This window comes from Drosophila novamexicana, unplaced genomic scaffold (genome assembly GCF_003285875.2).
Source record: "Drosophila novamexicana strain 15010-1031.04,08,12 unplaced genomic scaffold, DnovRS2.1 tig00000485-arrow-pilon, whole genome shotgun sequence".
In the NCBI taxonomy this organism is placed as follows: Eukaryota; Metazoa; Arthropoda; class Insecta; order Diptera; family Drosophilidae; genus Drosophila; species Drosophila novamexicana.
Genome location: NW_020824808.1, coordinates 58831 through 178937, shown reverse-complemented (window position 1 = coordinate 178937; position 120107 = coordinate 58831). Strand labels below are relative to the sequence as shown.

Genomic DNA, 120107 nt, shown 5'->3' with positions numbered 1-120107 from the left:
TATACAAAGTATACTCTCATGAATCTGGAGTCTCTGTTAATTTAATGAAATATTCCTAGTTATAGAAAAAAGTTAAATATATACTTTTCGGCTTAAGTTTAGGTTATGCTTTGATTTATGCAAGGTTCGGCTTTAGGTTCTGTTTGTGACAAATAAGAATTGCAAATTCAATTCAAAATTGTTCTACAGCCCTGATTTTGACTAAAGAATAGGGTGAGCTAAGGAGCTAGCTTTAAAAAAGCAGGCATTGATTCGAAACGGGCGCACACAATTTTTGTTGTTAATCTGCAGCCCAATAGCTAACTAGCTAGTCGGAACGATCTGTAGGCAATTTATATGCAATCATTTGACCATTCAGAGTTTCCAGCAACGACATATGCAAACATGCAAATGTATGCAGATACGACTACGCCCCTCTGCCCAGAACCCTAACACTCGATTCTGACCAACTGCCAAACGAATTGCCAATTATGCTGATGCAGTGGAGATGCTGGGGTCGGGGCTTGGGGGTCGGGAGTCGGGAGTCAGGGATCAGAGGTAGTGCGGGTGAGTATTGTGGCATGAACAATACTGCTGCATGTTTATTTTGGGCTCTTTGTAATGCTTGGCATTTGCGATAACATTTGATTTATGAAAACAATAATTGTGTTTACCCAAAAATTTCATTTCCCAAGTTGATTATCTGTCGACGAGGCGATCCAATTAGTTTTCAATTAACACAATGCAATACATTTTGTGTGACTATGGGTAATTTGGCAAGTCCATTCAATATTCATTATGCCAAAACTTTTCAAACATGTCTGTTAGCAAGTAAATTGCGGATTAGAGACGCCTAATTGATTATATTTCAGTTTCAGCTTTCAAACTGCTTGAGTGGATGGCGAGGGGTGGTGAGGGTAGGTGGGGTGACTTTTAACGACCAGCTCAATTTAAATACAAAACTCAAAATATTTACAGGCTGAATTGCAGCTAACGAGCTGTTGGATCGAATTTCCAAAGCAATGCCACGCTACAGACAACGGCTCGTGGTCATCAGATGCTTGGGAAGGGTATCAAAATGTTAAACAAATGTAGCTGGTAGGGTAAAGACAATACCGTTGACCATTTCACATATACATATTGGAGGCGACCTTGGCAAATACGGCTTCAAGGTCGGAATGCTTAATGCAACTTTTATCTGAGCTGCTTTCAACGCATTATCCAATAAATTGAATGCATCCTAGGCAATTTTTCCACACTGAGGGAGTTCGATTTGATTCAAATATTATTTATGTGCGACACACACGAGACTAGAGTGGAAAATATAGCTAAGTTAGAGTCGGGCAAGGCCAATAACAATTTTAAAAAAGCTGTTGAAAAAGTGCCTAAAAAAAGGTATCGGAGAGGCATCGACAGAGCTATTTTAATGATGGAATTGTTGACTCTAAAACTGTAACTAGCAGTCGCTCCTAAGCTGTGATATTGCGATTTATCCATTCAAGAAATGTTCGCTTTTTTTTTTTTTATTTATCCTTTGAATAATACAGAGGCTACGCTTTCTGCTCAACACAAATTCAGTTTAGATTTCGCTTGCCATTTCTTTGTGTCTGCAGGGAATCTCGCTAAGCGCATATGTTTCATCGTTATTTATTAAAATCGAGCACTTTCCCTTTGCTCAGCATATGAGTAAATCATTTCAAATTGTAAAGCTACATTTCACTCAAGCACACGCACACTCAGTCTGGGTATTGGCCCTTGTGGCGTATACGCAACTTGTTATGGAATTTCATCGTTGATTAGCTGCGCTTTGTGCAAACGCTTGAGAATTGGTGAAAAAAAAAGAATTTCCAAAGGCGCCGCAGCATAATAAAGCCACCAATCATAAAAAGGAAAGTGCAGCTGCCATAGCTGATTTTTTGTTGCACTTTGGAAATTTCAATTGGCAAGCGGGAAATTGTTCAAGGATTCCATAAAACTGGTCTGCTTTGGCATTCTCTCTGATAGCTGGCTGTCCATACGTTTATTGCTCCATTTCATCATGCGTAAGGGGTCGTTAGAGTGTTGTGTGTGTGGGTGTGTGTGTGGGTGTGTGTGTGAATGTGTGTGTGAGTGAGTGTGTGACTGTGTGTGTGTCTATGCGTGTGTGCTGAATGACGCTTGTTTGCTGCGGCGCTTTGTATTTGGCTGCTGCATGCATTGGGGCATGAAATCTCTGTAACCTTTTTTTTGTTTTATCCCCCAGCAGCCGCTTAGTTGAATAACTGACTGCCTGCCCTTGTCACAGATAGCGTTACGTATGTGTGTTTGCCTATGTGTGTGTGTGTGTGTGTATGTGGGTGTCTCAATTGTCTTTTGCCCGAAAGCTATTTGGCATTAGCCAAACGGCCAAGGCAGAGTCAGCCAGCCAAAAAAACAAACGGCCAACTAGCAAAACAAACTTTAACACACATAGCTGACTACTGTGTGTGTGTGTGTTTGTGGGTGTGTATTCTTTGCCAGTCAATGGCGGCATAGAATTTCCAGAGCGACGCGCACTGAACAAAAAGCGGCTAAGAAAACAAAACTTGGCAGCTTAAACCATAAATGCTGCGAGCCAGACGGAAAAACAAACTCATAATATCCATGTGTCTCTGTGTGTGGGTGTGTCTCTTGGCTTGTTGTGCCTATGCAGCAGACATACGCCTAGTTGCCCAGCCTGTTTGCCCTACTGGAATACCCTGCGTTAAGAAATACACGGGCATATATATTTGTTTCTTATTGCGAATCGCACCCTGAGCCAAATCAGTTGTAAAAAACAATTGAATACCAACAAAAATATCAAAAAGTGTTTATCAAGACTGGTTCTTACGGTTCGAACCATTTTGTATATATATATTTTGTATAGATACATGTTTGTATACCAACACTGGCTCGGTTCAGGGCTCTAACCAGTGTGGGTTTCCACATATTTATATATATTCTGTTACTTTGCAGGGTATTTTCTAGTTGAGCATAGCAGTTACATTCTCAGTTTGGCTGTTTAGTTAGTTGGCTTTTTAGTTATTGTTAGGTTTTCGCTTACTGCCTCTGCTCAATGCTCAATGCTCAACGCTCAACGCTTAACGCTCAGTTGCCGTTAAGTTTATAAACACAATGAATACAACGTGAGATAAGTTGCGCCCAGCGCTACTTCTGTAGCGTCCCGAGGCGTTGTTAACACGTCGCATATTCACGCATTATTAATGGGCTGTCTACTGGTGGCTCGTTTTGCATGCTTTGTTTTTATATCCTGAACCCATTCATAATGGGTAATATGGGTATAATGATTTTGTGCAAACGTATGTAACAGGCAGAAAGAAGCAAGTACAAATGAGGCATATATATATACTTTATTCTCCCATTTCATTAATATCGATTTTGCGACTTGGTTTTGAGAGCATAACTTGAAGATTATTAAGGCGGGATACGCCAAACATGGAATGTAAGTTCTAGTATAGAAAATACACTTTAGCTCAATTTCATTTCGTAGAAAACTGCCCTCACTCCATTGAAATTGGAGAACACTTTACGGTAAACCCGTGTGCTTTGGTATATACACATACTTGGGTACTACATTGAAGACCTGTAAGTTTCATAAGAGTCGAGCTATAAATAGGAAAGTTATTGAGTAATGTATTTGCCACAGTATGGGGGAAAGGCAAGAAGAAACACGGCCGCTGAGTAAACTTCGCAGAAACTTTGTAAAGAAAGAAGCTAGAAAGTTTATAATAGCTGCTCTTCGTTAGGTTCAGGTTTGCTCCTAGTCAGTCACTCCCGACTCGATCACTTTCACGTATATGTTTTTTCCATTTGCCTTTGGGGCTTTTTATACTTGAAAATGGCCGCCATTGTGTCGGCGAGAAGGGCTCGGCACTTGGCATTATATGTAGTCAAGTGTTAATATTGTCGACCATATCAGAAGATAAGGCCATACATTTTACTTACGAGCAGCATGAAATTGCCGCTGGCTTCTAATGGGCGACTGGTGTCTGGTGACTGGCAACTGCCAACTGGCAACTGGCCAGACAAAGCCTGAAGAGCAGAAGACCATCAAGGAGGTGGGGCAACAACAATGAGTGGCAAAGGACACTTGGTCAAGTCTAGGTCTAGCTGTTGACGGCGCGCAGCTCAGATAAAGGGCAGGAGCTTCGTGATAATTGTGTATTGCCTATGGCAAAGGATACATTCTGAGCCAGACAAAAAGCCAACAAACAGGATTAAAAAATTAGATGACAAATAAACTTGATGACAATGCTTATGACAGTTGCCTGTCATTTCATTATGTTTACGATAACAGCTCAAAAAATATCACACAATCTATTCGGCTTAGAGTGTCTTACTGTTGTTAAGCAGTTTGTGGTAGTAATTCATTCTTTTTTTTTCTTATCTATTGTATGTTGTATATTTTAAATGGTATAAAGGAATCTGCTTACCAAATTTACCATCTGACTGTAAACACGCTTTAAATTGTCGCTAACTCGGTTCGCAGCTCGCATCGATGACTCGCATTTACTTTCGTTCATGAACCACGTTTTCCACATTAATGAGCGCAAGTTCGACGCCTAGCTTGTCATGATTTTTTGTTGTCACCTTATATCTGTAAATAAATCCAACATCATTTTATAAAAACAAAAATAATTTCTAAAAAAATATGTTGAGGTTAAGTTCCGGACTCCTTGCCTGTCTTTTGCTGACTTAGTTCAAGTTTCGGATCATTGTAAAAAACAATTTAATAACTCAAAAACCTTTCAGCCGTCCCGCTCCATCTGGTTAATATGGGTCACATTGACTTTTCTGTCTTCTTATAGACAAGCAATTCGATGCTCTTTCTTATTACAATAATGATATCAAATATATAAATTCGAAAGCTTAATACTAAAGAGCCCTAGAAACCGTTTAATTAGAGCTTTTACAAAAATCCTTTCCTGACCTGTCTTAGCACCACAAATTATTGTTACTTTTATAAACTGAGTCCATTGTACAAATTGTAGGCTAAGCTGCAAAGCCATGCCCGTTGTGTTTTCACAAGCGGGCCAGAGGCCGCATGTTGACAATTAGTCTTTAAATTAAGTGGGTGGCTGCCACGCCCCGCTGCTTCAGGCATGTTGTTATACCCTGAACCCATTGAAAATGCTTAAATAGGGTATATGGATTATGTGCAAATGTATGTAACAGCCAGAACGAAAGTGTTCCAAACACCAAACATATAGTTTATTCATTTTTTCAATATCTGCCCTTATTTCCATATTATCGATAAGAATCGATTTTGTTATGTAGTTTCTTACTATACTATAACTATTACACAGATGCAGAATAATTTAGTTTTCCGATTTCCTTACCCCTTTCCACGAAATTGAAAAAAACCCTAATTTTAAATAATATAGCTTTGTGCTTTATTATGTACTCACATTGTCACAGAAGTCGGATAACAAAGAACAAAGTTATTCAAGAATGTATTTCCTATATTGTGGGTCTAAGGGAAGAACAAGAAGGACTGCCACGGCAGCTGGGCTCAACGTATCTCCTAGTCGGGCTTTCCCAACTAAAGAACTCTTGTGTGTTGTTGTTTGCTTTTAAGCCCAAACAGATGGAGGCGGGGCGCCAACGAGTTGTAGGCCACCATAAAATTGATTGTGCTTTTTGGCGCCGGCTACTCTGTGGCAGTTGCATGGCTTGAACTCAAGTGAAGCTGTAGTCAGTTAGGCAGCTAGTTGGCTCAAGGTGTTTGCTGTTTGGATTTACTGGCAGCAGGCGGGAGAGGATAGGTGCTAAGGGTTATTATGGGCAAGGAAAACAAACTCATTGAGCCGCTTGTCAGGCACTTGTGTGAGAATGGGCAGGGGTCAAATGCCAAACGATGCTGACTGTGCAATTTTTATGTTGCAACTTCATTAAAATTGCTTTTTATGTGCGCTGGCAAATCGTAAAAGCATCTAAAAGCAGCCACGCCCCTTTTGTGAAAAACGCCAAAAGTGCCGGGCAGAGCTGGCCAAGAGTAGTATGGGGTTGGGGGCAACAACAGCCGTGGACAACGGTACTTTTAATTACTTTCTGCATAAATTTGCACTCATTTCCTTTTTTGGGGCACGCTCTAGTCCGGGCTGGTCAGTCCGGGCCCGGCATGGGCCCAGCTTGGTCAGTCGACTGGCTGCCCGACTACTCTGCTGGCCAGCAGCCTGTTTCGCCTGCAGCCAGATTTTCCCACTTTTATACCCTGTTATGTGCGTGTAAAAAGGGGTTTATTGGCTATGTGCAGTTGCATGTTTCATTTGGTCTGTTCTGCTGTCTCTCCGCGTATGTGTATGAACACATCAAATTCTAAGATCATAAGATTTAGAATTAAAAAAATAAAAATATATATATTATTATTATTGTTAATTTTATTATTATTTCCATCCTCATTATTATTTATTCATATTTTTTTCTCTTAATATTGGGCTTATACTTAATATTGTTTTAAAACTCTTAAAATTAACTTCATCTTTTTTCAGCGCCTGGGTAATCCAAAAACTTAATAGTTTATCTCCCGTGTCCTGCATATCTTTTTGACATCCTTTTTGGTGATATTATATGAGCTTAGCTTTAGTCACAGACCACTTATGTTGCTAAGTGGTTTAGTGGGCGCAATGTTCGAGCCTCTTATTTTCCTCTGATCTATAAATAAATCCTGCTGATTTGCTCTTGACATCGCAGAAAAATGCGTACCGTAAATATTAACTTTGTGCAAACTTTATTATAAATTAAGTGCCTGGATACAGGGTATGCGCAAGGACGAGTCTCGAGCACGCGCACCTTTCTCCCTTATTGTCGTTATGGGTAATGGAAAAAATGCTTAACTACGCGGGCCAAAAAGAAAATTATGCAAAACAGCGCCTAAGCATTTTACCTGAGCCAATCCGTGCGGCTTTAAAGTAGCTATAAGAACGGCGTGGAGTGAACGCATGTGCGTGATGTCCTTAATAAAAGCACGTATTTTCATGGCTCGCTGCTTGACAAGTTTTCCCAGCCAAAAGACAAACGTCAAACGATTTCGCATTTTGCGCTTGTGTGCGTTTTTCGGTTCCTTTGTTGGCCCGACTGTCGACTGTACAAACACCCTCCGCCTTTTTTGAGCCGCCCAAAACGCCTCTCGCTGCAAATTGTTGTTTAATTGTGGCATCCTTTCTTTGTTTTCCGCCAGGCCGCTGACCACAATTTGTTCACGCTCGGCGTAATGGCAAATAAATCAACTGCACGTGACGCCAAACAATTCCTGGCCTAGACTGAGAGGTGTATGTGTGTGGGTGTATGTATGTGTGTGTGTGGCATGCCCCAATGCTGCAAAATGATTGACTTTAATGTCATATTGCGCAATTTATGCGACTGTCTGTCCCATTTGTGGCCTGCTCGCTGGGCGTGACCCCTGCAAATGACTAACAAGAGTCGGAGCCAGACCCAAAGCCAGATCCAAACTGAAAATGACAGCCAGATGCCGTCAGCCGTCGGATGTAAGGGTATATATGAAAGTGGCATGCCGTTCAATTAACTCAATGCCCGGCATCAGCCTCATAAAGCGAATGTCAATTACATTTCGCGGCGCTTTTGTGCAAGGTGGCAGCCATATTAAATAGGTCAAAGGACTCGATGCGCATCGATTCTACTCTGGCAATTAGTCAGCGGTCCACAGCTCTAACATTTCATCGGCAGAGTAATTCCACTTAATTGAAAGCGATTCTCTAAACTCAACTGCAAATTATGAAATGTGAACTTCACTTCTTGAATGGACGTATTTATTACAGGCAAATAACAATTGAGCGCCGTCACGAGTGAGCATTTCACATATGGACTTAATGCTGCCCACAATAATACTTAACTATTCCAGGTATCCCGAACATCCTTCTGATTCTTGGTTTTCGCTAGTTTCTTATTGGATTTCGAATTCTTGGATTCAGTCTGAAAACTCTATAAAACTTACTGGCGGGCACAAGGTTAGTTAATGGAAAGGGCAGTGCGCAAAGGATGTTGATTCGAATCCTAGGCGAGTGTTGAGGGCGCCAAAACTGAGAAAATACCTTTGAGAAACCGCCGAAAATGTTTTTGTGAAACTCTTTTGTCCGATCAGCTTCCAACTCCATTTTAAATATGATTTCGAGTATTCATTTGAGACGTGTTTCACACATTTCGCAAAATCCACCACCATTTCGTTCTCAAGCTTCACACCGCGGGTTAAAAATGGGAGAATACGTTGATGCCAGCTTTTTGTTCTTAATATTGGAGATATTATATGAATTTTCAAATATTTTAAACTTTAACTGCCGACGTAGAGTTCAAGAGAGTCCAACCTGGCAATGCCCGGCAATAATTTTAGTTTTTTCTAAATTGATAAGCTTTTTGTGTCATTGTTCGTCTTAAGTTTCACCCCACTCGAAGTGCTGATTTTAATCCCTTACGGATTCTTCCCATTAATAATTTCTACTTGCAATTTCGTGACTGAATCAGAAATAAATTCATTTAGCCAACTAGGTGACAGATAGCTGCCAGCGGCAAGCAATTATCTTAGTTAACTAGCTCATCAATGTTTGCCCTATCAGACAGGCAGCTCCCTAATACCCCAGCTTATCCAGTTTCATTGCCCAGTGACCTAAATAGGAGTCCATCATTTAGCAGAGAGCAACTGCAGGTCTCATTGTCAGCATGGAATTAAGTTGGATTTTGTGCTGTGTCGAGGTTTCCTTTTGATTTTGCTTGTGTGGGGGATGTCGATGATGATGACGACAAATTGGTCAAGGCCGGGCAACATTCGGCAGTTACCTCTGGCCACAAACTCTCTTTAAGCTTCCGTCCCCACCTGCCCTGTCTAGTACATCTCTGTAAATAGTTTTCAATTGTGTGAAGCAAATGCCCCTAAGTCAATATTAAGTTAACTGCTGGCAAAAATCCAGGACTAAGACGCTTTGCGGGTTGTCTCTAGAATCAGAGCAGCTCAGCTGGGCAGCAATTGCTTATCTTTTATCAAGGTAACTGCCACTCAAAGCAGACACAAACACACACAGACCTCAAAATATGCAGGTCTGCGAGTGCTTAAAAAGATGTTTTTTTCCTTCAAAATTCACTCGTCTCTGCTGTAAGTGTAAGGATACGTTCAAGTGGGCAGGGCGTCAGGCTAGGGTATTTCAATTTCACATATAAGCTTGGCATGGATTACTTTTGACACACAAATGAAATTGACAGCTAATCCGTAATTGATCTGCTGAGCAAGGCAAGACGCGACACTGGAATGAGAGTTGAGTTGTGAGTTAATGTGTCGCATTGAGGGGGCGACTTCTCTGTGGAGCTGACAGCTGACAGACATCCTGTCATTCTGTTCGAGTGTTGAAAATAGAAAAGCAACCAAACTTTTGGTCACGTACTCATTTACCTGCCGTCAAAAGCCATAGCAATAAAAGCGAGCAGGAGAGCTCTAGTTGGGTGTGCACGACTGGTTGATACTCTGCTACCTACTTTAGGCTTCGTCTTTTCCTCACTCTCGATTATATACAAAATTCATGTTTATTAACTGCTGTGTTTATTTTTGAATGTGTGTGTATACCAATTGCATGGATTAAAGTAATTAATTAGTTTCTTTTTAATTATAAAGCAATGGAAGAGCTATACAAAAATTGAAATATTTTCTATTCTATATACCTAGCACTTATTGTCTCTGAGAAATATGCTGAAAACCGATATTTATCGACTCCAGGAATATTAGAAGAGCAAACTGAAATCATGGCTAAGTAAACTCCTCCTCTTACCATTTCTATACACTTGTACAAAAACATTCAACGCATTTTCAATAAGTCGACGGTATGACAAGCAAAACGAAAACAATTCTCGGCTAAAAAGGCAGTCCATGAATTTGTCAGTCGTAAGTGAGTAGGGCAAGCGACTGCATGAATTTCAATTTCTGGCATAATAAAATGCGCCACATGACAAATGTCCTTGGGTCCTTGCCTGACTGGGGCACACGGTTAGCGCTTTGGTCTCGCCACATAAAAACTTGCTTATGCTAATGCGTTAAATCGTAAATTTGCAACGAGCTTAGCAGCAATAGCAACCGCAATAAGAAATCATAAATAAAACAATAATACATAAACGCATATAAACATTTGCCAGTGCCAGAGCGAGAGAGAGGGAGAGGGAACGTGACCGAGTGGGCGCTTACTGTTAAAAAATAAAGTGTGCCCACATTTCAGGCGACGCCTGGCAGCCATTAAAGCATAAGAAAGTGTAATATGTGTATTACGTGTGCTCATACTGGCGTGCGTGTATGTGTGCGTGTGTGTAAGGATGTCTGGCTGTGTGTGTCTGCTTGTTGTTTGTTGTTTGTTGTTTGCCCCATTGCGACAAGCAGACAAAATATTATTTGCGTAGCATACCTAAACGGCAAGGTGTGGGATATTTTGGGTGTGGGGAGTATGTGTGACAAGGGCACGTGCCCTTATACATATATGTGTATGTTTTTATATATAAATATAATGTTACGCCAGACAACGCACATGGCATAAGATAATAGTACAAATAATAAAAAACAAGTGTAGCAATACAAAGAAAACATAAAACGAGAACAACAAAAGCAACTACAACAACGACAATAGCAGCAGAAAGTACGCACAGGAAGCAATCTGAAAGCCAAAGCGTCAACAACAACAACAACAACACCAACAACAGGAACAACAACGCAAAACGCATACAAATGTCAGCGATAATAGCGACCTGCGCTGGCAGCGCTGCCAGCAGGGACAGCCGCCACTGTGTTTGTGACGTCAGCGCGCTGCTGGCTGCTGCTTAAGCTCTCAACGCCAGCGTCCATTGACATTTCAATATAAATACACGATAAAACAGCAACAACAGCAACAACAACAACAACAACGACAACAACAACAACTTCTGCAGCGTCGATTTAACAACAGGAACAACTATAACCGCACCATGGAGGATGTTGGCGCTGCAACTTCGGCCACAAAGAAGAGCTCCACCACCCTGTCCGTGGATCGTGCCGCATTTCTCCTGCTGCGCGTGAAAAAGGCGTTCAAGAAGAAGCGACAGCAGCGCAAGGACCGACAGTAAGTAGAACCACGCCCCCCTTCCACTCCACTGGCAAACTCACTGACATTACCCCATTCATGTCCACCTTGTGCCTTTCTAGCTGAAAGTTTGAAATTTGCTTTTCATTTTATGTTTTGCTCGCATTGCATCTGGTTTAGCGCCTTTTGCTTAGTCCTTCCGTTTCGCAACTTGGGACTTTACAAGGATTTTCCTTATTAAGCCGCTCAAATCCAAGTATATTGAATTTATCGCATTTGCTGTGGCGCCTTTTCAGTTTTTGCTTACTTATTGCTCACAACAGCCTACACACATAGCTCGGTCCTGCAAGTATAAAGGATTTGCAGCAATTAAAAAGTATTTTCGCTTAACCAGTTTAAAAAGTAGTTAAGCTTGGCTATGACCGGCTTTATACGTAGAGTGCGGCTGAAAGAGCTTACGTTATGTAAGTTAAATAACGTAACGCGATGTTACGCATGCTACGTTATGTTATGTTATTTACAACTGCAACATATAACTAGACTATCGATATTAGAAGCAAGTTTTAGTAAAAAAAAGTGCTTGTTTTGTAATTGAAATCAAAATGTATAATTTGCCAGTATATGTACAAACGCGTACATGCATAGTTCCGATATTTATGAGAGAAGTCTTTTAATCCCTGCTTTTAATCAGACATCTTATATTTTATGGGCATCTTTATCTTTGAGTCGCCAAACATAAATTATGTCTGAAGATGAACGCAGCTGTATGAAAAATGTCCGCTGCTCGCTTTAAGCGCCCAATTAAAATAGCCAGACTTGACGGCTGCTAAGAGATATTTATTTATTAGATGCGGTATATGTGTTGGATAACGATTTACGATATTAAATGACAAAATAACTACTTAGTTGTAGTAGGATTTTTAAAGTAATTGAGCTTGGTTGCACTTGGTACAAAATGGTGGATTTATTTCGCATTAAAAGCTGGTCGCGTCGGTTTGCAGATTTCAACACTTCATTGAGTGCGTCGGCAAATGGAAAAGGTAATAAATGTAGATAGATAACAGCCTCAACCTTAGCTAGTCCAATCTACCGCACAGACTCTTGGTATATACTATATCTATTTAATGCATTTTATATAGTCAAAGCAAAATGGCATTGCACGTATTTTATTCTATTTGGCTTCAGCTCAGACCGGAATTTGTCTACTTAAAGTCTTCTATTTGGAATCCTTGATTGCCGTTGCCAATCGCTGGATTTAAACGGATATTGGCACGGCAATCACCTGCACCACGCACTCAGCGCCGTCGTTGTGCGTCTTGTGTGGCAGCTGAACGTTGCCTCAAAAAGCAGCACTTGAAGGGCGTACGCCAAATTGCTGTTAGAAGAGGCTTCCTTTAGGTGGCTGTCGCCCAAAATGTTTGCTAAGCAGCTTGCGGCAAGCGCAAGACAAAGCTCCAAATGCTGTTGCAGTTGCAGCAAAAACAGCTGCTGCTGCGGGCACGCAACGCATCCATTGCTCACTTCAGTGCATACACTCGTGCATATATATTTTTGTGTGTACACACTGTAAAAAATTTGATTTCAACTAACAACTATTCCCAAACTGATTTTACATAATTGGTGTGAAAGAGAACTAACTAATTCGCAAAACTTAAGCGTCAGAACTCCTAGCCCGTTTTTAGCCGAACTGGCTTTAGCCCGGAATTTCCATCATTTATTTATAATTATCCGAAACCTAAGCAGGAAAAGCTCACTTAAGAAGAATCAAAACTTAAGCTGTGGTAAGTAAATTATTTGTTGTTTGGTTATTTGAAATTTGTATACTGCAAATTCTTTCCTAACGGACACTGATATCAGGCGTTCACCCCTCTTCAGCGGACGAATTCTCTCAAACCATTTTAATTCAGGCCATTTCCGACCCGCTCACTACTTTGTTTGTTACTCTCAAATTGCGTTTAAGCTAAATTTAAAGTTTTAAAAGAAAAACTGGAAAAACTTTTTATATTGTACCCCTAATCAAACCAGAAAATCGCCAGAGATATCTATATCTTACAGCTATGGAGCTAAAGAGACCAAATTTGGAGCTAAAACTCCTAATGAGCACCTCTGAATATTTGTATCGATATATACGGATAATTATATCATGTAGCGTGCTTAACCCTAATATTGAACCGAGAACGAGTTTTATATAGCCGACTGTTATATTTTTGGCCTTAAAACGAAGAATGATATCAGATCGCGACTACAAGAATGTTAATTCAAAATTAGTTGTTAATTTGATGAGCCCAAGTCTAGAATGTTGAGCTAAATTTGTAAACTGAATTTAATTACTAAAATGTTTTCAATTTACCATTTTAGAATATATTTTTTTTTGCTGTGTACGAAACTTAGAACGCTCCAAAAAGCAGCCATTGCAATATTTTGCGCACTTTCCGGCGTTGTCTCGTGCTGGCCCCATTCTCGCTTGCGCTCCGTCTCTCTCTCTCCCTCACTCCCTCTCTATTTTTTTTTTATATTTTGTGCTTCTTTACATTTGCTCTAAAGCGAATTTTTGAAATTTTTTTGCCTCGCTGCATTTGCCGTAATGAAAATGCTTTTTATGCTGAAACATTCACATGCTCAGCAACTGGCGCTAGCAAGGATGTGGGCGGTGTAGAAGGAAGGGCGTGGTCACAATAAAGAACTGTTGTAGCAGTAAACTCAATTAGGCGCAACAAAAATCCGGCAAATGTGTAGCTGAAACAGCGGCTGGGCGCGACTTAAAGTTTCGGCAAAGTCATTAATGCGGCACGCCCTGTTCCTGCCCCTGCCCCTGCTCCTGCCTCTGTCATACCCACGACCCACAAGCTTCTCCATCTTATCAGCCGATGCGACGCCACTTAATTTCATTATAAAACTTGAGCCGAACTCAAGTAAAGTACGAAATGGGCGTGGCTTTGGCATCAAAGCAACAAACTGCGTGCCAAAGAGTTAACAAGAGGTTGGCAGCGCAGCCAGCCAACAGTTTTTGGCGGTCTTTGTATACCCTGTAGCCATAAAAACATCCGTAAAAGAGGGTATAATTAAACAAACATATAAATAAGTATAAAAAGTATATATATTTTGATTAGGACGATGTATGTCTGTATAAAAGATGCTTTACATTTGCATACAAGTTTTGTATACCATAGGCTGAACAATTCATGCCAAATTTGGCATAAAGGTAAATACGAATGTTTGTTGCGCAACCGATAGGAGAGTATTCCCTAGTCGGCTACTCTCAACGTTTTCTTGTCCCCCTGCATTTCCTGCTGCTGCTGATGCTTTTGTTGATTTGATTACATGGGCAACATTTGCTCTAATTATGCACGCGCATGTAAACACAGCTCCAAATGCAATTACACAGCCGCCACACACACAAACACACACACACACACACAGGCTAGATTAGAGAGCACACAGTGCGTATACGTAATTTAGCATACGTCCATAGCTCGCCCTTTTTTGTGGCGTATACGTATATATATATATATATACTTCTATATATGTATGTGTGTATGTGCGTATGTGTGTGTGTGTGTGGGTCCTAGCAAAACTTTACCGGCCAAAATGTTGACCACTTTAAAACTTTGCCCAGTTGTTGTTTTGTGGTACCTATTGCTGTGCGGCAGCGTCCATATATGGGTTTAATAGACTTGTATATCAGGGTGATAAACAACTGAAAATTGTAATGCAAAAAAAAGAAAAAATAATTAGATAAAATAAGAAAAAAAAACTTTATTTGACTATGTGAAAAAGTCTATGCAGCTAACTATGTCTGACATTTATTAAGTCCTTGACCTTTTCACTGTACATATTTTACGATTCTCTTGTGAGACTCGAGTATTTTTTGTGCTTTTTTATTTTTTAATAAATTGGCTTCAGCTCATTCTAATGCCCGCCGGGCAACGGAATGAAAATGGATGAGTGCACATTTTTTTATATTACTTCATGCATAATAATAGACATAAATCAGAATTTCACAGCGCATTAGCAACTGGGGATATTAGCAAAGACTCATATAAGAGGATGCTTAAGGTTGTTTGGCTCTTATTATCTATGTTTCAAAATTGGCTGCAATGACCAGCAATATAAAAAAAATGCACGTGATTCGGTTAAAGTTTTGAACCAGCGACTCGTTTAGTTCACGCAACGGGTTCTTAACATGCTTGATCGCAGGTTCAAACGTTGGACGTTAAATTTTTTCAATATAATATTTTATTATATTATATGTCGTAAGTGATATACTACAGTTCCACGCATAAGGGTGAAAATTCCGTTTAGAAGCTCTCGGAATTTTTGATAAGAAAATATAAAAACAGGTGAAGCTATTTAAATTCTGAACAGAAGCGGCTGGTACCCGCATATCCGATTTATTTGTAACTCTAAGGCTAACCAGTTACCATAAAAAAAGGTCAAACCTAAGCCCGAATCGAATCGTGTCGGAACATTTGTGAGAGAACCAGTCCCAAACAAGTTTTGAACCGAAATCTTGGTTCGTGGATGCGGAAAATAAGATTCAAGCCGAACCCAAAAGGTAGAGAGCTTGTTCAAACTGTGACACAGTGACCCTCTTTTTTGGTTGCAGTCCTAGTTTTAGGCAGGTTTGCAGGGCATAAGTTAGTCGCCTGCTAAGCCTAGTCCAAGACCCACCACCCACCACAAATACTCTTCCGTTTTTCGGCTGTGGGCTGTCTTTCCATTATCAAATGAACATATATAAACTTTTATGTCGCATTATTCTTAAAGTATTTTACGGTAATTTAAGGACTTGTTAACTTTGTTTCTTTATAACGCAAGAAGGTGCCAAGTGCTCGTAATCGTCGTTGTTGTTGTTGTTGGGTAATGTACGGGTTACGGCTGTGAGTCAATTATGTAGATCCGCTTTGAGTTATGCACGGCCGTGTGGCACGGATGGTGGCAAGGGGGTGGCTTTGGGCGCCACACGTTTAACCAGCTGAAAGGGCAAAGTAAATGAGCAGCCTACCAAAAACAGGCGCCGACAACCTGACGACGACCTGATGCCTGATAGGCTGCCTAACTTCCTGGCCTTTGCGAGCTGCCGCCTGCTGTGCCACGCCGAGTTGCCCGTTTTGGCTAGTTTCCCGCCAAAAATAGGATTATTTGAAAAATCAAAAAGGTGGACGAGACTCAAGAGCAGCGTAGTTTTCTCTCTGTTTAAACTTGCAGATGGTATTCAAATTTTGTAATGAATAAACTAGCTTGTTTCAGCGAGTTTTTAGCCTGGCTACGACCTAGCTTTTTTGGCAGCTAAAAGTTGGCACAGCTGCCGCCACATAACAGCTTGTCTAAGTGTGCCCTGGGTGTGGAGGGTTAGGGAGGGGACTCTATTCGATCCTGACTTATTGAGCGTAATGGGAGACTGCGCTTAACGCACTTGAACCCTTTGCCACGCCCGCACCCAAATAATATGGCCATAAACAAAAGCCGCCCAAGCTTAAGCTGGGCTCTTAGGTATTTCTCTTAACAATACCATTTATTTATTATGTGTTGTGTGTGCTGTTTGTTATGTGTGCTGTTTGTTGTGTGTGCTGACAGTGTGTGTGTGTTCTGCAGCAGTTATTTGGCATTTTTGTTTCCGCTGCTGCTGTGACAAGGACGAACATAAATTGCTAACAGGACAAAAAATGCGACTGTAACTTTATGCAGTGCCAAGGGTGAGGGCGGGGGGAAGGGCATGCAGCACAAGAGCTTGCAATAGAGCTGCCGCCGCACTGGGGCGCCACTTAAAGCCGTGCAGATGCTTCGAGCCAGCGGGTGGCCGTCAAAGTTTTTTTTCGTTTTATACCCCGAAAAGGGTATACTGGACTTGTGGAAATGTATGTGACAGGCATTATCCGCATCAACGGCCCAGTCGAACGGGCTGTCTGCCTATAAGATCTGTATGCTTAAATGTTGAACCTTCTTTCGATAAATAGCCCGATCAAAATCGATATCTACATCTTTTTAGGGACCCTGTCTCAGAGATCTTAATATGGAATGCGAGAATATATGGAATATAGGAGAGGAAAGTATAAAATCTAGAATATTTCACTATTTGGACATCTTTTCCTTTTATGTTTATGCACAGAAGAAAGCTAGAATAGGGGGATTTCTAAGTCGGGCACTCCCAACTAGTGTAGAAACACTTGATTTTTCTATTTTTCTATTTTTGTTGGTTTTTTGTGATGTACTCAATCATCAATAATGCGCACAATTCGTGTTCGCTTCTCAGGGAGCTGGCTGCCAACTTTTGATACGGCCAACATATATAAAGGGCTCTGTATGCTTACACACAAGCTCATCTGTGTGTCTGCAGGATATGCAGGACTTTATTTTAAGCGTCCTGAGATTGTCGGCTGCCTTTGCCAAATGTCATCTTTTTTTGCGAGTAAAATTGAGGGAAGCAGAGAGCGTAGAGCAAAAACTAAAAGGGTTTGTTGTAGGAGAGACGCGGTGAGGAATTCAAAATAGGAAAAATTAGGTCTAATATATCTTAATAGTTAGATAGATAGATCTTAATACATCGATATTTATCGATTTCGAGGAAAATAGATAAAGTTGTCTTGCGTATTCTGTACTTTACGCTGCATTATAAGTATCGACTGGAAATCGATGTTTTTCGATATCGGTCAAATTGGGAATAGATCGTAAAATAGCCTTGTGTTATACTACATCCAGTACTGAATTCGTACAGAAAAACTGACAGACACGAATATGTGAACTCAATGATTCCTGATCAGGAATATATATAATCGATTGGAAATGCTTCTTTTTGCTTATGGCGAACATATGGACAAGCTTAATGTAACATATTTTAATTTAAGTAAACAGTATAAACAATTGCAGGCATGCCAAAGAGTATATGTGTTGGCAGTGGGCGTTGTAGGCGTGGCAGCAGCATTACACACCACTCTCAGCTGACACTTGGCAGGCAGCGCTGCTGACGTCGACAGCTGCAGCGACGGCAGCAGCAGCAGCATCGAATGCCAGAAATTCAATCATACGTCAAGTTGAGCAATTTGTGAAAGGGGTGACAGCATTCAATTGGGAAAGCGTCGAGGGGCGTGTGGGGGTGGGACCAGAAGGCCTCGTGGCGCTGACAGCTTTGCGCATTTGCTATGCATACAAACGTGCAGCATGGGCGTATCATATGGGCGTGAGGGACGAATGCAAGAAAAATCATTTTGCTGCTAACAATCAAATGTAATTCTCAGCTGACAGAACCGCATACCCCACTTTCCCCACTCTCCCCACTCTTCCCGCGCACTCAGCATCATGCAAATGTAACGGAAATGAAATTCCAACAGCGCTGAGTGGTATAAAGGGGAAGGGAGGATATGCGAATGTTCTCTCTACTTACTACTCACTGCCCCCAAAGTAATTGCGTTTACTTGCTGCTGCTTCAGTTGCCTTCAATAAATAATTGCATTAACTTATTATTTCACTCGCATTTACGCTCCCCCCTCTCTCTCTCTCTCTTTCTCTTTGCAGGGCCCAGCAGCAGAGCGCCGGCGGTTGCGGCGGCAGCGGAGGAGCCAGCTGCGTTGGAGGCAGCGGCCAGCAATCACGCAGCGGCAGCCGTAAATTGCCGCCGCCATTGTTACGGTCGCGCACCCTGCCCGCCATCATTGTGCCAGGACTTCCGGTTGTCTCGCTGCACACGGATAAACAAACATTTCATTTGGGTGCGTAACGTTTTATAACAATATATATATATATATATATATGTATTAACATATCACACAGACACATGTATCTATAAGTAACTAGCGGCCAGCTGCCAACAGGATTTATCTTTTTATGTGCACTTAAAAATTAAATTACATTTGTAGCACATTTCGCTCTTCAATATTGTTGAAATAGGCACGAGCTATAATATATATAGATATAAATAATATCTGCATTTTTACAAACAAAAAATGTTATTTCTTGTTAGCACAACATTTTCTAATTTGAGTGCAATTATTCACATTTTAAACCTTAAAGCAGAGACTTGAAATAACAAATTATTCCCAAGCTAAGACAACATTTATATTTGACTTAAGTATGACTTACTTTTATTATGGCATCTATAATTGGATGGCAACTGCATCGCATAGTCTTATGCAGCATTGCAAAGCTTTAATTATGGCATAAGCCCAGCAAGCAAACCCCACATAGCTACAAGTCGGCACTTTGCATATGAGCTGAAAATGTTTTGGCACACAAGCAGGCTGCAGAAACATATTAGAGTCAAGAACTTTGTTAATTTTGTTCAAATTCAACAGATACTTAGGAAAAACAATATTAACAAAACAATATTATTCTATTATAGTAATGCATTTTTTTGTTGGCATTAATAACAAACAGTTTTATTTTTAAACCTTTCAAATCCTCAGTGAGTGCCCGTTTTAGCCTTTATTTTATATAACGTTTAACAGGTCTAAACCTATTTTTATAATCGATTCGACTTTGATCAGGGCCTGTCTCCTAAATTGATACAGCCTATACATTTTTCAATAATTTTCTAAAATAAATTTTGTCTATTCTTTCTTTAAAATTTGGAAAACCAAATTTTTAATTTTTTGTCGGCAATTCCAAAAGATCTAATATTAATGTGAAAGTCAAGCGCGCCAAAGATTTGATACCCTTGGAGGGATTGCAGATATGTGAGAATAGTGAAGTTCATAAATGCCGAGTTTGATGAAAATTTCTTAGAAATCAGAATATTTAGCTTTACAAGCGCCTACCATTCCGATGGGAACTATATGATATACTCGTCTGATGCTGATTAGATTTTGTATATATAAATAAACAAATAAATAAATAAAGTCTAGTCAAGATACATTGATTCACAAAAAGTTTTCCATTCGAGAGCCTGCTTTTGTCCGATAAACTATTTTTTAAACACATATACATATATATTTTTAACACAAAAAGTATTTGTTTAATCGGATGCGATAAGTATAAAAATCAACTTTTTTCTGATTTTCTGTTTTGCCGAAAATGTTTGCATGTAAGATTCCGGGTATACCTAATAAATAACGCTGTCAATTTTCATAACTGTTTCAAAACTAAAACGAAATTATGTTTAATATCAGTTGAGTCCGGATTCGTGCCCTAGATTCTCTGTTCATTTTATTTATAATTTCTTTTTTCAATATTAATATTTATTGGCTGTTCGGTGAAACAATCAACTATGTCAAATCCTGTTTTAATTTACATAAATTGTGTTTTATCTGTAAGCTTCAGTGTGTTTCCACATATAGCACTGGGAATCATTTACTTTAACATCAACTGCCTGTGTTTCGCAATTTCTGCAAATGTGCGGATATGCGAATATCAGGCGTGTGGAACGACCGCACGGATTGTGAATATTTTGTAAATAAACAACCAGCATTTCGCTGGCACCTGTACGGGTCAAATCAAACAAAAAAGATAAATAAGAGCCTGGGTTCAGGCTAGATATATGAGAGTTAAGGTTATGGAGCACGTGTGGCTGTCATCTAAAACTGAATGCCGTGATTTTATTTATGGATACGTTATGCACGCACGACATAAAAAATAATACACAAAAAAACATACACATACACACTACTCGCTATAATAAATTTGCCATAAATATAATATTTGTTGCGCTGAAAAGTATGCTATAGATTTTTGCTGATTCAAGCGTTGAGTGCTTACATAGGCATGTGGGCGTGGCCCGCGCCACTCAACCTCAAGATGGCTAGCTACAAGCTGTTCTGGCATGGGAGGCTAACATTTAGGAGCGTGGCCGGGTCTGGGCATAATGTGCTGTCATGTGTGCGCAAATTAATTAAAACATTTCGACAAGTTTTCGGCTTGAATTTAAATTGAATAAATTTTGAAAGCGCAGCTGAAATGCAGCACACACACACACTCGTACACACACACAAACGCACACCTTTCATATCTTTCGTGAAGTCAGAAATAATATTTGTTATATCCAACATTTTTGCCCACAGATTGCAAAAGCCGCAGCGGCAGCGCCAGTGGCCACCGCTGGTCTCTGCTCACACGGGGCGCGGTCGGCGCTGGCAGCAGCAGCAGCAGCAGCCACAACAACAACAACACCAATTTGACCAACAACAACAACAACACGCTCATGGTGAAATCATTGAATTTGCCAAAGGATGATTGCACGCTGATTTACCGTCGCAAATCGTCGGGCAGCTCGCCGCACGCACACGCCGCACACGCAGCGATGCAACAGCATGTGGCACAGCAACATTTGCATCTGTATCAGCAACATGTTGCCGATAGTTCGATGTATCAGCTGTCGGATGATTTCGAGTGTCATGCGGATGGTTCGCTTCTGCTCAGGTAGGCCTAAATCAGAGTCCTGTCTTATGCACTGAGAGAAATAGTTATGGCTGCTTATACAGTGAAGCCTTGTCTTAACGAAACCCATAGATATTAGCTATATCCAACTTTTTTTTTTTCATTAACAAACCTCGTCTACAGTGTTAATAATATTTTCAAACGTAAATTGTTTGAGTTGATATAAAATTTAAACAAATTAATTTATAACTTACTTTTTATGGCACTTTTCCGAATAGTTTTTGCTTTCAGAATTTGTTTCCTATGTGCAGCCTACTCAACAATTTCTTTCAGTGCTTGCGCATACGTGACATATGGGCAACTATTTGCCTGTCTGTCTGCGCGCCTGTAGCCATATTATATAATCACTTGACTTTACAATTTTCCACAGAATACCCGCGCCGCATCCCGTGGCGCCGTCGCGCGGCTATTCACATCGCCTGGGGGGCAAAAAACGTGCCACCGCATGCTCGGAGGCAACAACGCCGCTGTCCAGGGAACACCAGCATCCGCACCAGCAACTGCACGACTTTGCCATGGCGGAGAGCAGCGGCGGCTCGGGTGGCGGGCATACGACCTTCACGCGGCTGGCCAAATTGCTGCATCAATCAAGATCCAATCTGCTGCCGCCACCGCCGATGTTGCACGGCGACAATTTCTTTATGGAGGCGCCACAGGGCAATAGGAATACGGAGCTGGGCCTGGGCGAGGAGGCGCCGCGTCGTTTGTCCTGGGAAAGGTGCGTATGTAATTTATGTGGCACTTGCAACACGCTCGGGGCACACTCTCTATCTATGTATATAGCTGCTGGCCATGTCTGTCAGCTTGTCAACTGGCTCCCCTTCGCTGCCAACGCTATGGCAATTAGTTAATTTCATCGCTGCCACGGCTGCCAGGGGCAGCTGCGTTGCGTGCACCTTGCACGTGTGTCCACCTAATTGCCGGCCATGTGTGAGTACGTGAGATTTTCCGGCTTCCGATGACACAACCGCGCCACACTCGAGTTCCCGCATTTATCTTCATTTGATTCTTGCCCTGCCGCAAATAAAGACACATGCGACCAGGAATCGCCATTCGTGGCTGCCCCCTTGACCAACGTTGATAGCCGCAAAACACGTGAGTTCCTCCCGCAACTGAACTTAACTAATTAGCTGCTCTTCAAGCTGCAGTTTAACAAGCTTATTACATGTGCCTCCCCAATGAGAAGACCAGACACAATTTCGAAATTCTATCAGAAAAAGTCTTACTAGTTAATTTACAGGAATTCATTAGAATGGATTGTTTTCAATCTATGCCCTGCTATGGATTTTAAGTGTTAAATGCCGTAATACTTTAGGAATTCCGAACAAACTTGTTGAGTTAATTTTCCAATCCTCTCGCTTGTTTTAAATTCTGCTTAAAATATTGTATAAGAAATTGGTATTTTCATTTGCTGGGAATATAAAATGATTATTTTTCTAGGAATCGCACTGGCATGTATTATTCGGCTTTGCCCTAACATATTTTCCTTGCAAATTGTTAACTTTTCAACTCAATTTTAGTTCTTGGGACAGTTTCAATTTGCCGTACTAACAAGAAATTCCATTTCCATTGTCTCAAATAACATTTGACAAATACCTATTAAAATGAATTTGATTCTTTAAGCCCGATCGGACATAAATTAAGCTTCAGTTTTTACGTCCTTCGACCCTTATTTTTCATTGAAGGGCAGTCGAATAATTAACAGGTGTGAAACAATGCATTCATAAATTGTGTTTTTAGTATAAAACTTAAAGCCGATTGCATGAAAAACAAATTTAAATAACATAAAACCATTTTCCTCTTAATTGAAAAATAAAAATACAGTAAATTTACAGCATATCAAATGCAAACCAATAAATAAACTTGCATGCAACATTTTTTCACTAATTTTCTACGCTCGAGCGTGGAATATTTAAAGTTCCATGCAACCGTTTTCCACTTAATTGCAACTAAATTTAAAGCCGATCGAACGAAATACATTAAGCCAAAATGCAACCATTCTATTTGCCAAAAATTTTTCATCCTTGCGAGTGAAACTACAAGCAACCATTTTCTAAAACAAAACAATTAAGAGATTCTATTTGGGAGCTCCTGACTAGGGGATATGTCAAGTTTGGTGACTCTAGCTCTTATTATTTACCAAAATTGCCCAAAAAACAGAATATCGATATCGACTTTTATCGATTGCTTGGAAATGGAGTAAGTTATCGATTATTGGAAACAAACTCGATCTGCGCAGGACTAGGAGCACCTACATCTAAAATTTAAAGTCTCTAGCTCTAATAGGTTCTGACATCCTTGCGTTCATACCGTATGTACGAACGGACGGACAGACAGACGGACATGGCTGGATCGACTCGGCTATTGGTGCTGATCAAGAATACGTATACTTTATGGGGGCGGAGATGCTTCCTTCTGCCTGTTACATACATTTGGATTTTGCACAAATACAATATACCGTTAAACCCATTTTTAATGGGTTCAGCGTATAATAAATAAATAAATTGTAAACAGTTTCCACAAATGTTCCACTCTTGCTCGTGGAAAACTCGTGTTGTCAGACTTACGGTAAATACTGTGCGAAATTCAGCTGCTTAAAAGTCCAATAAACTTCATGACAGTGCTTAAAGCTCTTCTCGTGTTGTTGCGCACTTTGACCTTTGGGATACTTTGGATCTCTCTTGAAGCATCCTTGAACCCATGGATTGGTTAGAAGATTACGACTTCTTCTGTTTAAAGGATTTGTTGAGCCCTTCACAAGTTAATCAAAAATCGGTTTTTGCTTCATTTCCTTTGCTGAATTATTCATGTTTTTTATTAAGGCCACAGCTACTTTCTTTGGTATTTGTTGTGTGGGTTTGGGGAACGTGCTTATCATATTTGTGCTGCTTCTCGTACCTCAAATATTAAGTGGGAGCTGGTCAAGTCATGCTAAGCGAAACTGAAGTCTGCCCGTTGCAATGACTGCCATGCCTGGCAGGAGAGCAGTGGCTGTCGCGGGTCAAGTGTCAACACAACTTGGCTCTAAATTATATTTACCAACACGCCGCAGGAGTTGCACAAATTGTTGGCAGCAAAATCCAATGTGAACTGCTCTCATCCATGGGCGGACTCCAAACCCAATTCAAAAGCAGACCCAAAGCAAATGCTGAAACTCTGATTGCAACGCAAAGTTAATTTTAGTTAGTTAGTTTTGTGGATTTTGTTCGCTGGAAAAGCACAAAGCGCCGTTTTATGAGTTTAAACTTTGATATTTAAAAACAACACTACATTTTGGGGGAGGGCAATGCGTGCGTCAGAGGGGAGTTGAGTTTAATTTGTGGATGCTGTAGACTATTTTAGTTTAGATTGGGCTTTATTTGTTATCCTGGTGCCCATTGAAATTGGCTAGAAAGGGTATTTCGCAACAAAGCAGATCCTTTGTATATATATTCCTGATCGCAATCTCAGTTTGGAATGTAGTTTCTGGTGTATCAAACGCAGGACAGCCTCATTTGCATTTCGATAAGTATCCTATTTTCCAATATTCGATTAATATCGATTTTCAATCTCAAGCTTATTTGTTTTGGGACGCAGCTTCTCGTAAATTTGAGCAAGAACATTTAAATTTTTGGATACGTTCCCCCAAAATGTAAGATAGATTCTTTTTTTTTTTTTTTGGTACTTGCACACAAAATTTAAAGCCCTGTTAAAGTACTGCAAATTGCACAATGATCGGAAAATCAGCAGAGAAGTTATTTAAGAACGCATTTTCTATAGTTTTTAACTGAGGCAAGGCATTTTTATTATTTAATATTTGTAATGGCAACTCGCAGCTACTAATCACTATAGGGCATCGCCCAGTCGAGCACTTCAATTAGAGCAGTCTCCCTTGTTTTTTGTTTTGTTTTCTGTGTCAGTTAGCTGCGTTTGTTGCTAAATTTAGTTCCCTCTAAAAACAAGGCAACTTCAATTGAAATAATAACAACAACAATCAGTTAGCTGCATGAGCTGAACGCAAAAGATATAAAAGTCCAGCAGATTTTGGGTTACTTCGCTGGCCCCGACAGGCTTAATTGTGAATGCATTATTCATGAGCTACAAAAGCGAAAAAAGAATAAAAACAAGGAAAACAACTATCTAAGGCAAGCCTGAGATTAAATACTCTAACATGCATGTTGTATAACAAATATACCCTGCATCCATAAATCTGGGGTTAAAGGGCTATAATGGTTTTGTTTAAATGTATGTAACAAATCAAATTGATATAGTCGTTGTAGCCAGGTCCATTCGTGGGTCTGTGCTTTTCATACTCTTCGATTTCAGAGACTTTGAAAGATCATATATGAAACATTTCACATCAATCCTTCTAGAGTTTATACATAAATCATCGATAAGTCGCCCTGTTTCCACGAAACCGATTAAAATCGTTATCCACATGCAGTTATTTACTATATATCGGAGCGTACAAGGGCTAATAAGGTCAAAGGGGGTCACGCAACCCCCAAAGCTGAAATTAATATGACCCGAAAATTTCAAAAAGATCGGACAATAACAACAAAGTATAGACCGAGACTAATTTGAAGAATTTTTTTCGTATTATTTAATTACTTCATCTTCTCGCGTTAGCTCCCACCGCCTGTCACAAGTGCGCAACAAAGTTGCATATAATCGCTTTTCACCAATTTTCCACATTTTTGGGTGGAATTAAGCAAAACCGTACAGAAAATGGCTTGGACTGTCCGTTAATCAACTATCAATCAATCAGTACAGCATTTTAATTTATATTGATGTATACCTCATTCTATGCGTTACACAGTTTGTCACATGATGGTAATACCTTCCGCATAGGGCAAACGAATGAAAGTATTTTCAAGCGCCAAAGGACAAACGTAGCCAGCCAATAAAACTGTTTCCTGGCACAGCTCCTTGGCTTAGTTTAGCTTGGCTCTGTTGATAGTTGTTGTTGTGGCTATTGTTGTTGTTATTGTGGTTTTGTTGTTGTTGCTGTTGTGGCTGTTGGGGATCAAGTTTGTGCGTGTTGCGGGCTTGAACTAGCCAAGAGACTGACAGACTGACAGACAGTTGAGCAAACGGAACATAAATGAAAATTGCGCATACGTCATGCGGTACAAACACACACACAGCAGAGACACAGACGCGCACACACTCAGACAAGCTCATTAGCTAGTCAACGTGTGGGCGTGGTAGCGCCTTGCCAACGCCAGCGAGTTATGTACTTTAAAATTTTATAAATTGCAAAAAAATAAAAAGAAACGAAAATATGAAAAACAGCCACATTTCAGGTCCTTCATGTCGGTAACAATTTGTTGTGCCGTCATGGTTGCTGTCATTGCCGCAATTTTGTGATACCCTGTAATCGAAAACGAGTATCGAAAAGGGCGTTTCAATCGGTGTCTATCAAAACTAGCAGCCAAGAGGTCGAAACGGTTTTGAATCGAGCCGGTTCCAATTAAGATATTGGATATATTTGTCAAGCCTAAGCTTGAATCAAAACCTAAGTGCATAGATATGGAGCACTAAGTTCGCGAAAGCCGAAACTCAACGCAGGGCGTTCATTTAAACCGTAAACGCACCAAGCACACGTTTTTTACGAAATATGATATACTCTACATATGAACTAATCGTACATGGTCAGGCAGTCGATGTTCATACCATTTCCATTAAAAATATAACAATTCCTAGAATTATCTTCCTTATCACAGGGCACAGAAAATTCCCAATTCCCAATTCCCAATTACTTGTATCAACATTGGGCTAGCTGTAAGCAAAATGTTTGATATGTTGGCTAGCTCAATTCATAATTAGATTTCATTTACTCGGAATCTATTTCCACTTGATTGATATCAGTTATAATTAGGGTATTCAAACCTAATAAGGGTAGCCAAGCCTAACATTTTATGAAGTAAACAAATAATAAAAATTGTTAAAAAATGTTATTATTTTTAATCCTATGATATAAATGAATGATTCCTTTAAGAAACAAATGTTACACTAGAAAATTGTTTCAAGCTCCGCAGTGACAAATTGTTTATAACAATTGAAATCTGTTTTTAGTTTGAGTTTTGAACACAGGGTATCTTGTAATCGAGCATGCTGTGATGCTGCGGTCTCACTTGTTTTTAAATCATTCTCTGTCACTTCATGCTGTTGTCGTTCGATGTTGCTACTGCCACTGCTACTGCTGATGAGTTACTGTAGTGCGTTGGCTACATACAAAAAAGGACACAATAGGCTGGTGGCCCTCAGGTCAGATTCGTTCATATGTTCATGTAAGCGACGAGATCCGCTGCGCCTATGTGGCGCAACAATGATGCCACATGTTGCCAAAATGGCTAAAGTCTGTACGGTTATGAGCTGTGGCGCAATTTGCGTGCTGTCAGGCACGGCCAAGATACAGTTGACAGATGAAAAGTAAACAAATCGGAACCAGCCAGATGCCAGCTGATCTTAAAAGGAACAAATGAGGCACGAAAATATGATTATAATTAAGGTTTCGGAGTGATGCGTGTTTCCATGGAAACTGAAACAGTTTCCAGCTGTTGTCGAAATTACTCTTTAAGTGCTTGAAGTTAAGGTTCAAATGTTTGCATTTTTTACACCAATTTCAAGGACTTACAGGAAAAACTCTATCAACAGTCACGCCTCTAGGCACATTCCTCTCGTGTGGGCTCTGTCTTTCAAGACTTAATTATAAATAAGGCCACGTCCATTTCCGCTCTTGAGCGAATTCAAATTACTCAACTGTTCGTCATATAGAGATTTTACTGTATTTAAAAAGTGAAATTTGTTTAATCTGTGTATACTGAATGAGCATTTTACTACCAGGGCTGCAGGTGCGAATAAAAATAGTCGATGGTTCGGTTCATGGCTTGAACCAGCTCCTTGCTTTAAAGACGGTTCGATTTGAAGCCGATTTGTAGCCTTGACACATGAAAAAGTTGGTGTCTATAGCTCCTAAAAACTCTAGATATGATCAAAGCAATTAACAGTTTGATCGTTATTCATGTTAAGATTTGAATAATAAGTTGTCTTCATTTAAAATTCTCTAGCTCTAATAGTATCTGAGAACGACGCGTTCATATACACGGATAGTCTGACATGTTTGGATCGTCTCAGCTGCTCGCCTTTATCAAGAATATATACATATATCTATATATTTTTATGGGTTTTGAAATGTCTCTTTATACCTGTTACATGCACTTGCCAAAAGTTATTATGTTCTGTTTCACACATTTTTAATGGTTACACAGTGTACAAATAAATAAATAGGCTAATTGTTGTTTCACCTGTCGCCAACATTTTCTTAACCTACTTGATAAGTTCCCATTGAAAACGTTGCACGTGCTATATACGTAAGCTACACGACATGACCTATTGCCTTTTCCGTCAAAGTGGAGCTTACTTATTTCCCGCATTAGTCGGCGAAATTCTAACACTAAGTTGACAGAGCTACCAAAATTGTTTTAAAAGCAGAGCAAGGGGTTGACATCGCGGCTATAAAAGGTCTACCAAGGGGATTGAGGGCAGAGAGGGGCACACATTTCTTGAAAATTTCACGCTCAAGTGTGCAAGGAAAATGTCAGCAATGAGTGTGTGAGTCTAAGTGTGCGTGTGTGTGTTGCGCCACACATATGGCTACAATTGAGTCCCTGGAAATCAGTTGCGAGTTGTCAGCTGAAATGGGAATTTGCTTAAAGTGCAAATGAGGCAACGGTTATCAGACCGAGCAGCTCGACTGGCAGGCATGGAAAGACACTCAACAGACTGGCACGAGAGTGTGTGTGCCGCACACAAGCACGCACGCATAGTTAAAACACACATGTAGAAAAGGTTGCTTCATTGACATGCACCTTAGTTAGTGTTAAACGAAGCTAACCTTGTCAAACGGAGGCGCATGTTAATGTCAAAGAAAGCAAATGAATTTGCAATACCCTGTAGCCATACAAATGTCTTAAGTGGGTATTTTAAAAAACGTAATAATGACATCTCCTTTTATATAATATAGTGTGTCCTGACTGACACACAACCCAAGCCGTAAGGCTCATGAAGCTACATGGGGAAACTGAGGAAATTTCACCCGCAAGTCGATCGATCGCTTAACTCTAATCTCATTTTCATAGATCTTCTGCAAAATCACTTGAGAGATTTTACAATCCATTCCGAAAATCCATTACTCCTATTTGCTGGGTAAAGTTTCGGGTTCAAACTCCTTTCCAAATATCTTATGTACATTTATTTGAGATCCGTTTTACACCTATCGGAAAATCGAATGCCAGCTAGTTTGATATATCACCTTAAAAAACCATACGCAGCATATAAGTCCGGTTGTCCCAGGAATTCTGCAACAAATAGCCTTTTCTTCGACGACATCTTGTTGCCATCGCCATAAGCGTCTGCGAAGACATTTTTATGCAAATGTCAAATGTCAAAATTGTTGGCTGGCAAAATACTTTAAAACGTTATCTAAAAGACCTTTTACACCTTTCAAAAATTTGCATACTGTTTAGTTAAACCCCTGCAATTTATTCATATTCTTCATTTAATATAAATAACAAGTATTTCTTTATTGGATCTATAGCTATGTTTCGACAGAGGAGCGTGGCATTAGCTTTAAACTGAAACATACATGATACACATATCCTATTCCAGAAGCTTCATGTCAAGTTTGGTTACTCTCGTACTTACTCTTTGGTTAACTCGTAAAAGCTAAGAGCTTTGCTGAAAACACAAAACGCAATATCGATTTTTATCGATTTCTTGGAAACGGAGAAAGTTGTCGATTATTGGAAACAAACTAACTATTTCTTGACTTGCATCCTATTGATTTCAAAATTATATCTTAACACTTAGGGTGAAATATCTAAAATTACTCTAGATTTAATATCAACAGACATTTTCTACGGATTCTGTTGCAAAAGTATTATTATTATTATTATGATACAAAGTGAAGTCCACGACATGTCATCCAGTAAGTCCATTATGCAGAAAACTTCACTGAAATCTAAACAAGCTCGTTAGGTCATCGAATTTCTAGTTGAACATCATTTCAAGAGCATTTGCCACCGATTTCCTTTCGCCCCCCAAACAAATAAAATGCAATATTGACAACAATTAGCAAGATATTATATTGAAATGTTGTATACGCTTACTTAAGCATGTAATTCAACTATTCTGATATTTTCGTAACAATTGCATTGCAAACATCTGAGTTACTTGGGACTTGCCATCCGTTTTACAGGGTATTTTTTGACGAACAGTTGCTAGCCAAAATAGTTTTACTGGCTTTTGTTGACTGTTGCTCGTGTTGACTTATTGCTAGCAGTTTGAAGTTAGTTGCATAGTTAGAGTGCTTCTTAGGGTAGAGCAAACACACACACACACACACACCCACACACACGCGCACCTAAATTAATAACAATGATTATTATTGACTTTTCTGCCGCTCAAGCTTCTACATTTACAGCTCCAACTGCTGCTGCTTGCCACAAACTCATCTGCATTGCAGGCTTTTCGCCTGCCACACACACACACACTCGCACACTTACACACAGCATCTAGTTGACAACTATAACTACACTTGACTAGAAGTCACTTTTAGACACTCTGAACCCTGCCATGAAATGTGGCAAGTGATGTGGCAAGCAGCAGCAGCAGCTCTTGCCTCAACTACACGACAATCGCAATGATGAGGACAACTTTTTCGCACAACACTTGCAAGAAGGGAGCCTGATGGGTAAGGGGGGAAAGTTGGGCGCAGGGGGCACGTTTGTTGCTCGAAAGCGTCGTAATTTGATTGAATTTGCGTTGATTAAGTGTATTTAGCTGTTGGCAAATTATGTTTGTATGTGTGTACACATGTACATATGTGTCTAATTGAGAATTGACTTAATTGTTTTTGCAGCGTAACGGCTAATTGCGATGAGCGTAACTCGTGTTTTCTCACACGTGACACGACTGAGCGGGAACTTGTGTCTGCTAGATGTGAATAGGTTAGCATAGCTATTGTTCCAGATCAGCTAAAACGTGGGGGCGACAGAATAGTTCTTGCCAATACTTCGTCGAATGTTTTTCCAGAAAAATGTAGCTGTCTTCTGCGAAGTGCGGTTACACAGGAAATTCCTGTCTCTTATTCGCATTCGTGTTAAAAAGTCGAAGACTTCGTCTTGACTTACCATCTGATTGGGTTTAAGAAATAAAATGTTTCTGGTTTGTTACTATATTCATTTATTTTTGTTTCTGGGGATTCGAATCCCAAACTTCATGCTTCAACAATCGCGGCATTGACTCGAACCGTGGTTCGAACCAACGACATTTCCTTCCCCAGCCCGACACCCTAAAAAACTCATTCTTAAATAACTTCTGTATTTACTTTCCAACCTTTATGCAATTTTCTGGGCTTTAAGATAGGATTCAAATGTATATATACCCAGACTTTTCTTTTAAACTGCTTCGTGATTTCGTGACAATGGTTGAAGATTCTGAAAAATAATTTGGAGCAAGATGGAATCAAATTGAATGTGACGTCTTTTGAAGATCTTGCTTTTCGTGCTCCATGAAAGTCGAGTTTTGCCCATCTACAATGAGAAGTCACTTCATTACATCCATCACAAGCGGCTGCTTCTTCTTATCCTCTTGGCAAGCCGCAAGTACTCTTTATACTTATGTTTTGCAGTGACGCACAAGTTGACTGCACACTTGCGGGTTAGCGAATTCTGGGAAGGGGTTTATTTTGGTTTCGAATTAACGCAATTAGCAAGTGCACACACACACGCTGCAGACACCCTCTAACTTTATTAATGGGGTTTTGGAGGGTCGGGATTGAATGGGGGAAATTACAGAGTGTTCTGATTGCAAACAGCGTTTTGCTGTTTTAATTGAAAATGTTGCGCATACGCCATGTAGTACATATTTTCGAGGACAATTTGTTGTTGACTGAAGTTTAACGCCCGCAAAATTGACACAAGGCCGCAAGCTCTTTAATCACAACTGCGGCTGCTTTGCGGATTAGAACTCAGCGCCAGATTATGCAAATGTTAAATAATTATTGAAGCGATTTTCACCTGTTTTCACTGGAAAATTGCTGATTGAATTAAGTGATTAACATATTATTGAAACTGTTAATTCGCGTCGCAAGCAGCAACAGGAAAGCGACATCAAATTTTTGTGTTTTATAAATGTTAAAAAAAAAGTTTAACTTGCGATAAATATAAATTTATATAATTAGTCAATTTATATTAAAGCAATTAGTCAAAATAAAAGTCGATAACTCCTAACATCCAAAAAGCGATAAATATCGATTTTGAGTGTCGCATCACAGTTTCTAAAAACTAGACGACACATATCTTATACATGAAGGTTCTTATAAAGCTCATTTCTAAAATGTACGAAATATTCCACTTTATGAAAACCTCCAGTCCCCTCTGTTAACCTCTAACCTTCCCCACATTTTTGGTATATGTACATATTCCATCATAAATCCTGGTATCGCTTTGTAAATATGAATATTATTGAAGAATAAAATTATTTTGATAACCTCCCTGTGCTCCATGCGCATATAAATTACAAATGCATGTTGTGGAGCTGAGCACCCGGACTCTCCTAGTCTGGCATCATCAGCGCGAGCACTTTTCCTTGTTATTCCATTGAACTTAGTTTCAAATTTCATGCCCAATAGGGAGTTTAGATTTTCAAATTCCGAGAAACAGTTCAGTAAAATGCGTCGATTGTTTTGCAAATGATTAGGCGCCCTCTAAGTCTGAGTACTATTGAGTTGTACAGAACGGAAAAACAAAGAGAAATATTTTATTGCTCGTAATTGATTATGTCTATGGGGGCAGGGGCTCTATTAGGCATAACAAAGAAATTCCTAGTAAAGCGGCATTAGGAAGTCTGGAGTATTTTAAAAATAAATTCCGCACGGAGTTTGAGAATTTGCGCACACTTCTCGGCAAGAGACATTCGTAGAACACAAGCTTTTTTTTTGGATATAAACTAGGAAGTATAACTTTGCGTGGTTTACGTATTGCTCTTTAAATTTTAAATGTTAGTTGCTCAATCTGACAGCGCATTAGTCAGTAAGATATTCATTTAGTCAATTAGTAAAGCAGTCGGTCGTTTAGTTAATCAATCAGTCAAGCTGTCACTTAGTCAATTATGTGTTCCATGAGAAGTTCAGTTGATCTATTAATAAATAATTCTCATAATCAGTCAGTCAGTTAGTAATAAAGAAAGTCAATCTGTCCGACTCGAATCAATTCAGGAATTGTAAGGCAGTAATTCTGTTGGCCTGATTGGCCGTTCATTCTTGGCAGTCATTCAGTTGGTTAATCAATCAGTCATCAGTCTATTAACAAGTCTGTTTTGTGAGTAAATTAGTCTGTTAGCCTACCAATCAGTCAGTCATACATCTAGTCAATCAATCAGTCGGCTTAGGCAGATAAGCAGTTAGCCAATCTGTCAGTCTTTTATTCAGTTAGCCTGCCAGTCATATAGGCATTCAGCCAATCAAACAATTATTTGATCAACCAGTAAATCTGTCATTCGATTGGTCAAACATGCAATCATTCCATTGGTCAATCAAGCGGCAATTCAGTTTGTCAACCAGTCGGTTTTGATAGTCACTTAGTCAGTCAACCATTTACAAAATCATTCAGTAAGTCAGTCAATCAACCAATCATTTGATCATTCTCTAAGTCAGTTCAGTTCGTCAATCAAGTAGTCATTCAGCTCACCAGTCAACATATCAGTCAGTTATTCAGCCAATCGTTCAGTTAATCAATCAGTCAGTCATGTGGTCAATCACTACGTCAGTGTTTCACACATTTTGTTAATTGTTAAAGGGTTTCAAGATTAAAAGAGTTCTTCAAAATGGAATTCGGAGTTATAGTTAGAAAGAGACAAAGCAAGAGATAGAGACAGAGAGAGCGAGAGATTCTGTGAATATGAGGACAATATTGTCTTGATATTCTTGTTTGCCAATTGGGCCAACAATTGAGGTCATTGGCCACGTTATCTTCATATTGCGCGCACACACACCGCTGTCACATTAATCCATTAAAATTCACAGAATTGCATTTTGCGTCCAACTTTGCGACCACTTTTGGGGGCAATGCGTTGTTGCAAGTCATAAAGTTGGAAGCGTGCCGCACAGAGAGAAAAAAAAAAGAGTATTCGGCCAGAATGGACACATCAATGGCAGCAGCACATTAGCCGTGGCATTAGCGCCAGCTGGCAGCAGCAGCCGGGGCAGACCCCAAGGCTTTCTCTTTGACCATAAAACAGTGTCTGCATTATGTTAATGGTCATGCTAATGGTAACTAGGCCGGGCCAGTGACCGCAACAGAGTGGGTTGGCGACACTTGATGGTCATTAAAATGTCCAGGGTAGCGTGAAGCTGAAGTAATTGCGATAGTTTACAAGTTGTCAACAACTTGCAACAGCTCAAAGCTGCTGCCCCAGCTGCAGCTTAGCCCGGTCTTTGACACTTGCTGCCACTTATATTAAATTCCTATCCCTTTTGCAGGCGCAAGGACAGCAGCGCGTTGCAACGCTCGGCCAGCATTGATTCCTTTGCGGAGATTGTGTTTAGCGACCTACCACGCCCCACTCTGGCCATCCCATGCAATGTGGCAGCAACAGCAGCAGCAGCGCCCACACCCTTCAGCAAACGCCCCTCGGCCAGCAGCTTGTATTCCACGTGCAGCAGCATTGCCGCCGCAACGGCCGCCTCCGGGCAAGTGCACGCCCAGCTGAATGTCAATTACGGCGACCTGGCGGCACATCCTCAGCCCGGCAATTGCAGCAGCAGCAGCAGCGCCGCCAACAGCCGTCGCGAGAGCATGCTCAGTCCGTCCTCAACGCGACGCAACAAGCTGACCAGAATCATTAATGGTAAGTGATGGGTGCGGGGCGAGGCGGGAATTTGCCATTTGGTGACAGCTAGAGAGGAGCGCGTGCTCGACATGAGCACGAGCACGAGCATCGTGTTAAGTTAAGGATTGACGCCAACCACACGCGCCCTACTATAAATACAGTGCAGCAGCAACGTGACACGTGTGCCACATCGATAAAGCAGCCTTTGCCAAGTTGAGGCAGATCTTATTGGCAACTGGCGGAGAATCCCAGGAAGAGCAGCAGCAGCGGGCTCAACGGTTTATTTATTTTGCAGCAGCAGCAGCAGAGTCGGCTGCGGCGGCCTGATTGAAATTCAAATGCGCACTTAAGCTCTCGCTCGGACTCCTGACTCCGCATAAACACGATGCCCCAGAGGCCTCAGCAGCTCAAAGGGGCACAAGTGGGTGGCAGGGGGGCTGCTTAAATGAATCAAAAGAAAATAAGAAATCAAAACGGGCAACAGAATGCTGCACTCGACGAATGATAAAAAAAAAAAACAAAAAAAATCCCAAGAATTGAGTTCTCATCAATTTCTTAGCTTATTTTAATTAAATATAAATCCCGAAATTCTTCAATACTCCACCAAGAAAAACACTTAAGAACATTTTATTTTATGCGTGCAAATTCTTTTATTCTGTTTTATTTTCTCTCAATTTAAGACATTTTTTTAAATCTTATAACATTAGCGATCAATTTTGAAATTGGGTACTTTTAAGTGCTTTTTTGCAAAATTTTCAAGAAGACGAACAATTTTTTAATTCAGAACCGTTTCCCTTAAAATTTAGTACTTGGGTTTTCTCTGAGTGTGCACAGAATTAATGTTCATAACACATATCGTTATTTTATTAGTCCCCCCCCCCCCCCCCCCCCCCCTTATCTGTGCCATATTCCATACCCCTTACACTCCACGCTGATAACTAGTTTTCTTAGCTTTATCAGCGACTTCCGCGGAAAAACAGTTTTGATTTCAATATATTATTTACATACAAATGTATGTATGTATATTTTGAAGGCCAACCCGGCCGCCATTGGAGCATAGCTTCGCTGCGATAGCAAAAAATACTATATGTAAATAATGGTAAAAGCTTAAGAGAAACGATCGTCGGCATTTTTTTAATCGCTGCACAGTTCCACGAAATGGCGACGCCGACGACAACACCAGCTGAGAGCGGCAACTGAGAAACGTCTAACTGTGAAGCGCTGACCATTAACGACGCTCAGTCGTCCAAGACGTTGACGCTCTGGCTCAGCCATTGACGTCGCCGTCGCCGTCGCTGTCGCTGCAACTTCAATTTCAGTTGACTAACGACTTTTGATGTGAGCGCAGCGCGCGGCGCGTCGTCTGCGGGCAGAGTTACAATAACAACAAATAAGAAACGAAAATTTTAACCAATTCAAATTGTGCACAGTGAGAATATGATATAAATATGAAAACGATCTTTATAAAAGTTATACTTAAAATTAATTGAGCTACAGCTTAAAACTTTGTGACGTCGTTTGGCAAAAATAAACGAAAGAAAAAGCAACGGCAAGCAATAAAAAACGCGACGCCTTGCGTATTCGTTTCTGCTTCGTTGCGTTTGTGTGAGTGTCTCCAACTACCTGTTTGCGGCTGCGCATGTGTGTGTGTGAGAGGGAAAGAGAACAAGCAACAACTGAGTTACCTGCGTCGACGCCGACGCGTCAGAGAGTTTGCGCACAGTGTTGTATAGAGAGCGTAAGCAACAAACAAACTGAGAGAGTGAGCGAAATTTAACGAATGATCGTCGTGTTTTAGTTGTTGTGTCAAAAACTAAACGCGTCGCTTTCGTTTAAAAAAGAAACGCTGAGGCAACAACCTACAACGAAAACAAGAACAACAACAAACAGCAGCCGCAGGGAGGGTAACAGAAGTTGACTACCGACTGGACCGACTTCCCCACAGCGCTGTTGCTGATGTTGTTGCTACTGGCATTTGCTGCCGTTGCAATGTTAATTAAATATTACGTGCCAGAAAAAAACAGCAATTTACAGCAGCGAGACAGCACAAGCGGCAGCGTAGATCTAACTGTAATTGCATTGCGTGTCCAACTGTTGTTATTATTTGCACGCGCAACTTGAATAAAATTACAACAATTACAAATTACAACTACAGCTGCAGTGAAAGTGAACTTTTGCTTTTTGTTGTTGTTGTTGTTGCTGTTTTTGTTGCTTTTTTTTGTTTCTTTTCCATTGTGCGAGACATCAACTTGACTACAACAAATTTACTCACGTGTCTACCATGGCGACTCGCAGCTGCAGAAGCAGACAGAGTTGTGCCGAATCGTTCAGACTCAGTTCATTTGAACTCTGAGCTGGACAAGTTTAATTAACTTCAAAACAAAGAGAAATTAAAAATTAAAATAAACACAAAAATGGTTAAAGGGCGGTATTAATAAATAACTAAACAAAAATGGAGTATAAATGCACAAAAGAACGATCGTGAACGATATTTTCGCTCAATAAAATAAGAACTAGTGAACTGCTTCAGTGAACTGAACCGGAAATTACAACTCTAGCGGCAGCGCCAATGGAAGCATAATTACAGCAAGTCGCAGGGCAACTTATCCAGTTGCATCTCTTTCTCGCACACATATACACAATACGCCGCCCGCAAGCTGCAAGCTTTGCGCGTTGCTCACTTTGTTTTTTGTTTTTTTGTTTGTGTTGTTGTTTTCGCAGCAGTTTTGTAGCCGCCGCGTCGTCGTTTTCATTAAAGTTGTTTGTGTTGCAATTTGCAGTGCGCCGCACAATGAACAGGTAAGCAAAAGCATAGCACACATACACACACACACACACACACATGCCCACATTGATACTAAGTACTTTGTCTGCAACTTTGTGGTTAAAATATGCAACGCCATGAAAAACTTGAACTATTGCAGCATTTTTACGGTTTTACTGCAAGACACTTTTCCGAGATGCGTTATTCCAAAAGTTTATTCACATTTCCACAAAATCGCATCTGAATTGTGTTTGGTTGTTTGCACTTACCTTTACAGGTTTTCATGTTTGTTTGTTCCTTTTTTTTGTTTTTCTTTGTATTTTGCGGCTGCGACTGACAGCTAAAAATTGGCGGCCCCCGGCCACGCCCTCGGGTTCTCTGCTTGACGCTTGACCATTAATATAACCAAACTACGACTTGGCTCGTTTGCCAAAATGTGTCCAGAAACTTTCTAAACGAATACACAATATTTTATTTATACCCTGTAAGTACGCGAAGAAGGGCATATTGCAGAACCACTTGATTTGATGCATATAAAACTTTGCTAGAAACTATTCCTTTGTATTCCACCACGTGTGGTGAATATTGAAATAGATCTTTGCAACTAAACTGGGTACCCACAAGTCGTATACTCTCTCGAGTCAATCGCACTCATATCTTCTATGTATTTTCATTTAATTCATTTTGTTTGGTTTTTGAGAAATAGAAAATTGAGGCAAAAGCTTAAAGCTTCGCCTGCCGCCGTCTTGAATGTTGCCCAACTTCCCCCTTCCCCACCCCCCTCATGTAGTAGCAAGTGACCTGCATTTAAGTGCACTTCGACCCTTGGACCTTAACACACGCAGAGTCTAAAGTTTCGTTCGCTTCTTCGTTTTACTCAGTTTAATTTTATTTTGTTTATTAAAAAGTTTTAAATGTTTGATTAAAAGGAAATTCATTACAAATTTTCTTTGCTGCTTATTACCTCAAAAGTAGCTGCAGGTTATTATTTTTCGTTGTTGTTGTAGTTATTTTTGTTTTCGTGGTAAGGCAACTTTTGTTGAATCCGAAAACTTGTTAGTTTCTTGCTGATAAGGAAAACTTTTGCCTCAAATTCGATACGATAACGTAACGCAACATGCTTGTCATTTGGATTGAAAATTGTCCATGTATTTGTTCTTATTTTTCTTTTGCTTTAGATATTATGCAATGCCTGCAGATAACGAACGGTGGACATAGAGAAAAAGAAATCAAGAATTCTGTGCTAAAATCAAGTAGAAACTTTGTCAAAGGGTCAACTCGAGAGTGAAAAGCAAAACTTACTCTTAAAAGAAGAATATTTCTGCTTCCACTTCTTCAAAATTCGATTTTATTTATATTTTGTCTTGTTTTATATGTCTTTGAGGATGTTTCACAATAAAAGTAAGCAAGAGTTGCTTTATTTATAGAGCTAATAGACTCAACTATTTAGTTGTAAGCTAACTTTCTACGTTTAGACATCTTTAACCAAGGTGTTTAATACTTAAAGTAAGAACTAAAAATTGTAGGTGCGAGTAACAAGTACTGAAGTTTCTTTAAAGCTTTTTCTTTTCAATGCAGAATGTTGTCTATTTATGTATTCCATTTTGTTTATATCTTAACTCAAGATTTTAGGCACTTAAAGTAACAACTATATTTAATATTCAAAATATTTTCCTAGCAGATTTAAGTTAAAATAACAGAAAACAAAGTTAACTTTAAATGTGCAAAACATAACTACAATAGGTAAATGAGAAGAATTTCTGAAAATGTCAGAATTCTGGGGCATATGCAAGACTGAATTGCGCCGGAAAAGCTCTTTGAGCTTCGAGATTTTCAGGGAAATGCTTGCCGTATAGATTGTTTGGTTCAATGGAGGAGAAATTACTGCGTAACTAAGAACTATTTCGCACTAAACGATGTTTTATCTAAAGGCTTCCGCTTTTAGCAACTTTTTGCATAATACAGTTTTCAACTCTGACGGTTATGTAATTAGCCTAATTTTGTTCGGGCCAGGTGCAGTAGCCAAGGTGTTCAAGATGTTCATTATGGCCACAATTTGATTCCAGGAATTTCTGCTCTCTTCTATTTAAAGCTATTTAAAACCGAATGCATCGAAGCATCGATTATTTGCTGTTCTGGTATTTTTTAATCAAGCATCGAGTCAGGCAAATTGTGTAAGGGACAACCCAGGCGTTGCTCTTAGAATGACCTTTGGCTTCGTCTAGGGTTACCTCATTTTATAGCTATTCTTTTTGTGCCCGTGTGCGTATGTGTGTGTGTGTTCCAAAGGTTATTGTCAAAGAAATCGTTTTACAAAGCCATATAAGCGCCTCGAATCAATCAAATTTCTTTTTAAATTGAACAATGCAAATGAAATGCTTTGTGATACCCTGCAAAGGGGTATATTTCAGTGGCAACTCATACAAGAAGCCGAAGTATATTCATGATCAGAATCAAAACCGAATCTCTCTGACTTTGCTAAGGATCAATCTTGCAATCTTGATGGATCCGTCTTTTTTGCATCTTTTTGGACACTAGCGTTTGTATCTCAACTAAAAACTATTGACTAAATGTTCTTCACGATATCTTTAAAAAACTCGTTTAATTGTGAGAAACAGCGAAATCTTATCTAGAGCGGAGTACTATATCAAAAAGATTCCATTGAAGCGATTGTTGAACGATCTTTTTTCAAATATATCCAATCTGATATTGGCAGATATGATATATAGACTCTTATGAAATCTTAAAGCTTTTATTGGTTTTAAATCGGAAATTGTAGAAACAGATCTGCTTCCATTCTTGTAACTTCAGTTCATTAGATCTTCGAATTAAACTTATCTTATTTGTCTTCTTGTGCCCTTGCTTAAGGTATTATAATTTTGTCATTAAAACCCCATGTGAGTATATATAGGATGCTCCTTAAGTAAAGTTATATGAACATCGGACTACTCTCTCATATAGCTTTATGGGACGCATTGAAAATTTAGTTGTTTTGAAAAAGACTTTATTTTTCAAAAGTTTACTTATCAAACTCGGCCTTACAGCCTAACTACACATGACTGCAAACCCACAAGTCAAATCTATAAAAGGGTAAACTTCGTTGTGCCGTTGATAGCCGGTTACAGGGTATGACCTGGTCTGGCACTCTCTTACTAGTTGCGGCTTCTATTCCTGCTTTGATTTCAGTTTTCTCTTTAATCGTTTTTGAGAATTGAAGTTTGGGCTTGCCACGTTGCCGGGCGGCCTCAAAGTGCGCCATTAGCACGTAGCGCTCACATGGCGAGTCTGATTTTCAGCTGCACACACGCACACACACACACACACACACATGCAAATGGACTGCAATAGCCGTATATACATATGTCAAATGGTATCGCAGCAAAAGTAACTTGTGCGACTTTTTAACTTAATGGCCCCCAAAGGTCAAAGGGTGACCAAACCACTCTCCCCTCTCCAGCTGCACGTATGTATGCTAACCAGCTGCTGACCCAATTTGGATTGCTTTTGAATTTATTTAAAGATTTGGTCATCTTCAGCTGCAAATTTGCACAGTTTCTTGGGCCTTACTATCTATTCTATTATTCCATTTACTTTATTTTCTACATTATGAGCTTCCTTGAGCACAGTTTTTGAGCCAACTACATAAATTTAGGTCAATTCGCATTCTTTTCTCGCAATAGACACTTTAATAGTATTCTCTTCCTAACACACACGGAAACTTGGGCCCCAACTTTTCAATTAGAGTCCACATCAAAACGAAAAATCCTTTTTTTATACAAGTCAGATTTGCGCCTCTGACCCGGCACAAGCAAAAAAAGCAGTAACTTTTTGCAAATCGGGCGCGATTTACATAATTTTTAACGTCGGTTTATTGGTTTTGGGTTTGTTTTTCCACAGCGGCCAGGCGGCGCGTGAGGGGGGAAGAATAAGGGTGTTGGAAAAGCAAAGAAAATGCCGGAGACGGACGTATAGGAAGCAAACGCTGACAGCGGCCAACTGACCCGGTCAAAACGTTTATTACCATTTCGGCACTGAATTTGCATGCCCTTACAGATGGTATTATGAATATGTTGAAGAGCGTGTGACAAAGTTAAGTACGTACTGAAGATGAGTTACCTAACTTGATCTTTATTTAACATATAAAGCAGAAGCGCTCGAAAGTGAGGCTCTAAGATATTGACGCATGGATTGTGACACGGAAATTAACAGGGATTCTTCGAAATCCTTTCCAGTTTCTTATTAGATAAATAAGATATCAATCCTGTCTTAAATCTGTAAATTCATGCCACGACAAATAACAGGGATTTATACGATAGTCTCCGAAAGCCATCCAATGTTTCTCTTCGCATATATGCTAAACCTGTAGGAACACTTTTTTCTCAATTCTTTGAAGTGGGATTTTGCCGAGATTATTAATTTTCCAATTGGACCATGCCTATTTTCTGATTATGTTTAAGATCAGATAACTTTATTTGCCAGAGTACTTAGTATTCGGCTAAGCATTCCTTTGTCTGCTTTCTCAATGTTTTCCTTTTGGTTGGCCCATTCCCATTTTGGAGCCGAAGCCGTGGACGTTACAATAATTTGCATATCTGATTAATACGAATACATTAGTTTTTTGATTTGCCAGAATAAAACCAATAGAACGACATAAACCAACAGAAGAGAATGGTTCTGAATGGATTTAAATGACCGACGGCTGATTTTGAGGCAAAGGTCAAGCTTAAGAAAGATTTATCAGTATGCATGCTTTAACTTCTGCCCCCCACGCCTCTCTCTCTCTCTCCCTCTCGTTCATTTCTCTCATTTCTCTCTCTGTCCCCCTCGCACATCTTTATCTAGCTTCATAATGTCTGGTTACTTAGATTCAATTGGCGTTTCCGCTAAAGTTCGCTCTGTGAGGGGAGAATATCTAGTGGATGGGCGAGACTCCCCGCACTCATAATGCGATTTCATATTTTACTAAGACATAAAATATGCTTTTTACTCGCATTTTGCTCAGCTTTAAACTGACAGACCACAGCCAGACAGACAGACAGACACGATTCCACAGTGCCCCCAGCCGAGAGTCGAACGCAGTGAACCGAGCGAGTGCTTTAGAGTTCTGGTCTTTTCGGTGCCTTTTATATTAAGGAAGCGACAAATTTATTTAAATGAAGTCGTCGCCTGTCGTTGGTTTAATGTGTGGTAGATTTGACAATTATGACAGCACGAAATGCCAGATAAAATCGGCATAATTTGATGCGAACTGACAGCGGGATACTACCGGAGAGGGGGCGGAGTGGGCGTTAGTTCCAGGCAAAGGAGCCGCCCAGGCAGTTTTCTCCTCACGCCTGAGTGGGCCAGCCAGGAGCTGCGTCAGTGCCACATTGTGGCAGTGTCTGCTGTCGCCTCTATTAAGTAGATTAACTTGTTTGTGTACTCCACTTTAAGCACAACAGCCACACAGCCCCACAGCTGACCTTTGCGTATAGGTTCACGCATGTGATTTATGTGGGGCAGTGGCAATTTAACGCCGCGTAGCTTCATAAATTTTATTATCATGCAATTGCAACCACAAGATACACGCACTACCTTGTCCCACATACCCTGTAAGCATTTACATTTATAAAGAAAGCGTGCGGTTGAGCAAAAATAAAATGAATCCCACAAGTTAGAAAATAAAATGTGTATGCCTTGAAGTTAATATTTATTTTATGGACATTTTCACCTATTTATTTTTAACGATCTAATAATAAATAAATAATTAAAAATATCACATTTAAGCTTATTTAATTGAAGAAATTACTCGTCGTTATCCGGCTTTTGCTTTGTGTAATTCCCAAAACAAAGCAAACTTTTAATTCATTACGAAAAGACTATTTTTTAAATTTTCCTTTGGGTTTTCTCCGAATTTTATTTAGCGATTCACAAAACAATAAAACGAGTAATCCAAATCGATTGATCCTCCCTGAATTTATCACCATGGCTGCACAGTTTTTTTTTATTCTTCTCTAGTATTATACTCAGCTCCAGTTAGTTGATATTATTTGACTGCTCTTACTACAGGGTATTTGCTAGTCAATCACTCAAGCCTAGACCTATGCAAACTTGCTGCTCTTTAATGTTATGGACCAGTAATTTTTATTTATGGCACGCTCACAATTGACAGCTTTGTAGGGCTCGTGGTTCGGTGTTCGGGTTCGGTTTGGGTTTAGGTCAAGTTAGCTGTGATAATATCTGTTGAAAAGCTTGGGCTTTATTAGGTACGTGCCAAGATGTAGACACTGCGCCTAGAATTATGGCTTTGCGGAGCAGTTAAGCTCTAAACGAGCTAAACTAATTAACTGAAATTTGTACTAGATGATATTGATATAAATGTGGGAAAATAATGTAATACATATATTTTTTTACTTGGAAGATAACTTTGTTACCAATACCTATTATAGACCGAATATCAGTTTAAGCATATATTATTAATATTTTTATTACTTCGCTTTAAGCCATAGGCATAAACAAATTTCTAATGAACAACTTTTGAGTATCAATATGTTTTTATGGGTTATGTTGAAATTGATTTCAATTAAGTCAGCGCATTTTTTCTCAGCTAATTGTCAAGGTCGCCTTTGATACTTTTCAGACCCTAATTATAATATTATTCATCTAATCAGTCTGTGAACATCTCAGCGCCATTTTCTAAGCGCCGTGATTCAGCTTTCAAGATCTAAAACGAACCCAAACATATGCGTCACAGTCTAGATTCCAGTTCCAGCTTGAATTTGAGCACTGACCTCGCACAATTTCGCATGAATTTAACAGACATATTTGCCGCTTCAAATCATTTTGGACTATGCATGGCATGGAATTGCCTAAACATAGGTTTATTATCCAGCTATGTATTAAGCTAGTTAGTTATGCATGCGAGCGAGATGAGACAATGTCTAAAATTAGCAAGACAATGGGAAACCATAGACCACCTTAGGGAAAACGGGTTTGGGAGCGGCCACAAAAAATAAATAAAAATAAAACAACAAATGTGCAACATTTTTGGGAATAAACAACTGTGTGTGGATATATTCATTTGAAATCCCGAGTGTGAAATACCCAAATTATGAAAGTACTCCCCTTCAAACAACAATATTTTGTTGTGCATATAAGATAGGTGTAAAGTAAAACCTCGGTTGAATGGACACTCAGGTAAAATTTTTGTATAGTTAACTGAGTTCGCTTAAAAGATATATATCGAGCGTGTGAAAACATTTAAGACAAAAATTTAGTAAATTCTGTTTTCAACCAAATTTATAATTTTGTAAATTTATAAATATTTCTATGTATAAATAAAGAGTAAATTGTCATCATAAGTAAAAATAAATGTTCAATTATCCTTTAAATATAAAATAATGAGAGAGTAAGGATAATTTAGGCACGCAGAAAATTTTATTCCTTTTTAGCATTGCCCGTTTGCAGATATGTGAGAAAGAAGAGTAAAGCTTGTAGGTGCTGAGTTTGATGAAAATATCTTGGAAAATAGAAAATGCAAAAAGAATATTTTGCCAAGCAAGAAGCTACGTTTCTGCTAGTCATTTCCATGGCTGCTGTATGATATAGTGGGCCGATCCGGCCGGTTCCAAAATATATGTACTGCCTGCCACAGAAAGTCAGACCTATTCAAAGATTCAAGACTATTAAAACAGTATAAAAATCGAGAGGACTTCATGCGAACATTGTATTTTATTTAATATTAAGCATGAAGTAAAATATTTTTGAAATTTTAAGTACGTTTTTTAAGATAATCTTAATAAAGATTCAAAATTGGATTAGGTTTTTTTTTTAACTTTTGCATCAACTAAAATGCAAATGGTAATTAATTTAACTAAAAGTTAATCTGACGTGTCTCTATTGACAGCTTTCATTTTTCACACCAAAAAACTTTGGAAAAGCAAGGAAAAATTAATTGGAAATCCTCTTTGTTTTCCCTTATGATGAAGAACACAAATCGCCTGACCCTGGGCACTTCTCACATCTACTCAATGGGATAAATATTTGCCAGCCTATTAACGTAACATAAATTCAAATATTTCCAATTAGCCTTCAGTTTTATGCATAGGTCTAATTAGGCATCGCAACGCCTCACCAAAAGCCACTTGAAATATCCACTTCCAATTTCAATTCCAATTACCGGTTGCCCCCACACGAGTGCCAGTGGCCCAGCTATTTCCCAAATCCTGGTGCACAGCTGTTGACAGAGCCCCGCGACACGCTCGATAAATCAACGCACAACTTGAGGACAGCGACAGCACCTACAACAACAACAACAATAACAAGGATCTGACAGGCCGGCAGGCGGCGGGTGGGGAGGGGCAACTGATTTGTTTGGTTTACGATTTCAGAAATGCCGCCTTGAATTGTTGAACACATTTGCTGCACGGATAAAGATAGAGAAACATACAAGCACAGGCAGAAACTCTGCAAAACAGGAATTTCTTCTCAAAGAGTGAACGCAGGTATAATTACCTGGCCTGGTCTAAATTGTGTATACCCTAGCCGAAAGTATTATAATTTTGTTATGAAATGTGTAACGCATAGAAGCGGACATCTCCATAAAGTATCTATATAAAATCGAGTGTACTTATATAGCCAAGTATTCCTACAATTGACTTGATTCATTCTATGTTTTTGCAAGGGTATTGAATATTCGGCATTTCAAAGTAAAAGGTTCTTTATAGGTTAAATTTAAATATAGAAGCTAAAACTGAGTAAAAGTGAGTATACTGCGGCGATCAATTGCCTGAATGATATTTCCTGAATAAGTCGTGTGAGGGTTAAAGAGGAAAAGAGAGAGAGCGCATGACAGGGAGAAGGATAGAGCGAGGGAGAGAGTATGCTGAGCTACCTAACCTAACCTTATTTGTAACCCTCATGCATCAAGCCGAATATCGTGTACAGCACGCTACGTAAGTGCTATGCCTGATGCGAAAGAGAGATAGAGAGAGACGAGAGAGAGGGGACTAAGAGGATAGAGAGCGAATTGTAGAGAGAGCGAGTCCTACGCGTGGTTGGGATTGAAATCACTTCGGAATGCTGCCTCAGTTCTCATTTTGTAAACGCGACGCGCACTACGGAAAATCCTGCAATAAACGGAATAAAAAAAAACCGAAAAAAGCGTGTCCTTCGCGAGCACTTAAAATATGAAAAATTATAAGGAAATATAGAAGTAGAAAAAAGATAAACAATACGGAAGATAACACCAAATGGAGCGACGCCGTGCGTTAAGTTCCTATGCCAAGCTCAAGGAGCAGCAGCAGGATAACAACAGAGAACAGGAAGAGAAGGACGAGCTGCCGGCTTTGCACCGCTCGCACTCGGTGCGCGCCTCGTTGCGGCGCCTCAAGAGCAAGCTGCACAGCCCCGCCCTGCCGCTGCAGTCGCCTTTTAAGTTGCGTCCGCATTTGCATTCGCGCAGTCGCAGCAGCCGGACGCTGGACAAATCCAAGGCCGTGAACGCGTTGCGTTTGTGGCATGAAATTGAAAAGGTTGCCGTGGTTACCAGCAAAGTGAAGGGCGAGTTTGTGCCGCTCCAGCAGAAGCAGACAATGCAACAGCAGCACGGCGAGGGCAAGGGGCAGCAGCAGCAACTGGAACTGGGCATTGAGCAGCTGATGTCTACGCTGCCCGTGGGCGTGGCACTGCCACGCAAAGCCTGCCAGCTGCTGCAAATACCCGAAAGCTACTGTCATCGCATTGCACCACAAGCCACACTCGACTCGGATCTGGAGCGCAGTCGCCTGGGCAGCGAGTCGCCAAAGGCCAGCTGTGATCCCGTTCTGGCTGAGATCAAGCGCCACGCCCCACAGGGCATCTATGGAACGACACGCATGCGAACGGCCACCATCAGGAAACCGATGCCCTATTTAAACAGTCGTAGGTGTTTATTTTTGATCCATATATGAGTACTCAGCTATTATATAAACTGACTGATTGATTGACTGGCTGACTAACTGATTGACTGACTGACTGACAGATTGACAGATTGGTAATCTACGTACAGCTCAAACATTGAGAGCTAGGCAGCTGACATTCTTACTGTTATCTTTTGGTATGTTATGTTCGATTCGGTTTTGTAAAGTTCCACCGGCTAGAGTGAAAAATTGGTGGAAAACTGGCGTGCTTCACCTTTTTCGCAACACAGATAAAAAATTGAACTCAAACGTTGCATAAGTGAAAGTCGTTTTATTGACTTTGAGGTCATTTTGAAAGCTCAATTATAAAAGAATATATGTGGTTATTTTTGTCTCACCTTAAACTATTTCGGATATATATAGATATATATCTGAAATATAAAACTGCTAGCAAACCATAAACTAAAAGCCATGACATTCGTAATGATTTTATAAGTGGAACGCCCAGTTGTGTTTATGTGTTTTTTTCTCCCGGACAAGCATGTTTTTTTGATTACCCTATTTATTGCGCTCAACAGAAATTCAATGGTAATCTGTTTGTGACTTTGATTGCGTTTCATATACCCTAAAATGGGTTCATTGAACTCTTTGCCACAGCTGGCAAGCAGTCTGTTGAACTGTTTTGAAATTGCTTGAAAGGACTCTTAAGGGTTGTCTGGCATCAGAAGGCGCTAAAAACTGAACTGAAATAGTAAAGAATCGTTATTTTGAATGAATTTTATTCATGAATATGAATAAAAGTTCGCAAAAGTTATTTCTTCTGTTTCATAATTTCTCGGCTTGTTATATTCTAGATTTACAAATTGTTTCGTGTCAATGCATATGGCCCATAATTATTTTGGAGAGGTAGTCTAACATAAGGAGATTGATTGAAGCTAGTTACCAAAAAATATTTAGATGCTTAGGAATTTGTGTCACGACAAGAATAAAACTACATTTCAGAGAAACTTGTCCAACTCACACCAGATATAGAAACGTAAAGTCAATAAAAGGCAAAAAAGCTGTCAGCTTAGAAACTCAAAACAATTATTTAATTACCATTTAGTAGTTTCCATTGCATAATCCTTGAATTGTTACCAAATTCCATTTAATAATCAAGCCTCAAATAACTCAACCGATTGAATTGAATATTGATTATGTCCATATATCATATCTTGGGCTTTTCCGATGGGTTACTCAATGCCATTAAGGCCAGCTGCGGCCAAGGACAGTGTCCAAATGAGCAAATGGCCAAAGCGGCAAGAATTTCATTACAATTTCATAATTAAACACAAGTGCTTGTGAGATTTTTGTTTGTTTTTTTTTTTGGGGCATGCTACATAAATTGAAATTATTCGCACGTGCTGTCTGATGTTGCAGATGCCACCAGAGCAACAACGACAATAGCCACGCCCCGCAGAAGCTGCAGATGGGCAGCTGTCTGCGCTCCCCGGCGCACTTTATACGACAAAAATCATTTCACACGCTCAACGAGCTCTCAAAATTCTGCCAGCTGAAGACGCCAGCAGCGACGGCGACGGCAACGGCGACAGCGACGGCAACGTCAACGTCCACACTGCAGCTGCGCGGTCATTATGCCAATGATGGTAAGCGGGTAGCCCAGCGCACCACTCAACCACCCACATGTGGCTCAATTGAGACTGGCCGCCAAAACGCGCACAGCTAATTAATGGGTCAGCTTGAGGTGCGGGTTGTGGGTTGAGGCTCAGCGGGGTTACAGTGGCAATAACACTATGCAACAGCATAGCCGCAGCCGCATACTTTTCTGATTCAGTTTAACGCGCACTTAACCGAAAAAATAAACTCAATAATTTTATTGAATAGGTTTTTAATAAAAACAAATATAAAATCTTGGACATCAAGAAACATAAAAAAAAAATAATAATTAAAACTTAAATTTTAATAAAATTTCTGCTGAAAAAATATTATAAATTTTTTTCTACAATACTTTGCACTGAAATAACCTAAAAGGTTAAAGCTAAAAATGCATTAAATGAAAATTTTTGTTTGAAAATGTTGACAAAAAGTTAAAGTTTTAATTAAAATTTTATTTTTGTTAACTAAACCTCTTTTCAAAAAAAGAAAAAAAAAACATTGACAAGTTAAAACTTTCGTGTTTCAATAACACCAAATTTTGTTATTAAAATATTTTGAGTAACTTTTAAAGTTTTAATATCAATTTGATTTCAACATTATAAAAAGTTATTTTAAAAAAAAACAAAATTAAACTTTATTCTCAATAAGCTCAAGCTATGCATTATTCACAAACAAAATTGAAAATGATTCTTGAATTATTAAAGTTCTATTCAAATAATTATTTTTTTTGTTATGTTTTTTTCTCTTATAGTCAAAATATATTTTAAATTGAGCAATTTTCTTAAATATAGTTTGTTTTATGAAAATATCAGATATTTGCCATTAAATAACTTTTTATAGCTTTCGGCATTAGGGCTGTGAATTGAAGCAGAAAAGTACACAGTTCATTCCGGACTAAATTGCATTTTAACTTTGGGACACTGCATAATTAAAAGTTGTGGCTAGGTGGTTGGTTGGGTGGTTATTGGTGGTTTGCTTGGGTGGGTTTTGCTATGCTATTCTGCCACTGCGATCTAATCTAGCGCTGCTTTAGTGCATGCCATAACACACACCTACACATACACTTACATATACATATACACATGTAACACACTCACATACACACACGCAGTGCTGCATTGTTGTTCGTAATTAATCAAATTGGATATTGGTCATTCAACAGAAACAAAAACAAAAACAAACAAAACAGAAGCGTCCGACGGGACCCATTAGTAATTAATAATTAATTAATTAATTGCAATTGCTGGCAATTAACGAGCATATCCCATATTTATATATACACATCTTTCGTTTACATCGGGCTCTAGCTGGTTTATTTACATTTGTATATAGCATCTATGTATGCATAATTTATGTTAAACATTTCATTTAATATTAAGTTTTATTAATTGCATTTTTTGTTTAATTACAACTTATGATTTCTATTCCAAATCCAACACCCGCCAACTCCCCACCCACAAACAGACAACATTTTGCCCAGTTCGTGTGAGAGCGAGCTCTTTGAGCCTGTCAAACTGCGCGTTAAGCATCAGCCGGAGTCGTTTGACTGTCAGGATAACAACAATCAGGACAACTATCCCACCTATTATACCGCTGCGTTGCTGTCGCCGCCAAGCAGCGCCTTTCGCTGGTCGGAACAGCTTACCCAGCACGCGGCTGTCGCCAAGCTGCGCACTGCCATTTCATGCCACGCCCAGGATCTGCGCGAAATGGAATTCCTGTTGCCACAGCAGCAGCAACAGCAGCACCAGCAGCAGGCGCCGGCCGGCCCACAGCTACGCATCTCGCGCCATTCCCAGCCCAAAAATGCCAAGCTGCGCGACGAGCACGAGGATCAGATGCCCGAGCACGAGCACGAGCAACTTTCAGCCACCGATGAGAACATCGCGGCCAATGTGCAACAGCAGCATCAGCTTTCGGTGCATCGGCTGCCGGTGCAGCTGCGCAACAAAATCCCGGGCAATACGCCGCATCCGCGTGTCAGCAAAATGTCCAAAAAACAGCTAAAGCTTGCCCAGGCACAGCTGGACAAGCTGACCCAAAGCAATCTCCACTTGCACGGTAGGCACACGGGTTCGCGCTGCTTTCTGTTCGCCAATGTCTAAATTTCTAAATCCAATCACTTGTCTATTTAAATTGATGATTATAATCGGCTCTTCTTTGTTCTTTATCCACAGCTCTCTTCTCCGCCGTGGAGCACGGACATCTGGATAAGGCTCGCACCATACTCGAATCCACCGACGTGGATGTCAATAGGTAAGTGCGAGTGAGCAGGTAAATGGGGTGAAGAGGGGGGTGTAAGATTCCCAAGCGGTCTCAAAAAGAAAAAGTGAAGAAAAAAGAATAGGGACTAATCTATCTAGACTTACCAATACATTAAGCCTAGGTAAGCTGACGCATTCTTCATCCCACATATCAAACTGGTTTCTCTATCTTATATAGAATCTGAGATAAACAAATCTTCCATCCATTTCACTACAAAACCTCTGATCTTCCAGGAAGAGAGAGGGCAGTCTATTTGGGATAAAGGAAGAAGCTTTGTACTTGAGCTTGAATTTATTTTAAATATAAGATTCTTTTTTATTCAGTATTTACACATGTTTTCACTAATCCACAGCATCAATACGGATGGACTCTCAGCGCTGGATGTGGCCGTGCTGAGCAACAATCGCTCCATGACCAAAATGCTGCTGCAGCATGGCGCCCTGGAGGGTACTCAATGTACATATATGATTTGGCGACCCGTTCAAGGATGTTTTAACTAACTTTCAATCCATTGCCCATTTGCAGTTTCCGTGGACAGCATTGGCACCAAACTGAACGGCCTGCTCAAGGACGCCGAGTCACGCATACACGATCTCAGCGGACCGGAGGGACTGTGTGCGCCCGTCTTTACATCGAGACCCTCCATATCCAGCATTATAATTGGTGAGTGAGCTCCGCAATGCCAATCAAAGACACATTCCTTATAAGTTTCCATTTGGATTCCAGGCAATACGGGCTCCTCGGTTACCGGCTGCACGGGCAACGAGGTGGACAAACAGATTGGCATTTGGGAGCGACGCGTCAAGGGGCTGCGACGCATGCTTCTTGGCTGGGACCAGGCGCGACCACCAGATGCACCCGCCTCCGTTGTAGTCGATGTAACCGGCGACAATTCCATTAGCTTGCAAATACTCGAACCCTTTGAGGGCGCCATCGGCACCAAATTCAAAGGTAAAGCCACCCAACCCAGTGCTGCGGTCAGCCGCAGCTCTGCGGTCGCCAGAAATTTGATTTGTTGTTGACATTTCTCCATTTACCGCAGTTCAATGGTCAACACGCGCCGACTTCAACAATGTAGTGGGCGAGCGGGAACTGCTCGAGTGGATTAGTTTCCATGGCACCATGGGCGCCCAGTGTCACATAGCTGGCCTCACCCAGGGCCGCCGCTACTTCCTGCGCGCCGCCTGCGGCAATGTCAAGGGTTGGGGCGCCTATCGCAACTCGGTGCCCGCCAGCGTTGTGCCCTCAAGTGAGTAGCCGTGGAGGGGCAGCCTTTGACCCATTCACAGTAATAGTAATGGCTGCTGTTAAGGCTAGACTTTATGGATTTCTTGACTTATCCTCTGCTTTCTCTACAGCCTGGCGTGACTTGGATAATCGGGAGGATCGTTTCTATGGCCGCCAATGCATATTGGACAATCTGTTTACGGCCGTACGTTCGGCTCGACCCGCAGATGTTTCAGAGCTAACGCTCGATCCGTGCAGCGTGCAGCGTCGCAATCCGAAGAAAAAGACGACCATCAAGCAGCTTTTCTCAGTCACCTCCAAGTTCCAGAAGACGCTGCGACGGTAAGACTAAATAGAGAGATGCATATTCTGCTTAGGAATTAATCCTTTTGTGTATTCCATGGTCTATACAGCGGCATCTACTTCTCGTGCATTGTGCACTGCGATGACAAGGTGCTGGTCACCAGCGAGGACTTTCCGCCTGTCATTGAGATCGATGAATCATATCCGAGTGCATTGCACATGGACTACTATTGGCTAATGAAGGTCGCCTGCACTTGGGAAGATGTGAAATCGTTGCGCACGGACATGGAACGGAATCTAACCTCGCCGGTACACTTTCGCACCAAACTTCTTTCGGCCGTCTGCCAGATGCAGTCGGCGCTGGGCATCAACGATCTTGGCCAGCTGTATTATAAACCACTCCGAGATGCACAGGGCACCGTGGTGCTCACCTGCATTCAGTCGGTGAAGAGCCAGAAGGCTGTCTCCATCATCAACTCACGCTGGCTGCCGGTCAGCAAGCTCCAAAAGAAGCTGGGTGCCCTGCACGAGGATTACACCATCAACGAGCTGCTCATCTCGAGCATTGGCGAACAGCTGCACTATCAGCAGGCAGCGCTCCAGCGTCTAGAGCCGGGTCTCTATTTGGGCTATCTGAAGATGCAGTGCTCCATGGATCAGATACAGGTGGTCGTGCCGGTGAAGACACCCAATGTGCTTCCCCACTGTAAGGTGCGCGAAAACAGCCACATTACGGCCGAGGAGTGGCAGGTGCTGCATCGCACCGAAAACAATCCGCTGCGCCTGCCGCTCGACTTCAGTACACCAGGCGATGGCAATGGCAACAGTCCGGCAACCGAGGTACAGCGTCTTTTCCTACACGATCTCAGCAATGCGATGCACAAGCTGTTGGCCAGCATGAGCATTAAGGCAACGGATGCGGCCACGCATCGCCTCTACGATGTGGAGGTCATAGAGCATAGTCGCGATATTAGCTTTCTAATTGTTTGCCCTTCGGTGGAGTCATCATGTGCCGTGCCCGGCCAGTCCGAGCTGCTGCTGCAGCGCGACGATCTGGTCAGCCTGAGCATACAGGCCTTCGAGATGATCCATCTGCGCACCTATCAGCCGGCCATTGTGCAGAAATATGCACGACTCTCCTGCATCCTGGAACTGGACACGGCGCTGGCCACGCACTCGCATCGCGAGGCCTTTTCTAGCAGCGAACTTCAAGCTGCCAAGGAGCGTCTGGCCACATTGCAGGAGCTGAGCACCAATCTGACGATGGTGTGGAAGAGCGTTCGCTGGCTGATGGATGTGGTGGCCTATGCGCGCAATAAGCATGCCCAGCCGGCGCTGGCCATGCGCGAAATACTCGACTTTGCCCAGCTACGACACGAGGAAGGCGACGGCAAGCAGCTGCTGCAGCTACCGCTGCGCGAGACCAGGTTCAGCAAGACAGGTCGCGGCAGCTGGCCGGGTCCGGGTTCCAATGAGGATTCTAACAGGCAGAACAAGCCGGAACACTCCAAATCTGAAACGAATTTGGGTCAGAGCGCCCAAACGCCGTCAGCGCAGGCCACCCTTCAAGACGAACGTGACAAGCAGCCGCAGCAGCAGCAACAACAACCACAGCAGCAGCTGCTCCAGGTGACGAGCAATGAGTACGCCGCCTCCACTTGCTCGGATGTCTCGCTGCGCAAGAACAGCGGCGACTCCGTGAGCTCCGCATACACTGCGCGCAGCTTTTACTCCGCTGTGGACTCCGCCTCCGATGGCAGCAGCAGCGTTTTTGCGCTGCCGCCCTCCCGTTCCGATGACACACTGGCGGATGCACTGCGTCATTCGCAGGCAGCAGCCGCCGCGCAGCGCAAACGCACCAGCTCCAACATTGGGCCCATTTCCACGCCGCTTATCACCGTGCACAGCTCCAGCTCGGCTCCTTATCTGGCCGGCTCCAGTGTCTCGTTGCGCACGGGCAGTGGTGCCTTCGCCACGGATCTGGAGCACAAGCCGCTGAAGCCTGCCGCGGAGTACAGGGTGAAGGCTGCCTCCAGCGCCAATTTGCGCGAGGGCGGACTTTATTTGAAGAGCTCACTGTCGGCACTGCAGCCGGAGCTGAGGCCACTGGGCAGTAGCGAAGAGCCCGTGGCCAGCACCTCGAAGGCCTCCTCCACCAAGAGCCTGGCGCAACACAGCAGCGAGGAGGACACGGCCAGCTGTTCTAGCCTCAATGCCGAGCAGAGCTCGACAGGCGCAGGCATCATTCAGGTCTACACCGCCTACAACACGGGCCTGGCCAGCGGCACCAGTCTCAAGCTGCACGTGACGCCCAAGACAACCGCCCGCGAGGTCATCAACCTGGTCGTCAAACAGCTTAACATGGCCGCCGTGCTGAAGGGCAGCAAGGGACCCATCTATAGCGCCGACATGCTGGACAACTTTTGCCTCGTCGCCGTCATTGGTGCCCGGGAGCGTTGTCTGCGCGACGACTTCAAGCCGCTCCAGCTGCAGAGTCCCTGGAAGAAGGGCCGCCTCTATGTGCGGCAGAAGCACGAGCTGCTGGCGGCCATCGAGCATTCCAATCGCAAATCCCATTTGATTTAAGAGCTGCTGAAACAGCTCAATTATGCTGGAGTGCACAGCTAGCAGGGCGGCTAACGAAGTCTCAACTCGGGTTTACAATTTGGTTTTTTATAAGCAGCAAGAGGAACAAACGAAAGCAAATCGAATTACGCTTCATGCCGATGTCTAACGAATAGAAAAAGACATTTCCTGAATATATATTCCTAAACAATATTAACAGTCATGTCGATATAGCCAAATCCTTCTGTCCATCTGCTTGTTTACATGCAAACCGTCCTCGCTCTTTAAAGGAATCAAAACACCATATTTTATAGCTGCCACAGGCATGATCAATCGAGAATTAAGTTCTATGCACAAATTTGTTATTTTCCGATACAAATCTATGCATTTATCATGCGCTTCTCTATTCTCCCTCCTTATCTGGGTTATTTCATTTTAATCTTAATCATTGATTCTTTAATTTTTTGATTCTAAAAATGTTCTTGGTTCTTTGGCAGACGTGATTTTTAAATATTATGTTTTATGCGTTCATCATTCTGAAGCACAACCTTTAAAAATACATCCTTTTGCTTACATAATTTGTTTAAGAACGAGCAAATATCGATTCTAAAACTTCTGAACTTGAGAAATAAACACAATTCATAAATATTTGCCAATAGATATTCCACTGCCCATTTCCCCACATCCCAAAAGATATGTTTCTCTTCAAAAAGTTGCAAAGAATTTTGGAAGCTAGAGTTTGAACCTTTACAAAAGTTCCTCGCTGTAGAAAACCAGGTTAACGAAACGAACCGAAAAGCTGTGAACTGGAACGTGCAGCCCTGATAGCTGTGAAATATTCTAGCAATCAAAAATGTACCCTACACACACACACACACACACACACTTAATTATTATTGTTGGCTTCTTAATTTGGTTTTTGCTTTTTGGGGGGGAGCTCCACTGTGCCCAGCCAAGTTTGACGACCAAATTCCCAAATTAGACTGAATTACTTACATATGTATGTTAGAGGAGGACAAAAGATGATGTTATATATGAAATTGTAATGAAATGGTATTATATTTTAAATAGTTTTATACACACAGACACAAAAACACACACCATGCGCATACATACATATGTATATACGGCACATAAATTAATTGTTGTTAGTTGTTTTAGAAGCTGGTTTAAGCGTAAGTGCAACAAATTACACCAATATTATAATGCATGTAGATTATATATATATATATCTATGTTTTACATAATTATATGTATTTTATTGTAACATATACTATATTATATATGTATTTTTGTAGTTAAGCAAACAAAATGTTTTGATTGTATTTTTGTGGCAATTTTTTAGGCGCACGCATTTTTGAATATAACAAATCTGAATGTTGAAACGAACAAGAAAATTAATTTAAAAATTATATTTAAATGTCAGTATATATATATGTATAAATGTATGTAAATGCATTTTAAGTGAAAACTCTCTTGATGTATGTGTATTGTATGTGTTCTCTATAATTACAATTAACAATTCCAATCGGATTATACAAAATATTTAAGCATAGTTTTTAGATTGTAAAGCTGGCATATAGAATGCGAAATATTTTTTAAAAATATATTGGCATTAACTAAATGTTGAAGATATGTAACAAAAACAAAAAGAAAAATGAAAAGCAACTGAACAAAACACAGATCTTGAAATTACATTGTTGTATTTATTACATGTAGTTTATGGCGCGAAATGCCCTGTAAAAACGGGTGTGCTGCTTCAAGTTGTTTGCAACTAGTCCAGAAATGTTTTGTGTTTAGCTAAGTACTCGGTTCTTGTACTAGTAAGTTCTGCATGCCCCCTAACTATACGGCCGAATCAGCATTACGCAACTACAGTAAGCATTCCATTTGACAGATAAAGTACTTTGTGTGAATTTCAAATAAGTGCGCTATCTAAATATGCAAAGTGTTAAATGTCTATAACTATAGTTATACGCATAGTTACACTCCGTAATTCTATATGTGTATGTGTAAATTAGCTGAATGTTCTTCAGATCTATGTGTTTACTGTAAGCTAAATCTCTTCAAGTTTCTACCCTACCCTATTCAAAATGTTGTAGCTTGAGGACTTCCGTACCATAAAACAAACAAACAACAGATGGCAAAACTTAAGAGAATTTATTATAAACCAAGAGTCCATTATATTAAATTATGAATCATTTAAGATGAGACTACGATCGACCAACACAGCAAATGTATTGTGTACAAATTTTTTGTAAATATTTATTCAACATTTTTTGATAAAGTTTTTTATCCTCGATTAACCAATCCCAAGGCACGAGGAACAGCAACGAACCTAGCTTAAGCCACGATCCCAATCCCGAACCCCAAAAACAAAGCTCAGTTCGGATCAGACATAAATTATCTAAAACAACGAATTCATTCGCATTGAATTGTGTTAGTTTAATTAGTTGTATTTGTTATTTAGTGCAAAGAATTGAACAAATTGTCAAAAAGAAAACAAAATAACCGCCGTCCGTTCCCCAAAGAGATCGTTTACAAAGTATTATTATTAATTTTCCATTCGCAATATGATGAGAAATATAGTTTATGACGCAATCTAATTGTAACTTATTAACTAAGGTGTTAAAGGTCGAATACAAGTATACTCTATGGCACACATACATATATATATACATACACACACACAGTACATCATTACAATGTATGATAAATGTTTATTAGAATAGCTGAAATGAAATTTAGACTTCAAAAGGCGCATAGTGCAAATGGATAAGCTGGCAAAAGTTCTTATCAAATGTAACTCCATAAGTGAAATGCATGTTATTCTACTAAAAAGAAAAAAAAAATTCTTTAAGATTCCGTGTGTATTTTTGGTGTCTGTTAACTATGTACAATTAGAATGATGAAACAGCCATTATAAATAATATTTAAAAACTGTACTAAGGAAACATAAAGATGATTTACTTGAGAGATATATTAAAGATCGCTAACGAAATGTGAGTACAGAAGAACAACATGATGAAGATTACCTATTCAATTAATTTAAATAAAGACTTAACAAATGTTATGGTGTCATTTCAAGTGTACATTCATCTGTATTGCGGCTGGAATCCCGAAGAAACAAATGGGTGCTAGTTCGGTTCACGGTTCGGAACAATGCATCGCCCTGGGGCTCTGTTCGTGAACCATATTTTTCACATGCCTGAAACCAACTATTGACAGCGTTAGTGGGGGCCAATTTATTCATACACTTACAAATTTAAATTACATTATTTTCAAAAAAAAAATACTATTTTAAAAGTAAAAAAACTGGTTCGATGACAGCTACAGTTCATTGTCCAATTGGAACCTGTTCGATTGATCATTCACTGAACGGTATTCTATTTTTAAATGCAACTGTAAAATTGAGACGGGCTGAGAATTAGCTAACTTTCAAGATAAGCATAGTTAGTTAGTCATTTATCCGTCTTATAATTACACCGCAAATGCACATGTGACTTATATTTGTCAAGTCATGCATAAGTTAAATATATTTTGTTTGCAATGATTGCATTAGTACGGGCATATTAAGTATACGGTCAGTGAGTCGTCGTCATTTGCTAAAGTTGATTTCAAATAAAATTCGCTTTAAAATCTCAACATTTTCTACTATAGTCGTACGAACTGATTACCTTCCAGGCGGTTCCATTATATCACAATTTAGCTGATTTATGTGGAAACGTGTTGCAGCCAATATTCGCGTAAGTCGTTCTATCTGATAATTTCCCTGAGAACTTTATCACTTGTCATCGTGCATCACTTGTCGCACGCCCGTGACGAAATTAGCCGAAACGCTTTCCAGGCCCTGCGCCTGGAACCCCACAACGCCCACACACACACGCCCGCACGCACACACGCACGAAGATCGCTAGCTAAATACTCGCCTGACTCACTCACACGCTATATAGCTAGCTCGCTTACACTTTAGGGCTAGAAACGCAAGTCACGAAGACTTCGCAGTCGCTGTGGGCAGCGGCAGCAACAATTTTTCGATTTTTGTTTTGTTCTTAGGCATTTGCTGTTGTTGTTGTCGTGGGATTTTTATTACAAATATGTATGCATGTATGTTTGTATGTATACAAATGTATGCATGCAGCATTCTATATGCACACATATGTACATACTATTCATTTGTTTATGTGTGTTTGTCTGGATAATAATTTATTTAATTTCACCACAAAAGTGGACACACTATGCCTGGGCAAGCCTTTGGTGCATTGGACCGATGACGACACTGCTTAATTAGAAACTCATATACATACATATTTGTATGCATACATAACATACATAGTATGTAGATTTCCATACATAGTTAGCGGCAAGGCCGCTGTCTATTGGGCAGCCAGAACGACTGAAAATGTGCGCTACACTCGAGTTGGCACTGTATATAACGGCTATAAAGTTCAAGTGCTTACTGATTAGGATTCCAATATATTGTTAAAGTTATTATTATAAGTTTTTGCCATTGTTTATTTTTATATTTTTTTTACTCTTGTGGCACTTGAAGTGTCGCCCGGTGGCACTTGTGCGACTTCCTATCTGATAGCATCTCAGCGGCAATATATTTAAAATACCTTTACGGCAGTTCTAATCCCGACGGCCGATTACATAGGTGTTTATAAATAAAAAATAACGGCAAGCAGCGCAGCCACGTGATTTGTGCGGGGCCTAAGGCCAGACATAAACCCAGACAAGAGTCAGATGCGGAAAGGGTCAAATGAAGCGATGTACCCAACACCTCGCATTACGCGGCGCTGTCTCTCAGTGATTACGATAACGATTAACGATAACGACTGTTTGCTATTTCAGCGGATACATCTATGTATATTTACACACAGTATATGTTTATATGGTATTACAATTACATACCTCTATACTTGATTTTGCGAGCCCGCAAACCGGTTACCAATACCACTCGCTGCGGGATTGTGTATTGGGCCAGAAAAAAATTGTTACAAATAATTGTTAGATGAAAAACAAAACGGTAATTTAGTGGTTTCAGTAACTGTTTATATTCAAAGAGAAAAAAAATCAGCAAAACTGTTCACAATCAAATCGTTTGAAGCGCGCACTCAGTCGAATGGCTCTCACTTTTCTGTTCTCATCTCGATCTTGGGTTTTGTATAACAAACAATAAGTACAGTACTACATGTATACATACATATACATACACATATATATATACTATATTAAAAATTCAGCTTAGCTTTGAACTATGCCGCTAAACTCAATTATTGGCGCCCGGCTGAGAGGCGCCCACAATGTAGCCCTTGGCCGTGAGTACGCCGCGACAGCGCACATGCACCTGGTAGCGCAGAGACCAATCAATCGAGTAGCCGGGTGCTAGGCCAGAGAACTGCTCCTCGGGCAGCAGCAGCTCGGGATCACTGTGTGTGTTGAGCACCAGCTCATGATCGCGACAGAATTCCTGGAGTTCGGCGGGCACCACGCAGCAAGCGGCCAGACTCACCTGTGCTATGGTGGGCGCAACTTTGGCCGATTGGTATAGCTCTGCCAGTGCGGGTGCATCGAGATCGGCAATACCCAACTGTTTGATTTGTTGCTTGTCCGCATACTGCTCGAGGGCCTTGTAGAGTAGCTTCAGTTCGGCTATGCCCTGGGCGCCGTTGCGTGCACTCCAGCTGTTGGCTGCATCGTTGACGCTGCTGTCGTTGCCCTCGGAGCAGGGGCTCTTTACCGACGCAGATGTTGCTGTTGTGGCCACAGTTGTTGCGCTGGCAACGGCTGACACATTGGGATGGTAGGCCAGCACCACATTGTCCACATGCGTCACATTGAGTATGTTGAGTAGTGCCTCGACTGCCTGATTGATGCACTCCGTGGAGTTTTTGTTGAGGAATATCTTTGCACCGATGCTAATCTCATTGCGTCCGTTCTCTGTCAGTTTGCTGTTCAGCTCCTGTGTGGCACAGAGCACGCGGCCATGCAGCTTGTCGATCTCAACCACCACGCTCTCCGACTTTGGGTCATTGTGCAGCGTGATTTTCAGGCCGTCGTATAGCTCCTCGTTGGATTTGCGCTGTCCCAGCTCGTTGTTGATGATGTTGCCCGTGCTAATGACCACATTCTGATAGTTTCTCGTTATTGTTGGTATCATGTTGCTGTTGCTATTTCTGCTGCTCACAATTTTTCTGCTTCGAATCCCGTTGTTGATAAGTGACGACTACTTCGGTAGGCTGACAATCGCACTCGTCCGTCTGTGTTGCTATTTTGCTTCGACAGCCGTGCGCAACGGCACTTAAATACACTTTGCACTAGAGATGCCAGCACGAAACATCGATATAATGCTATATCGATTACGTTCAAATGCAGAAGTTACCTGAAAAACTATCGTTTCATAATAGTTCAAAAGAACTGAACTTACTTGAAGACAATAATTTAGTAAGTTGTATTAAAATTTAGCATACTTTCAGCTCAAAAATTACTTGAAATGCGTGCCAACACTGATGTTTGGCGTCGCTTAAAAATTACATAGTGCATTCATTCGGAAAATCTACTCTCTGTGCATGGTAAGTGAAGTGTGATAAAGACCATCAAGTTTTCTATAAACAGCACTATGGCAACACTGGAAATGCTAGGTGCTTGCAAAAATCTGTCGTTGCAAATATATCACAGGAACAACTTTATTTGTTCTTTTTTATTTATTTATTTTTTTTGCTGAACATTTATTTGAAATGGGGTTGGCAAGCGCAACAGAGTTTGCCAACACTGAAACTGATTCTTTTTATTAGTTTATTACCTATCGATTTATCGAAAATTGATTTGTAGTAGTTAACATCGAGTAAGTATCGCAAATATTCAACATAATTGAATTGCGCGCCTCTGTTTGAGAGCCGCGTGACAGATGTTAAAGTTTGCTTCCTTTAAATATCCCAAATCGGCAAAAAATGTGTACAAAAAAAGTGCGTGAGTGGTTGGTTTTACTGACCATGGAAAAGTATGTTCGTTGCTTTACAGAGCATGGATACATGAGCATTGCCCAGTGCCAACAAATATTAACCAGCGATCTCATCATGTTGGGAATAGATAACCCAACCCATCGCCAGCTACTACTAACTGGTGTGCAGCTCCTCATTAATTCACCCAATCTTTTCGTTTGCCCAGAGCCATGCGAATTGCATGTATCGAGCGCAGATCAAGATTTGGCCGAAGATTTCTTGGATACCTGCAAAATTGACTTGCAAGCAATAGATAGTTCATTTAATACGCCACAGCATGGGCATGGTAAAAATAAATTTGGTTTTCTAGCCAGAGCAAAACGTGAACGCAAGTCAAAGTCAAAGAAAAGCAAGGAGACTTTGTGCTCAGTCAACATAAAAGCCAACTTTACCTGCGTCGCCTGTCCACACTTGCATTTTGGCCAGCTTTACGAATTGGATGAGCACATCGCCGCCTTACAGGAGAGCAACGATTCGTCGGCATCCCAGCACAAATACGGCGATCTCATAACCAATGTACAAGAGGCGACACCCATTATTCTAATTGAATAATAATTTTAAGCCGAAAGCAAAGCTTTTAACAATTAAATATAATTTATTTATAATATATTTGTATATCTACTTGGGTTGGGTGCCTATTTGAATGTTATCAATGGACTCAATAGGGCATTTAGCAAATACTTGATGCCTCGCATCAAATCCTGCATGCGTGCATCCACCGGCGAGGCGAGCAATGTCCGCTGTATGCTCACTGTGCCCAAATCCGGCGACTTGCAGTCCAAGCACTCAATAGTCTTCAGTTCCACCTGTGGCGGCGTACTGGAGCCCAATATATAGTGTTCACGCACGTTGTTCGCCAGCACGCGGGAGTTGTGCAGTGTGCCATAAAACAGGACCCGATCGCCGCGATGCAGTCGCTGCGTAAAGTTCCCAAAGTCATGGTGGGCGCGCAGCACCACGTCCGATGATGAGCCACGACCCAGCAGGCTGCTGCTGGCCGCCACCTGAACGAGCAACTCGTACTCGTAGCGATTCCAACGTTGCAGCGTGCAGTGTCCAGTTTGTGCACTCAGCGTCTTGATCACGCGCTGCCACTCGACGCACTGCGCCTCATGCTGGGGCTCACATTGGAAATGCTGTGCAATATTCTCGCCATGAACACAGCGTAGCAACTTGCCCAACCAGGTGGGCAGATAATTGGCAACAACATCCTCCAGCATATTAGACACGCGAGCAATTTGGACGTGTGTGATCCTGCCCTCCCAGGCCACGTACATTCCATTAAGATGGGAGCAACGCAGCTGGGCTTTGATTTTGTTCGGCTGCTCCTGGACTGGCTGTGCGCACAGCTCATAAAAGCGTTCCCATTGAAGTGCATCGGGCAGAGAATGCATGCCCACATTTGGATTCGATAGCACAGTGGGCATAGCATTATAACGTGGAGTATCCTTAAAGCTAGACGTCATATAAGGGAAGACCAGCACACAGGCGGTAGTGAAGCCCACTAGCAGCTAAAGGCGGAACATATAGAAGCAACTGTTGGCAATTCAATGCGAAAACTACTTACCTGCAACATGGTGATGTATTTCTGCGTGGCACGATTGAGAGCGAGGACACAAGAGAGCAGAATTACCAGGGCGCAGGCAATGGCCGTGGTGCCCCAGCGCAAATGCTCGCTGGTCAAGCCCAGGCTGTCGATTGCCACGAAAACGGGCACCAGGAGCGCCACAACGCCAAAGAGGGGCAGGAACAAGACGATGCCTGCCAAGCCCAGAGCAGCACGCATGGCACCAAAGACGGTGGCACTCTGGGAGGTGACAATGCACACCTGCAGCCAGCTGAGAGTGACGCAGTGCGGGATTAAGTAAGTGTAGACGCCATGCCAGCCAGAACGCTTGGCCAGCAACACAAGCAGAATGGGTATCAGCAGATAAAGAGCAGTGCGGCAATTCAAGCAAAACTCAATGCCATTGCCAATCACAAAGGAGGAGAATGTGGGTACACGGAGATCTAGGAAGCGCCAGTGTGTGGATACGACCTCGTCCAGCTCATACGGATACTTGGCCAGCACATTAACGGCAAAGGAAACTATGACCAGCCAATCGGGCAGCAGTTGGGACGAAGCGTACATAAAGACGCCCAGAGTGATGAACGTGCTGGCGCCCGAGATGATGGTCAGCTCGGAGTGCGGCAGCCAGGCGTCTGTTACCAGCGGATAGACAATCAGATTACAAATGAATGCACAGAAGTAATACAAATACGGTTTCATGTTGTTGCGCAAAAAGCGCTGCTCCGATATCTCCGCCTCAATGTTGTGATCGCCGTAGCTGAGAAACAGTCCAGACCAGATTCGGAAGTCCACGAATTGCTGTTTTGTTTTTAGCATGCGACACGTGGCCCACAGCATGACGCCAAGACTTAAGTAGTAGCTAATCAGGGGCAGCATATGGCGCTCGCTATCCTCCACAGTAGTCCACCAGCTGAGCAGCACCAGCAGACTGCACCGCACGCTCAGGGGCAGCATAGCGGGCAGTGCGACAACCAGGTTGATGAAACGATGATATAGCAGCGTAAAGAACACCAGCGGATGAAAGATCATGCGATAGAAACAGGGCACATGATCCAAGCTCTGCGGATGCGGCACGGACAGAGTCAAATTCTCATTGACGGCTGGCATACGACCGGCGGCATAGTTAGAGGCAGCCGAGACCAGATGCGCCTCGGTTATAAAACGACGACGCTCCACATTTGCACGGCCAATGGTGGCGGCATCTTCTAAAGGTTCCCGCTCGCACTCGCTGCTGTCTTCATCCGTGTTGGATGAGGAGGCGTCGTCACCACCACGACGACGCCGCTTGCGTTGCAAATTGTAAATGCGTCTCATTTTGCGCTCCAGCTGCTTGGGCGTAATATGTTCGTTGCCATTGGACAAGCAAGCGAAGAGCTCGCGGGCTGCTTTGCGGGCGGCACGCTCGCCCGGTGTCATGGCCAGACAGCGGCGCACCTCATCCGCGTTTTCGGCCGTTATGCCATTTCCGGCATTGTAACATTTGCGTAACAAGCGTACTGCCTCCTCATGGCCCTGTTGGGCAGCACTGACCAGCCAATGTACAGCCTTCTGGCTTTCATTGGCAACGTTGGGTTCTGTGGAGGAGATATAAAGCGTGTTATTGGCATTTCCCAGCGCTCACGGGTACATACCAATCGCATTCTCCAACAGCTTCTTGCCCAGATCGTATTGAACCTGAGGGCAGCCCTCTTCGGCAATGTGTTCTTTCAGTTTGTTCAGCGAGGCGCGATCTAAAGGCACCAGGAGCATATTCATTTTGCATTACAAAAACTTTTCACAGCCTGCTGTGCATAGTAATACCTTCAAGATTCCAGCGCCTCCGTTTACTGACACCTGTCGGTGCGTTTTGTGTCCAGGTGGCCATTAAAAAGTAACAAACTGCGGATTGTTTACGATTTAATATGCAATTTAGAGTTGCAGCAAACCATTCTGTTGAATTTCGCCGGAACGACTCACTAAGAAGAACGAACTGAGTCACTTTTTGTCGTTCTATTGAGCCTGATTCTCGTTCATTTTGAAATATCAAAAGCGGCGGTTTGAATTACGGTTGCTGCTTAAGATATAACAGAACCTAAATAAATATGTATATCCAACCAAATTTTAAAACTTACACTATATGTACAATAATAAATACATATAATAAAAACAATCATCAAATTTTATTATTTACACTTAATAATATTAACGAGCTAACATTTCTCTCTCCAAATGTGTGCATAGCAAGTAAGTAATCGTATATATAACATTAAATTTCAATAAATGAGAAAACAGTATCATTTCAAATAAAATTTATACATTGATAATGTACCATTTTGGTACATTTTTCCTACATGAGGCAGCTAAAATTAGTAATGACATTTTGTGACGATTGTTGTTGTTACATTGAGTAATACTATCGATATACGCGATAAATTTAGAAGAACGGCCGATTGTTAAAACTTTAACTTACCGCAACTGTCGATGGCTTATTGCCGGCGAAATTTGTTCAGTGTACATGTGTTTCTTGTTTATAAATTGAATTGGTTTATTTAACGACAAAGAATGGAGCGAAGCATGCAAAAACAGCTGTATAGCGTTTCACGAGAGTCATCGCCGGGTGGGCGGCGGCTAAGTATGCCCGCGGCAGCGGATAACACACGCAAATCATTTTTTGGCGGCAACGCCAACCTTGGCCACTCGCCATTGCCGGGTGGCTTAAAGAAAACTGCACTGAATAATAGGTATAGTATACGCTATATATACGATCTGTGATAATGCACTAATTTATGTTAATATGCTGCAACAGTCGCTTGAGCTTATCCGCGCGCTCCACCACCCAGTCCATACCGGGCATCAGATCCGACTACAATGTCGTGGAAAGCTACGGCCATGCGCTGCCCGTGGCCGTAAACGAGGCTCTTACCTTTGCCGGACCAGGTGCGAGCACAGTTTCAGCGAAAATAACACAAAGTGGCTGGGCGTGGGTAATTAGCAACACAGTGTTCTTTATATATATGCACTTTCTGTCTAATAATTTATCCATAATTAATTGCAGATTGTGCAGGGTCGTCGTCTATTGATTTGGCAGTATAAGGATTCGTCTGGTGGTGTTAAGACAGGCTCGCCACCGCGACTTGGCAAACAATTAAGACGTGCAGGCACCTCGGCCCAGTGCCGCGAACTGACTCTACCATACAGCGATATTGGGCACAAGAGCGAATTGGTTAGCGTGTTTCAGACAGAGGGTCAGCAGATGGCCTCCTGCATTGCAATCTCGGCGACAGGCGAGGTTCGCTATTGGGCGTCTATAGCACACGATAACAATTCCGTGGATATATCCATTCTTACCGGCCAGGAGTTTGTGCAACTGCTCAATCTACCCACACAACAGGGCTACCTGGCTATAACCTCCACCTGCACTTTAGTGTTCCTCCGCGTAGGCCTCACCAGCGGCCGTTATACACTGCACCACAAAACTATCAAGCCAGCGACGAGTTTTCTGGGCGGCTTTGGCAAAAGATTCGCTTCCATGCTGATTGGCATGAACAGCGGAAGCGATAGGGATCAGGTGAGCGCTCCTTCATACTGCTAATTTCTAATAGCTAACTGTAACCGTCGTCTATAGTTATTGGTAGGCATGTGCTCTGAAAGCGACACAAAGAACGGCGAATCTGTCGTAGCGGTGCTCTCAGATCGAGCACTCCAGCGCTGGCGTCTATCCAACAAGGGCAACACGGAGCAGCTGATATACGAGGATGTGGAGCTGTTGCGGAAAATACGTGATATGCTGCTATTCAAGTTTTGGAATGTGCGTGTGCCCAACGATAATGTTGAGGTGGATTTGCATTTTATGGATTTCCATGTGGTCAGAGGCAATTACTATATACTAGTGGGTGCTGTCAACCCGGCACACACGCCGCAAATGTACTACGCCATTGGTAAGCCTCAGTTGGATTCTTTGCCCTACTCTTAGACTGACTAATTCCATTTATTTTTAGTGGTGGCCAAGGCAGAAGCGGAGGGCATGCAGCTGGAGTGCTTTACGCCGTTGAAGCTTAACAAATTCTTTAGTAACAAGACGGTGCAGGAGTGTCTCAGCGTGCGCATCATTGTGGGCCCCTCGCACATGTATCTGTACACGCCCAAAGTGATCTATCCGTTGCTCTTGTCAAATGCGGCGCCCACAGCCGAAATGGAAGCCGAGAAAGTAGAGTTTCATTTGCATGAGGATCGTATACTTAGCGCCGCCGTCTGCAACCATCTGCCGCTTTTCTTCAGCCGCACACATGGCCTGGTATCCATAACGCCCGGCGACTTTGACAGCACCGATTTGCTGAACATGAGCAGCTGCAATACGCCGGATCTATTTGCGCCCATCTCGTTTAATGCGAGTTTTAGTGCGCCAGATCAAAGCATGTTGGGCGACAGCTCCAATAGTTTGCCCATGTATCAGTTAGATCCGGATGATGTGTACACCGAGCTCAACAATGAGGTGGGTCAGCTCAAAGCGGCCTTCTTGTATAGGCTGAAACGTAACAACAACATGGTGAACACAATCATTGCGGATCTAATGGAGAGCATTGCGGAATCCGATCCGAAAGGTGCCCCCTTGGATGCCTACAAGCTAGACAGGTGAATTTTATAGAATTGCAAATATAAAGCTTTGCTTAATGCGTTGCCAATTGACAGAGTTGTCATCACCATTGCCGAGGACTTGGCTGAGGACCTGCCCATTGCTGATCCGCGCTGGCAGTCGGCCATCGAGGAGTACGAAGGCAATCGTCATGCCCTGGGCAGCTCCCGTTCCATGCAAATCATCAATCAGCTACGCGACAAGAGCATTGCTCTGCAGCATTTTATTGATTTTCTACACTTCAGCGCAGTTTGGGAGAAGGTGTGTAGAGTCTATCTCTTCCTCTGATATAAGTCCTTATATGTCTGCCTTTGTTATTTTCAGCTCAATGCCATACCCTGTGGCAGCAATGTGCTCAAGCCGACAGCCTTCATACTGTCCGACATAAGTGAAAAAATTGTGGCTGCAACGGCATTGCGTGCGATGCAGACTAAAATGCCCAAGCTGGTGGATGAGGCCATTGACATAACCGTCGCCCAATGGGAGGAGAAGCCACAGGGCAGCCTCACTACCCAGGATATTTTTTATGTTAAGCTGTGCAAGTTTCAGTGCATCTTTGAGGCATTCGCGGACATGGCAGACGATCGTATTACAGCTCAAAATCGGACCACAGCTTCAGTGGCACAATTCGTTGCGGATATCAACTCCATTGTGCTCGGCACGTTGGGCCAGGTATTAAGGTTTCGCGAACAGAATGTCAGCAGCTTTAAGCTGACCGCCAATTCATATGAAAACCAACCCTGGACTGCCATGTCGGGCCCCGCGGGCGCTCACGATTCTCTGACCCGGCTCATAGAAATAAGCGTTCGTTATGCTGCGCAGTGTGTCAACGAGACAGAGCTGAAGCATTTGCTATATCAGCAAATACTGGAGTTGGCAGACATTGTGCTCGAGGGACGCAAGAACTATTTGGAGAGCGTGCGCGATACGGAAAAGTTTCAGGTGCTGCAGCAGCAGTTCGAGTCGCAGCGACGCGACCTAATCTCGATGCTAAGTGAGTATAACCTTTGACTAAATTTAACCCTATTTGTTAACTCTATTTTTCGATTGCAGTCAAGGAGCGACAGTATGAATGCGCTGCCAAGCTGGCTGAAAAGTATTTGGACTTTCAGAGTCTGGTGCTCATTTGTGATGAGACGCAGGACAAGGATCGTCTGGATGACTACACGCGCAAGTATGAGGAATATGACTTCTCACAGTTCGCCATCAATTGGCATCTGCGTCAGCAGCGGCATGGTGAGGTGTTTGAAAGATTCAAGGGTAACCAGACAGCTTTGGCGCAATTCATGCGCGATCATCCGTCGCTCGGATGGATACAGCTCATATTCAACGGCGACTTCGAGCGCGGCGCCAAAGTGCTCTTCGAGCTGGCCCAATGCGAGACAGAGTATGTGGCACGCAAAAAGTCTATGCTCTCGCTGTCCAAGTTGGCCGCCTTTGCAGCGGCCGAAGTTGATTTGACAGCGCAAGTGGAGAAAATTAATGCTGAATTGGTTATCATTGAATACCAATCCCATTTGGGTCACGATGTATTGCAAAATTTCGGCTTTGATGCAACCGATCAGAAGGTGCTCAAAGTGGAGGAGATTATCAATGTAATTCCCATATAGTCGATATGTGAATTATCAGCCTTTTTATAATATATTCAATTTAATTTGTTTGCAGCTTTTCATCGCTGAAGAAAACGAAAGCGCCACCGAAGTCGAATTCCGCAAGGCCTTGGAGCTGCTCAGCTATGTGGATCAGCCGTACGATTTGCGACACAAGATCTGGTGTGCGATCATACGTCGCGACAACTGGACGGACTATGATACCAACAATGCGCTCGACTATATACACAAGCTGTTATTCTACAAGGTGATTGAACTGTCGCAGCTGATGGGTCAGGAGTCTGACACCGTTTTGCCGCCCATGGAGGATTTTCTGGACAGCGCAGAACTGGGTGAACTGCCACAGCAAAAATCGTTTCAGTATTTACTGAAGCTAGCCTACGAATATGTGGGCGATATGTTTAAACAGACAGAAGACATGGATTTGTAATCAATTTTGGGCATTTGCCAATCTATTAAAACCTAGTTTAAGATACAACATTTTATGTGCAGCAGCTCTTGGCACTGGGCTGGTTGGACAGTTGTTCGCTTTGTTGTTGTGCGGCTCAAACGCTTGCATTATAAAATATTATAAACTAAGTTGCTTTGTCAGTTGCTGCTGCTGCTTCTGCTGCCAGCGAAAGTAACTCAAGTGTGGCAGACGGAGTGGAAGCCCGCCAAGTGTTGGCGCAACTTTAACTGGTGGGGCACGAACTGCTCGCCTTCTGCTGGCAGGCAGCCAGCTCTTCAGTTCTGTTTTGATCATGACGGACGAAACAACGCCGCTGACCGCCAGCAGCTCCGGCTATGTCGCGCTGCCGCCCTATCAGGGACCCACCTATGTGTTTCCTGGCGGCGTCTCCCCACGTGCGCGTCGCTCCAAACTGAAACAGTTCCAGTGCTGCATAGCGGTGACATTTGTGTGAGTGTTGTGAAAGTGGCATTTCCAGGCAATTACATAAGCGAACGACTGAAAGGTCTTATCTTAGTGGAATACTACTATAAATATGGCAAAAATTGAGTTATTTGTTTGTTTTTGAAGGAATATACCGAATTACGAACTTTAAAATCTTTTTAAAGCACAAAAAAAAAATTAAAGATTAGCTCCAGCGGGTGTCTTTAGCAAGTTCAGCATAAGTTGGTTAAGTCCTCCCATATATAACTGATTTCCTTTCAACATATCACATTGACACAATCGGAATGAGAATATACAATCCCATATAGTATTCATATTCTTGATTGAGAATATGAGCTGAGTCCATCTAATCATGTCCGTCCGTCTGTCTGCCTGTCCATTTGCGTGAACTGAACGAATACTGTTCAATATACGACGCAGAACATGTATCTTACCTTTTTTTTCGTTATCTTCTCTCGTTTTTATAAAAATAGCAATAACATAATATCAATCAATGTTGATTTTTAGACATGAATCAAGAATTATTCATTCTAAATGAACCAAACGTGGTATCTAGATTCTCGTATAATATACATAGTTTAATATATTTTCAGATACCAGCCCAAATTTCTCTCTTTATTGAAAAAATACTTATATTCAAATGAATCCTTGCGATTAAGTAGTATAATTGTCATGGTAAGGTGTCCTCGAAGGTTCTTAAGGATCGGACTATAAACACCGAATATTTATGCTCAGGAATGCATTTCCCATAGCATGCGGATAGGGGGAGTTGAATCACTGAATGCTTGTAGCCCTGCCTGCGCTAGATTTCAGAGTATCTTCTAGTCGGTCAGACTAGATTCCTCTTTATTCCGTTTATGTCGAGCTTGTCATTTGACACCCCTGTTGACCCGTTGTCAACTTTTTAACCACAAGTCAATTTCACTTTCCTGCCGCAGCGTAATTGTGTTTGCCGCCTTGGGCCTGGCGCTGTGGCTGAGTGACAGTGCGTACGACGGGAGCAGCAGCGACAGTAGCTCGGATGGGCCCAGCTTCTTCTTTGTTAGAAATGAGTCAGAGTGGGAGAGGCTAGCAGGCACTAAGACGCCCATACCAGACGAGCCGGAGTCCGTTTGGGCGCTGCGCCACGAGACGCTCGAGCCGCAAGCAGGCGCCCAGGCGGTCAGTGCGGGCATCAAGGCGCTGGGCGATCGTGAGATACTGGAGGAAGGTCTGCAGCCGAGTGCCATAAATACGCCCCAGTTCAGACATTACCGTTCGCTGAGCACCAATCCGGAGGCACGTAAGTTGGCGCGACGCGGTTATGTGGAGAACCAGGCCACGCTGGACATAGCACAGAGATTCAACTATAGCAAACAGCCGGGACGCAGCAATATTGGACGCGGTCCGGCTATAGTGCTGCCCGATCCGATGCTGCTCAGTCTGGATTGTGACTTCAATGAGCGCTACAGGCGCAGCACTGGCGTCTGCAACAACAAGAAGCATCCGCGCACCTATGGCGCCTCCATGGTGCCCTATCGCCGCATGGTGGCGCCGGACTATGCCGATGGCATTGCAGCGCCGCGCGCCAGCCATGGTGGGCAGCTGCCGCCGGCGCGTCAAGTCTCGCTAGGCATACATCGCTCCAGCTACGAAACGGATACGAATTTCACGGTCATGCTGGCCGTTTTCGGACAATTCCTGGATCACGATATAACGGCCACCTCCCTGACCACCGCGCAGGAGGGCGAGTCCATTGATTGCTGTGCGCGCAGCACAATGCAACAACAGCATCCGGCCTGCTATCCCGTGCATATTCTTGCGGACGATCCCTACTATAAGCAATATAATTTGACCTGTATGAACTTTGTGCGCTCCGCGCCAGCGCCCACGGGCAGATTTGGACCCCGGCAGCAGTTCAACCAGGCCACGGCCTTCATTGACGGTTCCATGGTGTATGGCAATCTGGAGCAGCGCCAGCGGCAGCTGCGCAGCTACATCAATGGTACACTGCGCATGTTTATCACCGAGGATGGGCGGGAGCTGCTGCCCATCTCCGCCAATCCGGAGGATGGCTGCAATCGGGTGCAGATGACGCGCCAGGGCAGGTACTGCTTCGAATGTGGCGATGATCGGGCCAATGAGAATCTGCTGCTCACCTCGATGCATCTTCTGTGGGCCAGGCAACACAATTATCTGGCACGTGGCCTGCACCAGCTGAATCCCGACTGGACTGATGAGCGTGTGTATCAGGAGGCGCGCAAAATCTTGGGCGCCCAGTTGGCACACATTACCTACAACGAGTTCCTGCCCGTGCTGCTTGGCCGCAATCTGAGCGAGGCCAAGGGTCTGTTGCCTGCCCGCGAGCAGCTCGATGCGCCGGACACCTATGATTCCCTTGTGGATCCCAGCATAGCCAATTGCTTTGCGACAGCTGCGTTTCGTTTTGCCCACACGCTGTTGCCGGGTCTGTTCAATGTGTCCAGGGATAATAGCACGCCCGAGGCCATGGAGCTGCACAAGATGCTCTTCAATCCGTTCTCGCTCTGGGCGCCACATGGCATCGACCACGCCCTGCTGACCGCCTCAAACACGCCTGTATTGCGCGTTGATCGCTTTTTCTCGCTGGAGATCACACAGAAGCTGTTCGAGGGCACTGCCGAGGATCGTATACCCATTTGTGGACTCGATTTGGTTTCGCTAAATATACAGCGCGGCCGAGATCATGGTATACCAGCCTATCCGGTTTTCCGGCGCCATTGCCGCCTGCCCCCAGTTGATACATGGGAGCAAATGGCGCTAGCAGTGGACAACGCCACCTTGGAGTCCATCAGGCAGATATACGAGTAAGTAGTACACCGATTGCTTTGATTGCCAACATCCGTATAACTTGATCCCCCATCCATCCACAGCTCCCCCCAGGATGTGGATGTCTATACGGGTGCGCTCAGCGAACCGCCGCTAGATGGCGCCATATTAGGGCCTCTGCTTAGCTGTTTGGTCTCGGATCAGTTTATGCGCCTCAAGCTTGGTGATTCGCATTGGTATGAGCGCAAAGTGGGACCACAAAAGTTTAGCAAGCGTAAGACATTTCAATATGCTTAAATAAAGTCTAAGTTTATATTGATAACTATTTCTCATCCCCAGCTCAACTGGCTGAAATATATAAGACCAGTCTGGCTGCCATCATATGTCGCAACTCCGATGGTATCCAACGCGTGCGTCAACATCTCATGGAGCGCCACAGAGCGAACGGCAATCGCTATGTGAACTGTGTGGACTTGGAAGGATTTCAGTTCAATTTTCAGCCCTGGTCGGAGGCGAAAGCGGAGCCCCAGCTGCATAGGGCGGGCTTCAGTCAAGCCATGACCTTGGTGCGGCTCTTCACGATAAATAGTACAAATGGAGCGCTCGATCATGGAAACAAAGCATTTGTAACTAACTGAATAATAAATGCTAATTAAAACTATCAAAGTCCAGGAAAGTTCGAATTTTATTCAATTTGCTGCCATACTCATCATGACCTTGTAAAAGATTCCTTATATTCTATATTATTCAACCTATATTCTTTTTTTAAAAATTTAAAATGAACTTGAGTTGGTTAAATGAAGTTCAATCTGGAATTGATGTTTCTTTGGAATCGTGAAAATCTTTAAAATTGATTGGAATCAAAAATGTCAAAAATATCTAAGAATTTTAGTCAAGCTAGACAAACGGACCTGGCTAGACCGACTCGGCTTTTGATGCTGATCAAGAATATATATACTTTATGTGGATGGAGATGCTTCCTTCTGCCTGTTACACACGTTTGTATAAATACATTATACCCATTTTATCCATTTTTAATGGGTCCAGGGTATAAAAAGTATACGAGATTTGGTAAGTTCCTCTTGCACAGGTGAAAACTGGTGGGAAAATATATAGCATAATTTGTAAGAGTTGCAATTCCAATTTAATTGATCTACAATCTCGTATGTAATATTTAATATAAATATGTTATAAATCGTTATTAATTATAATTTAAATGTTACAGTCAATCAATTGGCTTAGCTGTTTGCATCGCAATCGGCTTATCGCTTAGTCACCAGCTGTGCCGAGGGAAGCCGCTGCCAAGTGGAGCACTTAAGCGGCGGCTGATGTAATCCAATCCGTGGGATTGCAGCAACCGTAATCAAGAGTTCCAGTTCCAATTTGTGCGCGCAGATTAGAGCAAACTATTAGCTGGGCAACAGCAAGGTGCCATTGGTAGCCAGGGCGAGTGTGGCAGGCGGTGACAGTGTTGTGGCAAGTACTTCTGTGGGCCGACAGGCTGTGGCATTGTCATGGTAATAGGCCAGACACAGGGATGCCAAGAGGGTCAGCATAAATGTCAGCCAGATGCAGGCAAAACACAGGCGACGCACATTCTGCCACCAGGGATCCAAAGCGAAGGGCAGCAGCTCTTCCAGCGTTAGGCCGTACGAGAAGCTGTCGAAAATATGTGTGAGTGGAAGTAGAGGGTAAGGCATGAATTTATTATTTAATGAAATGCGACAGTAAAGCGTTTACTCAGCAGTTGTGAAAATGGGCTCAAAATCCTTTGGATCCTTGCCTGCTACGACAATGATGTCGTGCGGCTCTTTGCGCTGTCCTCGCTGGTGCCCCGTCGCCAGCAGCGCTGTTCTCTCATCACACGACATCTTTCTCGCTCCCTCCCTCTCTGACTTTGTCTCTGTCTGTGTATGAGGCCGTGGACTGCAAGCACTCCACTGAAGGCGACGGGCTGCTCCGCTGCTGGACAAATGAAACTGGCGTCTGGCTTTGCTTTTGCTTTGTTTCCAACTTAAATTAGCTTTGCGTTGCGTTGCCGGTTTCATTGCATTTAGGTATACACTTGCAGAGGGTATTATGAATTTCCTAAGGATATATGTAACGCACGGAAGAACCTTATAAAATGTGTGCGACCTTATAAGGTCTGATCAATAACTACGCCCGATTATTGTATCATATAGCGTCATGGGCACAATAAGCATAATATATTTTTTTATATAACATTTTCTGTTGCTTAACCCAAAAAAATATTTTTAAAATCAGACTATGTCACATAGCTTTCATAAAAGTCGAACCATATATTCTGAAAAAATTTATTGAAAATAAACTTGTTGTATTGAAACTGATTATTTACAGTGAAAAGCATTTCTCGAATCAAAAACTGAGTTAAATGATGTCCAAAACTAAATACAAATACAATTGGGGCGTGACGTTGATTCAAACCGAGTACCAATTTACCGAGGGCTTGATACTTTGACGAGACTTTGATAGACATATTTCAAATATGACCCTTGCCATTAAATACATGTCTGCAAGGGTAATGAAACGTCGGCGTGCTGGGACAGTTTTTCTTTGCTGCTTTTTATTGTTGTTTGCCTTTTTCTTGAATTTTTTTCAGATTCCTGTAAACAACTTTATCTCGACTGTTGCGTTGTTGTTGTCGTGCTCGTTGTCAGAGTCATCTTCCTCATCTGTGCTCATCTTCCGCCTGCAGCTTTTTGCGCTGATTTCGCTTATCGTAGCGCGCAATTTTCAGATGATATATATTTTTTTTTTGCGAAATTTCGAAATTGGCAGGTCTGCCGTTGATTGCATAACAGCATTTGCCGGGCAATTGTCGCCCAGGTTCTACGGTCAGAGACGCAGCTGCATCGACAGGCCCCACAGATAAGCGACCGCCTTCCTCCCCCCACACACACACACTTATCACAGATAAAGAATACAATGTTCTACTTACAAAGTTGAGTTTAAGACATTTGCTTTTATTTTCATTTGTTTGGGAGGGGCTTAACATGCTTGGAAATACATACACTTAAGTCATATGTACTTAACAATTTCTGTACTCGATTTTGAATAATGCCGTGGAATTTCCTAAGAACTAGCTTTCAATATATGTAGTCAAACATCAATTGTAATATATGTTTATAAAAATGTGCACACATACGAGTATGGATAGTTTTAATTTGTATGTAGCTGCTGCTAACTGGGTTCGCATATTTGGCTAAGGTTCCGCACATGTCGTGGGACTTTTATTTTTATTATTATCATTATTTTTGTCTATAGCATTTTATTTTGTTTTTATTTTTGCATATCATATAGATCGAGAAAACGTTAAATCCTTGAAAATTTATTGTGTATTGTAGAAAAGTTATTCGGTATTTCTTATGTATCTATTATTTGAATGCTTATACTAGACAATATCTGAAGTTAAAGTGCTCTTTATTGATCATAAATCGTATATAGACTAGTATATACTATATAAAAATGTAATGAAAAGTCTAAATCCAAAATACATCGTAACAAACATGAAATGATTAATACTATAAATATATTATTGTATAATACATACATATATATTAGCGATACGAATTGTTTGCTTGGTTTGAAATAAAAGGAAAATTGTTTAAATTTTATTTGAATTTTAAAAAGAAATCAAAGCATATCATAAATAATATAAATATGTTTTGAAAGATCTTTCAAGTTTATATCATGTGCTTATTAAGCCCGTTCTGGCTAACTCTATAGAAATACATACCTAAATTCTATATCGGAAGCACTTTACTCATTTTATTTGCCTTTGCCTTCAAGTTAATCAGTTAATCATTTTATCAGATATATGCCTTATATGTAATTTCTGTCTGATATAGATATACTATATAATTTAAGTGCTGTCTTTTTGCTTTACTTTTGGACTGTTCTATTTCGTACTGTCACATTCTATTTGATTTTCTGTTTGCGAATATCAACCTGATTCTGATACGATCCACACGAATCGCCTGTTAACTGCATTTTTATTTTTAATATACGAAATTCATAGGAATATCTTCCTCTCTCACATAGCCTACTAAATTGATCTCTTTGCCATCAAATTGTAAAATTTGTAAAGTAATCGAAATCAAAAAACCACATCGAATTGAAATAATTGAAAAATTCAATTTAATCTTCAAAGCTTACAGCAAAACATTGATGATACATGCATTAAATACATTTTTCGGCTATTCATAACTTATATGTATTCGATATTTATATTATTTATTTGTATTCATTTTTGGGTATTATATCTAGATTTGGCGCATTTTCCCATAAAGTTGTAGTTTTATAGGTTTTCTGTGTATTTGTATTTGATTATTATGTATTTTATTTTGGTATCCATTCCAAATGTTGTATTAAAAAATAGAATAACATTATACAAAAAATACATTCATTTAACAAACTTTTGGTGTTTTGCCTTAATATCGTTTATCGTTAATCGTTTATCAATCAGTTGCTATTTATCGTTTGATCTATCGTTTCAATAGTAGGTGACTAAGTAAATGAAAGTCTTTCAAGTAAGTAGTAGAGTTATGTAGTGCAGTGTTATTAACACTGATAGTCGTACTAAAAGTGCCGCGTTTTCAATTGGTCGGAGCTTGAGTTGGAGCATTAATTAGTTTATTGTTTTTCATTATTTCTTATTGAGTGTCAATTTAGTTTAATCTACAGAAGCAGTTGTTAAATAGTTTGTTGCCTAAAAGTGCGATTGACTAGAAATAGTTGTTGGTAATAAGTAGCTAGCTCAAGAGCTAAGATTTTATTTATTTATTTATTTGTAGGTATATATGCATTTATATTTAAAGAATAGCACTTACACATGTATTAAATTAACAATGGCTGATTTGTGACAATTAATGGAGAGACAATTCATTATTTATATATATGTATATACTGTGTATGTTAAGTACAGCTATAACAAACAACAACAATCATAATCATAATCATAATAATAATAATGACTTATATTGCATAAAGAACGATTGAAACATACACACAAGCTAGTAAATATCGTTTATCGTTATTTTGTATGCTCTTTCTATGTATGTATGTGTGTATTGTATATATGTGTTTTTGTAATTCTGAATGATCACGTTGCTTGTTTGCTGAGCCCGGGCAGCCTTTCTTGTATTTACAATACTTAAAACAATCTATATAGGTAATATAATAAAACCGTTTCATTAAAATAAGCCACACCTAGAAACTAATTAAACATTAAAATTTTTAATATTAACATAAATTTTACATAATTATCAATATTTAAGTAGCGTTAATACATACATAAATATTTATACATCTATATATAGTAGATTTCATGATTTTTATATAAACCAAAGTTTTCGCTTATGCATTTTGATTATTGTTACGGCTTCGCTACAGCTACTCTAAATTTGTGTGTGGGTGTGTAGGTGTGTGTGTGAGTGTTTGTTGGGGGCTGGGCTGCTTTATATCTGTATGATATCGTACGCTTCCAGTGTGCTGACGACTAGATAGATACACCACAGGGATATCAAAATAGATGCATGTATCCACTTAGAGGTTTTGGGCCCACCCAGCTCGGCGCGTATGGAACTGTTAACGCGTCGATACATCATGACGCCAACGGCGATGACGGCCGAGCCACAGAAGAGCGCCACAGCGAAGCCAATGCTGAGATGAAAAATGAAGTTGAGTTTAATTTAATAAGCAAACTGCATTTAATTCCTGGGACTCACGTGCCCGGCTCCACATTGAACGTTGTGCCATTCGCCATGTGATAGATCGAGGCAATGGACCACGCCAGGCCAATGCCGAGGAACACGTTAACCGCATTGCTGCCCGTCACATTTCCAATGCAATTGTCGGCTGTCTCATCCTGTTTGGCCGCAATGATGCTGGCAAATGTATCTGCAAGTCAAATTTATGATTACCAAAGACTCTAATTTTGTTAAGCTACACTTAATCTTGAGGATAAAAAGTGTTTTATCTTAAGGATAAACAAGTTATCCTCTCCAAAAATATTTCAGACTTAGAAATGCCTAATTTCGCTAAGCTTCACTTTATCTTGGAGATAAAAAGGTGGCAGGCATCTTAACTGATCGAACCAATTTACAGCTAGTTTTAAATGCTGCCTACCTGGTATGCTGGTGCCCAGGGCCACAAAACAAATGGCTGTTACCGAGTCCTTGATGTTAAGCACACAGCCAAAATAGGTGGCTGCATCTCCGATGACGGCCGTGAGAACGCCAATGACGAATATGGAAATAACGAAGGTGACATATCCGCCGCATATGTCTGTGGAATGCAAATGGTTTTATATAATAAATGATTTAATGTAATTTATTAAGAGGCACGCTACCTGTGGGCGGCACAAATGCAAAGAGCACCTTCCAAAATAGGCAAACGAAATGACTAATATAATCAAAGCATTTTGGTACATCCTCCTCCACATCTTCATCGGTATCGAACTCACTCTCATCCGCTGGGGGTACACAAATATTTAATAGAAAACAGTCCATATGGTTGGCTATCGTTTACCTGGCACAACGGTGAGCGCATCTTTGAACTGCTCCTTCCACGAGGATGTGCCCAGCACGGCCGAAACGTTGGCCCGGGCGACAAGCTTGTCCACAGTAGCCTGTGGAAATACAATTGCCATTAAGCATAAGCTTAACTTTACATATTACGTATACGCAGTGTGCGCAACGAAGGGCTGCTTAATGCATATCAAGTATACGCCTCGTGCAGCAGACAACACGCACACACACACAATGAAAATGAAACAAAGCATTTCATTTGAAGATTAGACACAATTAGGTGCTTATTTGCTTTAGGCAGGTGTGTTAGCTGAGCTGTCAGGGGAAACAACTTGACACCTGAGCCACTTTGTGTCGTCGTCGTTGTTGATGTCGTTGTTGTTGCCGTTTTTATACCCTATACCCATTGAAAGCGGGCATAAAAGGGAGTTTTGCAGTTGTGCATATGAATGCAACAGCCAGACGAGACAGAAGAAGGTTTGAATGTTATAACGGCACCTCTAACCTGGATTCAGGGTATCTCTTAATCTGATACTCCCGACTAGACTCCGCTTTGCTAGTTGTTGCTATTGCTACGAACATTACAGCTACAACTTTGGCCATTAAGCTGTCTTATGCGGTATATACACAATGATCATTATACTGTTTGTCAGTAAATGTGTGTGTGTGTGTGTAGGTGTATTGTGTTTTGTGTGCATTTAGAGTTGATGTTCTGCTGTCAAGTACATTGCACTGGGCATACAACTGGGCACTGGGCATACACAGTCTATTGTCCATTGTCTATCGACTATTGTCTATCGTCTATTATCTATGGGCATATCAATGCTTGTGTTACCTTGAATTCCTGGCTCTCACGAATGCGTATGTATGTGGTGGTCAGCTCTCCGTTTCGTGGCCTGCTCATCAGCAGGATGCGTTCCAGTTCCGTTAGATCTTTGGGGGACTTCTGTTCCGCCTCCTTGATTTTCTCTAATAGTTCATCGTCTGTGGGACGGCGGCAGGAAAGTAAAATTATAAATTAGTTCTCTGTATTTCACAAAGAACTGCCGCAAGCCATGCTTCCTCTGGGCAGTTGTTTACTTTATGTGCTACATATACATAAATATATATATGTTTATGCAAACACAGAGTCGCACACGCACACACACGCACACCAATAAACATTTAAACATAGAGGGAAAAGTTGCTATTTTAGAGAGCAGAAATTATTAGAGTGCGTTGCAGTGTGGAGTCAGAACTGTTACAGGGTACAAATAACATAAATAAATAATTAAACACACCTACACAGAGACGCAAAGACACACACAGGTGCTCGCACATAAATATAAATAACGTTTTTTTTATTTGCATGCAAATGGAGCCAATGAAATGAGAGAATTCGCACATAATTTTCAATAAATATTTTCCAATTATTAAATAATATATTTCCATTAAAAGCTAGATGTAATTAAAAAAAATATGAAAAAGTATTATTTTGCGATGTTCAATATTGCAGCGCCAAGTGGTTTTTACCCATATTCCACCCGTGGGAAAGTTCTGACAGCCATTTCCACTCAACGTGGTGGAATAACAGGAATTGGTGAAACACGTCTGGTGACAGGTACACCTTATAAAGATTTTTTTTTAATGAAGAGCGTATTACATTAATTTGAAACTCAGTTTAAGCCGATCGGACGGAAATTTTATTTTCCCCCATGATGTCGTCTCTCCCATTTGCCTACCAGGGATGGGATAAATGCTTGAAGAAGTCTGATGGAAGTAACAAACGATTTTGAAGCCGATCCGGTTGGTAAACAAATAAGTTTCACATAACCGCATTCCACCAATTTTCCGCACTTATCAGTGGAATTTTTTTTGTATATTCACAGTATTTACTAACGCCATGAAACGGTTTGGGATACGCGTTGATTATCCATCAGTCAGTCAGTCAGTCAGTCTATAAGTCCTTCAATCAGTCAAGCAAAGCAGTAAGGCGTATAAAAAGATTGATTGAGAATAGATGTCAAATGCATGCAGAGAGTATAAAATATATTTCTGATATAATGATGACTCACGAGTATGATCTCCAGTGTGATTTTCTATAGACAGCGATTACGTGGCAAGGTACAAGTGACAACGATTTTTTGTTTTGTTTTTGTTTTTGGATTGGGGGAATTGAAACAACAAGATATTTATAATATATAATTAAAAATGCAGAAATTTAAGATTTGCAGTTGATTGGTTTGTTATTTTTTTCTTTGCTATGTTCAGTTAAGAAATTTGTATGTTTAATTATTGCATTCACCAATATTTTAATGACTTTATTGTTTTTTATTATAATACGTCTCGGCTTGCCTAAATATTGCCCTGTTTTTATGCAACTGGTGGGGGAGTAGCTCTAACATACACACAAATAAACAAGAGATTATAATTATACATCTATATATGATAAGCACAACATATTGCTTCGAGTAGGTTTAATCCAAAGCCGTTCACAAATAATAATTATAATTCAGAATAAGCAATTGGCCTAGACAACACACAAAATAAAAATCATTAAAGAGATACAAATCAAAGCGCAAAAAGAAAATTATCAGATTATTTTGTGTGCATTACTTACAAATTCGAGTTTTTGGCGATGCAGAAATCGATAAACGATTTTTGGTACGTTTATACGTGTGTATACGTTATGATATATACATATATATATATATATATATATATATATTCGGTGATATCGTATATCGAGTGTGAAGAGTTCAAAGTCGGGACACAACAAACAGAAGCGGGCACAAGCGCGTGTTACGTGTTTTTTAATTGTATGTCCGCCGAGCATAGAAGGTTACCAACAAAATGTTTAACCAAAATTGCCCAAAAAATGCAGCAAATTTTATTTCAATTGAAGACGAAACGTGAGCAGCAAGCTTTGAGCAATTATTTATATTCTTTTAGTAATTGCTGATCCTAACTTTGCCTATAAAAAATGCTGCGTCGAAAAAGCGCAATTGTTTCTCTTCTTGTTATTCTTTTTTTTTCTTTCTATTTTTTGTCATGCTAATACGAGTTACACAAATACAGACACGTACACACACATATATTATACAAATATATAAAATTACGATTATGGATACAATAGCAATTATTTATGAGCGATTGAATCTGGGTCTTGACGTATAAAGCAAAGCTGCAAACCAGGCTCAAATTGTGCCGCCATGAAATAGGGAATATCCCCTCTTGTTTTTCTGTGAACTAAGACTTGAACTACAAAACAGCCGCATTTAGACTGAAACATATATTAGGTTATTTATTTGAATATATTATTGCAACATACACAATATCTAGCACGTACTGATGCTATTTAAAAAGTTAAGCATATGTTAATATAATAAGCCGATTTATGCATATTTGTTATTATTTTAAATTATACTTTTGAATGTTGAAAATCTGGTTCGAGCCGTAAATTTCTATTTCTTATACTTGCAGAGAATACTATTTTGTCACGAAATGTGTAACGCATCGAAGGAGTCATCTCCGACCCCATAAAGAATATATAGACTAGACCAGCATCAGCAGGAGAGTTCTCATAAAGCCACGTCCGTCTGTCTGTTTCTATGCAATCTAGTCTCTCAGTTTAAAGCAAACTAAGAAGCTAAGCGTAGATCCGCCTTTCTATTGCTTCCCGGATCGAACAACTATATCATAAAGCTACCATAAGAACGATTGGAAAACTTCTTTGCTTATCAAGACATCTTCCCCTAACTCGGCACTTATTGGTTTAACTTGCTGCTTATATATATGCAAAATCTTATCAAAATCGGACCACAATATCAATATATTGAATGTGACAAAACAGGTTCAAACCATTGCAGCCATGATTTATATAACGTAGAAATGTATAAATCTTAAAAAACGAACAGAATGTAATGCATTTTTTTGCAGTGGAACGCAGCACATGAAAAGCTCCCGAGTTTGTATACATTTTTCTTTTGATAACATATTTTTGTTTTTTTTTTTTTTTTTAACTGAACATTACACTTGTGAGTTGAATGGTTAAGGGTTCAAAAGACTTTTACCTACCAAAAAATCGATTGAAAAATGATTCCTGGTTTGTGTCATCTGCGTGAGGATAGTTGCATTGTTGTTGTTGTTGTTGTTGTTGTGTGATTTCAAATATTACATACACATACAGGAATTCATTAGTTTTGTTCAAGAGTTACTTAAATGCATGATGTGATTCAAATACTTATCCTAAATACTTACACAATTAATTACAAATGGAAAAAGTAAAACCAATATTTAGTTTAATGACAAGTGCAGGGAAAGAGGGACTTGGGGCTGGGGGAAATTGATGTGAGCTACACAAAGTGGAGTAAAAACTAGTTCAGTAATACATTTCGCGGGATAGTCTATGGTAATTATTGGGAAATAGACAACTTATAAACAACTCGACATGAATTCTCATTGGTTTAGTCGTGCTGTGATAAATATATATGATATAAACAAGGCCGGCAGCTGCTAATTTAAAATAATAATGGGCTGAACATTAACAGAAAGGTTTACTTGAAACATATTTCTTCCTTTCTTTTACTCGCCCCGTTGCCTAGCCAACAAAAGGAATAATAACAAGGTAAAAGGATTCTACAGCAACAAAAAGGGGGATAAAAAACATACAACACCAAATGAAACACATAACTAAACTGAGGGTTGATATAATATTGCCTTCTTCTTCATTGTTATCTGGTTAAGAAAAAATACAAATTTGCACTTTTTGTTCGCAATTGCCGCAAATGAAATTTAACGCTGTGCAAAATTCGAGTTTAGAACTTAAGGAATCGTAACCCAAGAATTGTTCTCTCTTTTTTCTCTTTTCGTTTCGTTTTCAATTCAAATAAAATTAATTAATGCACAATTCAAGTCTTACGGTAGTGAGCGGAATCTAGAAGCACAAAGAACAAAGAACAAATGAAAAGACCAAAAAGTATACAAGGAAATCAAACGAAGTCAGGATCGGAGTGTGTATAAGAGAGATATTGGAGATTGGTACCAAATGTCCTTCAAATCATTCAAATTGGAAATGCCAATTTTCAATGCCAGATAAATGTGGGTGTGTGTGTGTTTTTTTGTGTGTGTGTATCCTAGCTGCGGTTATTTCCTTGCCAACAGCTCAAATTGGCCTATTAACTTTATTATGAAAGCAACAAAACAGTGAAGAAAATGCGCGCCCATTTTCCTTTCACTTTTAGAGGCTGCTCCTTGAATCATGATGCCCAATCCTGCGGCTGCTGCAGCTCCATGCGTTGTAAATTCGTCTAATTTGGTTAACAGGAAATTGAGTTTGCTTTGTAAGGATACACAGCTACACACACACACACATTCACACACAAACACACACAGAATCACACACGCACACACAGACATTGAGGTGTCGGGAATTGTGTGCCAGTTCATGGACTGTATCTGGGGAAAATGGGTGTGGGGGGTATTATGTTTGGGTTTCTGCTTTCGGTGCTATTAAATTGAGTTTTAATGTGTTTTTGGTTGCCCGGTTGGCAACTTACCTGGCGCCAGTCGCGGTTCGCCAATGTGCATCTTGAATTTGACATCCTTCTGATATTTGCTCTCCTCCAATATTGGTATGGATATATATTGCCTGCAATGGATTTAGGCACAAGGATTTTAATTACAATGTGGCGATTTAAATCAAATTAAGTTAGTGACAAGCCAAATGACCTAAAAAGCGACTTGAATTTGGCCTAAAGGAACGGCCATTGCGCCCAACTGGGCCATAACAAAGAGCCACATTGATTAATGGCCGTTGCCTTGACTAAATGGCCACAATCTTGACACTCCAAAGCAATGTTTGGAATTTATTGGACGGCATAAACAAGATTGTCACAATGCACAGCCCTCCCCCCTCCCCACTCCCCTCCTTATGTTCGCTCCTTACACCCCAACAAGAAAATCAATTGCCCAGCCCAGAAGCTGAAAATAATAAATGAAAATTACGTATACGCAATGTGTACTCATAAATATGTGCATTATTCAACTGTGCAACAAAATGTTTCGTAGCAAGTGAATTATTCGAGCATTTTCAAGAGAGAAAGAGAGAGAACAATAGTGAGAGAGAGACAAGTTTACTTTGTTTTCATTTGATTTGGCAACGTGCCAAACCGAACGCAAGCCCATTTTTATACACTTGCAAAAGGTATAATAATTTTATAACGAAATGTTTAATGCATAGGGGAAGACAATTACGACACCATAAATATATATATATATACATTCTTGATCAGCATCAGCAGCCGAGTAGATGTGACCCTATGTCTGAGTCTAAATAGAAATAATTTAATCTTGCCTCCCAGCTTTCAAATTTTTGTCATGAAATTTTGTATTTGTGGTATATATGTCATAGTCGGACGTATGTCTGCCATAGGAATGATCGTTTGAAAAATAAGTTATGGTATGAAAAACTCTTTTATCCTGACAATGAAAAATATTTTTATTTTCCAATATATTTAAGCCAAACTTTACATTTATTAGTTTGTCATAGATATATTATAGGCAAAATCCTATTTTAATCGGACTACTGCTTATATAATAAATCGGCCATGGAATGATTGGTCGAACATAAAGTTCTTGCTTAAAAAACCCCTTTGTCTTCTAATATATCATAAAAAGACGTGGAACATTTTATTATTGACCTTTTTATCATAAAGATCCAAAAAGATCTAGATCGAAAAAGGAATTTTTGTATGTAAAACAGTTACGTTTTTCAGGAAATCTTAATCAATAAAATTCTCCCAACTTATCTGCAAAACCTTAACCGATATATCTGTAAGAATATTAAATATTCGGTGTGCCGAAATTAGCTATCTTAAATGCCACAAGTTGTTTGCGTTTGGCCCGCGGACATAATTTGTTGGCCCGATAAGACAACTCGAAGTGGCCAAACACTAAAGTTGGAGCGCATCTAACTAAGTTTTTAAGTGTTTTAACTGATTAAACTTAAACTTTATATTTTTAGCTTTGCAAGTGTAATTATTTTTGCAAAAAGCAAACTGCCATTTTCTACAGGTACGTACTTTTCTCTGCAGTGGCATTTTGCGCACTTTTCTTTTGGCATTCGCCAACTTTCACATTTATTTCAACCTTTCACCTTTTTGTTTTATTTATTTTTTTTTTACTCTGAAGCCAAATGAGTTTTGGTCGTGTGGTTTCTATTTCTGTTTCTAATTCGTTGTTTTATCTGCATTTTCTGCAGGGAAAAACCATTGCGAAAAGCATGTTTTTCATTAAAACTTGTTGCTGCGTGTGTGTGAGTGTGCGTGGGTGTGTGGCAAACTTTGAGCCTGCAACGTGCGTGGTCAACTTTTCATTATGGCCAACAACTTTTACGAGTCATAAAAATGAAATGCGGTTATTCACGAGAGGTACAGTGCAGCTTCTCTATATGAAATTCCCTTGAAATTTGAACGCTTCACTGTGATATATATATATATATATATATATATAGAAGTGCAAGTGAATTAAGCTGCTGTGATTAGATTAGTTATGGTTTAAATACAAGCAATCAATTTGTTGTTCAGTTTCCAGGAATTTTTTCTAATTTATAATTTGATTTTTATATTTATTTTAATACCCTGCATCTGCTCAACATGGGTTTTGGGTATATTGTAGTTCGCAAATGCACTTTAAAAACATTTACGACCACGTAATTCAACGGATATATCGAAAATGGATCAATTTGATAGGATTTTATATTGTTTATTATTACTGAAAGAAAATAAAGATATATTCAAGCTATACCTTATCTTATATCGAGGTAACTTGTATTATTTTATAGTTTCTGATTCGTATATACCCAATGTCCATGAAATATAAATTTTAAAGAGTATATTGAAGCTATGCAAGAAGCATCATCGACCTCCAAGTTCTTTTCTACCCGAAATCGATATTTATCGATTTTTTAAAGTATTCTTTAAACCAATTCCAAGCCAATACAGGGTACATCATAGTCAAGCACTCTTGCTTTAGTTATAGTTTAGTTATACATTATATATATGAGTGTTTAATGTAAACTTAATACGCGTAAGAAACAACTCAGCCAGATTCTTTAATCTGATAAGGTATTTCACTCAGCCAGATTTTCGGATATCAAATGGGCATTTTGATGACTTTGTACCCAACCCCTGCCCGCCCCTCTCTTATTCCACCATAAAATAACCCATTTTACACATGCAACATTTCACGTGTTTTTTTTTGTTGTAGTAGCGAGTCCGAAAAAATATAATAAATCCATAAACTCTCGTAGTTGGCCATAAATAAGAGCACGAGTCGGGGGCCTGTGGCTTGGGGAAGGGGGGGATTATCGACGCATTAGATTTGTGCGGTCGATTTGGCCATGTCCAGTGCCATGTGCCGCCTATCTTATCCGTATCGCAATCGGAAGTCGTGCAAGTGGCTGGCAGCGGGCCACGGGCAAACACAAGCCCAGCCAAGCAATTGCCTCAGTCTTGAACGAGATGTTTCTCCTGTCAAACGTCGTGATTGTTATCGGTTTGCTCAGCGGGTGCGGCTGGGCGGCGCCTGAATGCACGCGCAGTGCCGAATACTGCCAAGATCGGCTGATGCATCCGGCTATGCCGGAACCCAGGCAGCAGCAGCCCCGAGTGGAGGGCGAGGAGAGCACCGCCTACTGGCGGGACCAGGGCATGCAGTTTGTCAAGCAAAAACTGGGCGCACAGCTAAAACAGGGCAAGGCCAAGAATGTGATTATGTTTTTGGGCGATGGCATGGGCGTGACAACCACTTCGGCGGCGCGCAATTTGCTGGGCGGCGAGGAACAGTCGCTGTCCTTTGATCACTTTCCCTACACGGGTCTGTCCAAGACCTACTCGGTGGATCTGACTGTGCCCGACTCGGCATGCACGGCCACCGCCTATCTGTGCGGTGTCAAGGCCCAGGAGGGCACCATTGGCGTCAATGGCGCCGTGCCTAGAACCGACTGCAAGGTCATGCTGGATGAGAGCACACACGTCGACTCCATTGCCAAGTGGGCGATGGATGCGGGCAAATGGGCGGGCCTGGTGACCACCACCCGGGTGACACATGCCTCGCCCGCTGGCGTCTATGCGCACATTGCGGAGCGCGACTGGGAGAACGATGCAGATGTTGCCGCCGACTGTGGCGCGGACTCCGGCATCCAGGATATTGCCTACCAGCTGGCCAATGGCGAGGTGGGCAGCAAGCTGAAGCTTATCATGGGCGGCGGTCGCAAAAACTTTGTGGACCAGAGTCTGGCGGATTGGGGCAAGCGGACAGATGGCCGGGATTTGATTGAGGAGTTCAAGGCGGCGGATGCCGAGAATGTCTATGTGACCACAGTGGACGAGCTAATGGCATTGGATGTGACGCAGCCACAGCGTCTGCTGGGCCTGTTCCAAGACGATCATCTGCAGTACCACATGCAGACCAACGAGAGCAGCACACAGCCCACACTCGAGCAGATGACGCGCAAGGCCATCGAGTACATGAGCCAGAACGAGCAGGGCTACTTCCTGTTCATCGAGGGCGGTCGCATCGATCACGGCCACCACGACAATCTAGCGCGCCTGTCACTCGACGAGACCATCGAGTTCTCCAAGGCCATTGGCGCGGCCCGAGAGCTCACCAGCGAGGAGGACACCCTGCTGGTGGTCACCGCGGATCACTCTCATGCATTCAGCTATGCGGGCTATGGGGTGAGCATCCATGTCTAAATCTATGTACAAAAAACTGCTTATTTTGACTGACTGATTGGCTGAGTGAGTGATTGATTGACTGGTTGACTGACGGACTGAGTAAGTGATAGATGATGGGGAAATAAGTACGCTAAGAAGGGGTTTTGGGAAAATCAAATTAATTTAGACGGCTGGAATAGTGATATTGGCTACCCGGCCAAAGCCGGGTGACACTAGTGTTATCTAAATACAAGCGATTTAATCTCAACCGTCTGCTATTCTTCTCACAGTATCGTGGCGCTGATGTCTTCGGCAAGGCGCCGGCTACAGGCAATGACGGCATACCCCACATGATACTCAGCTATGCGAATGGGCCCAGCGCAGAGAATTACTATAAAGCTGAGACCAAGGAACGCATCGATCCCACCACGTTGATCACTGGCAGCAGTGATGATGAATTCCCCGCGGGCGTGCCCTTGGACTCGGAAACCCATGGCGGCGACGATGTGCTTGTTTATGCATCGGGCCCCTGGTCCCATTTGTTTACCGGCGTCTACGAGCAGAGCACCATTCCACACATGATGGCCTACAGCGCCTGTCTGGGCGATGGCCTTACCATGTGCAGCAGCTCCTAGGGGGCACACGCGCCCTGGTCCTGGGTGCGTGACTGCAGCTCATCACAATTAAGTTTGTAGCTCATTAAAAGCAGCGATTGCACTTGAGCTGCTACTCCTCCTGCTTTTGCTCCTCGACTTGTATTTAATGCAAATTGTAAATTGAATTAAAGCGCATTTCTACAATGCTCTTCTGCGTTTTGCATGTTAACGGAAAACAGTTCTGGGCAACTTTTTGATTACATTCTTGGTGCTTAGCTCACGCTGTGCTTCTAATTGCAGCCCGCACCTATTGCAATTCACGGAAATAGGGTATAATGTAGTTTTACGAGAGAATATTAGGGGCAGAAGGTATAGCAGATCTGACAATGCCGTCTGTCTGCACGTGTTAACTTCAAAGACTTTAAGAGACATTCTGGATTTTAAATGTTATTTCCTGTTCACCCACACAATCCAGTTTCTCTCCATTAGATCGCTCGATATTTATCGATTTTGGCCAGGGACTCAAGACTAATTTTTCCTAGTTCGATATATAGACTTATAGCATCCCCATTTAATCGATCAATATATATCGATTTGCTTCCTAGGTTTCTTAATCATATTCCTAAAGATATCATTCGGATTGTTGTAGCTAAAGACACTGCAATTTAAATTTGTATTTAAAAATTTGCAAATAATGTTCACTCTTTTGTATGTTACTTTAACATTTCCTCATTTAATCGATGGATATATATCGAGCTTAGTTTAGGTTTCTTGAGCATATCATTAAAATTGTAAAAGCTGGAGTCAATACATTTAAGGTTTTGTTCTCTACGCTGCCTGCCTCAAATCTTCCAAATTTGGTTATAAATTAAGGGTTGATATTTGGTATACAAATATGTTTCGATATCATTCGGATAATAAATAGAAAAGTTATTTGAAAATGAATTTTCTGAAGATGAAGCTGCGTACACTTAGTTTATGTGTCTTTAAAAATTCAAAACTAGTTACAGAGTATTTAGCAGTCGTGTTCGACAAGAATACTCTTGTTTAAAGCTCATCAACTTAATGGGCGACGATGGTGCCTGCCAGGCATACTCAAACGTGTGCGTCTGTGTGTATGTGTGTGTGTGCGGGTACAAGCATTTGCTATTCCCTTGCGTGTGTGGCCAAAGTTTTGGCCAGCATTTGGGTTAAGCTAAACACACACCGAGCACACACACTCCCACATGGACACACACAGACACAACTGTGTGGAAATTTGCATTTTATACGCAATTTTATGCAAAACTCTGGCCAAGTCGCCGTATGATTAGGCTTAAATAAAAAATGGGCACAAATTTAGTTAACTGCGTGTTGCGTACTGTATTTTGCATATGGAATCAATCGGTAATTGCAACAATTAAAATTGATGCGTCATTCAGTTTGGCCTTGGGGGCGTATGAGTAATATGATGGGGAAACGCGACGCGCACACACGATGCATTTGTCAATTTTCTAGTTTCTATTTCCGTTTTGATTGAGAGCTAAATTATATCCGCCATACACACACACACACACACACACACATACACACACACACACAAAGCCGGGCTGCTATTGAGTGTGTGTGTGTGTGTCTCATTTCCCTCTCTAGTGACAGCTATTAAAGCAACAACTGCGCGCACCGCCCTTTCTCTTGACATTGGCAAAGCATTGGCAAAGCTAATTCTGTGCCACCCGCTAGTCCGCCCCCTGCCCAACCCTCTGAAGCTTTTAACTTTTACCCTTCGCTTTGCCGCTGTGCGACTTCCGACGTTTGATTCCAATGCCGGCAACAGCCAAAGTTCTTGCAACGCGCCACAGTTGTTGTTAAACACACATGTTATTAAGCAACACACACGCACACACACATGTCTACACACACACACTCCCATACATATATTGATTTCAAGTCAAATAGCCACCAAAGTCTGGCCATCAATTGGCGACTGTGCGGCAAAGTCAAAGTCAATGCTGCAAAGCGTTGCAAGTGCAGCTTTTTGTGGCAGGGCCACATAGTATTATGCTGCTGCTGAGCAGCCACAAAAGTGGTTCCAAATTACAAATTCCTAGTTTAAGAGCATTCTGCAAATGCAAAGGAATAATCAACTGCGTTGAAAGCATGAGATAAATTTCCCAAATAGCAGACTAATTAATTCTCTTCTCTCTTTCTACCCGCTCACTCTCTCTTTCTCTCTCTCTCTCGCTCTCAATCTCCTTTAGCCATCTGCCTGCAATTACCTGAACCGTCTGTGGCATAGTGGTCCCTTGTCAATATACAAAAGCATACGTAATCGGCCACTGAGCTGCGAGGGAAAGTTCAGCCCACACATAAAACCGCAACAACAATGGTTGAAGGTGGGATTGCCGAATGTTTTAAAATAAAATTACAGTTAAATAAAGCAATCTGCAACGCAACGAGTGCTTCATACACGAGTGTGAGTCCATGGCGACTGCCTGGATTCAAGCTGACCAACACGAAGCCACTAAACCACTAACGCAATCACTAACTTTTGCCTTTACCCAACCATACACAAGCTCATACACCCCTCACAGCCCCACACACACACCCTCCCAAGCGTTCCCACTCAACTTTATTTTCAAACGTTTTTTATACCCTCAAAATGGATTACAAGGGTATAGTCCCGATTAGGATAAGGAATCGCACATACGAATTTCCCCCACAATCGAACAAACTTAATTGTTGGGTGGCATATTTAAGCCTTGAAAACTTCATAAAGATCAGACCTTGAACAGCGGAGCTATTCAAGAATACTTTCCTTATAATGTATGGCTGGGGCGTGCGAATGTGCGAATAGAAGCTAGAATGCTTGTAATGGCAGCTTGTTCTTATATACAGGATATCAACTAGTCGTGCACGCTCACTTCTTTCATTTTAAGTACTGGCTGCATATCATATAATCGAATCGGCTTTGCTTTTTGTAGCTGAAACGTTTGCAATTCACGCCAAAATGGACAAACACATTGACAAACTGAATGCTAGTATTCAGCACAAAGTGATTTAAAGTTTATACGAGTGCAGAGAATGGAGTGCATTTAACATATGCAACGAATTTTTTATTGTTGTTGCGGGCCAACTCTTAATAACCAGCATAAATTACAAGCTTACAAAATTTACATATGTGCCGTACCAGAAACACGCAAATGTTGGTCATATTTCTTGAAAATGAAGGAAAAAAAAAGAAAAGTTCTGTTCCCCCGTTCAATGGGTAGAGTTTTTTAGCGCAATATATGATTGTTGTTTCCTTTATGCTATTGAGATATGGGTCCAGGAATTGGGTTACGTTCCGTAACTGAAAACTACAGTAGTTTCCATCTGCATCTGCGTGGTTGTTAAATGCATAAACTGTCCGTACGTTAAAGTAAAATGTTCATTAATTAATAAAAAATAAGGAAAAACTTTGTTGAAATAATATTTTAATACTGTTGCGATTTCCGTTTAAGAGCGGCTTACATCTATCGATTTTCCTGAAATATGCGCAAAATGCTCTGTAGAATTAACTTATTAAGAAAAAAATACATATTTGCTTGTCGTCAACAGTGACTCCTACATATCATCATAGCCACAGGACTGGGTACAGGACATGCCCTACCCACCGGATGTACACGTATGCCAGCCTATCGATTGCCCTCGCTGAAAATTCAATTAAATTCCGTGTGCGGTCACAAGGAAGTACGAAACGTTCTTTTCCGAGGGGATCTCTCACTTGTCCGCTAATTAAATTGAGTGAGGTTGCAGTGTCTGGTCAAGAGCCTTGGAATTTGAAATATATATGCGTAAAGCACGTGTGTGCTTAATATATAGGTATTTATGTTTGGTTCAGGTGGCGAGTTTGGAATGTTGATAGGCATGAAATGTTGCGTCTATCGGCCAACAGGTGGCGCTAACTGCCAAAAGTATTTAAATTTGGAATATATCCACCCGTGTGTTCTTAATCTATGAGTGGTTCAGGTGTTAAGTTCAGTATTTAGAATGTTGATAGGCCTGCCCTATTGCGTGTAGCGACCAACAGGTGGCGCCAGCTGCTAGTACTGATATTGAAGCAATGTCCATAAAACAAGTAGGCTAGGTCCACAGGCTGCAAGTAGGCTGCCTTTTAGATAGATCAATAAATGTACAGCTGACACGGCCATAAAGACACCCACACTCATACGCACATGCAGATTGTGTGTCTGTGCAGTAGTTGTTGCTGTTGTTGCTGTTGCTGTTGCCGTCAACCAAGTGGCACTTGAAGTACTTGCACCCAGCGTTGCCGTTAACAAATGTGATTTTCACTCGACAAGTCGACAACTATGGTCAGGGCGTGCCGGGGGCGGGCTTGAGTGTGTTTTCATTAGCAAGTGTTTTCCAGCTATTGCTGCTGATGTTGCTGTTGTTGTTGCTGCCGTCATTTAAGTGCAAAGTTCAAGAGCGTCAATTTTATAAATTGAAAATTTAATTGTGTTGATTTTTCAAAGTCAATCAGACATGCGATTCAATGTTGTACCTGCGCCCTGTCAATCCGTATTGACCCACCGCCAAACTCATTGAAAATTCATGGAAAATTTCATATAATTGACCACCTGTCATGGCTGAAAGGCAGCTTGAATTGTATCTGTCAATAACTATCTAGTTAGAGCTTTAATTACAACAACCAATAAATTATTGCAGTTGAAAAGAACGAAGTCGTTTAAGGGCAACCCCAAGTAATATTATTTTCTATTTTTCTTTATGTGAAGATTTCCCATTCTCAATATATATGTAAGCAATGAAAGAACAAGTGGAAGTTGAAAATATAACTGCGTTAAGAATATAACAAAATCTAAAAAGTATTTCCCGTTAAGCCCTAGTCCTAATAAAAATGAAAAGTTCAGGAAAAAAATTAAAATATAAATTGGTGATTCAACGTTTTGACTCTTTGGCTTACAATTTGTTCAAAATATACGCTAACCACAATTTTTTCAGAGAAATGTTAAAATCCAAAAATGAGACATTTTATTTACAAGGTGGGAATTATATATAAATTTTTATAATTTCATTTTTTCAAATAATTTTAGAAGTTGAATTAAACTCAATGGACCAAAATGGCACCCATCAGGCGTAAATTTGTTAAGCTGTGAAAAAGTTTTAAATTTTTAAGCTCAGCTTTGTTAAATTTAAGTATAATTTAATATCAACTTCAAGCTAAGCCAATAATAACTGAATTAGTCAATGTTCATTGGCCCATTTGCACCTGGAATTATTTTTATAAAAAAAAAGCATAACCTTATCTAGATAAGCCACATGCTGGCAAAATGTTAAACGTTTATACGATGGAAATGGCTAGATAAGAATTGTGAATGCATATTAAACAAATTAGCGTGTGCGGAGGGAGAGAGAGTGTATTTTGTACGGGTATTAAAGGTAACAAACAACACAGACAATTATATTTGCTGCGGGGCGTGAAAATACACTAATTATACAGACAGCAAGCACACACGTCATGGAAAGGAGTAAATCGAGTAAATAATGAATGTTCAGCAAAGTGAGGGCTAAACAGAAAATAAGTATATCTACGTTCCCAGGCCTTTAATGGGCGTGACAAGCTGTTGCGGTTGAGGCAGAGATATAATAAATAATTGTGGATAATTTAATTAAGCCAAAGCAAAACTGGGAATACAATAGACATGCATAGGTGGCTTCTACTCGTGCGCATACTTTTGCAAGTTATTGTTTCGCTTATAAAATGGAAAAAAATAGCTAGAAAAGTTACAGGACTGTGAATGGAAATGCTCCCAAGCGAGTCTTTGGTCATCTTGGTAAACACACACAAGAACCTGCTTATCCGATCGTTATATACTTTATAGGGTCGGAGATGTATCTTCCTACGCGTTACACATTTCAAGACAATTATAATATACTTTGCAAGGACAAAATGGGGGGATGCAAGGGATCAGAGAATAGAATATCATATTCCCGCTCATGTGCATATTTACTCAAGGCACTTTTTGCCTTGTTAAAAAAAGGCAAACCCGCGCTACGTATGAATAATTAATTTCAAATTAAATAATTATTTCTTGGCTGGCGGCATTCGAGGGAGCAATAAGCACGCGCATTCACAAAGTACGCACGAAATAATTAAAGGAAATTATTGAAACTCCGGCCAATTGCCGTTGGCATCGTCAACCATAATTAGCTACTTATTGAGTTGTAATTGCAAAAGCTAAAGTAATTGCAGGAGCACTTTATGAATTGAGAAGCCGCACGCTCACCCATCTGCTTTCAGAGCCATTTTTCATTGGCTCAATTAGCTGCTCGATTGCATAAAGTCCGAGGCATTCATTAGCGTCTCGCCTTTGTGCCATTAAAGTTTGAAAGTTTTGCATTTAGCTCAGGCCATTTTTTATTATAGTCCGCCAAGGAATAAAACAAAGGCAAATGGAAAATAAAACAAAAAAGGAGAGAAAAAAGAACAATAAATTAAAAGCCAAGCAGTCAGCCAAATGAAAGTCGCCCACTTAAGAACAGTCGAGCCCCAGACCAAAGGATTCGCCTTTTGTCTTGTGTGTGTGGCCAGAACAAATGGTTGAGGCCAGTTAAAAGTACAATAAAACAAAAACAATTCAGGCAATGGACTGGAAATTTTGTATTATTTAAAACTGAAAGTTGGCGCGTGTTTTGAATAGCTGTGAATGCTCTTAAGAAAATCACACAAATTTGGTAAATAGCCCAATAAAAACATAGCTAAGATCTTTTTTTATTGTTTTGTTTTAGATTTTGTTCCATATGGTTGATAAGTTAAGCAACTGTACACTCTGATGGCATGTAGTTAGTGCATATATATATATTATATATCTGAAAGATACTTTTACTTTTCAATAGTGTAGTTGCTGCTAATGCTCAAATAGTTAGCGTAATAGCTTTCAAGTAGCTTTCAAGTCATTTGTTAAATGACTACATTATCTCATCTGTAAGATACTTTTACAGCTTGTAGCTACATTTAACGTAAGTCAGAAATACTTTTTAGCTCGACTTGAGCAATTCATTCCATGGCTATTGAGTAGTTTAATAAGCTTTGAACTCAATTTGTTATGATAATGCCGATGTATCTTTGCATAAATAGTAGCTTTACATACAGATACTTTTCAAGCTGGCAGATACTTTGCCTAACATTTTAGATACATAGATTTTGCTGAGCTTCTGCAGCTTACTTGATGCTTGTGGTTTATTTTGGTACACAGAGCATACTTTTTATTTTTAGAATTGAATTAAATCGAAATTGAATTTCACAATTTAAAACTTTTGCCTTAAATTGTGGCTTAAAATAAAAATCAAAGCTGCATTTAATTAATTCCTAATCGCTTTCAGTTTAGCATCTTACTCTCTCTCTCTCTCTCTTTCTCCCTCCCTCTCTCTCTCCCTCTCTCCCACTTTCTCTCCCTCTCTCTCTCTCTGTCTCTCTCTCACTCTCCCTCCCTGATTTCATCTTAACTCCAAAGTGGTTTTAAAGTGAAGGCAATATTGTATTCTGTCTTTATTCAGAGATTGAAACTCTTTAGCTGCAGCTCTAGTGTTGCGTGTACGCAGGATGGGATTCTAAAGGATTTGTAAGTTTTTTCATTTTTCCTCTGTTTTATTTGAGCTTGTACTTGAAATGGAAACCCCTTTTCATCTATTTTCCCCCACTATTTATCATAATTACGTCATAAAACGGACAGGCGGTTAGTTTATGAAGGACTTGGACTGTAATTTCTAATTAGTGCCACGCGGACTCAGTGCACAAGGTACAGGCTAATTAGTTTTAATCTGTGCCACATACGGAATGGGGACACGTGGGCTGCTTACCTGGACAAGGACACGATGTCCTTTGTAAGATCAAAGTAGACAGCTGCCAGTTACCTAACATAACTCAGAATCAGAATCTAAATCAGGATCAGCTGTCAAGGACGCTGTGTGTGTGCGCGTGCGTGTGTGGGTGCGACCTTTGACATTAGGGTTGCCTTTTCATCATTCGCCTCCTTTGTCCCTGTGAGTGACATGTTTTGCTGGGGCGACCGCAAAACAGTTCGCTGTTTATTGAGTTGTATGTGACGCACACAAATGGCAGCATAAATCAGTGGCAGCGACTGTGCCACAAAGCGTTGCAAGCGGAGCCAGAGTTTGATTTATTGCGGCTGCCATGGCTACAGCATCATGCCACATTCCACATGCCGCATGCCATACAAGTGTGCTGCAAATCAACTCGTTTTTTATTAACAGGGCAAGCCAAATAGCTCAAATACAAATTGCACTTTTTTAAAGTTGGCCAAGTCCAAGCGGAACTTAGCAATTTGCTAGATTGTTTGGGCAACAAGTTTTCAAGTGCCTTAAATTATTCTCAGCGCTGAACTCATTAACGAGCAAAAGTTTTGCTCTACCTTTCGAAAACCTTTGGCCCGAAACTCGGTAAAACCCTTTTGGCTCAACAGTTCGCCAACTCGCTCCGTCTCCGATTTCCATGTTGTTGTTGTTGATAACGATGATGGTTCTCCACAGGTTGGCACGCTGCCTTCCGTTGGGTATCCTTCATGTCATCATAACAACTGGCAACAGTAAGGCAAATAGAAGCAAGTGTAACTAAAAGGCGCCGAGCCGCAGCCTTGAAGAGTGAGAGAGTACGCCTGATGAGCTGCTTTAAGGACGACCGCAGGAGCACACTTCAATATCTTCAACAATCAACCTAACGACATCATCATAAACATGAGCAAGAGCAAAAACAACAGCAGCAACAGCAACAGCAGCAACAGCAACAGCAACAACAACAACAACCTATTGACATTGGAAAGGTTGCCCCACAAGAGCACAGACAAATTTGCTTTGCTGCCTGTTGTTGACGCAGTCGACGTCGACGTTGACGTTGACGTCGCCAACGGCGCCGCCGGTAATTTATACAGCCCAAAACGTAGCTAAAAAAGACCCCACGTAAAAAGAATAAAAAAACTGAAATATAAATGAGAAAAAAATCAACTAACTAACTGTCGGTCAGCTTGGCACAAAGTGCCAACCAAATCGAAATTGTGAGAATATTTAATTTTTGCATAATTTAGTTAAAATGTAATTTATAATTTTGTTTTTAGGCTGGAATTTTATTCCTAATAGACTTGATGAAATTTGACATTCAGTTAATTCGACATTTTAGTTAATTAATGATCTTAATAAATACAAATTTTAGGTGGTGATTGACTGATTGACAGACCAACTGATTGATGAATGATGGCTAGAATATTGAGATTGTGATTTTTGTTAAAAATAAAATGTGGTTATATTGGAAAATGCACCTTTACGTGCGGAAAATGGAGTTGTAACTGCCGATTGGCTTTAAGTCCATATTCAAAGCCCCAAACAAAATGAAAAACAAATGTAGAACGCGTTTTACACGTTTTGTCGAATTCACCCGCAAGTTTGCAAAAAACGTGATTTGAAATTTAGTGAAATTTGTTGTAGATTTTGTGGAGTATCTTAATTGCAGATAGAAGCTTTAGTCAATTTAAATAAAAATAAAATACAAATTTATAATTAGAGTGTATTTTTGTTAACCTAGATTTATTAATCGATACGCCTCAATAGCCGCGGCCCTGTGGCCAGTTGCGTTTTTCTATTTCCTTTGGCTGAATCATATTTTACTTTATTTTTACGTCAATTTATTTTTAGACAGATCCTGTTGGTGTTTTTTTGTGACCACATCATAAAGTGTCATTTCAGAAAAATAAACATAAATAAAACAGATTGAAAGGCAAATAATATTATTAAAAACGAAAGTGAGGGTATGCAAATTGCTATGTAATATGATAGATAGATTTCCCTAATGATGTTATTCAGTATGTTTGTAAGTCTCTCAAATTTCCACACGGTATCAGCGCATTGAGGCTCGACCAGGTGGAAAACTCCGATTACCAAGAAAACTGGGCAGCATTTGGCCTAGTTAGGCAAGTTTCGAGTCTGCCTCCAAATGATATTGTCATTGTTGTTGCTGTTTACATAGAGGGAAAGGCAACAGCTGGGTTAAAAAAAAAAACACACACACACTCATACAAACGACTCACTCGCCTAGTTGTCAGTCTGTTAAGCAGTTGGCAGATTCCCCAGCGAATTGCCGCCGGCTGCAGGAAATGCTACATGTTAAGCAAAAGCCGCACATGCCACAAACACACATCATACATGGCAGCACAGATACACCCATACAGATACACACACACAAACACATACACACACACACGCACAGGATACCCACACTCACTCAAGCGCTGCTTACATGCTGATTTGATGAGGATAACTTGCAAGTTGGCTTGGATTTGTTAGACAGGCCACGTTGTGGCTTGTTCTTTGCAAATAGATATACTTATATCTATATACTTGTATCTATATATATATATAGCATAAATTTCAATTTTAGATTATGTGTGCTTAATAAAATATTTGTTCTTATCCTGCTCATGTGGTGGCAACATAAAAGGCCGCATCGAGTACAAGCTTCTTATTTTTTTCCTTTTACATATTTTATATGTTCGCCTTTTCAGCTTATTTGATGTGCAGATTTATGCGTATATTCTTTTCCCCCAAATGCACACAGACTACATTTGGCATTTTCCCAGAAGATGTGCCCTTCAGAGAACAGCTGAGAAAATCTATGCCAAGGAATTTTTCTACCTGGCCATTCCTTAAGTCAGCTTACCTTGCGGCTGCCCTGTAAGCCACATAGGCTGCCTAAATTGGTCTAATTAACAAATGCCACAGACAGAAAATCCCCTAAAAGCCTGTCTGGCATATGAAAATGCTGCTGTTGTTGTTGCTGACACTCACATCCAGCAAAATTTATATTTATATTATTTACTTAGGCGGCCGCTTGCCCACTTCAGCAGCTGAAAAGCATTACTTTTCTTCAACTTGAAAGCTTTGCAAAATGTGTTGCCTACTTATTGGCGAATGGTTAGAAGACCTTACCCTCTATAGAATAGAAACGAAAAATGCCTAGATATCTCGAATAATAATATATTTCTTTATAGCATTTAATTTTCGATCAATCATTTCTATAGCAGCTATATTTAATAGAGATCCGATCTGGCGAAAAGATTAAAAATCCCATATCTATAGGCTTACAACCAAGAGACTAGTTGAAAACGGACACACGTACGGATCTATATACAAATATATGGTCTTTATGGTCTTGGCGATTGTATGCTGATCAAGAATAAGTATTCTTTATGAAATCAGAGACGTCGTCTTTTATTCGTTACACATTTCATGTCAATATTATAATACCTTGCATAAGCTCTGTTTAAGCTAATTGGACTATGCAATATATAACAAGACCTCTTTCCTTATCCCTCACAAAAATTCTGTCATCATTTATTCAAATGATAAAGGTAAACACATATTGAGAAGTCTCCACGCCATCGAGTCTCGAGTCCGGCCATCCACAACACATACCGTAACGTCATCGTCTCTATTGTTTTTGGTAAAAATACATTATATTAATTTTCTACCCATGCGGAATGAACTTTACAAAGACCACGTCGAACTATTTACTTACGTCATAAATTACTTATGCCGTAACCTTTTTAAAAATTCACAGTTCCAGCTCACACTGTTTGGACTGTTCGTGCATGCAACTATGTCACAATTTAGCCTTTTTCTGCATTAGGGCAATTGCAGACTTGTTCGTATTCTTGAGCTAAGCGCCGGCACCCTGAGCACGAAGCTTAGGGATCGAACTCCCATGTAAACAAAATATGTATTCTTCAAAATCTAAATTGAAAACAGCAATACATAGCACGGCGTTGCATATTGCATTTTCAACATTATTCTACTACAAAATAAACTTGGCAATAAAACAATGTGATAAATGATTTGCAGTTAATGAATATGTTACATTTTTCAAGGTCTAACATAACTATGCTGTACTTATTGCTACTTATATTCATACTTTTCAAAATTGTTGCCGTTTTTAAGGGTTGGGTTGGTTTATTGGCCAGAACTTTGGCAAAGCTCAACTGATATTTTTCCATTTATCATATTAATTAAATGCCGCATTACCTATTGATTTTGTATACTGTGTAAGGGCTTAACTTTTGATATAACATTGGCTTTCCATTCTTTTAAAGCTACTCAAACATATACAACATCTGCGCCTTAACCTTACTTGTTAGAAAATTAATTATAATTAGCAGAAATAATTGTAAAATATTATTTTAAAATCATAATATTAAAAGTGAAATCGTACTTTAATAAAGAAATTCTTCCATATTAAGTATAATAATGTACTGCTAATATATTTTCCACCTCTATTGTGATTTTTTTAACTTGTTTCAGTCTGTGGCAATCGCCATGTTGCAGGCACCGAAAATAAAAGCGCTCGCGTATAACTCAATATAAAAGCGCCTGGCTCCTGCTCATCGTCAGCATTTGACGCAGATTATACAAATTTATGCAACAGTGTTGGCACTTTTGCTGGGCTCCAGCTCCCAACTCCGCCAACTCCCTGCCAGGCGCTCACGTCTGGGGTTTTGCCACCATTTTTTATGGCATTGCACAGACTGCTGTTTTTTATGGGAGCTGACGCCATGGCTGTCGCTGCTGCTGCGCACTTCCGGCTCCCCAAGTGCTGGTTGAGTGTTAGGGCGGCAGGGGAGTTGCCAGTTGCGAGTTGGTCGCAAAAGTCGACCAGCACATGGAACGGCTGCTCGACTGCCCAGAGCAGCATTTGATTTTCAGAAGCGAAAAAAAAAAGAATGGAGAGCTCAAAAAACGTATTTGTAAAGTAATTATGGGCTGGCAAATTCCCTATATACCTACACATCAGCGACAGCAGCAAAAGCAACAACAATTTAAAAGCACATTTAGCCAGTAATTTAATTTTGACTGCGTTTGCAAAACATGCTAAACTAATTTGAATGTTTTTAATTTTTATTTGAGTGCGCATTTAATTAAGCGTAAACTGCATTGATTTGCATTTGTTTGTGGCTGACGACAGGTGCCCCGCGTTAATTGCATTCACATGCCCAGAGATACCATCTTCTACGAGTACACACTGCGTATACGCAACAAACCAAACAGCCTCGAGTTGCGCACAGAGCACAAAACGTTTGTCAGAGAAACTCCAAAACTTGCTGCTGCTGGAGCCATCAATGCTTAGGCCCTTTGGCAGTAGACTGATACAAAGTCAGAGCGAGAAGTCGGAGAAAGTGTGCTTTAGTATGGGGCGACCGAATAGAAAATTCTCCGAAAGCAGCGCTGGGCATCTGTTAAAAACCTTCTAGCTTTTTTCTTTATATACATACACACACACACAGCTACGCGTGTGCTTATTCTTTCCTTAGCCCCATGGGAAATACTTTTGTGATTTTGTTTCAAGTCCGATTTTCATGAGACTTTCGGGGCGTAAATATGACATCGAAATGTTTGCAAATACCGAAGCCTTAGGCTTTTAAGTTTCACGTTTGTGTTTCAAAAAATGAAATATGCATGATGTATGTATACTAAAATATAGTATGTATACCAAATATAGTTTCTGAATGCTCGGGTGGACTTTAAACATATTTTTGTCGATTTCTATATAGATTTTGTTTCGGTTTCTACATCGATTCCATATAGATTTTGAATTGGTTTCTACATCGATTTTTATCGATTTCTACATACATCGATTTTGTCGACTTCGATATACATTTTCGACATCGAATTTAATTGGTTTTTGCATTGATTTTTATGGAATTCTTTATAGATTTTGTATTGGTATCGCTAGCAACAGGAACAATTAACTTTTCAGTCTTTAGCTCTTGTAGCTTTTCGCAATTGAAGTATGATGCCACGGAATCTACTCGGCTCTTGTTGCTACCCAAGAACTGAACCATAAGGATACCAGGATCTAATCTCATTTTGTTGGATATAAGGTCAAAGGCTTGCACATGAAAATATGCAAAGCGAGTATGGTTTGCAGTAGCTTCAATATTAAAGGGAGACGTACAGGCAGACATTTCACAAACAGTGAATATTCTTTTATTTCCTTTAGGAATGGGTGTATGTATGCAGGGTGAAGGGAGGGGGGGGGGGGGGAGTGAGAGTGTGGGGCTCAGCAGCGTTCAAAAGCAACCGAGTTCGTAGCAAAAGGCAGCCCTAAAGGCATTCCAACTTGAGTGGCTGTAAATGCTTGGACATAGCGTCTAGAGCATTTGCCGCAGAAGTAAAAAGCGAAAATGTGAGTTAAATGCAGCAAACGAGGCTTTTGGACAGCGAAATTGAAACGTTTAAAACTGGGCAAATAATTGCCATAATGTCAAATTGAGAAATGTTCAGAATATCGCAATTGAAGCAATTTGGACGCCATTCACCATTCGCATCTCAACAGTGTCAAACATTGAAAACTATTTCAACAGTCTGTGCGATGGAAATGCGTTCAACTGCGGCTCTGTAAACAGCACAGCTTAACGACCATTTTGGGAGCGCACACACACACAGGCACATACACAAGTACACACGCATACAAATGACGCCTGACAGCGTTGCCACTTAATTTTTCGTGAAGTTGTCCCCTGGCATTGGCTCATCTAATTGTCTGCAACGCTTTGTTGCTTATTATGAAAGAATGCAAAACCACAAAAATGTATGCTATGTGCGAGCAGGCAGTGGGCGTTGGTGGGGGGCGTGGCATTGCTGATGATGCGCTGCCAGACAGTTTTTAGCAATGCACGCCCGCACAAACCAAGCCACGCCACGTCAGCTGGGCGCCACGAAATATGCCAGCAATATGTTAAAACAATTTATGCAAAGCTGCAAATTAGCGGAAAAGAGACAAAGATAAACACGGGAATAAAGACAAAGAGCGGACAGTGACAAGTGCAGAAAAATGGAGACATTGTATATCAAAAAAGATAAACTTTAAGTTAGTAAAAGCCATTCCGAAACATGTAACAAAAACAGTATTTTAGCTAGAGGTTTAAAACAAGTCATTAGTTAAATCCAATAGGTTTTGGAAGACACTTGTTATACGATTCTAGATATATGTGGTGCATAGAGAAAGATACTGAAAGATATCTATATACATACAAAATCGATATAGCCATATCTTTTCTATTAGTCCCTCAGTTATAATGATGATTTTTCGGCTGGATCAGAATAGTGGATCAAAAGAAAATTGGTCGAAACTAGAAAACAATCGCTGAGGAATATCTTATCTATATCAGACTGCTTTAAAGCTCTTAACGAAAAAGCAGTGTACAAATTAGTTTCTTTATTGAAAAATTATCTGTCCTTAAGATACTTCGACCAAACTCAGCAATTACAAGCTTCACTTTAAAGGGCATCAAACCTAAGCGTCTCAAACTAGGAAGATATCCCACCTTTTAATTAAAAGTTAAACAAAACATTAGTGCCTGGATGTATACCAACTAGCCCGGGATTCGAACTTGGTCTCTTAGGCTACTAACTACTAACTTCGATAGCTCACCTCAACCAAGGAATGCATGAAAAATAAGTTTTATGGTGATGTCACAAAATAGTGCTTATGATACTTTTAATATATTTTAAGGGAAGTTTATTCAACATGATTAATAGACCAAGGTCTGCCTTCTCTAAAACATATACCAAACAAGTTGAGTAACTAAGTTTTGCCGATGATAGCGAAATATTTGCCAAACGAACTAATTTTACAAAATTAATTAGATTTTGCACTTTGACGTTAACAAACACGCCGCACGCCATGCCTGCCTGCTCGGCGATGCGGATGTGTGTGGGTGTATGTGCGCGCGTATGTGTGTATGTGTATGGCATAAGTATACGGTTATGTGGCACGCAGCATGATAGTACATGCCACAGCGGGAAACACACATATTTGGCAGTCAAACTTATATGGGACTCCGACTCGACATTTTGTGCTAAATGCGTTTGTGTGCGTGTGAGTGTGTGTGTATTACGATATGCCATGTGGTGTTCACACTATCAAAAACCATTTGCGAACAACACGACCAGGTGCCAGGCTCTGACAAAACAGAAGGATGAATGCCAGCTCCAACTCCTACTCCAGTTCCGACATCAACTTCAATGCCAAAGCCCACGTTCAAGCCTTCCCCCTCCCGTTTTGGCCTAGAAAACTTGGTCTGGCATTGCCAACTGACGCAGCAATTAAAAGCGCAAATAATTTCGACTTGAATCGATTCGTCGCGCTGTCTTGCACGCATTCAAAAACTCAATTCCCGCGCTGGCAGAGCAACAATTTTGGGTTGTCGACACACAAAAACCAAAAAAAAAAAACCAAAAAAAAAAAACCAAAAAAAAGAAAAATGAAACAAAAAACTCCACCGGGAGTTGGCCCTGCGTGACATGCTTCCAAAAGTCAGCAGTTAACCAGTTGCCCCAGATGAGCTATGGCAACGGGCACGTAGTCAGCCAATCAACTGTTGTTGGAATAGGATATTCCCATCAATCTTAGAACTATATGAGAATGTTATTCAGCTGGGAGATCATCAGAATATCCAAGTAAAGGATCTCAATATATACATATACTAGTGGGTATAGCCCGGCCTTGCCCGTGGCACTTATGTTATGAAACAGAGCGGCCGGTAAACAAACTACGCACATACACAATTTTCCGCCATTATACCACTGTTGCGAGTGGAATTTCCCAAATCGCTGAAACACGTATACATTATATTCTTATGTAGAGCTTTGAAAATAAGCTTGATGCATTTTGTAGATACATAGAAATGAATTTGAAGGCGAAAGGCCACCCACCAAATCTTTGATATCCATTTCCACCGAAGAGGAATACATTTTTTGAAAAGTGTGAAACACTCCTCAAATGAATTTGAACAAAGATCTTAGAAATTGAGTTTAAGACCGATCGGATGGTAAACAAAAATGTTTCAGACAAACGTTTTTCGCGATTTTTCCATACTTGCGGGTGGAATTTCCCGAAACCCGTCATAACGTGTACCTTCATCAAATAAGGTAACTACACTTCCTAGCTCTTACGGTATGGGCTGTGCGTTGATCAACAATCAGTTAGTCAGGATAAACAATTTTATATATAGAGATTACCGATATAAATTAATGTCATATATATGAAGATGTACTGGGTTGGTAATCAAGGTGTATATATATAGATATAAAGAAAGAAGTGGTATGGAAAAGCAGTTCCACAAACCAAAAGTAAAGGCAAGAGTCGGACCATATATATGTAAATATAGTTGCATATCATAATAAATACTTATATACAGAAAGCGAAAAAGTCATGGATACTCACTCAGACACATTGTTTTCGAAGATCAGCTCGCCGCGCACTTCTCCGAAGTGCCGGCCACCAATTGCCGTAACATCCTCGGACCAATAGGGCACAATAACTGTGCCGCGGGCACCGGAATAACGCATGACGGCCAGATCGTAGACGCCAACAGACTCGGATACCTCGATAAGGGAATCGGCAAACGCAAAGATGCCCGCATGATCATCGTCCAATATCATGATGGTGGCAATTTGTGGCACAGTAAGATTTACATTTTCGGATGGATTGAACAAGCGTATGTAGAAGCATTCGTCCTCCTCGAAGATGTCATCGTCGATGATTTCGATCTTGAAGCGCTGCTCATCGACGCCCGGCGGAAAGGTGAGTGCCCCCTTTTTGCCAACATAATCGGAGCCGGCCGAGGCAGTGCCGTCCTGTGTCTCGAACTCGACCTTGGAATAGCCAGATATATCGCCGCGGCGGACTACGCGCACCTCGAACTCACCGCAGTTCTCCATTACCGTATAATGTCCGGGCTCAAAGTAGATGCGTGTAGGCTCATCGTCTTCATCGCTGAATTGATGGAGTTGTGCCTTTACCTGGGTGAGATCGTCGTGTGCACGTTCCTGAATTTTACGCATCAGATTCCCGCTGCCGATGAGTTTGCGTGTGGCCTGGATGCGATAGAAGGCACGTGATTTATTGCCACGCGATATCATCTGCTCCTGTGCCATCATTTCCAGCTGATCCAGATCGGCATCTGGATATTTCTGACGCAGCTCCGCCAGCAGCTGTATATACTCCAATCGCGCCTCATTATACGCATTTGCACTCGAATTAAAATTGACCAAACGTTTCGGTTCATCGCCACCCAACTCGACCGAGTCGTGCTCTCCGGCAACGACCGTGCCCCGTTTATTCATCCGATAGTTCTTGTCCATGTACTTGTAGACCAGCAAGCGGCGTTCCGCAATGTATGCCCATAGTACCGTCAAGGGGAACATGATGAGCGTGACCAGACCCTCCCAGACCTCAACGATGCCCGGCGAACTGACCGAGAGAATGACCCACAGCCAGACATAGGCCAACACCGATAAGCTGGCCGTCACCATAAACACCCGCAGATGACGTATGCGTCGCGTCTCGCCCTTCGGTATCAGCACCATGCAGAGGGCAATGATGATGAACAGATTGTAGGCGGCGGAGCCGACAATTGTGCCCGGACCCAGATCGCCACTCTCAAAATTCTTGGCATAGATTTCAATCACGGAGAGTAGAATCTCTGGGGCGCTCGAGCCAAGCGCCATGAGTGTTAGATTGGCCACAGTTTCATTCCAGATGCGTACGCGCATCGTTTGCTTCTCACCCTTGGGACCCTTGACGGTCACGTTGCGCTCAATAGAGGTGATAGCCTCTATGGACGCCATGAAGCGATCCGATATGATGGACACGCCCACAAACAAATAGATCATCAGCATAAAGTAGACAAAGCCGCGTATAGCACGATCACCACTTGTGATCGGTCTCTGGGGCATCCACAGAGGCAACAGCAGACCCTCGGAACAGGTCCCGATTTCACTAGCCTCCCTACCTCCTCTAACCTGACTTGTGACGTACTCTTCGTCGTCATCGGTTACATCCTCGACAGCGCGCTTTTGCCGACTTCGAATTTGATCAATGCTGGACTGGAGACTGGTACCATTGAGCGTAGAGTCGGATTCTTGGGACACATCCTGGCGGGATGTGGCCAGTGCAAAGGTATGCCCCTTCACATAGACCAGCAGCAATAATATGGCGCAAGTGGCTACGGATGCGACGGTTTTTCGGATTAACAGCATTGTGGCGGATTCTTGTTTTAGGATTTTCGACTATCCTTGTTAATCCTTGTGCTTGGAAGTGTTTTGTGTGTATTGGCCTTTGTTTTGGAAGCGTTCTAATTGTGTTTGTGCACAAATATGGATTGCGGATTATAATGATCGAATCGTCCTGCGAAACGGCATCATCGCAAAAGCACGTTCAACACTTTGTGGCAACACTGGCGCACTCCTGTTCGTACCTGCAGAGCCAAAATTCAAATAGAATAAACGCATTAGATATTAATAAAAATTACTAAATAGCATTATAATGAAAGAAATACCAGATAATATTCTACTAAACATCTGCACCTCACGAATAAATTAAATAAATAATAGTTCCTTTGAATTCCAACATATAACATTATTTAACTTTGCCAGATGTGCGAATGGCATCACAAGTCGTTGCCAGAGTTTTTTCAGTTTCCTTGTGTTTTTTTCAGCTCTTTTGTATATTTACACGAAACAGAAACTAAACACAAAATTGCGAAATAAACTGAGAGCAAATGAAACTAAACATAGAACATAAACAAAATGCAGCAGTTAAGGAAAAAAACATACAAAGTGAGCAGAGCACGACTACGAGATACTCTATCGCGGCAGTTGGGGTTAAAAAAGATATAAGCTCTATTATTATAATATATACTATTATTAATGCGATTGTCATGACTATGATTATTATTGTTTTAAACATAATTATAATAACATATATTATATTAAGTTACAATATTTATTAACAACTTCATTTTTTCTGCTTTTTTACAGCCTTTGGCTGTAGGATTGAAATGCTGATTCGAACCCGTAACCTTTTTATGAATCAATCGCTTATCTAAGGCTACGCCTGTGATTCAATACCTTCATGCTTAGGGCATACTCGTAAAAACTTTCAACAATATACAAAACATATCTCATTATAAATATAATTGGGGTATTGTTCCTAGATTGATTCAGCAACTGTTTTTATTATAGATAAGGACGATTTGATGAACGCTTGATAAACTGACTCAACGGACCGGTAAATATGAATGCGATATGAAATCGATAAAATGCATATGTAGACTGTGTCAATAATGGGAATTAAGTGAGTGTGTGTGTGTCGAAGAAGAAGAAGAACGAACTGGGCAAGGCATAACGGTAACTGCAATGGCAAAAACTTGACTGACAAGTGAATCGGACAAAAGTGAGCATTACAAAAGGGCAGCAAGACAGAACGCAAAAGCTTAGGGGAAAAGAGAAAGCGAGGGAGACAGAGAGAGAGAGAGAGAGAGAGAGCGCGCTTGTGATAGAAGAAGAACAAAAGAGAGCAAGAAAAGAGCGGATGAGATAGTGGGTTATATTAAGATACAATATGCATATGCAGTTGTTCTATGCGGATGAATTGGTGCACACGTACGTACATAATATAATTTATAAATATACAAATAAATAATAAATAAAAATAAATAATTATGTATGTGTATGCATAGAAATAAATATTTAATCTTAATAGGTAATAAATGTACAAGCAAATTCCAAAGGAACTTGAAACATAACGGAAAAATGTAGTCAAATTCTTCTAAAGCGCGAAAAAATTTAAAAAGTATTTTAATATTTATGTATATGTACATATATTGGTCAAAATGTTAACAAATTATTTTTATTTTTTGTAGATGCCGAAATTTAAGCAGAGCCCCAGCGAAGCGACAACTATTTATTTATAAATATTTATTCTCGTCAAGGGAGAAGAAACAAATTTACACGACAAATTAATTATGTTATAAACCTGATTTATTTGTCTGGCATAGTTTGTATCCAAAACTGATATGCAGCACAGTATCTGTTGCAGGGGCAAAGATAATCATTGACGCTTGCATTAATTTAGCAATTACAACGGCAAAATGTGCCAAGAGCTGCTAGGGAATGGGAGGGGAGGAGGGGAGAGCATAGAATGCCAGACAGTCAGACAGACCCGCACGGTGCACAAAGATACGTATGCCAATACACACACACACACACACACAAACACACAAGCACAAGCACAGACACACACACACACACACTCACATACTTGCCAAAGGCAAGCGCTCAGTTTTTCCACCCGTTTTTCATTTCAGCAGCAAATTGCATTTAACCGTTATTGAAAATTTTGTGCACGTCTAGCGAGAAGAGAATTGCGAAATTAATTGAAAGTCTTTCGAGCAGACTCGGTTTGTTATTATTCAGATTATGCGTACTATATGTACAGATTTGTCTTTTTATATAATATTTATGGCCACTGTGCGTAGTGTCTGAATATATATTTAAATATAGCACATTGGCTCAAGGCTCAAGAGGCACCACGCACGGGTCTCGGTATCGGGGTCTGACAGCTTATAAGCGCTTCATTACGTTACGTTAGCTGGCACTTACGTTGCGCTTACGTTGTTTGGACTATGTCGGACTACGCGACCCGTTCACTGTTTGTTTTGGCCAAACTTGAGTTGGGCAAACATTTCGGCTGGCTCGCCAAACAATTGTTGAATTTCGGGCTGTTTTCTATTTGGATTTCACTTGACTGGGGGGCCCCTAGGTTATGTGGGTACGCGTTCTGCCGACCACTCGAGGCACTGAATTCATCTGCTCTCGCGTTCACGTTCGGCAGCCAATGCACAACTAATTCGCTAACCCGCCGCCTGTCACCTGGCCGCCACGCGTTGTCCCAAGCTCTCATAATTATTTCGGTGCCCTACACTAATTTGCTCGAGCTTATAGGTTTATCAAGGGACATTTTGCATTCAGACTGATGTTGGGGTAAAATTGTTAAAAACATGACTCAGCTTTAGAAGAAGAAATATTTCCATAAGATATTAGAAAGAAGAGGCTTTCAAAAGACTTAAATCAAATTTTAGTAATAAGGTTTTGTATGTACAGCTTATATCGTTGTTATCAAAAAACTTTTGTCTGCACAGTTTAATGATAAACAATAAACGATTGATTAAGAAATGAAGCCCTATTCAAATCTATGGTTATGTGTAAATTAACAGCCCAAAGTTTATTTAAATAACAAATAAATAGCTTCTCAGTACAGTTCGTAAGCTTGTGAATTCTCAGATCTTTAAAATTCATAAGTTGGTACGACTAGTGCTTAGTTATCTTATTTGGAATCTGTAGGGTATTGGCAGTCTTATACATGTTGTGCTTTCCTATTCCACCACAATTATTAACCTATGTCTTTGTCTGTCAAAATATTCGCTGCTATTTTAGCTGCGCGCCGTTTCACTTAGTTTGCTTTGCTCGCAGCTCCTTGCCTACCATCTCGCTCGCTCTCTTGCGCTCTCTGTCTTCCACTCTCTCACTCTTTCTCTATTTAATGCTCGTTCGTTGTTCTGTTTTTCCCTTGGATTTGTTTAGCATTACATTTTGTTTATTATTGCTGCTTGTCTCTCTCTCTCTCTGTCTCTCTCTTTCTCTCACTGCCTCTCTCCTTCCTTCCCTCTCTCTCTTTCTCTCTGCCTCTCTAGCAGAACATTAAACAGCGGGTAAAAATTCGGTTGAAAATGTACAAAATTTGTTTTGTGGCACCTTTGGTCAACTAGTTCTGACAAATTGCTATTTCAGTGTGTTCAGCAGGCGTTCCGTGTCTTTAATCTCAAGCACTAAAGATAGCACTCTACTAAAAGTTTAGCTCTTCTGCCCGTCAAATAGTTGGCTCGGCTAATTATACCCTGTACCCATTGAAAATGGATAAAAATGGGCTAGATTGGTTTTTTGCAAATGTTAATAACAGGCACAAAAAGTCTTCGCAAGCCCAATATTTTTCGAAGAGCCAATTCGATCGATTTGAAATTTTAGGGGCTTGAATTATTGATTATTATTTTCGGTTTGTTATCGATATTTTTAGGCATATCTATAACACCGATAACTATCGATTTATAATCTAGGTAGCATAGCTCAAAGATAACAAGCGATGGGTTAATACTTTGCTTTTTGACTGACTTCCTTCGTTTTCTACTCTCAGGAATTACAAAAAAAACTTATTTTTAAACTTGACCTCTGAGTTTATGTCTATTAAGAAGGCAGTTCCGCGGTGTGCATAGGGCATCGCCCAGTCGGTCACAGTTGACAAGAGCACTCTTACTTGCTTTCTTTAACATTTTTATTATGCTTGCCACCCAGCTGTGCAACATGCTTGCAAATGCGTTTTTTTTTTCTTGCTGCCTACCCTTCAGATATTTTTAGACAAATCTATGCGAGTGCATGCATACGCACACACATATATTAAACGTATATATATGCACTCACACACATGTGCGACTGCAACTGTCACTAGGTGCGAATTCAATGTTTGATCTATGCAGAAATACATATTTTATACTCACTCGTCTATTGTCTGTGCTTAAGGACTGTGGATTGCGGATTGTGGTTGTGGGTTTCTGTCTTGACTTTGGCACTAGTTGGTTGTGCTTGGACGGAGAGCTCTTTGTGAATATTACGTGTGTAAATTTGGAACGCACTTTATGCCACTCAGTTGCCAATAACTGAGTCCTATCTGAATGATTTACAGCCTGGATACGACGCGTTTGAGTTTAAAGTTCGTAATAATATGAATAATTCATGAGTTGTTGATTCATTCACTGCCCCCTACGCTCTGTCCCTGTCCTTCCCTGTGCTACTTCTTCCTTTGCTTCCCTTCCACTCTGTCTCACTCTCTCTCTTTCTCTTTCTCTCTCTCTCTCCCTCTCTTTTTGTCTCTCGGACTCGTATCCCGGCTTCTTCAAGGCGGCTGCTAAATGCCGTCAGTTCTGTTTTGTCGGTAGGCAAGCCAAGCGCCGCCAGCTCACCTTCTGGGGGAACCGTTCCGCTTGAAGCAGATCCTAATCCTGGTTTGTGTGTGTCCAATCGGAATTATACTCAATGTTTCCTTTAACTTTATTTATGTGAAGTTTAACTCAAAACTATCCACAACAAACGAATCTATCATATCGCGTACCATTTGGCTCACTGCCCAGCGCCTTATTCGTAACTCTACCTCTTCGACACCTGCTGATATCAGTGTAAATGTATATAAAATGTATATACATACATATATGACATTGTATATCGATATTTATGTATATACCTCGTGTGTGTGTTTAATGACGTACGAAAATTCACTGCAGAGACTTGACTGTTCGATTAAATTATTTGCGATAAGTTGAGACAACTTGAAACCATATTAATTTCATATCAATATGACAAGCCAATTGATATAGTGAATGGGGTTGTTTTATAAGATTATTACATAAACAGGCACTTAAAAATCAGTTCAAAGTAGAGCCAAGCACGTGTCATCTTTTCTTTCGTGACACATAGGCAAACAAATATCGTGAGTAGTCATGCTTGATTCAGATATATTAGACGAGAATAGTATAAAAATGGAAAATACATAATAAATATAATAATAGTGATAGTACCATTCATAGTTTGTATAGTATATTCTCTGTGTGTGTTTCAAAACTATATTTTGTGTTCGTGTCGTTTTCTACAAAGCTTGCACGCGCTCATCTCTAGCTAAACAATGATTTAACTGATAAGCAATCGGTGCAAGTGTCATCACTAGCGTGAATTCTAAAGCGACCATGGTTTATTAATACCGTTATCTATAAAGCGTCATCGTAGTTTTTGTGTACAACAAATTTATGGTAAATCAGTAATATTTATATAGAATTAAATCCAAGGAAGATATGGTCTATCTATAAAGATACTGCCAAATCGGGCATGCAGTATACTAAATAATACATCACTTTGGTCAACGTTTTAGCTATTTTGAACCAAATGATAAGGCCAGAGATAATGACGGTAAAGATCTGGGACAGTTGATAATGCGCACATAGACATTATTTACACAAGCTTCGTTACAATCAGAAGCAAATTGTTGATATTAAATGTTGTAATTAAAACCATAAATAAATGATTAATACTTGAGGCAGAAGCGACAATTAATATATATGTATGTACATTATGTCTATTGAAATCGTAATCAATGTCGTTTCGAACCCGAAATTTGGAAAATACTTTTTGGAGATATTTTGCCATAGATACTGACCCATATCTATAGTACTTGAGTGTAGTTCGTACTTTGTTTAGATTAGTTCGTAAAAGTCGTACGAAATGAATAAAATTCTTTAAGGAAGGTATAAAACAAATATTTTCTAAGCTTTTACACAAAACTAGAGTGTCCAGTACTTGCTAAATAGTTTAGAATTGATGACATTATATGAGGAAGAGAAGACTAGGAGCAGAATTCTTAAATGCTCGCTATAATCATCACAGACGAGCAGAGGACCACAGGATGCAATGCATAGTTAGTTGAACAAAATTGAAGCTGTTAAGGTCTATAATTAAGTGTTAGTCTAGTAGGGTTACAGAAGTTTAATTGGCTAGTTAACCCACAAGAGGCTATTTCACCCGTAATTAACGTATGCATAAATATTACACCAAGCATGGTTCTGCAATTAATTAAAGAAGAAAGATTAATCACGAGAATCCCAATTTGAAGAACAAAAGGCAAACAACAAGAATTATTTCTGTACATACTTAATTCTGTCCTGGTGACTAGAATATTGTGGCGACCGATATATATTAGGCATACTCTATAATAGGTCGTACCAAAGATATATAAAGGTTCTTTGTCGTATCTTGATTGGGACTCTCAAAAAGCACAAGAAATTGAAAGAATTGGCAGGCACTGCAATTTATTTCTCAGCTTAAACGCATTAAAAACTTCATTAAAGTTTCTTAGTACTCAAAAATTGAAATTGAATATAGGAATAATATTGAAAGTACAGTATAAAATTCTTAGTTTTTTCCTGCTGTGCTTATGCTGATAGCAGAGCATGTTCACAAGTTAGTCGTAGATTCTATCTCTAAACCGAACTTCTTAAACTTCTTATATTTTTTCGCTTCTTCCCTTTTGAATATTTATGAAAATCAACTTGCAACCACATTTTTGCTTTGTCATATCACATTTATATGTAAATAGCCCGCTGTGCATTCCACTCCCTTAGCACTCCTTAATTATTAACTAGCTAACAGCTTTGTGTAGGTATTTTTTTAATTTAATCAAACTGTTTAGCTAAACACACACACAACACGAGCTCCCACCTGTGCTTCTGCTCACGTGTTGTTATTTTGTGGCTGCTTTTAAGCAAGCCACAACGCAGAGCCGTGGCCCTTTTTTTTTTTGCATTAGTAATTAGACTAAATAATTGATTAGGCGTCACTTTGGCAACGAGAACATTAGAAACCTAACAGGCTGGGGCCCAAATCATTTTTAAGCCGGTTCCGTGCCCGAAATATGTAAACGAGTGTGAGTGCGCTTGAAATATTTATCATACGCCACGTTGACCGCACAGTTGGCCTAATTGTGTTGAGAGTTGTGAAAGTGTTCGCAGAAGGTGTGCGCATATATAAAGCAGACACTGTCAATTGGCTTTAAGTAAAGGCTACCGCAGCTGTGAGCAGACACACACGCACACACACTCAGATAACATCATATCTAAGCGAACAATCCGAGTGCTTATATCAATTCCATTTTCTTACTGCCTTGCCTTGTCTCTGCCTAATACCCAGCAGATGGGCGCAGAAGTGGGTGTATCGAGACGTCTTCTAAATGCATTTCAGATGAATATTTTCAAGCTCTTTGTATCTCTTGTAGAGAGTCGACTCTAGATAAGAGCATTATCGTTGCACTGATGATGCATCTAATCTGATTACTGGTATCAATTTTTATGCAAATACGAATGTTTTTCCTGATCTACTGACTGCAATGCTGATTGACAAATTGAAGCGAAGTCCGAAACGTTAAAGCTAAGAAGTTAATTGAAGTGAACAAGACGTGACTTTGGGTAGTTTTTCTCGCAAGTGTGGGCAGTTGGTGGATCAAATCGGCTTCAAGGATATTTTCAAATATTTATGTAAAAATTCTTTGAAAAAGTGGTTCTTTATTATGTGAAGAATATTCAAAGCTTTTCAATAAGCTTTAAATTGAAATTCAAATAATTTTCACATAATTTAAAATATACTTACAAAAATCTCTAACAAATATTGATATAAACTTTTTGTTTTTTTTTTTTTTGTATCGAATAAACTTTCAAATTATATTTATGAATCTATGGAACTTGTCATTTGCTCTCGAAAATCTTTAGCTGATTACGAACTTGGCTCGAGTAAAGCCCGGTAATAACTGCCAGTTAAACTATGCTTTAAGATATTACTTTGGTCTATTGCAGGGCATCTAGCTAGTCAGTCAGTTGCTTCTGCTGAAATTGTGATTATTTTATGTTGTGAAAGCCGTCAAGCTCCATAGCACTGGCAACAAGAGGCAGCCTGGTAGCTCGGCTCGGGCTCTTACTGGTTACTAGATGAAATGGTTAATACTAGGCAAAAGTAAGGCGAAGAGGAAGAGTAGCAGCTGGCAGGCAGCAACTTTGGCAACAGTTGCTGCTGTCAGCGCATTTTCCTGTTGCCGTTGTTGCTGCTGTTGGCTTTTATTTATTGGCGACATTTTTAGAGTTGTTGCTGCCACTGTTGTTGCTTTTGTTGTTGTTGCCCTACAACAACTTTGATGACGGTCGTTATGAAAGTCGTCGATTTGGAATGCCGCTTGTCGCCGCACCGACTCGTCCTTTTCCTCTCAACCACCCCCTACCCTACGGCCACCTCACGTGAGTCTAAGCTTAGATGGATAACATTACTGTTGACAGTTGAATGCGTACATAGGATACCCTCTCTCTTCAACCCTGACTGCCAATCACAGGGGTATTTGCCTTGTATTTCTTTTGAATTTTCACGCCTGTTTATGCTCCTGTCAGAGCTAAACTGTTTATTATTTAACAATATCTTGCTTGTGTCAACGTGTGTGTGTGTGAGCTCTTATTTATTTATAACTGTACTTCGCACCATTTTAAGCACTCTCACACACACACACACTCACACACAAGCACAGGAAGCGCTAGCAAATGGCAGCTACAAATTTTAATAGTTGGCCGCAGACAAAGGCTTACAAAACTGCCTCAAGATGCGGCAGCTGCGGGCGACACACACACATGCGTGTGTGTGTGTGTGCCTGGCGTGTTGTGTATACTAGTTGCCCCGGGGGCGCCAGCACGGAAACAGGTCTTTAAGCAGCCGCCGCCTGAAAAGTATGCAACACATTTTCAACGCCGACATTCGCGGGCTTTTGTTCGTGCGAGCAGTGTGTGTGTGTGTGTGTGTTTGTTTTGTTGTGCGGGCTGTGAATTGTGTGTATGTCATTAACACTGGTTATCAGCAACATAAACTGTTGCCTTACCCATTGTGCTGACATTTTCTTAACAATAATTGCATTTGCCACAGGAGCTGGTAAAACTGACATGAATGAATGTGCCTCAATTCCTTTTGTAGCAAGTTGCTTAATTGAAATAAAATATTTGTGACTTCATTAGTCACATTACAACGCACTATTACGCCGGGTAATATGGCACGGCCAGGACAACGCTTATCTCATGTCAATCGGATCCTGTATGTCCCATCTGCAGTCCCTCATGGCCAACGGCGACAGCATTGACATTGATTTGATTTTCATTGAGCTGCGAGCAGCGATAAAATGTCAGCAAATGGAAAATGCAGCGTTTCCAATTTTTTTGCCTCTTTGCTTTCATTTCATCAGCTGTTATATTTCGCTATGATTTATTGACAACAAGCAACGATAGTTAGGAGGGGAGGAGGTTTGGGACTACAACGTGGGGACATAGCTCAGAGATACAGATAAA

General features: G+C 40.8%; 10 protein-coding genes across 16 annotated transcripts; 6 read left to right on the top strand and 4 right to left on the bottom strand.

The window, feature by feature from the left end:
* The first annotated feature begins 21168 nt into the window (after positions 1 to 21168).
* LOC115761452 lies at positions 21169 to 35305 on the top strand. The gene is made up of 3 exons (XM_030703219.1): positions 21169 to 21386; positions 21775 to 22122; positions 34930 to 35305. The coding sequence occupies exons 1-3, from the start codon at positions 21169 to 21171 to the stop codon at positions 35303 to 35305; spliced, it is 942 nt and encodes a 313-aa protein (XP_030559079.1).
* Positions 35306 to 51356: 16051 nt separating this feature from the next.
* Positions 51357 to 57167, top strand: LOC115761696. The gene is made up of 8 exons (XM_030703566.1): positions 51357 to 51638; positions 51755 to 51833; positions 52195 to 52298; positions 52368 to 52505; positions 52569 to 52793; positions 52885 to 53091; positions 53201 to 53411; positions 53483 to 57167. The coding sequence occupies exons 1-8, from the start codon at positions 51416 to 51418 to the stop codon at positions 55956 to 55958; spliced, it is 3663 nt and encodes a 1220-aa protein (XP_030559426.1). The 5' UTR covers positions 51357 to 51415; the 3' UTR covers positions 55959 to 57167.
* Positions 57168 to 60971: 3804 nt separating this feature from the next.
* Positions 60972 to 62237, bottom strand: LOC115761622 (glutamate--cysteine ligase regulatory subunit). The gene has a single exon (XM_030703451.1). The coding sequence runs from the start codon at positions 62098 to 62100 to the stop codon at positions 61210 to 61212; it is 891 nt and encodes a 296-aa protein (XP_030559311.1). The 5' UTR covers positions 62101 to 62237; the 3' UTR covers positions 60972 to 61209.
* A 581-nt stretch (positions 62238 to 62818) lies between these two features.
* Positions 62819 to 63500, top strand: LOC115761550. The gene has a single exon (XM_030703332.1). It carries the CDS (start codon positions 62891 to 62893, stop codon positions 63491 to 63493), a length of 603 nt encoding a protein of 200 aa, XP_030559192.1. The 5' UTR covers positions 62819 to 62890; the 3' UTR covers positions 63494 to 63500.
* A 57-nt stretch (positions 63501 to 63557) lies between these two features.
* On the bottom strand, positions 63558 to 66559 carry LOC115761606 (wolframin). Its single transcript, XM_030703408.1, has 4 exons — positions 66312 to 66559; positions 66143 to 66241; positions 64509 to 66085; positions 63558 to 64452 (listed from the first exon to the last, which is right to left on the bottom strand). The coding sequence occupies exons 1-4, from the start codon at positions 66373 to 66375 to the stop codon at positions 63577 to 63579; spliced, it is 2616 nt and encodes an 871-aa protein (XP_030559268.1). The 5' UTR covers positions 66376 to 66559; the 3' UTR covers positions 63558 to 63576.
* A 194-nt stretch (positions 66560 to 66753) lies between these two features.
* Positions 66754 to 71201, top strand: LOC115761461 (nuclear pore complex protein Nup133). The gene is made up of 9 exons (XM_030703228.1): positions 66754 to 67231; positions 67297 to 67474; positions 67546 to 68058; positions 68116 to 68428; positions 68489 to 69122; positions 69180 to 69384; positions 69448 to 70117; positions 70177 to 70718; positions 70789 to 71201. Exons 1-9 carry the CDS (start codon positions 67053 to 67055, stop codon positions 71161 to 71163), a joined length of 3609 nt encoding a protein of 1202 aa, XP_030559088.1. The 5' UTR covers positions 66754 to 67052; the 3' UTR covers positions 71164 to 71201.
* A 115-nt stretch (positions 71202 to 71316) lies between these two features.
* On the top strand, positions 71317 to 75053 carry LOC115761451 (chorion peroxidase). Its single transcript, XM_030703218.1, has 4 exons — positions 71317 to 71634; positions 72567 to 74453; positions 74520 to 74689; positions 74755 to 75053. Exons 1-4 carry the CDS (start codon positions 71477 to 71479, stop codon positions 75051 to 75053), a joined length of 2514 nt encoding a protein of 837 aa, XP_030559078.1. The 5' UTR covers positions 71317 to 71476.
* Positions 75054 to 75582: 529 nt separating this feature from the next.
* On the bottom strand, positions 75583 to 76477 carry LOC115761448. The gene is made up of 2 exons (XM_030703215.1): positions 76156 to 76477; positions 75583 to 76074 (listed from the first exon to the last, which is right to left on the bottom strand). The coding sequence occupies exons 1-2, from the start codon at positions 76461 to 76463 to the stop codon at positions 75825 to 75827; spliced, it is 558 nt and encodes a 185-aa protein (XP_030559075.1). The 5' UTR covers positions 76464 to 76477; the 3' UTR covers positions 75583 to 75824.
* Positions 76478 to 79711: 3234 nt separating this feature from the next.
* Positions 79712 to 115291, bottom strand: LOC115761740 (sodium/calcium exchanger 1). Of its 7 annotated transcripts, none has more exons than XM_030703627.1 (11): positions 114696 to 115277; positions 108527 to 110561; positions 86501 to 86592; positions 85020 to 85058; positions 83018 to 83041; positions 81799 to 81947; positions 80965 to 81064; positions 80786 to 80908; positions 80563 to 80721; positions 80163 to 80334; positions 79712 to 80097 (listed from the first exon to the last, which is right to left on the bottom strand). In XM_030703627.1, exons 2-11 carry the CDS (start codon positions 110341 to 110343, stop codon positions 79893 to 79895), a joined length of 2880 nt encoding a protein of 959 aa, XP_030559487.1. In that variant the 5' UTR covers positions 110344 to 110561; positions 114696 to 115277; the 3' UTR covers positions 79712 to 79892. The 7 variants fall into 7 exon arrangements, with proteins under 7 accessions (XP_030559487.1, XP_030559488.1, XP_030559489.1 ...); XM_030703628.1 differs by having other exon boundaries at positions 115158 to 115277; XM_030703629.1 differs by lacking the exon at positions 114696 to 115277 and adding an exon at positions 112747 to 112916.
* Positions 89465 to 91469, top strand: LOC115761742 (membrane-bound alkaline phosphatase). The gene is made up of 2 exons (XM_030703634.1): positions 89465 to 90682; positions 90952 to 91469. Exons 1-2 carry the CDS (start codon positions 89465 to 89467, stop codon positions 91294 to 91296), a joined length of 1563 nt encoding a protein of 520 aa, XP_030559494.1. The 3' UTR covers positions 91297 to 91469.
* Positions 115292 to 120107: the final 4816 nt, after the last annotated feature.

Coding starts and splice junctions, on each gene's coding strand:
- LOC115761452 (XM_030703219.1), top strand. CDS start 21,169: ATGGTGAAATCATTGAATTTGCCAAAGGATGATTGCACGCTGATTTAC. Junction 21,387..21,774: donor GATGGTTCGCTTCTGCTCAG/GTAGGCCTAAAT, acceptor AATTTTCCACAG/AATACCCGCGCCGCATCCCG. Junction 22,123..34,929: donor CGTCGTTTGTCCTGGGAAAG/GTGCGTATGTAA, acceptor TCCCTTTTGCAG/GCGCAAGGACAGCAGCGCGT.
- LOC115761696 (XM_030703566.1), top strand. CDS start 51,416: ATGCCCGAGCACGAGCACGAGCAACTTTCAGCCACCGATGAGAACATC. Junction 51,834..52,194: donor ACCGACGTGGATGTCAATAG/GTAAGTGCGAGT, acceptor ACTAATCCACAG/CATCAATACGGATGGACTCT. Junction 53,412..53,482: donor TTCCAGAAGACGCTGCGACG/GTAAGACTAAAT, acceptor TGGTCTATACAG/CGGCATCTACTTCTCGTGCA.
- LOC115761622 (XM_030703451.1), bottom strand. CDS start 62,100: ATGATACCAACAATAACGAGAAACTATCAGAATGTGGTCATTAGCACG.
- LOC115761550 (XM_030703332.1), top strand. CDS start 62,891: ATGTGTACAAAAAAAGTGCGTGAGTGGTTGGTTTTACTGACCATGGAA.
- LOC115761606 (XM_030703408.1), bottom strand. CDS start 66,375: ATGGCCACCTGGACACAAAACGCACCGACAGGTGTCAGTAAACGGAGG. Junction 66,242..66,311: donor GAGGCGCTGGAATCTTGAAG/GTATTACTATGC, acceptor TGGTGCCTTTAG/ATCGCGCCTCGCTGAACAAA. Junction 66,086..66,142: donor GCTGTTGGAGAATGCGATTG/GTATGTACCCGT, acceptor TCTCCTCCACAG/AACCCAACGTTGCCAATGAA.
- LOC115761461 (XM_030703228.1), top strand. CDS start 67,053: ATGGAGCGAAGCATGCAAAAACAGCTGTATAGCGTTTCACGAGAGTCA. Junction 67,232..67,296: donor AAAACTGCACTGAATAATAG/GTATAGTATACG, acceptor ATGCTGCAACAG/TCGCTTGAGCTTATCCGCGC. Junction 69,385..69,447: donor TCAGCGCAGTTTGGGAGAAG/GTGTGTAGAGTC, acceptor TGTTATTTTCAG/CTCAATGCCATACCCTGTGG.
- LOC115761451 (XM_030703218.1), top strand. CDS start 71,477: ATGACGGACGAAACAACGCCGCTGACCGCCAGCAGCTCCGGCTATGTC. Junction 71,635..72,566: donor TGCATAGCGGTGACATTTGT/GTGAGTGTTGTG, acceptor TTCCTGCCGCAG/CGTAATTGTGTTTGCCGCCT. Junction 74,454..74,519: donor TCCATCAGGCAGATATACGA/GTAAGTAGTACA, acceptor ATCCATCCACAG/CTCCCCCCAGGATGTGGATG.
- LOC115761448 (XM_030703215.1), bottom strand. CDS start 76,463: ATGAAACCGGCAACGCAACGCAAAGCTAATTTAAGTTGGAAACAAAGC. Junction 76,075..76,155: donor CCCATTTTCACAACTGCTGA/GTAAACGCTTTA, acceptor TATTTTCGACAG/CTTCTCGTACGGCCTAACGC.
- LOC115761742 (XM_030703634.1), top strand. CDS start 89,465: ATGTTTCTCCTGTCAAACGTCGTGATTGTTATCGGTTTGCTCAGCGGG. Junction 90,683..90,951: donor TCAGCTATGCGGGCTATGGG/GTGAGCATCCAT, acceptor TTCTTCTCACAG/TATCGTGGCGCTGATGTCTT.
- LOC115761740 (XM_030703627.1), bottom strand. CDS start 110,343: ATGCTGTTAATCCGAAAAACCGTCGCATCCGTAGCCACTTGCGCCATA. Junction 85,059..86,500: donor CGAACCGCGACTGGCGCCAG/GTAAGTTGCCAA, acceptor ATCCTCACGCAG/ATGACACAAACCAGGAATCA. Junction 83,042..85,019: donor ATTTTTCAATCGATTTTTTG/GTAGGTAAAAGT, acceptor CGCTGTCTATAG/AAAATCACACTGGAGATCAT.